The following is a 123,879-nucleotide window of genomic DNA, read 5'->3' on the forward strand; positions in this document are numbered from 1 at the left end:
ACGCATGTCATATTTTTTCGTCGTGGATGTTTAATACTTGTGACGGTTTAACGAAAATTATACTTAATTTTGAGTAAAATCCACAACGATCATTTCATTATTACGAAGGGGAGAATTCTATGGACATATTTAAATTAATATATTTTTAGACATTGAAACAAGGAAGATGATACTAATTGATTTAGTTGTTCGTCTCAGAAAATTAATTACTTTCTCTCAATTATCGGAAAAATCGTGCACAAGTTACTCGAAGAAAAGTCGCGTTATTAACTTCGAAATGAAATTTTTTAGTCGGTACCTACTGTTTCAAAAATACATTCATTATTTAAAACAAGCCTACCGAAATCAGTTTTTCGGTTGAACTCTGTGTTAAAGCTAGAAGTTCAATTCTGTTTCTTTGCGGTATCTAGCCGGTGAAAATTTGTCCAAAGTTTTGCATTTGTTAAAGCATAATTGTCAGTTGTGATGGATCTGAATTTTAACGTGTTCGACTTTTAATGAATTCGTGATGATGCGATCTTGAGCAGATCAAAACTTTGGGAAATTTTGTAATCGTCCCTTGATTCAACTACGATAACAATTTTTTGACTCGTATAAATTGTCCCGCGGTGAAATCTTTTAAATAATTTGATTCGATGAAAAAGATTTGAAAAAAAAAAATAAAAATGTGTCTACGACGTTATTCTCTTTCCTTATTTATACACTCGCGCATAATAATTCATGGGATGTTACGGTACCTCTACGTAGCTGATCGCGATCACCGTTGACAATGAGTCACGGAGGAAATAACATCTGTGCAGAGATATTGTAACAAGAATAATATATAATTGACCTGGTTTCTTATCCCGGATAAGAGAGTTCAACGGATCGGAATTTCGAGACGATTCAAGCATCCCGGTTGTACGACAATATTTACAAGCTCTCACGATTGTAAAATGCATTAAGGTATTCAGGTGCTGAAATTTAAGCGATGGACGGCTTTAAAGAAAAAAAAAAAAGAAAAAAAAACTTCATTCAAGAAAACTAATTTTTCCCTTAATAGTTACGTAGAAGAAATCGAAATTTCACATCTCGAACCCAGACTAAAAATTTGTATTAACCGGTGTTATCATAGCAGCATCGGCGAGTTGTTTCAAATGACGATAAAAAATGTTCACCTATAATCAGCGTGAGGTAATTTATCCCCGCCGATGACAGGCGGATAAGTCGAATAATCCCGCAGACCGACCTAAAAACGGTTCGGAAATCGGCACAGCTGGTTAACTGTTTTGGCACATAACCGACGCCCAACGAAGAGTGTGACATGAATATCCTTCTTGGTCCCAATTTTGTTATTAAATTTACGCGAGAGGTCGATGAGCGAAACCTGTTGAACCGCCTGCATCGCATCCTTGTCAGGAATTTGCACCGCGGGGTTTCGCCGCGTTTCATATTTTATTTATTTTATTTTTTTATTTGCACGGTATAAAAGCTGGACGACGATACATAGAAATTATGCATAAATCGAAGCGAATGTCGCCAGCTAACTTCTATTCCGTCTGTATTCATGGGAAATGAATCGAGGATTTACGATACACCGATTCTTATCTCTTCCCAGCATCTCTAGTGACGTTGTATCTACACCTTATATTATTATATACGTTCGAAACGGTACTTGGAGATAATTTCAAACGTTTCATTGCGTGTAACGCGACTTCTTCCGTTTATATTCGGCCTCCAGGAATTCCGCTACATATTTATAGAGCTGCGATATTATATCGCGATACGGAATGTGCAGCTTTTATTTGCGTACATATGTATGTTAATTCGATATTGTACTGTTTGAATTTAAATTTTTCATCCTTCTCGTAACCAATCACTTTCTATAGTCATTTGAAGCCGTTTAATCGTTGCTTTTAAAGTAATCGAATCGTTTTCTGTTTTTCGTCAGAATAATTAGGACACGCGTTGTCTGAATCGGAATTGATTTCTATTTTTTTTTTTATTCTTCTTCTCTCGTCTCAAACTTGATCGAATTTAATTTACTGCTGAAGCATCGACAGTGAAATGCAACATTATAATAATAAGAATTCACTCGAGGTGTGAAGACTGACACCTCGGTGATGCGGTAATTATATATTACAACCTTATTCGCGTAATATGAACGTGATACAACCGAACAGTGAACGAAAATAATAACGCAATAAAACGAGGTCTTTTTTTCCTTGTTCTTTTTTTTTTTTGGTTTTTTTCATCACTACCGCATATAATTAGCGAACAAAATATATCTTGACTTCGGTTTCACTTGACTCGAGTTAATCTTGAATGAATTAATCTTTGTAAATGAATGAGGCGATTATTGCACGCTCGTGAACATTCATCTCGGAGACCTTGACCCAGAGAAACGGATAAGATAATACGAAGCGATCGAAACACGTTTGCAGTGGTCGGTGAAAATGAACTTCATTACTTGATTATTCAATAAGAAAAATAAAATTATTCAATCATTCTTCTACATTCGTATTCGTATACATTAGGGTGAGTAAAAAAAACTAATCCATCTATTCTGCGGTCTTAAAAGGTTCTATTTACTCGGAAAAAAGTTCTCCCGTTTGGAAAAATTTTTAGCTCAATTTTAAAAGGTGTCGCTGGCCATTTTAAATTTTCGATTTAAATGGCACTAAAAAAAAAAAAAAAAAATAGAGAATAGATAGGTTAGTTTTTTTGGTTCACCCTGATATAAATGTATGTGGCTGTATAATGATAACGGTTCAAAGATGCTTTTTTCAATCAAGGGTTTTTAAACGTGTTCTTAAATTTTTGCAAGTATAAACAAGTTATGACAGTTGAGGAATGAAAGGAAATCGGGGAAAGAGGAAGTACAGATGAAAAAGAGGTCAAAGGTATAAGTTGAAGTTTTATCGGTCATTGTAATTAATCAAAGAATTTACAATTAGACGAACATATTGAAAAAAATTTCGACAAATCGGGAAAGATGGATTATTCGCGGTATTTCAAAGATAAAAATTCGTATAATAATTCTTAGCATTCCGACGCAAGAGTCGCTGAAGTACGTGACAGAATCCTTTCCATTCGATAAATACATTTTGAATCGTGAACGAATTCGATTATCCGATGGACAGATTGCATTCTTTCCCGTCTGACGTCAGCGCGCGAAGTGTGCCTTGAATTTTATAAACCAAGGCATTGTAATCAGGTTTGAAAGAAGCGAATAGAAAAAAAAAAAAAAAAAAAACAAATAAAAAAACGTTCATCGTTATTCGATACGCGTTGTTGCGTCGCGTACGTTGCGAGTTACAAGATACAAGGATTAGATAATATAAATCTACATCTTGTTCTGGTTTATTGGGTCACTGTTTTCATCCCATCATATGTCGTTGTACATTTGCAGTAAATTGTTGCACGCTCGGAGTAAGAGTACAAATTAATTGTACAAGGTAAAAATGAAAAAAAAATAAATAATAATTTGGTAATTTTGTTTTCTTCTACGCGCAATAGGGAATAATCTTTACCTTAACGACTTCAAACCGCACATCCTTGACAGCTATGCCGCTGTAATATGTACAGGCAAATGTACTATAATGAATAAATAACTACGCTATAGAAACTCGCGAGACTGCATCGTCAGGGTTACTTTTTACTGTAAGCACGAGTTTTGGTCCACGGTGAAATATATGTAATCAACGAACTTCGTATCTTCCTGGATGTTACCTTAATCGTTAAAAAAAAGAAAAAAAAAAAAAGGTGGGGAACAAAAAGTCACTTTGAACAAAACGTGTTGGGTTACGAATAAATATTGTTATTATTAGGTAGTAGAATTTTCCATTCATTCGATTTCAGAAAGTCAGAAAAATCAAAATATCAATCAATGATAGTGACTTGGTTTTTTTTTTTTTTTTTTATTTACAAAATTTCATGTAGAAACAAATCGAATCGAAAAAATATTTAATTTAAACGGTTGAATCAGAGGTGTATTGATACGATCGTATTTAGATTTAAAAGAACCGAACTTCTCGGTTCTCTCCTTGATTCCGAATTTTATCAAATAAATATTTTGCAAGTTATATTTACTCAAAAATCTTTATCCCATGTTACAAGAAAGCAACTTAATATTACATCCAGGTCAAATTAAACGTCGTGTGTATTCACGAATTTATCCGTGCATAATACTCAGATTAAAATCGGTCGTTACCAAACTCGTACACCTTATATTTATACAGCAGACCAATCGGTATCGGTATAATCTGTTTAGGTACGATTCTTACGTCAGGTTTGGCGATTTTAGCGGACGTCGTTTGGATATTTTATATCGTTTAAAAAACCGGTGCGTGAGACCATATTAAAATACCGCCTTCGGTGTGACCAACACGCGGATGAAACCCGACGGTTCCGTTAGGATTTATATTTATGGTCCTCCTCGTCGTCCGACCGAAGAACGTCTCATCCTTGGCTTCAGCTGGGCCACGAGGTTGCCGCCTTACTCGGATCACGTATGGCCAATTCGTAGGAACAAGAAAGAAAAAAAAACGAACCATTCAAAATGTTACGAGATACTCGACCATTCCATTGACACTTTGTTGAAGATTGCATTCTTCCCTATTTTTCCTGTATACCTGTAATATAACAACGTTACGGGTACGAAATTTTGAATTTTTTTTTTTTTTTTTTTGCAACGTTTTATATTCTTTTTACAGACTTTGAAAGAATTTGGAAATAAAGCTTGTGCGAAAACAATTGAACAGTATTTATCTCTTGAAATAAAAATACAAAACTTTCTCCAATGTCATCGGTAGAGGAGTGAAGACTCTAAGATAAGATAATAACAAGTGTAATAACGTTACAAGATTCGCCAAATTTATCGGGGAGAAGGATTCAAGAATTATTTCAGAAATTTATACGAGATGAAATCTTTGATAAGCAAAACAAAGACAAAAAAAAAGAGGAAATACGCATAGCAAGATCCTATAAATATGTGACGCATGATTGATGTACGAAACAACGAAGAATTGTTTGATATTTTTTATTCTTATATGTATATAGAATTTGATTAAACAATTTGGTAGATAAATGGTGAGTTTGAGACATCCGAAAATTTTCACTCAACTATTTGATAATATACATGTAACCGACCAATCTTTGCGAAAAATATACGATCAACGACGCTTATTTATCAATGAAATTACCGTCTAGTATTTGACAAGTGATTGCAGAATTAGCAGGCATATTTGTATGTAGTATAAATTTGTAAGAGAAGATGAATCGAGTCAGATACAATTTATGAATAATAAAATAAGTCGTAGACTTTCCCGAATTATACAATATGGGTACTAAAACGGGCTCGTAAAAATAACTCTTCATTCTCTGCAACAGCGTGTCATCACGTCGATGAAAAAAGCTTTAAATAATCATTAAACGTATATCGTTGACAAATATTATCATAATCTCACAATCAGTAGTAGAGTTCTAAATTATATCTGACAGTATTACTATCGCAGTATATTAAAGATATTTCACGATCTTCGCCGCATTAAACGTACGACTTAATTTTCGCTCTTGTAAGGCTACTCCCCGTAGATTTGAATTCGGAAACGCAATATTCGGCGGTGTTCGGAAACGGGAAATAACTGAAATCGCGTACTCGACGGTAAGTGGTAATCGTTATTATCAACAACAGGTAATAGCATTTGTAATACCGGCGAATGGTAAGACTTTCCAAGCCGACGGTGAAACTCGACTGAAGAAACAAAATGCGGAGACAAAACTTTGATGTTTCTTATTTTCAACGCTCAGTGTCGGTAAGGTAGATTGTTGTTTCGTGAAGCGATTAAAATGCGCGGGAAATACAAAAAAAAAAAAACAAAAATGCGAAAATATGGCACATATTAGGCATTCTTCACGTTATTTCGCAATTTTATTTTCGACCTTCGTACATGTCATGTGCACAGTCAAAACTTTGGAAAAGAAAAACCAGACGAGCAGCACTCGGAAAAAGAAGATTAATTGTATCGATCGGAATACAATTCGACTGGATATTTGATATCGTCCAAAAGTTTTGCAGTTTAATTTCTTTATACACTCGTACCGCGGGATAAACAAACAAATTCAATATTATTTTACGAGACGCCGCGCTGTCGTGCTGTAATATAATTGCGAGAGCTATCAGATTTCGATATTGTGATGGGTATAAGAAAAGCGAAGGGCGTTTCTATTGACATTCAGTAGTCGTAATAACGGCCGGGTTTAAATGTAGATAAGAAAAAAAAAAAAAAAAAAACACAAAAAGCTCCCAGCCTGCAGGAATTGTTTACAAAACAATCCCGACTGCAGCATCTAGGCCATGAGACGTTAATTAATTTTTCAATCAACTCGTTCATTCGTATATAAATCTACCATTCACAGCCCGCTTATTATTTCACTGTGTATAAGTCGTTGTATAAAAGAAATTATAATCAACCCCGTGAACCTAATTTATAATAAGTGCGTTCTCCATTTTCAACTCTGCAGTCTTGTTTATGCGTTATCATTGTTTCGAATTACCTCTCGTGTCAAAAAAAAAAAGCAGAAAAAAAAAACAATAGAAATGCTTCGTTCGCCTTTATCAACGACCAGACTAAATTGCCTGCAGCTAATTACAGCGACCTTAAAAAAAATTATTTTCCAATTAACGCTTCGCTGGTTATGGAATCCGTCCAAGTTCTGTAATCCAGGTTTCAAGCGACAAAAACGGTGAATATTGTTAATTCTAGACATTTCGGGTTACAGTTTTTCGACAACTTTACTCGGATAATTACGCGAAATCTTCGTATAATTTCAACGATATTCGTGGAAAATTTTACAATAATTCTAATCAAAGCATTGTCAAGCGAACTAAGAGTAGGCATAAAAGTTTGAAACCCTCAATTAGGTCCGTCATTTTCGATGAACGTATTAAACGATCGATCGGGTGAAGCGATTGAAGTAAAAGAATGAAAGGAGAAACCATCGACGGAGAATGGAAATAATTTTCCCCGAGGAGAATAAAACGGAAACAGTATAAAAATAAACTGTCTCTACAATTACTTTATTCACCTACTGTGTAACGTCAATCTGACGTATATAAATAAAGTTTTCAATACCTGAAAACTTAACGCATTAAATATTAATCTGTTTGCAAATATTCCGAGATTTTCTACATTATTGTGGAATGGGATAACAAAATCGATTGCAAACATCACGTAAAGAATTAAATTCACTGCTGATATAAAAATTGCTCAAGGTAATATTTGAAAACATTCCTCAATATTTATCGTTACACGTTAATTATACGCGCCATGGTTGGCTTGCGGGATTTTATTTGGGATTCATGAAATCGAAATGAGCCTACGCATCGCTCAATGTTCCACGAATGAGAAGAACGAGATTGATTGTTTGATGCGGTGATAAGGAGATTTTTGCTTCATTTCGTTTGCCAGTTTTTTTTTCTCTGCTGCGCTAGACGTTTGAAATCGTTTTTCCTCCATTCCTCTTCTTGTCTTTGTAACACACAAAGGCTAAGCAGCTTAAGCAAAGTATCTTATCCACGCGGAATACCATCGTCAAAACTGTAGCAGTCAAAACCGTGTCCATTTTCGTATTTAATTTACTGTTACATCGGGATATTATTACAGAAGGAAATGAAGAAAGTGAAGGAGAAGAAGGGCAGGTGTTGACGGAATATTTTAACTTGACATTTTAAACGCAAAATGGGGACAATGAATTTTAAAAAAAGGATGGCTCCTTAAATAACCGAAGCACAAAGTTCGCTTCTTTTCCTGATGGAAATTTTTCACCGAGACTTGCGTACTGGAAACAAAATGCTGCGAATTTCACTGGGAAAAATGACAAAAAAAAAACAACATCCAAGAAAATCTAACAATAAGCATAACGCTTATATTCATAGTAAATAAAATATCGGTGAGACGCGTTCAGTATTGGAAAAACAGTCGGGCGTAAAAAACAGGAAATCTTAACTTTAAAAATTGTACGAGACACCCGGGAAGTTGGACTGCTCGATGATTCGTTTCAATTTCCGCCTAAAGCAAATATAGAGACTTAAGCGTCAAATATCCGTTCGCCACATCGTGAGCTTTTTATTCGACACGAAAACCAGCTGGAAAAAAAATCACGGGTAGTCTTTTAGTTGAAAAGAAAAAATATTTTCTTTCCCCCATAAACCTTGACATGGTTTACTTTATATATACATGGACCATGAAAGACAAGAGTAAATGTTTCAAATCTTTGGATTATATATAATAAATTGTCAGCTATTTGACTGCTCGAAATGGGTTATGAGCAAAAAAAAAAAGACTTTTTTTTATTTTTCAGCATCCTAATTCGCACTATCAAATTAAGCTTTATGTTTGTAAATTATATTACTCAAGTAATAAAATGACGCTAGTATTTGGCCAACTGTAAACACAATTCGAAGTCTGGATGTTTTAAAGTTGCAGAACAGTGAATTATTTCTAGATTTTTCGTTTCTTGACATTTATAACCACTAAAGTCTGGTAAAATTTTAAACAATATTCTGTGGAGTATCTATGTGAAAATTTTCACGTTTGTTCCGGTCGTTTTTCGGTCTAAAAAACGATCGCTAAGCTCATACAGGAAGCAGAAAAAATATGAACTACGCTTCGATCAGTTATTTACTCGACAAATAGAGATTCGAAAAATAGAATTTATTCATTGTTTAATTACGAGGAAATCTTCTCAGATTTGACAAATGCTATAAATAAATCGTTACTTGAATCAACCAAGTCGTTTTATTCTCAAAAACTTTCGTTCGGTGAAATCGTTTCGCAATAAATGTTCAATCTTCCTCCAATATTGAATTGAATCTATTTCTGAAATTGTTATCAAATTTTCATTCAAAAAAAATTCATACGTCTCCCTGTATTTTTCCACAGATAATAAAATTCACAAAACTCCCATTGCTTTGCAAAATTTCAAAGTGAATTTCAGAGACGTGGGATGATATTGATTTAAAATCGCTTCGCAGTATACGATTTCAATGGCGAATCGTTAATGTTTCATTGCGCTATCAAAATACACAAGGCACAGCCGAACTGAGACTCATTTCGCAAACCATCTCATGTATTTCGCATTCCACTTTCATGTTTGCAATAACTCTTTTCACCCTCCCCCGAATTATTCATGCAAACTTCATCGTCAAACCGAGAGGTGCGATGATGAATTACTCAGCCTCTCTTAATCGTTTGACTGATAGCTACGGACGTTTTATTTCGGCAACAAAGACGACGACGGATCATATAATTTCTCACTTTTTTCCTCAGCTTAGGAACTCGGGAAAAAAGTGTTGTTACACCGTGTATCTACACACATATATCGCCTTCGAATCGCCTGTACATATCTATTATACCTGTGCATATCTGTATGCCATATATTAGGGTGATCCTTACTTGGAGGTCATTAGAAAAAAATTTGTGTAAAGTTTTAAATGTAAAATACATGCAGTTTTTATAACCAGTTATTTCTTTTTGTACGACTATGGTATAAATGAAGGGGACGATTTGAAACTTGGCCAAAGTTGTTGCTTATAACGACAGGAATAAACCTTGAAAATTTCAAAATTTTATCATAATTTTATAATGTATTTCTTTTTTTTTCATAAAGGAACAATAATTGTAAAGTTTTGAAATTTTTAGGGTTTGTTCCGATCATTATAAACAACAATTCTGCCAAGTTTCAAATTGGCCCCTTAACTTATACCACAGTCGCACAAAAAGAAATAACTGGTTAAAAAATCTACATGTATTTTACATTTAAAACTTTCGGGGTTTAGAGGCACGTTTTCCACTTGACACAGAGGCTTTAAACTTTGAGCAGATTTTTTTAACGACTTGAAACAGATCTGGGGATGTCCCAATGGAAATTTTTCCGACCCTCAAACAGGGATCACGTTACTTTATATGTGAATGATACCTACCCATATGAATATACAGCCTCAAAGAAAATATTGTTTTTCATATAGATTGGGTCAAAGTATTTTTCAATAAAAATGTAATATATATATATTTGTATATACAAATGAATTTTTTTTTATAAAAACGGAAAAAGAAAACGATAGATCGCACATATTCTATAAATTGAAGGTTCTAGTGGGTGAAAACTAAGAATAAAAAAAAAAACAAAGACAAATTGTCAATACGGCTTCGGGAGAAGAAGAAAAATTAATTTTTTGGGGTTCGTATAGTTGTGACAATTATATTAAGATTCACCATAAAATAAAACTTCCTTTCACAATTTTACACATTATTTTACATCATTATACACCCAATTTTTTATTTATCTATTCTGTCACTCAGTCGGTCCCAGTCGGTTTCGAAAGTTTTTCTGACGATATGAGAAAGTTGAGGAAAATTGGCCAGAGTTGAGAACATAAAATCCACGAGAGAGAGAGAGAGAGAGAGAGAGAGAGAGAGAGAGAGAGAGAGAGAGAGAGAGAGAGAGAGAGAGAGAGAGAGAGAGAGAGAGAGAGAGAGAGAGAGAGAGAGAGAGAGAGATATTAAGCCCAATTTCTTTGTACGTGTCGTCGATATCGTAAAACCCGGGGTGCGCCTATTTGTAAAATTGCAAAACGCCGGCTTTCCCCCATTTGTGAGGCAAAATTCCCGTTTAATACAGTCACAATTTTCACGCCTCGTGTTTACTGGTAATTCATAGTATAACAACTTGCTCCGTTGATGAAATGTCGGGGGAGCGTAAAACGTGGGTCTGGCAGCTTTAAAGGGCTACGGACGATATTGCTAATCGAGAAATTCTGACGAGCCGTTAATTCAAGCTTCTTTAACAGTCTTCCAAGTCAATCAAAAGTACTAAATTACTTGTAAGATTTTAATATCTGGCGATTTCAATTTCAACTCGTGATTTAAACTGCAAATCGCATCATTTGAGGGACGGATAATTTTCCGAGTGTCGTTTTCAGTCGTAATTCACTAAGTTATTTCGTAAAAATGCATATATTTATAATGTATATGAAACGCGCGACAAATTTCTTTATCACGGAAAATTCGCAGCAATAGGTAACTAAGAAAGAGAAAGAGAAAATAGAAAATAGAAAAACTTCGCATAAGACGACGATATAAAGTCTGTATAGTTTATCCGTTTTACGATTCATATTACAGTAGATCTACAACGATGTGCACCGCGCACGACGTACATATTATGGTTTCAAGGGTATTACAAGTGAGAAATAAAATTCTCAGATCGCAATTGAGAAGTGGAAGATAATTTTAATAAACGACGAGACGCATCGGGGGTCGCGTGATTAAATTATGCATGAATAGTCGTTCGAGGTGAGTTATACGTGTTACACGTATAATTTGTAATTCAAATTCCCTCTTTAACGCAGAAACTTGAAATACAAGTAATTAATGTAATAAAAGCTTCCCTTTTTCCTGCAAAGTTGAGGTTTATCCAAATAAGAGACGAGGGTAAGAAAAAGGATACCGCGTTACTTAGAAATTGAAATTGTAAAAATACTCAAATAACTGGACTGCGAAACGGATTGATTCGATTATTTGCAGTTTGACTGAACCGTTTCGTCGGATCGAGCAATTTTTCCATTCTATAAACTTATGTACGTAAAGGCATAGGAAAAATACGTTGTAAAGCGTGAGTGTACTTTCTGCATGAACTGACATCGCGTTTTAAAACATATTTACCGAATGACGTTTAGAGATGAAATTTACGAAAATTTACCAGTGTCTGTCCAGATTCCGATGGAAAGAAATGCGAAAAGGTCGGAAGATACAAGGATCGCGATATCGATTTTCAAAATCTATTCCATACAATTTCAATACCTATACGAAGATGGATCAAGCATATAAAGTCGAAGTATAGAATGGTCTGAATAAATTAGAATATAAACTAACTGCTGAAGACAAAATGTATAAAAATCGTCTGAATTCGAACTATTCTATATTTTAATTTTATCCATTATACCCGACTATTCCACACTTTGACTTTGTGCGTATAAAAATTGGGGACAATAGATTTTTGCGACATTGAATATTCCGCACTGCGATCCTTCCGTTTTATTTCTACATTATTATCCTTATCCGTCTTTTACTGATTCGACGCTACGAAGGTCAGGAAAGATTAACCCCCGCTGCAGGGGTTTTCTAACTTATTGTTAGTTTCAAGGCGTATCCGTCTGCGCAAAATCCATCGAAATGCTGTCTACTAGCGCGTGGTCTCGACAACGAATCCGCGAAAACAACGCCAGTCCTTCGGAGAGCCTGAAACCGAAGGGTGTTATCAGATATTCAGAGCAGCGAGTAAAATTTTTCGAAAAGAAAGAAATTTAAAAAAGTTTAACTTCGATTTTTAAACCATAACTATAAACTTTCGTCTGTAAAATTTACTTACGACGACAAAATGGAACGAATTCATTTACCGTTATAAATCGTCAACCATCCTCGTGAAATTTTGAAAAATAATCAACCGTAGATATAACTTAAGTTTCTATTTGTACCAAATCGAGGGACTGGAATTTTGTCTGGAATTGAGTAAAAATCGAGGTAAAAATGTAATCTTTTCAATACAGCGTAGCCGATAGAGGCAGAAGATACTCGCAAGAATAAAAATACGGGGGTAAAGATTTTCTACCGTTCGCTATTGAAGCTCATTTTTTGCAACCATAAAGATTTTTCTCCGACGGCTCAAGTGTCCAGATTTATACATACATTATGCATATCGCTCCAAATTTTCTCCACGATACTTGCACGGAAATAAGAAATAAGATCCTCGCACGTTTCACCGTGGTGGAAAAAAAACAACAAGACCACCACGACCATTGGAAACAATAACAAGATGTTGAAAAAACAGTGAAAAATAGCAAATTCGTTGTGACATTATATGTTTGTATACTCGAGGAATGAATATCGTGAACACAGAATTCATCGATCCGTTTGCACATTCGAAGAGAATTGCAACCGCATACTAATTAAGAATTTAAATCCTAACTAAACAAGAATCGCGGTATGGAATTAATTTCCAACAATATCGGGAGTTCTGGAAAATGAAATTACGGTGAACTGAAATTTTCGACAAAGACCGTCGACTTGCTGTTTGTTTAATTATCTAAGTGTCTGTTCACTTGTATTGATACAAGAATGATTGTCGATTCGGGCTGCGAACTCGGAAAAATTACAATGCGGAACAATTATTATTACACAAGTGTTGTAAAGTAAATATAACAGCAATATGACGTCGAATAGTTTTGTAAAAATTCTCGTTCCTGAACGTTAAAGAAATCGTAAATGAATGATTAATCGAACGCTTAATCGAATTCGAAAAATCGCGAACAGCAACAAGCGACAGTAAAAGATAAAAAAAATAAAAAAAAGAAAAAAAGAGACATGGCATCGAAAACGGAAGATGAGGACGTCGCATCGCCCTGCCGAATAAATAAATTTTACAACAAATAAAGCGATTTAATAAAGGTATTGGATTGGCAAGTTGATTCGTCATAATAATGACGGTCTACCCTTTGAGGCTCGTTTATTTATCGACGTGGATTTTCGTACCGCTGCTTGTTAAAGATATCGGTGCAAATCATACGAGAAAGTTTGAAAAATGTCCGAGGACAAGCTTTGCTTCGGGTGCTCAGGGTTACAATTTTTTGTACGATTATTTGACCGGCTCGGGGCTTCACAGTTTCAACAAAAGTTTGACTATAGGATTTTTGGGCTCATACGGAAGAAGTCAGGTAAGAAACGGTTTAACCTTTTAATTCCCGCCGGGACCCTTCCACCTTTCTTTTTCCAGCATTTTACTTGTTAAACGACTTTTTTGGTAACAACTGCCCAGTTTTTTCGTTCCACGCTGTACCTGAATTATTTTTAAGCCTGAACAAAAAAACAAAATTTATTTATTTGTTTATCGCAAAAATAGCGCGTGTAAACAAATGGTCGAAATTTCTATTTTTTCACGAAAAAAAGAATTTTCTCCCAATCTAGGGTGAGATCCAAATGACAATTTTTGTACAAACTAAGTACGCGTCAAAAAATTTTATAGATTTTTTTCGATGTTTTTATTTTTCACTAATTTTTTTGTAACTTAAAAGAGATATCTGCAGCTTTTACACGTATGCAGTAATCTGAGAAAGTTGACAAAACGTATCAATCTTTTTCCAAACCGTGATCCTTCAGGGTACGCAGTACTCCTACATTTACCGACAGAGCACACTCACCGTTTTCTCCCTATATTAAATAAACAAACGAACGATAAGGTTTCAAATTTCGACGGTGCATCGCTCTTTTTCGTAGCGAAGATCGAAGAAATTCTAGCGACCTCAATATCGCACGAAGACAATCTAACGACGATTCATTTTACTCCTCGTTCTTTCCGGAATTGCGCAAAGTATCTCAGCTATGCACTTTTTGACCCCTGAAATGCGGTAAAATGTGTAAATATTAACACGTGTCAAAAAAAAACGACACATTTTTTTAACAATTTTCGGGACATGAGTAACTTTTCTGAACTCCTGAAATTCGAACCTTTGGCCGTTCATTTGTTAATTTAATATAGGAAGAAAAATGATGAGTTTGCTCGGTCGGTAAGGGTAGTAATATTCCATACCCTTAAGCGTGGAATTACGAAGCGTTAGTCGCAGGTTGGCGATAAGGTGGCGAAACTTGTATAAAGCAAAGGCAAACACGTTATCACGCAGGAGTTGCCATATACATTGAGTATTAAGCAATGAATAATGTATAATATCGGGCAAAGAGAAACCTCGAGAATACCGTTCCTATCCAAGCATCATGCAGGAGTTATCTTCCTTGAAAATTCCGCAGCGTGTCTGTCCGACGATGACGATACATTTTATCGGTACAGCGAATCTGACTAGATGACCTGGAGAACAGTTCCGGCTTGGCTGGAGGCCAAATCTCTACCCTTTACAAGCGGTATTCATGTTTTACCGTGATTGGCTGACGGGATTAAGGAGGAGGTCAATTCGAAATCAATACTTTTTGACAATTTCACTAGTCGAATTGCTGCACATTCGTAATCTACGACGATTCGTCTAGAAATATGAGAAACAAATGAACGAAATTATACAGCATAATTTTGAAAAATTTCAATCCTTTGCCAAAACGACGAAGAAAGTGAGATAAGTCGATATCTAATCGCTTGTTTGTCATTTTTTATTATTTCATATTTCTCACGAATATGCCGATAAATCTGATGACCGCTCAATGATCAACGATAATCTGACAACAAAATCAACGACGAAGTATCGATTTTTGGCGAAAAGCTGCAGGATGATGACGGAAGGAAATTTTCATCTATCGGAGTGTCGACATTTTTTTTTCCCCCTCCTACTTCTTCCAGTTGTTATTCTTTCTGCAGACGAGACGAGAAGCTCGAGAGAATTCTCTCAATTTCCTATCGAACAGGATCACGTACGACTCGAATAAACGTTTATGTACTGCGAGCATCGAAACGGAACGATTGCATTAATGAAACTCTAAAATCGAACAGGTGGTTCTCGGAGCGTTACCCTTGGCCATAGCCACCGTCAACTCGGATCCGAATCTCTTGCCCGGAATAGAGATGAAGTTCCTCGCTGCTGACATAGGTGAATCTGAAAATAATACGAAAAAAAAAGAAACAATTTAAAAAATAATATGTTCATACACCGAGAAAAATTTCAAAAATTGTTAGTGTTGCTAGAAAACAATATAAAAGTTCAAATGTCGTTCGAATCAGCGGAAAGCGAGTTACATGTTAACACATTTAGTGTAATTTATAATTCTCGATATTATATTCTCTGATTACAACAGAATTGAAGGACTGTTTATTTATTTATAGTACCACGCTTTTCCTTTTTTCTGTTGAGTGAGAAAATTATCATGAATTCATTATTGGACCGACATTAAATTAGATATTTCAACGGTTAACAAGAAAATACAAGTCATCGAATTGATTACAAAATAGAAAAAAGGATGACGACGTTTAGTACATTTTTTGCTTACAGGCTCTACGAAATTTATTTTCAATTTTATCCGAAACTGTGTTTTTAATTTACGATGAGAAATGAATGTAGTTAGTTATTATTGAGGACGTTAAAATAAGCACCGTTTGAAATTTCTCTCGGAATGAACGTACGAAAAACAATCTATGAGGGGAATTGAAAAAGGCATGAAATTGAAATTGTGAGTGATGGATATACGAAAAATAGAGAGAGAAAAAAAATAATAATTGCCCTTGGGGCGTTTTTTGATTCTCCTTTTCAACTACACCCGAAAAACTGAATTTCAAATCTCGATTTTCGCCGTTTCCAGGAAGAAGCAACGCCGACTCGCTGGCGGCATTGGGTATAAGGATAATGACGGAAATGAGGGATTCCGGAACGGTAGCTTTCATAGGACCAGACGACTCCTGCAGATCAGAAGCGCTTGTAGCAGCGGCGTGGAACTTGCCGTTGATTTCATATGTAAGTACGAATGAATAATGTAATATCACGACGATTGCACAAGCTTGAATATCTTGAAATTAAATGAATCGTATATTAATTAATCTACGTTCGGTCTATGAATTTATGCAAATAAATTCAGACGAGGTGTGGTTGAAGTTCAGAATTTAAAAAGTTCCGAAAGCGGCGTATTTCGAATTATTTGGTGGCGAAACTTGGAAGCGAAAAAATCAAACTTTGAAGAAACAACTGAGTTTCGAATGGTTGGAAAGCCGACGGCTCAAAGTTCCGAAAAATAAAGTTTCAACGGAGTAAAATTTCAAAAATTAAAATATACTCACACAGCGTGGTTTACTCCACGAGTGGGTGTAAAAAATCAGAAAACCCGAAAATCGGAATTACCAGGATTCCGAAGGTAAAAATATCGAAAATGAAAAACAAAGAAAGATCAAAGTGGTGAAATTTCACCGAGCCAGAAATTCACATGACTGAAAATCTTCGGTCATCCGGAATTCCGATGTTTCAGATTTTGAAATTCTCTCATTTTCGCCCTTTCGGAACTTTGAGCGTCAGGTTTCGAACCACTCGAAACTCTGATACTTCGTCAAAATTTGATTTCTTGACTTTGAGTCGCGCCAGCAAAAAATTCGAAATCTGAACTCCGTCCCATTCACATTCTTCGGAAATAAAACAAACCTTAGCTTGTACAAGATTCTTCGATTGTGCGAATGCGTGTGCGCGTTTATTTTTCAACGAGGAGTAAAAGAGCGTAAACACAAACATCGATGCTTTATCAATCGCTGAAACGGACGGCGGATAATTGGGCTTTTCCTTAGTTACCGATCTTAGGTACCATTAAGACACGACATATGAACAGTGCGACGCAATTTCCACAAATAAACTTCTGCAATTAATTGGCACTGCAAAACGTTAAGAGAGCGGAAAACGAAACCCAAATACAGCGATAGCCGTGCTGAAATTTAATCATCTACATATGTTATATCAATTTCTGTAGCATGGTTTAAAACTCACTTTTAACGAGATATTTGCTTGAATAAAGATATTCGATCTTTTTTCGTTTCCGTTTTCGTCGAAATGATCAGCGAAACGTCGAAAGAAAATTAAAACGTTTCAAAACTTATTTAGATTTCAAGTTATACGAGGGTATCTTTTTCTCTAAAAGAGAAATAATCACTATATCATAACTCAAGCTTGAGAAATTTGTGTTTTCCAACAAATCGATTCGGCAATTCGATTCTGGTTAGAATAGAAAAAGAGAAATATTAAAAACAATCGCTCCTGTCTCTCATTCTGTAAAAAGTCTACCTAATCCTTTCGATATTTTCCGCATCTTTAATCTTTGCAGTAATTATGAAAAACTCATTGTGTACGTAAACGAAAGCTGTAAATTTTTCTAATAAATATAATGGTACGCTTGTAATATAATTGATCTACTTTTACCGGATAAGTCGATGCGATTAACGAAGATTGACGAATGAAAAGTTATACACGTTTATGGAATAACGTATCTGTTAGATGTAAAATACAATTTACTCAGTATCGTGTTCGACCAGGTGACGCAAAATCGTTCATTGTTTGCGGTCTTATGCAAAAAAAAAGAATGAAATGTGAAGAAAAAAAAAATTAACTGCATCCATTCTACAGAGATTACACTTTTTGTCTCGAACAAGAAAAACTTCACGACCTAAAGGTTCGCAGTTCGTTCCAAACGACTCGTTTCTCGATGAAGGAAAAAGAAAAACAAACAAGGATCAAGAAAAAGAAGGCGAAAGTGGTGGAAAAATCAGCCGATAAACTCGGTCCACCAACCGCTTGTAGGGGAAATTGCAAATTAGGATAACTTCTACTTCTTCTTTTGCTTCTTCTTTAATTAACAAAAATTCCCAGACCAATACCGTATGTACCCAAACACCTATGTACAATACTTGTATTATATTGTAAATTGTAACATGTACGAATATTAATAACTTGAGAGTTCTAACGGAGAAATGGAAAAAAAAAAAAAAAAAAAAATTTGCACAAACTTGAAAATCGGGTCACAAAATAGGTGGTGGGGGATGCGAACTTTGAAGTAGATTTAAAGTAATTTTATCCGATATCCGTAAAATTATAAAGAAGAAACAAACAAATAAATTTATAAATTACTTTACAGCTGGATAAATATTACGCTAAATTTAATTTTTTAATCCGTTGATAAAAGAACATATAATTTACGATGATGTGCGTGACTTGATAAAGAGCAAACGATTTTGCGGGGAAATAAATGTCTCTTTTGGCTTGTGCGAAACTGTCGAAACATGCGGAGGCTCATATATAGAGGAAAATGTCCGCGATTTCGGCTGATATGTGGCGGGGAATAAATCTGAACGCGCGTTTAATTAGCGTGCGGCGAAGCTCTTGGAAATGAAAATGATTTACAGTGAAATTCGAGGCAAAATGAAAAAGAAACGGAATTGACGATAAATTTTTCCAATGTAGAATTATGTCGTTGCAGGTTGTGAGAAAAAAATAAAAAAATTGTTTGGAACAAATTACGCTTTCATCACCCGACAGACTTGATATAGATCTTAAAAGCGAATAAATTCGCGAAGCTCGTGGGAATTTGCAAAATTTGGCAGTTCAGCATGGAAAAGAAATTTAGTGCGGAAAAATTCTCAGTTTGTAATCGATGGCGAGTTTTTGTTTCTACATTTTGTGGAGTGGAGTTTGGAGGGAAAATGTTCGAGGATAACGAAGATTCGACGACACGCAGTCCACGCAGAGTAAATAAATGATGTGCCTTGGATTTCTTGGATTTTCGATGAGGACGAAATCACGTGGCCAGCATTCAGCACGAAATACGCGGAGCTTGCAGCTTCCGACGCTCTTTCAAATATCCGGTTATTTCTTGACAAAATTATCTAAATGTAAATCAATAAAGCCGTGCCTCATTAGCAACAGTAATTGTCACTTCGGATCATCCTCAAGAGAGGAAATATTACGGCATAATTTATTATAATCGGTAGGATATTGAGGAAGTGTTCTTTCCTTCTTGTGAAACGAGACGAAATAACGAACGTTATCAAACATTAGCAAATCGCTTGATAATTTCATTCAAGCTTGAAAATTTTATTGAAAATCAATTAGTGATCAGGTGATCAATTTCAGATATTTTTCACTAATGAATGTCGCAAATTCACACCAACTTTCCCCGAGTGTGCGAGAGATTAAATTATAAGATACTGTGAAGTTTTCTTGTCAAATTGAAGGCAACGGCGCCGACGTGAAGTCTCGTTTTTTTTTTTTCTCTTCACGTTGTTTTTCTTCTTCTAATTTACCTCGATTTAATGGCTGGACAGTTCTCATCGGATATTCTAATTTTCCGCACCTCTTTGCCGATGGCTGAATAATTAATCAGATACCAATCAGGGATCAGTATTGGAAAATTCAGGTTCGTTTTAATCAGCTGTAATACTTTGGAGGTTAAAATCGGTGAAATTAAGGCAATGAAACATGTATGTGAGAAAATTACTATTTGCGTGTCCCGTTTTGTTACGGCTTAGTATAAACATTTAAACAATCCTAAAATTGAGAAGTGAGGATTTTTTGCAAAAACGTGAAAGGGTCGGTTCAAAATTATAACACACCGATAATTATTCGTATACGTGTAATAAAGAATATTGAATTTTCGTCCTGCTGAGTAAAGTAAACCAGACAACGTCTTGCGTTAGCTGCTAATAATATAATTCGCTCATCACGCGCAGTGTCTCCAAAAATTTCACGTCAGGCTTCTCAAGATTGATTATCACTCAATAGTGATGTTATATAAAATTACAGCGCCGCAGCTAATTGTAAAATCGAATTCAATTACAAGTTTCTTGAGTCTCTTCTTTTTTTGTTCGCAGAATATCAGCGCGTTACGTAAAAGTTTTAAATCGATCAACTTTTGAAAGTTGATACCGTTGCAGTATTTACAGACGGATTAACATTCACCCGTTTGTGTATACAATAATATTTTACAACACTTTGACACATTGTTCATAAATAAAGATGAAATAAAAGCTAATAAGCGAGGAATTTACGGGATTAAAAAGACACAGGCTCGCGTATATTGATTTTTATGAGTGAAATATAGAAGAAGAATGATAAAAGATAAAAAAACAATCCGCATCATAAATCTTCAGGGGATGAAAATTCGATTTATTACGGAACGAGCTTTTTTTTTTCTCTCCTTCAATTTTCTCCGCTTGTGGTTTAAACAATATTATAGCCTCTGGCGGATTTGTCGGCTTTTCAAAGCTCTGCAGAATCTATACTGTATAACGACGCATTTCCCGTTCCAATATCCGACTGCAGAAATGCGAGGACCCGGAAGTATCGGACAGTCGAGTGTACTACACGTTTGCCAGGACACTTCCGCCTACGAGTAAAATAAGCAAAAGTGTCGTCGCTCTCTTGAGAGCTTTTTCTTGGACGAAGATTGTCGTCGTCTGTGAAACTAGGCCAGCTTGGAGTGAGAAGCTCAAGGATTACTTGCAGGTGATAATTACGTTCTATCATTCTTTCCTCGGTCTTATAAAAAGTAAAAAACGTGTGTGTTGTTGGGTCCAAAAGCTCAAAATCAAGTTGATCGGATCGAATATTATTCAAATTCCAATGCATAAATTACACCGGTAAACGCGAATTTTGAATTTGCGTCCTAGGTGTCAAATTTTGATTTTGTCCACGTAACTGATAAAAGGAAAAATAGTATTGTTAGATAAAGTTTGCTTTTGTAAAAACCAGAACGATATTTCGAATTTTTAGAAGAATTACCTATTTTCCTTTACCTATATTATTTACCTATTATTAAAATATACAAGAACAAACTTTATGAGTAATAAAGGAAGATTTTCGTTATTATTCCGTGCACAGAATCAAAATTTATTTATTCAAATATAAACTCTTTAAAAAAATTTTTGGTTGACCTGATTTTTGTTGTACGTTTCACAGCATTAATTGAATTATTTTATTTCCCAATTTGAATAGTCAAAGTGTACCGCTTGTTTTATTTTCGATCGATTATACAGCGCTTTTTCTTTTTCGATTTTCTTTTTTTTTATTTGCATACAAATAAGTTTTCTTAAGGAAAATAGAATTTCAGCGTGACTGAATTTCTATTTACTTTATTCTGAAGAACGAAAAAACAAAGATGATTATAATAATTACGACCGTAATTTTGTGTTTCAGAATTACGGTATCACCGTGATGGACACCTTCACCGTCAACGATTACATACCGATATTTGAAAGCAAATTGGACGATATCGTGACGGCGACGTATCTGAGAACTAGAGGTGAATTTCGTTGGATATAATTTTTTGACATAACTTTTATACAACAATATGATATAATCGTGTGAAAATTATGATTTTATTTGAATTTCCAATAACCTAGTACGGTTTGAACAGCGTTTATCGCTATCATTGAATTTTGAACGTATGGTTGATGTACTCGTTGGCTGTAAAAAAAAGAATCTTCATATATTTACACCCACTTCGCTTAAATAATTTTCACCTTTTTTTTTTATGCATGTCTTTACGTCAAAAGTATTCTTTCCGTAACAAGACTTGCGTGTTTCGGTTCTTTCGAAATTTCAATGATAACCATTCGCGCAAAATTTTTCTTACGTGAAATCGCCGAACAGAAAAAAAAAAAAAACACAAAATCCATTTCCATCTGCGAACGCGTACAAAACGTGGTTGTTTCTTGTCTAAAAAGAAACCCCAAAGACATGGAGCAACAGTTTTAGGATGTGCAAATACTATTTCTCTGAAAACGCGAAAAATCAATGATAGCATCCTTTTAACACGTATTATCCCTTTTATTTGTTACAATAAAATGCATTACGGTTCAGAAAGATTATCTAAAGCGCATTACAGAGAAATTGTGATATAGAAGTATTGCAAAAAATTCCGTATTGCATTTCTTTGCAAAATATAAAAGAGATAATATAATAAAAATGAAAATATTAAACTTTTTTGCGATCCTACCATACAAGCATTTCTCTGTATTGCACTTCGGACAACTTTATTGAACCATAATTCATTTTCTTGTAAAATATAAACGAGATAATACGTGTTAAAGGGGTGATAATATTAATATTTGACATTTTTTGAAAAATTGTTTTCGGACACTCTAAAACTGATGTTACAGTGCGCTGTCTTTTTGAAGTTTTTATTCAGACCACAAGCGAGCATTTTTTTAGCATTCGCGTGTAGAAAAATCAAAATTTTTTGAATTGTTAAACACCCTGTTACACATATTTGCGTGACGTGAATCCTTACAGTCAATGTCTCAACTTCAATTAAACAAATATTCAAATCGTTGAAGATATTAGTTTAAGTCGGGAATTGGATCCTATCCATTCGTTTAGAATTTCTTCGGTACAAAAATCGAAACTGCAGCGAGATTATTGAATGGAAAAACATTTCAGGGTTATAACGCTACTGCAGCTATAACGGTAGGAGAATATACGATATCCCGATATCTGTGACATAACAAATGTTATAGGAATCCGTAGAAGGTTGCTGCTGCGTGTTCGCGGTATAATATACATATATATTTCAAATTTTTTCCGTTAATAAACCTCCTTCTATTTCATTTTATTATCGGTATTTTTCCTCCTCGAGAAAAGCGAGTAATACTTGCGACTATCGAAATAATAACCGTGAAGGAAAATCTACCGTTAACAAGAATCGTGCCAATCAGAAATGTTGTCACTTGACCTCGTTACATTTTTCCCTCTGTTACATTCAATTACAAATAAATAAGTTCATTTACAATATACAATTCTAGATATCAGTTTATTTGCCGAAAAAAAGACGGAGATTCGATATTGTAAAAACTTTACGGAACATTGTTCTTTTCAAAGTTTAATGATCTCTGCCGGGTCAGGTTTTGAAGAAAGCCAAAATTTGTTGCTGCTTAATTTTTTTTTACCGTTATCGACTCATCGTTACTATGTTGTCAGAGAAGGAAAGCGAATAAAAGAAGTTGCTGTTGAATAGTGAACATACCGGAAATGAAAAATTGACAAATTTGACATTTCATAACATTTCTATGTGCCAAGTCTAAAGAGTTAGCTCTGAACATTTTTTGAATCAAATATCTCTACGACACGATATCTACAAAATAAACGATCTAATTTCAATGATTATTTACTCTCGATCAATGAGGCTCGTTTTAGCTTGGGACTGAAAAGATTTTTGATCTGTTCACTCCCGTAGTTTTCGAGTTATTTGAATAGTAAGATTGAGAAAAAAACAAAAAAATTTCTAATTATTCAATGTATTTTGAGCTCGAAACTCATTCGAGTGCGGATAATTAGTTTACGAAACATCGATAATTTTCATTAACTTTCTTACGGGATAATCGTTATTTTATCGTATCAGTATCGTTGAATATTAAATCTTACTAATTATAAATTATCGATACATTCTGAGCTTTTGTTCATTGATATAAAATGGCGGTAAAAAATTATCGGTTTTCATGATAGTATCCAATTATATGTTTCGCCTGATTTTAACGATTCGCAGTCTACCTGTTCGTCGGAGAGCACATAGCGCTGGTGGATTTCGTCAAGTGTCTTCAGAAACGGCGGCTACTGTACACGGGGGATTACATAATCGTTTCGGTAGACGACAAGATCTACGATCCTCAAAGGAGGATAGACATAACTCAACGAAGTGAGTTTATATCACAAAGTACTGTAATTACACAGGGTTTCGATATGCTGCAGCAAATAATTTGACCCTGTAAAGTGGATCGAGGGAGGTAAAAGGGAGCAGTGTTAAATTGTTTGATGTACGTAATAGCCCAAGCTTGCGCAAAGTTTGTCTCACTGTAATGATCAGTGTCTCGGCAAATGAATATTATTTAATAATTATTTATCTCGGGGGATACTCGAAATTTTCAAAAAATTTACGTTATAGGAAGATGAGATATTGCTCCTAATCAACTGCGCAAGTATCTTTACGATGTCGTCGCTGTCCCGCAATACAAATTGTGCTTTTTTAAATTGTTTTGCACGCACAGGTTTAAAATATGACTGCAATAAGTACGTCCATCAGTTTAATTAAAAGATTTTTTTCTACATTCAACAAGTTTTAAATTCATTTTACAAAAGATGAAAAGAACAACGAGGACGATAAATAATTTGAAGCATCTTGCATTACGGCAAATTTAAAATAACACAAAGCATTTTTTTTTAATTCACATGTTTAGAATTTATAAATTACTTCAATTCATTTTCCCCTTGATTGAATAAACCTTTGTTTGTTTTTTTTTTTGTTGCTAAAGGCGATTTTGTCTGTGCATTTTTTCAGATTACATAGACCCGTATCTGCCGGACAGGAACATGTCACAGGATGTAAAGTTCGGGTTTCGATCCGTCCTGAAGCTAACCCCGACTCACATAATAAATCCAAACTTCAAGTGAGTTTCTTGCTCAATTCCTTCGATATGCTCGAAATAAATCATATTAAACACGGAGCATTTCCAACTAAACATTGCAGTATGTCGGGTTGCCTACCACCGCGGGGAAAAAATATCGGTAACACAGACCTACCGAGTTATCCGCAAGTAGCGCATTTAAATGTTCTCGCGAGTGAGCTTGAAATGCCCGTTTTATCAAGTTGTCTGAATTTGGTCGAACAATTGTTTTTTGTTTGTAACCTATGCTGAAGCGGTCAGTGATCGCGTTCCAAGATTACGTTAAAGTGACGATGTCTCGTTAAGTCTGCTTTACCGATATCTGTTCCCTTTAGTGGTAGGCAACCCAACAGACTGCGGTGTTTACTTAGAGACACTCTGTATAAGCTTGTACTAAACATCGTATAATGGCTAAATGAGAGAAAGAAAGAAAAAAAGAACGAAGAAAAAAAAAATGAATGAATGGCTAAAAGAAGTTATAAAAAAAAAAAAATATCTTTTCATAGGGAAGTCTGCGAGCGTATCAAGAACTATTCGGTGAAGCCGCCGTTTTGTGTTCCGTATCACAGTGAGATTTTCAAGACAATTGCGGTTAGTGAGAAAATTTATAACTAGTATATAAATGTCTTTTTCTCGTCTTCAATCGTATTCTCAGTTTTACTTTTTTTCTCTTTTCGCTTTTTATCCACCTTCTATTTCATCCTTCCTCTATTTTTATTATTAGAGCGAAATGAGTCGGTACACAAAAGCTGAAAGATTTTCAGAACATTCATTCAAGTGGCGCGTTTATTGAAAGGCGACGAACGATTGCAAACAATTCATTATCCGCGGTATTCGCACGTGGCTAATATACTTCGTATTTTGTAAGGAATACTGCTTATTATACCATCACTTCCATTCTCCCAATTACTTTCAATCAGAATATTATACATGACGCCAATATTATATACTACGCATTTGAATGGAAAATTTCGCAAGGATCAGCTAATTTCGTTCTTATTATTACAATTTTTTTCATTAAACCAGTTTTACTCGCTCAATTGTTCATTCGCGTTGATTCTTGCTTGTTACAATAAGCTTTTGATTATCATACCGTACGTTGTACTAATCGGCTCTGCATAAAACAAATAAAGATTATACGTATTTAAAATGCATAAATACCGTACTAATTAATTATAATAACGTCGTTATGCGATCCAAACATGAATGATTTAAAAAAATCATAGATATAATTAATCATTTTGAGAAAAGTCCTTGTTTCTTTTGCCCACTATCAGCATCGATATGATAAAACAAATGTGAAATCATTCTTTTTTTTAAATTACTTTTCAAGAGATATAATATCAGAGTATATTATACATGTCTCACAGCGTTCACGCGTGATTCGACTCGATTATCGTTTACTGCACACTTTGGTACAATCATTTATAACGCTGTATTCAAAGCCGGAGAAACAATCACATATTCGATATTTAAATCCGACTATTCAAGTCCTCTCATGATTTCTCGACCTACTAAGTTGTAAAGGCTGCGGTTTTAATTAGTACCTATAATAAGTGAGCTTTTGCTAATGGGTTTCCTACAGGATTCTAGAGCACCGCTTTGTGAATAATCCCACCTTGATATTTTAATCCACGTTATAATGCCGCACAAACCGCACGAATCCTACTAAAATTAGTTTAACTAAACGTTTCTTCACACAGATGCCTATTCAAGCAGCCTATTTATACGATGCGGTTATGATATACGCCAGGGCGGCAACCGAGCTTCTTGCCGAGGGCGAAGACCCCAGAAACGGATCGGCGATATTGAGCAAAATTCGCAACCGGAGCTACCATTCGCTTCAGGGTTACGACGTACGTGATAATGAGTTTCATAATTCGAGATTTACCCACACTGAGAAATAAAATAATTTCTTATAGTTATTAGCAATTGCTAGGATTATGGCTGACAGTATTGTTGGTATTGAAACAAAATTTGGTACAAGTGACTGTTTAGTGAAATTATAGTTGCCAATACTATTACATATTTTCTGGTAAATGCAACGATTGATATGTTTGCACAGTTCCCTACATTGATTTTTTGTTGGACAAAAAAGGCTTTAACATAAATTTATCGTTGCATCAGCATCAAATTATCACGATAGTTGCAATAAAGTATACAATAACTTCTAACCAGACTCTCTGTTGACAGAAACAAAACTTATTTTCTTTTTACATTATATGTATGGATCGAAAACTGTGTGTTTTTCAGATATGGTAATGAAAATGAAAATAACTGTTGAGGACTGTTTAATAACCAGAGTTGGGAATTTATCTCGGTGTAGTCTCGCGTTTCAGAGGGTGGCCCAATTTTTATCGAATGATAAAATACGAGAAAACCATTCAATATTGAAACAATACGGCAGTAAGTTTCAATGATAAAAGGTTCTTGTCTATATTTTTCTGTAAGCTTAGGGAAGAAACAAGGAAAAGAAATTTTCAGATACCTGAACAGTATTAACAATTTTATGGAATTGAGGAAATTTTCGAGTCCTTTTCTCATTTCGTCTATTTCATTTCTCGCCAAGAAACAAAAGTGTAGGTATTTCGGAACAGGTTTTTATAGACAAAAACGGAGATGCCGAAGGTAATTTCACGGTGGTATCGCTACTCGACGACGAGGAGACCAACGGAACGTTCAAGATTCTATCCATGCAGCCCGTCGGCTATTTCCAGTACAGTGACAACGACACCGGCGGAATACCGAGGTTCAGATACATCAACCCGAAGAGAGGTGATTACCGATTTTTGGTCCCTTAAGTCCAGTCAAAATCAGTCTGAATTAAAAATATTCTGGATGTGGCTGCGTTTTTGTGTCTAGGGATTTTTGACCCTCAGGAATTCGAATCCGAAGTCATTTTTTAGCTGCATAACCGGCGTTTCGAGAAAACAGTAAAGTTTTACGTTTCATGCGTTTTCCTTAAAAACTGCCATCGGTAGACGAAAAATGCCTCGACCATCGCGAAGAGCGGAAAATTCTACATCGAATTACGTTCTCACACGTCGAAAACGGAGTCGGATTAAAAAATCGAGACAAAAGAAATTCCACTTAACGACGACGTCTGGAGAAGTTTTGCGAAATAATTTCTTTGCTGTGCAACTCAAAAATCACTTCAGATTTGAGTTCCCGAGGGTCAAAAATCCCTGTAAACAAAAATACCACCGTGCCGAATATTTTTAATACAGACCTATTTTGACTGGACTACTTTTTGCGTCACGCAAAACGACGCCTCATTTTCAATTCCGTGCAGAAATTCAGTGGGTCGGTCCTGAGCCGCCCAGAGCCGTTCCGGAGTGCGGATTCACCGGTGAACTTTGTCGCGACGACGTCGACGAGGAACTCGACGATCCTTCGTCGAACATCAACGACTGGAGAGACTGGAGACTCCAGGTTGCCCTGCTGGCTGCGACTGCCCTCGTCGTTGTCGCTGCGGTATTTGCCTTCAAGTAGGTTCATTTTTTTGCGATCAAGGGGACGCGTTTGTGAAACTCGAAGACTTTTTCGACCTACTTAAAATTTTAACTCCCAATAAAGCTCTATGATAAAACAAGTGGTTTTCACTCGGTTCCAATTAGTTACGTTCCACATGTGACCAGTAGGGTGGTCCATGAAAAAGGTCATTTTTGAATTTTGATCGGCTCCGAATAGTTGAAAAATGATCCCCTAATTTTTTCAGATTTTTACGACGAGAATTGTTACGCATGGCGTTTTTTGAAAAATTCCACCTCTTGACGTTATTTTAAATAATATATGCAGACACATATAGAACCGAGTGAAAACCTCTTGTTTTATGGAGCTTTATTATGAGTTCGAATTTTAAACAAGTCAAAAAGTTTAATGTTTCACTGACGTGTCCCGTTAAAATTTAACCGGAATTCAGAATGTGACGGAATAGGATTAGAATGTCCTGAATTTACTAGCTGCAAGGAGAAGGCAAATAGTAAAAACCGTTCAAAAAATATATCCCAATGTTAGTTACACCGATGATGGTGAACACGAATGAAACAACATCCATATTATGCGGGACAGAAATGAATCCGAGCTAATTCGAATCACACAATTTACAGAGATATCGATGATTTGAGAAAAAGTTTTATTGCCAGGAAGTTCGAAATGATAAAACTCTGATGCTAACGATCCGGTTATAATATTTTTGGGTTGATTTTTTCACTATGCAGATCTCGGTGCAGGTCGTTTAAAAAAAATGTAGAATAAATTATCTCCGTAGTCCAAAAAAAAAAAAAAAACACAGGAATCTGTCCAGGAAGCAGAATGAAATCAGAAACATTAAAATCTAATTAAAAACAACCAAATAATCAAGTCTTTTCCTAAACTTTTGATACCTCACCTTGTGTTATTCGAATTTGCTCAGATCCATTTCCATCGCAATGTAGAAATGTTTCATCCGTGTTCACAATCACTGGCATCAACGACATTACAGGAAAGTTTGAAACGGTTTGTTCTTTTCTCCCAACTCTCGATACAGACAGTTTGATAGACTGATCTTTAATTGCTGCCCAACTTCTAAGCTCCGGTGAGTTCAGATTTGGCACAAAACAAGACAGAGTGAATCACTCGTCTCGATCAAGTGATACGAATTTTCGTCCAGAGGATAAATGTCAAGGGATTAATACTTGACAATTACTGATTATGAGCATGGCGGAAAGCGATAAAATTTATTTACGGGCCGGTCGAAAAAGCAACAAATCAGGAGAGATAAACACAACCGCGTTATTTGGTGTAATAACAATTGGGATTCAACAGTTTTCTCGCGGGTTTATCGATTCGTGCGATGTCCCATCCAAGTAAAGTTTGGTACAGCGCGATAGATTGAACCGAGGTTGTTTTTGCGGACACTCCGAGTAAAACAAGTCAAAACTTTTGAAAAACAAGTTGAATGTCTGCCCGGTATTGGGGTTCTGTCGAGAAACTCGACACACTTTTCGAACACGGAAGATCTAGATATTCATCAATAGGTGTTGGAATATATTCATTATTTCAATCCGTCAAACTAATAAAAAACATTTCTCCGTGTATTGTATTAACTCAACCCTCTATTTGTCGATTGATTAACGTGTAACGAAAACAGGAATTCTGTCGCTTTTTGAATGATATTCAACCTCAGCTTAAATTGAAAATTAAATAATGCCGTCGTGAACCTCGGAGATAAATATTACACAACTAACTTACGAATCGTGCTAATGAACCGACTGCAGGATCGTTATCATTCCTGTTCCTAAATTAACCGCATCTTTAGCAACAAATCTTTCAACGAAATATCGTAATTACGCATTGGCATTCATTAGCACCCACGCCTTTGGAATTCATTCGCGTTTCTTCGAATTGTGTTAAGGATTGGTGATAATTATCAACATTTTAAAAGACCCGAATCGTTGGCTTAGCTGCAGATTATCACCAATAGTCACGCTGTCATTATACCGCATAGAGTAGGTACTAACATCAATTGTTTAATTTGTAATAATATCTCGGCTATTTGCGTTTGCGAATTTACTGTTCAAACACAACGTCAACCAATGCGCGGCGGTTTGATGTTGGCAAATAATTGGATAGTAGTTCTATTGTTCTTGAAATGCGGTACCACATGGGATAGTCGTTTGTAGAGAGAGAACAGGTGATAATTACACGAGCGTTACCCAATACCGACATTAACACGCATGGGTTCAGCTTCTAATTTTTATAACCGGATTCAATTTCCGCAGGCATTACAGGTACGAACAAAAATTGGCCTGCATACTTTGGAAAATAGAGTTAAAGGACCTAACCATGATTCCCAGCGACGTTTCAGACTCTTGTAACGAGAAAAGCGTGGTAAGCACGACGAGATGCAAATGTTGCGTGTATTCATTGTCGTACCTACTGTTATTGGAATATACAAGGACCCCGCAAAATCCTTACGGAAATTGGCTCCGGGTATAATTGGCTGGACTTTCAGTATGTCGTAGTACATATCCTCCCGATCAAAAGTTTTCATGTCCACAAGTCCCAAAAATCACTAGTTTTCGAGGTACAGGCTTAGGAAGGAGGGAGTTCAGATTGTTTGACATATATCGATTTCATGATTTTCATGAGTTATAAAGCTTCAAAGGGACTTGAATCAAACAAATCACTCTGAAAACTGCACGGCCGATTCTCAGAGATAGGCAGGCAGCTGTGATTAGTTCCATGAATGCGTCAATTCCATTCATGAACTCGCTGGTTTACCGGAAGAAGGTGCGACGTCAGATTTCGCGTGCAGAACGAGACCCTCCGACTCTTGCAATAATCGACTTGTCCTGTTTTTCACGCGTCTGCGGAATCTCTGCGAATATGCCGTGCAGTTTTTGGGTGATAAGTTTGATTTCAAGTCCCCCTTGAAGCTTTGTAATTGCTAAAAATGGCGTAATCCATAGATATCAAAACATCCATACACCCTTTTTTCAAAGTCTATGTCTCGGAAACTACTGATTTTTGGGACTTTTGTTCGTGAGAAATTTTGATCGGGTAGATATGTACTCATAACACATCGAAAATCCAACCAATTCGATCGGGAGCCGATTTCCATAAGGATTCTGCGGAGTCCTTTCAGATAGAAATATCCACCGTAATCCCATGTCTACAAAGCTTCTCAAACATTTGACAGGTGTACCTAGGCGAGCCGGGTTGCACTCCAAAAGCGCACACGCGAGTTGCTCTCTACAGAGAAAGCATAGTGGAGGTGAAACCGATCTATAAAAAGACGGTGGACATGACAAGGACGATAAGAAAGGAGCTCAAGCAGATCAGAGAGATTAGGCATGAGAACTTGATACCGTTCATGGGGGCGGTGGTAGAGCCCGGGGCTATTTTCATCGTGACGGGCTACTGCGCTCGGGGATCGCTTCGGGATTTGTTGCAAAACGACGACCTGAGGTTGGATCCGATGTTCGCGTCGTCATTGGTCGCCGATTTGCTTCGGGTGAGTATTTTTCTCATCCGTTAAACGTGTGCATTCCGTGTCCAAGAATCTTGCAACAGAGTGCGGTGATTCCGAAATGTGTGGGAATACTCCGAACCTGTTCCACTCCAAAACTCGAGGGCAGCAGTTTAATCGGCAGAGCAACATCGCTCGAGACGGTGAAAAAAAGTAGTCAATTTCCGTCGATGAACGTGGTACATACGACGGACGAGACGTAGGTACATCATTTTTTACCGAGGCGCATAATCCTCTCCGGCAAAGTCGGGCACCTACCCTAAGGGCAAGGAATTTTTCTTCAACTCGGTTTGCTGGGGTGTAGTTTCTATGACGGGTACCGAAGGACTGTGTCAAGTCGTCAAAAAATGACGAGGTTTTGACCGTACGACGTATAATCAGCACGTGAAACGAGGGTGGCGTTCCGAAGTCAATGGAGTTGTCGGTTACTGAAGTAAGCTAAGATTAGTTGATGCGAGAACACGAGAGTAGAGTAGATATACGATACAAGTTTGACGAGTGGATTTGGGGCGGATTACTGTACGTGAGAAAGTATTTACGCAGAGCTGAAATGGAGAGCACACATATTTTTTTTTTTTTTACTTCTTTTTTTATTGAGACTTGCGCTAATCCACGCACGGTCCTTCTCCCGAAATTTCAGGGAATGATCTACCTCCACGACAGCGACATCATATCGCACGGTAATTTGCGGAGCAGTAACTGCCTGGTGGACAGTCGATGGGTGCTACAGATCTCGGACTTCGGACTCCACGAATTCAAGTCAGGCCAGGAGGAGCCTGACCACCAGAAAAAGGAACTTCGACGAATGCTCTACCGAGCCCCGGAGCTTCTTCGAAGCGCAGCACCACCGGCCAGAGGCTCGCAGAAAGGGGACGTCTACAGGTGAGATTGAAGAGACGGAAGACGCGCTAATTTACAACCCTGGTAACAATTTTTTCAGATTAATTGCCTGGCAATGATTCCTCTGTTAACAAATTTTTTCTTAGAATGACTGAAGACCCGGTGTAAATACTGTAGAATGCCCTTCTAACCGTACAACATTCTAACAGTTTGCGTTAAGGTTCTGGTCACATTTGCTATAACTTCTGTTCCCATCAATTTATTGCAGTTTTATTTCAGACTTGCTTTACATTTCACTCTTGCAACCAGATCAGCAATCATGAACCAATGACACAGTCGGTTAGTGGTAGGGTAGATATGTACTAGTTTTAGTCACCTCAGTGTCATTGGTTGGTAACTATCGTTTGATCCAGTTGTGGACTTTGTCTTGACATGTAATCAGAGTTCAGATCCGCAGAAGTGGTACAAAGATGTGCATCTTTGGTTCGAGTAAACAATTAAGAGTACCGAGTGTTAAGCAGCTTGTTCAAGCCTTGCTCAATGGCAGATTTTAATCATGAATCGAGTAATTAAAGAGAATGAAGGTTTTATTGAGAAATAAAGACTTTGGTAAAGGTGGGCACATACGGTGAGTCTACTCCGTGTAGTCAGGTTAGTTAGGATAGTCTACGAGTCTCGGATTGTTACCAGGTTGTTTTGGGATTTCCATTACTACTCTTTCGTCAGTTTTTCCCTAGTTCTTTACGAAATAATGACGCGTCGATTCCCCTGGGACGACACGCTATTGACCCACTCGGAGATCGTCGAGAACATAAAGAAAGGACGAAGGCTACGTCCGACTTTGAGCTACGTGAAGGGAGTCTCGGACTACATAATAAGGTGCATCGAGTCCTGCTGGCACGAGGAGCCCGAGGTCAGGCCGGACATGAAGCTCGTTTCCGTTGTACTAAAGCCGATGCAGGCCGGACTGTGAGTGAGCTTAATGTGTCCTAGAAGCGCGATCAACGTCTGATTGTCGTGTTTCATTTGATGTTTCGCTGCAGAAAGGCTAACATATTCGACAACATGCTCGCTATCATGGAAAAGTACGCTTGCAATCTCGAGGGGCTGATTCAACAGAGGACGAACGAATTGGTGGAAGAAAAGAAAAAAACTGACGCTCTGCTGCACCGGATGTTGCCTAAGTAATGCGTCACGAGACTTTATTTAAGATGGAATGCTACTACAGCAGCCTCGAGGTTAATCGACCGCTTGTCAATTTATATCTTTAAGTTCGCAAGTTGAAAATAAACTTTTTCTTCCATTTCGTTGCGAGACGGTCGTACGTACTAGTATTTGTCTTGTCAAAAATATATATTCGAATTATGAAAAAAAATGAGACTAAACACAAGTGGCACGTATACGCGTACGTCCCACTGCCCCTCAAAGGGTTAAACCTGCGAATGTCTCGTAATGAAATTGATAAAGTGCCAATTTTCAAGCCACCGACCATCCTAACCAGTGATACGGTTTTGGAAATTTTTCCATCAATGGTCCTTCAATGGTTCTGAAAGTTTTATCGATGGGCTGCTTTAGCGGTAAACACATTCTCGCTAGAAACGTTCAAGAAAACGTTTGATCGTTTTTTTTTTTTTGCACGCAGAACCGTCGCTGACGCTCTCAAGAGGGGAGATCCGGTAGAAGCGGAGAGCTTCGACAGCGTCACAATATACTTTAGCGATATCGTTGGTTTTACCGAATTATCAGCGGAAAGTACTCCTTTACAGGTACGTGACTTCAAATACGTAAAAACGGAGTTGATATTCGGAATCAGCAAATCAAAATCTGTATGTATCAGATACAAGCATTCAGAAAACTTTTTCACCGCAGACCTATGTAATGACTTCTAATTTACCGCGTTTTCAAATTTTACGCCCCGGTAGTTGGATTTCTCGGATGAATCGACGTCGTGCTAATCGATTTCTAATAAATATTTTACGCATCGGTATATATATACGTATATACACGCACTTCAATTTATTATTCATACACATGTAATGTGTACGCAATATCGTTATACGTAGGTACAAAGGTCAAAGTCGATTGCATCCCCCAATTGATTCTCGAGCAATGATTTAGAGCATGCCAACGGCATAATAACCGCATAACAAACAATTTGATCAATTCGTTACGCGTACGCGAAGGTTTTATTGCTAAATCGTAATGAATTATGCATGCGTACGGTTAGAATTCTTATCCGAGAAAAAAAACCGCGTTATTACCAACATTCCCATTCAACTTCCTCTATTTCGCGTATCAACAACAGATCTGAGTTATAGCAACAACGATTCCTCGATCACTGAATAACATCTACTACTTGTGCCAGTATAATTCTCTTTTTCTATCGTATCGTTCGCCTTATTGCAGGTGATTACACTTTTGAACGAGCTGTACACCTGCTGCGATTATATCATCTCGCATTACGACGTTTACAAGGTATGTTTTCCGCATACTCAAACGTACCATCATCACCATTATCATCATCATTATCACCGTCATCAGCATCGTAATCATCATCATTGCAACACCGCCAGGTACAGACCAGGGTAAAACGACTTACTCAAAAACCGGCTCGCAGGTTGAGACCATAGGGGATGCTTACATGGTCGTTTCCGGACTGCCGATCAGAAACGGGGACAAACACGCCGGGGAAATAGCTTCCATGGCGCTCCACCTCCTACGACGTATCAGCAGGTTTGAGCTGCCCCACAAGCCCGGTGAAAGTCTCAAAATCCGTATAGGAATTCACTCAGGTAAGCGAGTCCGGTGCCTTCTCGTATTTCTCGAAGCTTTCGATGCTAACCAGAGGAATCGTGGGAGAAAAATATGGTGAAGATTGTCCTCAAACATAACTTGGCCATTGATAATGACATCGTGTGGATAAAAGTAGTGAAACCTGACATGCCTTTGGGTTAGTCAAACCACGAATCAAGGTTCCGACGTTCCACTACGATACGCATGCATCGTATTTTTCTCTCGGTATACAATCTTGACCATCTTCCAATCGATCGATCTTCCTTCCAACCGTTCCAAATTCAGGTCACTGCGTGGCCGGTGTAGTCGGTCTAAAAATGCCGAGGTACTGTCTCTTCGGTGACACCGTGAACACCGCCTCAAGGATGGAATCCTCCGGATCACCGCTCAGGATTCACATGTCCGAAGACGCGTGGAAGTTACTGCAGAAACTGGGTGGTTATCAGGCCGAGGAACGAGGAATGGTAGAGATCAAGGTTGGTGCGCTTACCAGGTCTGTGCAAGCTGATCTAAACTGGGTGGCAGAGTGGTGAACCTAGTTTCGCGATTCACGGATCCTCGAACTTTTCCGAGGGTCTGTACGTCTGGACGACCTCGGAGTCTTCTTCCTCTTATTCTTCCTCGTCTTCTTGTTGCTCCCAACTTTTTGCATACGTGCAATTCTCGTCGGTTGGACAGCATCTTCGGCAGACGGTCAGTTGCGAACAGGTTCGCGGTAATAACCAATGCGGACGATGGAACTGGCGAGAGATTCGCGATGTGCAAGGACGATTCCGCATTTTCAACGGTACCGATCTCGGCACCGTGACTTTACTCGCGACGATGATGCAAGGCAATTTTGATGCTTTTTTCAATTTTACATCCACCATATCGGACCCATCATCTTGAATTTACAAATTATCAAAGTCTGACATCAGATTCGTGATCAGCGAGGCCAAAACCCCCCGAGTAATAAAATTGAGGCCAAAATATTGAGTTGAACAATGTGTGACTGAACGGCTTAAACGATAAATATTACGATTATAAGACTAAACCAGCGTTTGTCAATTTTCTAAACAGTTTCGCTTGAAACGTGACGTAGGGTATTGAAAATACAAAAGCTACGAAAATATCGTCGAAAAAATATTGCCACTTTAAAACATGTTTAAAATTCGAATGAGAGAAGAAAATTAAATCTTTTCAGGGAAAAGGGGAAATGAAAACGTACTGGTTAGTGGGAGAGGACCCGCTGTGCAGACAGAATCGTATATTCGAATCGAATTCGCACTTTCATCACTCCCACTACGGATCACTGTGTTCATTATCGTCTGATAGGCTTACCGAAACGCCGGATCTTCTGCGGAGAACAATCGGCGCCGAATTCTTGGACGTCGACACGATTAATCTCGGAGGTTTCCGGTTCACCAGGCGAGAGCTTCATTCACGCGCGCTCCGAGCCTGTTCGCATCAGAATAGTCAGGTAAGGATTTGAGTCCATCGTGAACTTCGTGCCTCGTTTACCGCTATGGTTTTTATGCAATTCATTTTCTTTCCGCGTGTTTTTTCACTTTCAGGAATTGATCTACCACGGAGCGGCCGGACGATCGCATAGATCAGCGCCTGCGATCACTCTGACGGACGTGATGACAAATTACTGACGCGCATGTCGCGGGATCCGAACAATTTTTTTTTCTCTCTCTCCCTTTATTTCATAGATATTTTATACGATTGTTTTTAAATGTGTTACGTGTATACATATACACCTATATGTAACATGATACAAGTATACATGTATACTGAATGTCGATATTTCGTACCTGTTTAATACGTAAGTCACCAAAGTATATTGATTGATATATACATATACCTGTATACATATATTATTATATACAGATTAACGTTGATCGGTTGTAATTTAATAAAAGGTATTTTTTAAACCTGCCGTATATGCACTTGTGATCGTTAATCCTTTCCATTAAAAAAAAAAAAAGAAGATATTGTTCCTTCGTTTAAAGAGTTTACAAATTCACCTGATCAAACCTAACCGCACTCACCTACAAGTTTCAGGAAAAGTATCGTTTCTCTACGGCAAGCAATATTTTCGTAGATCCTACAGGCGTTGCCTCTTCCTCGTGATTACTTTTACCATTTTCCACGGTCTCAAGCCTGCACTATAGCGAGAAGAGATCAAGCCGAATTCAACTTGATCCGGTAAATCCTAATGCCGATTAACAACCTACATCGAACAGCAGCCAGTCGTCTTTCAGGGCTCCGAATTCGCAGCAAGAAACGACGAGCATGATTACCGATTACGTTCGCTTTTTATTAGGTATTTTACGATTGAATTAAAACGACGAAATGAAGTTTTCAACGTTTAGTTCTTGCGTTTATTTCTACTTGTATGTAAGATTCGGTGGTAGGGAGAGAGAAAAAAAACAGGAAAAGAAAAAGAAAAACTTTGCCGGTAAGGTAAAAATAAATAATGTAAAGCCAGAAAGGTGTATTATACCTATACGCGGGTATAACCGTAAGTTTCCATCGAGTCTTTGTATCACCCACGGATCGTTGTGTAACAATTTTTACCGTACATATCTACGTATAAGTATAATCGTCATAACCTTCATGTGCTATGTCGTGAATACAGGCGAGGCAAAGATTTAAATAAGGTACTCTACAGTTGTTGTTATAGCTACTAGTGCCGCTGCTGCTGCTCCTGTTGCTACGAGTAATGATCCAGATTAAGGAACCAGTAGGTGTGTGTATAATATCCTCATCAATCAATTGGTTACACTCTATAATCAGTTGCTGTAAATATCTGCCCAGGGTTACTGTACAAGTACAATTCATATCCCGATTTACAGCATTTTGAATTTTCACTGATCGCAAAGGGCTTGATAATTCCAGCTAAATTCTAGTCCCACGATTAGGTATGTACCAATATCGCAGGTGTACTCAGGGTGGCCGCAAATTTTTTTCCACATGTGGCCAACCTGTGTACATGTGGTCCAATTGTATTTAGTATCTTCACTTGAAACCAGTAATAAAATTTGTAAATACCATCGGTGAGAACGAGAGATATAAGGACGACCAAACCAATGCCGAGGCAAGGAAAATGGGCTTCATTAACAAACTAAAGTATCGAATGTAATTGAATTTCACGAGCCGTTACAGCTTTCGTAACTTCATACCAGTTTTGTTTCGTTCAACATTTCCTCGGTGGATTGAACGAGTTTCGCGAGATGAGGGGGCGAGACGTCGTTGAACCACGTGTGGCGGCGACGCAATGAAGCACAGCATCCGGCTGTCAAGGAGCGACGGAGAGAAGAAGGATGCTACAGCAGCATCATGATCGCGTATGAAAAGATCAATTTGCCTTAGCAATTGCAGAGAATGGTAGAGTTCGGCTTGACAGGGATACACGTAGGTGTGCACACACACACGCAAGATGCGAAGACTCCCTTTGCGCATGCGCTCCATTTGCCGCACAAAGATTCAAGAAACGGTTCCGCAACTTTGCCGGCTACGCTATGCAGGTGAGTCCGTTCGGGAATGAACAAGTGGTTGGGTTTCATGTCGCAAAGTCGTCGTCCTTTACCACCTTGCGATAAGTTTTTGGTCAGCAGTGTTTTCCTTCGCTTCTTTTACCCGAGTGAGCCCGAATACGTTGTACAAATTTTGTTATACTCTTACAATCAAGCATACTCGCCATTTTTTATAGTGCCAATTATATCAAGCCTGGTAATTACAGTACAGTATCTGGAGTACTGATTAGCACGGTACAACGAGTATTTTCTAATCATCAAATACCGACTGTTCGTTCGTTGAGTGTAATAGAACCGAGGAAGTAATTCTGTGTACTAGTAAAGTTTTCTGTGGGTTTATGTGTGTCGGTTTTTGTCTTTATTCTAATCCGCGCGTCGCGTTGAAGTGATTTTCATATTCAAATGGTGAGTAATACTTGTTTTAACACAGAGGGTTCGTGTCACGTGTAACGTGTAACGAATAACTGATGCAAATTCTATTATCGAGGGGTACAATTATTTCTCCGCGGACGTTGCACTTTTATGACAGTGTGAAACTCTACGCGTAGAGTCAAGTGTCTGATTTGAAAACGCAATTGCACATGACGGTATTCGGTATAACGATTTTAAGCCGGAAAAACAGGCTGTGAATACGTAAGTTGATATTTTTACCGAAACCAATTAAATCAAGTTGGTTAAAAATATTTTTGTCAGGATAAATTTGTTTTGTACTATTTTTCACGGACGTTGAGTTGATCGATAAATTTATTACCACCAGCTACTGCGTTTTCGAAATGTATAGAGAAAACATTATACAGTGCAGTGAATGACGGTATTGAAATTGCATGGCTTGTAGCAATGAGAATGAAGAATCAGTGCCAATTCACACGAAAATTGCATCCGCTTTCAAATCCATTCAATGGTTCATTTCGAACGGCCAAACGGCTACAATTGGCAAAAGAGCCTACAGCGAAGTAATTATCAATCATGATATACTTTCACGCAATCATTTTTCACTACACGCGAATTGACCAATAGTTTCAAACATATCATCTCACGATGTACTATGAAATCGTACGTACCGTTTTACTTCTACCATAACTTGATTCTCTGTGAGAAATCGATTGCAATGTCGATTTTCGTCTGTTTTATTACTCGAATACAAATCAAAAGTCACTATTAGACCATCATTCGTCATCACAAGTCAGAAATCCACGAAATGTGGTATCTCTCTTCACTTTATCCTGTACAGAAGTGAAAGGCAGTCCGTAAAGAAATATGTAATGTAAATTAGCGAGTGATCATCTGTATGTACTGCAGAGACATGCGGCCGCAGTTTTTTTTTTTTGAACCTCCCAAATACGTTGAATTCTCACGTCACTATTATCGCTTACTTGCACATTGAACACGAGTGACGTAAAATTTAATGAGGTTATTTTTCTAATCGAAGAGACTATAATTGTGGTTTATTTTTAGCGTTCAAGTCTCTGACAGTTTTACGAAATAAAGACACAGAAAAAAAACTTTGGACAAAGAGCAAACTACGTAGGTATAGACCAATCAATATAGAAAATAGACACTTTCGTGGCTCCAAATCCCATCTGAAAACTAAGTGTGCCACAATATGAAGTACGGCTTATAGATTAAAACGTACGTGTTAGTAATTCTGAGTTGAGAGAAGGATTTTAATTTTTTTTTTTTATTGATCCTTAAAAGCGAAAAATCCGTTTTATTCGCAGTTTTTCCGCTTCTACGATGAAGACTAATAAAGAAATCTTTTTACTCTAATCAGAAAACTTGCAGAGAATTGTAATACCTTCCTCGTTTTAAAGTCTACGGATGACCGAATGCATCAATGTATGCGTTTTTCTTTTTTGTTCAACGTTTCCGCTTGCTAGCTCATCTTGCTTTGGACTATTAAATGATAACTGTGTCTTAATTTCTTGCATTATTCCATTCCTAATTAAGATCTTTGAATATCATCTCGTCCCCAGTCAATTGGCACAGCCATTCCCTTCCATAAGATAAACGTTACAGTATTGTTTCAGAGTTGGGACAATGGCATAAAATTTTTTAGACAAAATCAAATATAGTGAGAGTCAGATATTGGATGGCTTCGCATGGAATTTCCCACGTGTAGTATAAGTGATAAAAAAAAAAGAATGTATCAGAAAACCGCGAGCATACATCTACTTTTCATTTTTGAATAACAGAACTTGTAAAGTTCAAGGCTTCGTACACACAGTATATATACATTTATTGCTCTATGAATCGTTACGCGTACCAATTGCGGCACTCGGTACGTGTGGAAGCTGACAGCCTAGAGTAAAATCGAGGAAAGTAATACGATGGAGTTGTAGAATGTGCAGAAACAGAGAGGAAGATGGAGATAAAGAGAGAAAGTGGAGAAGAAAGCTGATAAAGCAGCTCTTTCGATTTCGGATAAAAAGAGTAATGGAAAAATGAACCGATAACGCGAAGAACACGAAATAATTACGGGCGAGACTTGCGCTGGTACGTTATATTGTTTTTTTTTTTTTTATTAATTTTCTTGGAAAACGGTAATGCTTGTACATACAATCAGGGTGTTGGACATAGATCGAGTTAAGAAAGTCCTCTCTCTGTCTCTCTCTCTCTGTCTGTTGCGTAGAGAAAGAAATACGACGTCACTCCTTTATCGAACGAAAATAACGAAGCTTGAGAAAAGCTTTGAATGATTATAAGTTGTTTTCGAAGAAATTGTTTGCGACGCGAGGTGTGAGACGTGCCATAGCGATACCATGCACGCGTAGTTGGAATGTAAATGTTATAACGCGCAACGTGTATGGCTCATCGCACGCTCATTGCCAATCGCGATGGTCGAGGTAGTACATGGGCTTTACCTCTTGTTAAAAAACGTTCGACAGAATTATTACGACGAGATCAGCGTATTACACGCACCGAACTGTGTGTTGTCTCGCTTGGTACTCAATCATTAAAGCAATGATGAAAATCGCATCAGCTTTACAAAAATAGTCAGTGAAATGAAATAGTGCGGTGTTCTCACTCGAAAGGGCAAAAATTGTAAGATCTGGGTATGTGGAACTAGCTGACAAACCAAATTTTCAATTGAAAGGAAAATGACTACGTGACTTGCTATTTTGGTGTGTTAAACTATCCACCTGATTGAGAAAAACATTCTGCTTCGTAATCACCGGACAGTGTTTTTTAAATATCTTTTTTATTGTGCAATTCACGTAGCGAATCTATCCGCGGCACAGATCTTTGATCTCCGATTAATCACCATGTTATTACGTACCGTAATACAATGGGCCTTGAAGCACTTTTTTAGCCTACAATACTAATGGCCTGGAGTCAGTGCTCCTCTCATTGGTATTTCTGCAGCATTTTAGATTAGAAAGAATTTACTATTTTACTAGTGATTATTGGAGTCGAGTCTCATCCTCAGGGGGAACAAGTCTAGTCGGTATGGATGTAAAACACACCGAACAATATTAGATGCAACGGTGAATTAGGTCAGATAATACAGTCGTCGGATTAAGGATGAAAAAATTGAGTGATTAATAATAACGTCCTGACCACAATCGTGGATTGATTGCGAGTCAGCCGGAGTAAATAATACTTCGTATGTAACGAATCTTAATGAACCTTTGAATATCGGTCAAACTTATCTGACACATGTAAAATTTAATGCAAAGTCACGGAATCACGCAATTAGTATGAAAAAAAAAGAAAAAAAAAACAAGACATACAAAAACTTCGTTACACTTTTCCTGGGTGCGATTCTATAATCAGGTTGCTTCGAGCGTGAAACGCGACTAGGAACTGGGTCTTTTGTACCCATTGATATGTCAAAAATAAAAAAAATAAAAAAAAAAAAATCAAGACACGCCAAGGTTGAAAGACTATAGAGTATGTATGTACTTACAAAATGAACTAATGATTATGAATTTTTTTTCTTTTTCTCCCCGTAACAGAAAATGGTAAAGATAAACTTTTTGGAGTTGGCAAAGCGAAGATTGCCGATAACGGTGTGGCTCCCGGTTTACACATCTGGTGATGCCCTCAGTGACCTTGTGGCCGGCATCACAGTCGGTCTCACTCTGATTCCTCAGGTGAGAAAAACCAGCGTAATTTATTGAATGAGTTGCAATAATCCTCAATTGCCGTTAAGTCAATATCGTCGGAACGTCGCGTTACGTGAAACATGTTCAACCATTCAAGTCACGTCTTTTCTCTTTCTTTTTTACCCGTCAAGTTACCAAGTTGCGCTTTTTGAGACCAAGACTAACTTAATCTACTCCTAATCTACACTAATTTTTAAGTTTATCTAATTTATTCTATAGTCTTCTTTCTACGCACTCTTTACATTGCTGCCATGGCTACTACCTATCCCACTCATGTATTGTATACGCCTCCTGCAATTCTTATGGGGTCTTCATCCCAGAGCCTAATAAACACTATCTATCTATTACACACATGCTCTGGATAAGAAAATATTTGTTGTCTGAAACAGGCAATCGCCTACGCGGCTCTGGCAGGTCTAGGACCGCAGTTTGGACTGTACAGCGCGTTTGCCGGAAGCTTGGTTTACATCGTTCTTGGTACGTGTAAAGAAGTAAACATCGGACCAACAGCTCTGATATCCTTGCTCACCTTCACATACGCAAAGTAAGCGATAAGCAAATTGATAATTTATACGTTTACCCTTCGATCCGTGCTCGCGTGACAGTAATGCCTCAGTTTCATATGTTTGTATACAAAGTTATGTGTTGAACATTGACGCATGTAAACCGACTGCTGATTACGAGCTCGTCATAACACCTACATAATATTATAAAATGAACATGACTAAACGATAAATAATTCATTTCTGGTATTCGAGTGTAAACGAGTTTCTTCTTCACAATCATACTTTGCGGCAAAATATTTTTCGGAACGATTTCCAAAAGATATAAACCAGGTTACGGTCTACCAATCGGTGAAACAATCATCATACTTACAGAATCAATTCGTGTTTTGCTAGTTACTTCTTTCGATTTACAGAGGATACCCTGAACTCGCCGTACTCCTCTGCTTTCTCTCGGGATGCGTGACCTTGCTTCTCGGCATTCTGCGGCTCGGCTTCCTGGTGGAGCTTGTCTCGGCGCCGGTAGTATCCGGTTTCACGTCGGCGGCCAGTCTGATAATCGCCTGCAGCCAGATCAAGGGTCTCCTGGGGGTGTCTGCCCACGGAGAGGGTTTTGTAGAGATTTGGAAGGGACTCTACGAGTCGATTCACACGGTGCGAATCCCCGATCTGATCCTTTCCTGCTGCTGCATCACCGTGCTGCTGGTACTCAAGGTGAGCACGCCTTGAAGTCAGTCGAACCCAAGACGCAAGAATCTGCGAACATACCTTTCAAACTTTCGTCCTGGTGAATCTATTCTAGCGAATCAAAGAATGCAAGTGTACCAATCAACACGTTACCAAGTGCCTTTGGTTCATTGGAACGGCGAGGAACGCTTTGGTTGTAGTTTCATGCGCTGTGGCTGGATACCTGTTCGAGATATACTCGGTTGTACCCTTCAAATTGACGGGCCACATACGGGCTGGTCTGCCCGCGGTTGGTCCACCACAGTTTTCCATGGTTTCCGGAAATCACACGGTCAGCTTCCTCGAGATGTGCCAAACCCTGAGGACCGGGATCATCGTAGTCCCGCTGGTGTCGGTGATCGGAAACGTGGCCATCGCTAAAGCCTTCTGTACGTTAGGTGTATTTGTGACATTACAGTGGCAAAAAATAAACCTCACTATTTTCACGGCTGATTGTAGTATCTTGATACCTCTGATCAACAGCTCATGGCAAGGTCTTGGATGCGACGCAAGAACTGTTTACTTTGGGGGTTTGCAACGTCGTCGGTTCTTTCTTCAGCTCGATACCGGTCACTGGATCCTTTTCACGAAGTGCTGTGAACAACGCTTCAGGCGTCAGGAGTCCGTTGGGTGGATTGTACTCAGGTGAGTCACGACTTCGCATTATCTTGCATCAACTTACGAACCTTATAAAAAACATTCTATATGGACCAGCTACGGCGCAATATACATTTTTAGGTACGACTTTTCGTAAATGAAATATCTTATGACTTTTTCTTTGCAAGAACATCGGATCGAGAAGGAAATTCTAAAAACATGCATTGACAACATGTTTTGTGATTTAAAACATCGATTTCAAGTTAACTTTGGACAGAACAAATGGTCACGTCATTTAGACGATGATGACTTTGTCAGACCCTTTTCACATCTGTTTACAAAAAAGCGTTGCTTTTGGTCAAATCGTTTGTTACGTAAGAGAAGGACCCTTCTAAAATTCGGTAAATAATTATCCGATCACGATTGTATCGAATTTTCAAGGGTACTCGACTCCAATGTAATGTCGTAATCAGCATCAAGGGTCACCGGTGTACCGATAGCTGATTTAATTGCTTAACATCAGAGTGGTAATTAGATTATGAGGAAGTGTATATACTATACTTTCAGTCTCTGGATTCATCTCGCGTTGGTCATAATTGTTAATTATAATTCAAAGTCGTCATTACGTTGCACGGTTACTTGAGTGTGAATTATTTCTTTGAAAAGTCACGCAAACCAAGGATTACATTCAATGACATACAACATAATAATTCCGTGTGATTTCGTACTTTCTGCTATCATATTTTTCAGGTGTTTTGGTTATTCTGGCGTTAAGTCTGCTGACACCGTACTTCTATTACATTCCGAAAGCGACGTTGAGTTCGGTGGTGATTTGCGCGGTGATATTCATGGTGGACATTAGTATAATACAACCGATCTGGAAATGCAGCAGTGAGTATGCCTACCCTCGAAAACTTTTATTTTCACAACAAACCCCGTTCTTGACGATTCTCTTTCGCCTACAACATATTAAATTAGACGTTTCGTTAATCCTATCACAGGAAAGGACTTGATCCCGGCATTGGGCACGTTTCTCGCATGCTTATTCGTTGGTGTCGAGTTAGGAATTCTCATCGGAGTTGCGATCGATGTCGTTATTCTAATTTACTTCAACGCCAGACCGCACATCACTGTGGAGCAGAAAAATGTGAGTGAACGATAAACGTAGCGATCAAGAGTCCTGATAATCAAAAATTAATAAAAATTTGACGCGTGCTTAATTGTGATCTAGCAGTCTGAGCCGGCTTATGTTACCATACAACCTAGTGGAGCTCTTTTCTTTCCGGCCATCGACCACTTGAGAGAAAAATTAACGAAGAACTTATCTCAGGATGACAATAGCATGAAACCCTCAAAACGACCTACTAACATTGTCCTAGACTGCAAACACGTAGACAGGATAGACTTCACGGCGGTTCAGGTATTCAATGATTTGTACTTCGAGAAAAATTGATCTACACTTCGGTGTAATGAGTATATGTATAATGGATGACGGATAGGCAAATATAAATTAATTTTTTTTTTTATAGGGATTAAATTCGGTCCTGTCAGACCTATCGAAACAGGGTTGTCACTTGATAATGCTGAATCCAAAACCGGAAGTTTTGGCCAGTATACAATCGATTTCAAAGAATCCGATTTTATGGGCAAATTCGGAAAGTGAGTTAATTTCGATCCTCAGGCAAGTCGAAAGCACAAATTCGCTTGGAAGTGAAACGAGATTGGAAATGAATCACATGACAAATTCAACGACAAAAGCGAGATCAACAGATATCGACACAGCTAGCACGAATTTGTGATAAGACTAGACACGAAATTTTGCGAATGAGAGAATTGCAATTCAGTTTTATGAAATACAAAAAAAAAAATAATTTCCCCTGTGAATATGTGTACAGTGGACAGCTTACGTTCGAGTAACTGTATAATGTGATTATCAATATTTGTTTACGTGCCGTTCAAATCTTCCAAAGGAAGCATTTGTGTGAAAAATGTTTATATACTATACTTAAGAAAAAAATAAAACCCAGTGTGCTGAGTACAGAGAGTAATATTTGAACACTAATTATAAGACGCGATTTGCCAAGTTCCTGATACGTGTGAAATACGTAAATAATTTTTGTTTGTGTAAAGTTCTGCAAGCGTACTAAATGGTATACATATATCAGTAGATGTTTTATTACAAAAATGAACTTTTATAATGGTTGTTTTAATCACTAGTGTTTTTTTCATACAACGTAATACTAATTTGTAAACGATAAGAATATTGGTGATAAATGTAAATAATGTAATAACAGGTGGTTAAATAAAATAAAAATAAGAGAGAAAAACAAAACATGACACTAACTGAGGTCTTTTTTTGTGAGGTACTTGCACTAACAACAAGATCAGTCAATATTTTGCCGGAAAAGGCTTGTTTTGTTAGAAATCAACGTAGTACTTTTGTGTGATACTATAAAATAGTAAATGTGTAAGACATGTTTCACAAAAACGGTCAAATAAGTATTAGGAACGATATCACTAGGTGGTTGAAAATCGGATTAGATTATTAATGTCTTGATAAAATGTTTAGAAACTACTATGAGAAAGAATTGAAATTTAGAAAGAATAGTGTGAATAGATCAATCTAACTCTAAGAATGTAATGCTATGTTGTTGCAAGAAAAAAAAAACAATTAACTGGATTTACTTTACGATTAATACAAATATATATTTTCGATATATTTTTATCACGACTTAGTCAAATACTGAACAATTATAACTTTGGCGGTAGAATCATTGGGTAGGTAACAAGAATAAACAATTAAAAACGAATGATAAAAATATTAAAAAAAAACTTTATAGTCAGCAGTCGCTTGACCTAGACAATATTTTAAGGAAACAAAAAACAATGGCAACATTGGTGTAAAACTACACTGAATAGAAATAGCTATAGGAACTTGAAAATTGACAGTTTTGTACAGATTAGAATATCTTTTTTCGTTCATGTCAGGGCTTTTTTTTTCTCAAATAAATGCAATTTTGCGAACGTAACGTAGGTGCGAAAAAAAAAAATTTGTTTCTCCTCTTAAAAAGAACGTCTGTGCTTACGCTATTTCAAGTCTACTGTGACTCTCTCTTTGTGAATCTTCCACGACCCCTGCCTATGGCGTGCACGAAATGATTTGACAATGGTCTCTGAATTTCTTGCGAGTCTTGACATTGCATCATTTCAACAGTACGATGAGCATTAGTTGGTGACGCGACATTGCTTTGCTGCAAGTTTTGTATGTTATGACATGTATTGGCGTTCATATTAGGCGGTAACATGGAAGTCAAAGGTGTTGTGTTACCCGAGTTTATCGTGTTAGATTGAAACTGAGGAAAATCAACGTCAGAAGAACCAGGACTTGCATCTTGCATTATCTGGATACTTGGGTCCAAATTTACTGGCAGGTGGTTAGGGTTCGTCATGTTAACCTTGTGGTGCCCGTTGATAACATTGTTGAAACCCGGAAGGTGGTATGATTCTGATATTGGGCTTTGTTCATCTTGGACACGATAATTATTTTTATAAATGGATGGAATCATACTTTCGATCAGATTTTGTATGCTTATCGATTCATCAGTCCAGCATGATTCTGAATATCCATTGAGTTTTAATCTTTCAAGTTCAATGTCAACGTCACTTATCTTACCCTGCGGTTCTTGACGGTGCAAAGATGCTCCTAAAATTGGATGAGGTATTGGTAGGCTTGTTGGGCGCTTTGCTGCTCCTTGATTTTGAAATCTGGTCGGCAATTTATGAGTTTGTTGCTTTGCACAGGGGCTAAAACTATGCGCTCGTGTATCATAATAATCAGGATTGTTTTGAGTATACTGACTCGGCAGATTTTCTGCACAATAATTTTCATTACGTGGTCTAATAGATTTTGGTTTTTGAACCTCTTCTCTATTATTTTCGCTCATATTTACTGCCAACGAGTTTATAATCAATTGATTGTTTTCATCATCATTTTTTCTGATAGCTCTATGCTTCGCAAAGCCTGGTGGAAGTTTGTCATTTTTAATCCAACGATGTGTACTTTTTTCAGATCGAATTTTTTCTTGGTAGATTTGTGGGTCAAAAGGCGGTAATATTTTGTTATTCATGAACAGTGACTCATTGTCAATAGGCGTACTTGAAAACACATTTTTGTCATCTTGCACGTAATCGAATGGACCATAGGGAGAGTTTATCATGGGGCAAACATTTTGGTAAGGTAAATATTGCGTACCACTTGGATTCACTGAATGAGCACAATCTCCTTGCTGGCATTGCATTTCCTTTTCCACATTTGAATGATCAGGTAAAGGGTAAGCGTTGTAATTCGTTAATTGATGTATAAGACCATTCTCATGAAGTGCAAACTGATTATACAGAGCTAACAAATCCTGGTTTTGCGTATCGTCGAAATTTATGTTCAGAGCGAGCGAGTTTTGACGGTCAAGATTACTTTCCATACCTGTTATGCATCGTGGGTGTGAATTTTGAGAAGGCACCGGACTCGGTGATTTTTGGTTTTCAATGACAAAAACTGAATCTGTGTATTGCAAACTTGTTGCAGGAATATTTGCCATGCAAGGATTTTCCCTCATCATAACCCATACCCCGTAATTAGCTTCGGAATCAGATTTATTCCCTTGAAGTGTTGACTCAGTCACATTGTCAGCTGAATAACAAATTTTGGACTCTAACTTCTGATCTTTACGTTCTTCTTGCAGATCTTGCATGTAGGTTGACTTTTTCCTTGGAACGTTTGATTCGGTTCCATTTTCCGACACTTCAGAAACACTTGTCTGAGTACTCGATGATATGAATTGAACTCGGTGAATATTTTCCGGCTCTGTGCTTTTCGATACTTTATTTATAGCGTTAAAATTTCTGTCGCAAATTTTGTCAGTACCATTTACCTCTTTTAAGCCGTATATTTTACTTTCCGTTCTCTTGGACGTTTCTGCCCCTGACTTTGGAGGGGCTGAACAGTTGTTAATGGATTCTGTGGAACTATCAATAGCACACGAACTTTGATCCGAGAGCCGGTCTGCTGATGAATTATTGCTAGCTGACTCTAGGATCGAATGATTCGATTCTTCAACAATGCTAGACTTTGTATCTTTCACGAATAATGGTTTTTTAAGTGTTTGGTCAGATGTTCCTACACTTCTCACATCAATGATATTTTCTTCACCAGATTTGGATTTTCCAACGTTGTCAGTTTGCATAACTTTTGCTGATGACGTATTATTCGGTACTGAATCTCGAGACCTTACGTTTCCCACACCTAGGCTACATGTATTTTGTATATACTGTTGTTCCTTCATTCTAGCACCTTTTCCCATAAAAAGTCGACGCTCAGAATACCTGTCAAGTCTTCCATATTTATCAATATTTGGTGGTTCACTGTCATTGATACGAAAAGTTGCGACCGATTTTTTTGGATGGTATTCAGATCTTTCACAGTCTTCGCCTGAATCGCTTGAGGCAATTTTTACATCAATCGATTCATTGAATGCAACTACTCTTGGAGATCGAATTTCTTTAATCTCCTCGTCGGGCATACTGCTTCTTTTTTTGAAACAGAAGTCCAAATTCTCTGATCTGTTGGTGCAACTGTTTACTTTGCAATTTCGCAGTATACCGGACTTTGGACAAGTATTGTTGTTCTTATTTTTGTTATTATTGTTATTAAAACTTTTTCTTTGACACGATATGTTATTTATTGCCTTTTCAATCGGGGATGGCATATTTCTTTGCACGTTGTCCCTACATTTGAAAAGAAAAAATACCTGTGTACTTAATTCATTGCCTCAGATATAAATATTGATTAGCTCTTTTATAAAACATGAGATAACATAATTGCTATTGTCGATTAATTTTTTTTTTTTTTGATAACTGAACTAAAATACATTGTTCATACCAAATGGTAACACATTTTACTAATTCAATTGTCTTTAATCTTACCAGCCGGCATCGTCGTCGTCGTGGTCTCCGTAAAGAGCGTCCCATCGATTTTCTTTTTTCGGTGACAATCTTTTAAATTGCTCTAATTGCGCAGTAGCGATACTTTCGGCCAGAGCTTGGCTCAGCATTTCTTCTTCTGTCAATGTGTCAATCCTTACAGATTGAACGTTTGCAAATAACTTGTTGGCAACATTAGTGTCTGATGACCAAACACTTTCGTCAACGAACACATCAGCAGCAGAGTTTGAAGGTATTTTTATAATCTCTGTTCGTTTCTTTTCGAGAAAATTTTGCTGAAGCTTTGATCCCTCCATCGATTGTTCTGTCTCCTCTTTCCTTTTCCTTTTTTTTTTTTCTTTTCGCGTCCCGCAAAAATAATCCTCATCTGTTTTTTTGAGAGATATTACCCTCTGGTCGTTAGCTAATCTCCGCGTATTCCTGTATGCATCACAATACTAGCAATGTATTTAGACGAAAAATGTGAAGCTCGGATAATTATTACATTAGAAAGTATAGTTAGTCAACATTTAAAAACACCGTTCAACGAACAGTTTTAATATCAAACTTCACTCAGATCATGATTGTGATAATCAGATTTTAGTTTTCTACACCCTAATACCATCATCCATTCGCATATTTCGCTTTTTAAGATCAGTTTGAATTTTTGAAGCATTTATATTCAACATTTCTATATGACGGAATTTTCATTATTCTTAATTACGAATTTTCTATTAAATAGTTTATACTAATAGTCATAAAAAAAAAGAAATTTCGAGGCCAAGTTTAATTACTCTGAAATTGAGATTGAGATTCAGAAAGAGCAACTGAATTTATATGAGTTTAATTTTATTACACTATTATTCCTTCGACAGTCAACATTTTTCAACCTACAAATTGAAAGAAAAGTCTTCCTATCAACAATGTTGAAGAGATCTCTTAGTGTCGGGATTTTATTTTTTTACCACAAGCATATCCTCAACCCTGTTAAAATACATTGAAGCATTTTGCTCATAAATTGATTCTTTCTGGATCCTCTTGTATAAATTTTTTACAATCATCAATTCTGATTTGACTTACTGATGAACGGAATGACGTATGTATGTATATTTATGAAAGAAAATTTGTTAAAGAATCCAGTTATAAATAATAAGGTATGATTTGACAGAATTGTACACATGAGGGATTTGGGGTGGTAAAAAATAGCACAAAATTATGACCCTTGTGATTTGCGTTTTGTAGTTAAAATTTGTGATATTGATGCTAGTAAAGTTCATGTAAAAAATATATGAGTAAACGATGTAGTCACTGTAGCTAAATTATGTTCAAGTAGTAATTTACTCATTTCAGGAACCATACGTAAGCCTTCAATAGTTGAAAAGAAAACTGCATCTCATGTTTATATTTAGTTGTGTTAAGGACACAAATTTCAAGCTCACTAAAATTGTAGCAGTTTGATTTTTTAACCCTTATTTTAAGCAAACTCAAAATAATTAATTTCAACTGCACCTTCTGAAATGTCATTTTGTAAAAAATTTTAGTTAGATATGTAACATGATCAGACTGCATAATTTATAAATTCTCAAATTCTGCAAACCAAGCTATAAACTCACGAGACATATTTCGTAGAGATCGGATGGATATAATAGAAACGTTCACTCAAATATCATATCATCGATCATAAAAAATTGTACCGGGTGATACGAACAAAAAAATATATGTATAAAAATAGAGCATACTGTTTCTGCATTGAAGAAGTTTGCTTTAGCCAAGTCATTTTGTGGATTCTATTGACAATATTTGCTCTCACTGCTCTTTCCCAGGATGCATCAAGATTTACTGATGACTTACCTACAAGGATAAAAAAAAAAAAAAAACACATTGTCAGGAATAAAATCAAAGACTAGAAGCCCTGCAGTCGAGCTACAAGTCACAAAAATAACCAAAAATTCTATTAACGATCTGCGAAGTAGGATCCATAAGACGTAAAAATTGTCAATTACTGAATGTAGATGAACACCGAATGCCGATTGATTACTTTTGTGATTACAGCCGGTAAATGACCTCTCACTGTTTGCTATACGTATCATATTAAGATATAAATTACAGTCCGTATAGGTTTTGCGTCGTAAGTAATCACTTTTTTTTTGCACGAATAATAAAGACTGTAAATAGACGGAGATTCAGATACCCTGTGAGGTAAACTGTCACGAGCGACGCGAAGCGTGTCTTTGTTTACTACGTAACTATGTTGCAATTCGCAATGGCACGGTTAGTTCGGTTAATTGCTTTGAAATTGTGATTACGCGTAAACAATCTGACGAATACATACCTCTTTGCATGGTAACTAAGAGTTCAATGATAAAACGTGGTGACATAAACTGCCGAATGACTTCAGCGTGGAGAAACGTCGATTAAATGTGCAGCGGGGAGAAGCGACAAGAAATTACAGAATAAAGTAACCAAACACTCAACCTCACTCCTTCAGCGTTTATGGCTTTGCACTAGAGAACGGTACATGCGACCCGGCGAATTCAAGGCACACAATCTGAGCTTCGACGAATCACAATGGCGGGTACAATTAAACATCCAATCCGCTGAACGGGATTTGAATTGTACAGTTTGATTAGTAAGTTACAAAAGTCAATTGAAACCACGCTCCGTTGGTAAAAACGTACTCCTAAGACACCGGATCACGGACTCGGGCTCTACTAGTCATTTGAGCGTGCGTCAGATGGCGTAACAAGAAAAAGTGAACGTCGATCACAGATCATATTATTGTAAGAAGCACAAAATCTAGTTTGAAACGCGACTAGAAATTAAGTATTGTTTTACGACGCTAGGGAAACTACGGATAGCATTTTTTAACCACTGTGAAACGTGTTGACGGTACTTAGGTGATATTCGAAGATCCAAGGCAATTCACTATGTATTATCAAACGTTCATTTAAACGTAAATTTGAGCCGTCAACCCTATCCCATCGTTGAGAAACATCTTAAACTATTGCAAAATCGTTTGAAGTAAATAACATTGTGATCTCTCGAATCCTACTTCAAGTTCCAAGAAGTAGGGAATTTGTTATATAAAAACGTGACTGATACCAACAACGAAATGGATTCTGCGACAGCTAATTTTCCTCCCTAGTCAGCTACGTTGGCAATAAATTACATTTGGATAATTTCAAAACTTCAAAACTTAGCTGTCGTAAAATCAATTTCTATATATGTATGTATGTATGTACGTACATGCATAACCTGTTCCGCCGCAAGTGTAAATAGAAGACAGGCCAGTGTAACTAGAATGACCGCAGTGAAAAAGCCAATTACGTCAACTTTCAATTAAATATTTTATCATACCAAATCGAATCAATTTACTAAAACTTGGAGTGACACGCGTCCAGAACTTTATTATTAATCGCATACGACTTACTCATCATCGTTACGTCGCACTCGTAGCCACATATGTAACGGGTTGAAGGTACAAATGAAGTCATCTCGATGCAGAAGTGACTTAGAAACAGCTGATACGTTTTTCACCAGTTCACTGTTTCGTAAACATCAACAGTAAGACCGATCATCGTGTACATCCGAATGTTGTTTTTAAAACTTCACTCACATGGGCTTTACACGTATAATTTAGAGTAGGCTATAAACAGATTTTGTAAAAACATACTTGCAAAAAGAGTTGTAATTTAATTTCACACGTGCATGATAATCGACACCATAAATTCCGACTCCACAATCACTTCGAATTACCGAATTCGGACTACCGCAGACTAAACCCCGCCGGAGCGCGAAAAGAACACGTCGCGAGTCGAAAGTCTTCTGTTACGAGCGCGTTCGTCGCTCGCAGAATGGCCGATGCCTCGGCTACGTCCGGAGGAGTTCGAGAATCGTCGCGCGCTCGTTTCACGCGCTTGACGCATTCGAGTTCAAACATGGTTCAATCATCCATCTTCTAACGTTCCACTGGCGCGAAAAATCGAACGGTTTTCAAACAGTGTGCAATCGCACGATACGGAGCTTCGAAATTCGGTAAAGAATACCGGCACGATATCTCTCGCTACACATCAGACGTATTTCTATTTTTCGTTTTATCCGATCAGGTACTTTGGTCTTATTTGTCCTAGTTGAATTTTGTCCGGACAATCGACCAAGCTTCGTATTATCGCCTTGCGTTAGGCAGCCCGCCGTACAGCAGCATGCTGTTCTTGCCTATGTGTAGGTGACCGAGATAGTGACGTCATAGGCGGTGGGGGTAGCGAGTCGGAAGTACAGCTAGCGTGGTTCAGCCGTGGTGGAGGCTGCCGCGGTGCTTAGTCGCTCTTCGACGGTGAAAAAAAAATGTGTGACGTTATAGTGAGAGCGAGCTAACATTAGCCGAAGACATACTAACTTAGGTAAGATTTTACGGGTGTACATAAGCGCGGAACGCGAAAGTGTGTTTCGATTATTTAAAACGCCGCATAACAATTGTAGCGAATAAGTGAAGAAATCAATATTTTATATACACGGTGTGCACATTTATTCGCGTTGTAGAACGTGAACGCATTACACACATTCATAAAGCGCTAGTGGTCAAAACTATTCGTATGTTTGTGCGATTAACGTGAGACTCACACAAGCAATTCACATAAGAATATTCAGGTTCGAAAAGAAAGCGAGAAAGGCATCGCGAGTAACGTAATAAAATTTCAAATTCGGCGTATAATGTATGTCAGTATAAGAATCTTTATTGGTACGCATATTATACGCTGATAATTAATAATTTGATAATTTAAATTTATCGTGCGGTTTCAAATTATTGCAGGAAAATTGAACAATTGTTCAACTGTTGCAGCGCAACCTCCTTAATTTTTTTTTTTTACCACAAATACGTGTTTATCTGATGTGTACGTTGAACATTTTCGGGTTCATTGATTACTCCGTGCAGTATCTATACGAAACACGCTCTGCAGAAGAAATAGACTAATTCAACCTTTACGTTCAAAACGTGCGCTACACGCAATTTCGTAATATAATATATTAAATATGTCGTTCAGATCATTCTGTGCCGCAATTTAATATCGTAAAAACAATTAAAGTCGAAGGTCGCGGTTTGACAAATGCGACTGTACGCGATTCGTTTTTATACCGAACAATTCCCTAGCGAGTTTACAATAATCTTCCTCTCGACTACACGTGTTGACAGTATGCGAAATAGCTGAACTTCCGTTTAATTCGTAGTTCAATTTCTTTCCTTGCACTTCGATCTTGATTCATCATACGAAACTGTGAAATACAACCCTAAGGACCTGTTTCGATAAGTCAATGTAATACAAGATCGTTTCAAGCTTGTTACATTCGTGCATGTCACAATCAACACAATGCACACGCACTTTTTTAAACTTCGGAATGAGCTCCCGTGTTTCAAATAATCGCAACCCAGTACGCAGCTTGATGTGTAAACAGGCTGAAATATGCGAGCTCATTGTGTTAAATATGTATTTAAATTGAGAACAAATAATATACATGTTATACAGGTATAAAATACGCGTGAATTATTATTCTCATCTGGAACAATATGAACGCACGTGCAGCTCGTTACGTCGCGTTGACCAGGCTAGTATTAATTGTTTCAATTAGACCGAGTCGATTTCACAATTCATAATTTCCAATGGACTTGGATAGATCCGCGTCCATGAATTCTTCTTGTTTTATGACGCGAAACGTATCGATTCGCGTTCTTAATTATCGCTACTTGCGAAATATGCTATTGAGGAAAAAAAATTCTTTTCACGGTCAAGTACTTATCACGTTTCATCTTTAATTATTTAATTGAAAGTTGGACGCTTTTGACGGCATATTTTTAATTTAATCGGAATTTTATCATACAGTTTTATTATTAACAATAATAAACCTCTTACATAAATCTGAAATTCCATGTTTATATTATAATGTACGTATACTCAACAGTTGATTAAGTATAACGTCTATAATTCAATTCGTAATCGTAACGAATATGATTTAAATTTCACTAACGACAACAATAATAATAATAATATGCAATGAGACTGTCACATTTAATGCGATATGTAACCTCTACAATCGTCTGCGAATAATTATGACTCTTACGATGGTTAAACTTTTTCCGCAGTTTTCTGAGAAAAAAAAAAAAAAATCGAATAACATTGTACGTTAAAAATGCAGGTGAGATAATTTCACATATCTCAATATATTTTCTTCGCAATCGTTTTTAGCGGCAAAACTTTATCCGGGATGAAGTGACACGTAAACTATACATAATACAGATAACGGCTCAGTACTTTTTACACCCTAAGTATAAATTTGGCAACATGCCTGCTACGTGCATGCATAAAATACTTCATACGTTCTAATTTCCACCTACAACTTGGCGATCGGTGATTGCCGCCCGTCGGTATAACGAGGATGCAAAAAGCACGAAGGTTGTTTTCGCGATTAAACCTCCCGGCTTCGACCAGCGCTGAGATCCGATTCGTCGGTTGATCTTACTTTCTGTCGATTACTGCACGGTCTTGAATATCGTGCAACGTGGTTACCTACGATTCCCGGTGAAGCTGCAGGTATCCAATATAAGTACCGGTGCCAAATGACACCGTGGTTCAGTGCACGGAATGGAGCGGACAACTTTACACAAGCGAAATAGATTCAAGAACTGTCAGCTTAGGTCGTAGAACAATTATTAGAGTGAGATCGCGTATCCCGCTTAAGCCAAGTGTGCATATAATATATACGTATGTATATGAATACACTTTTTCCCCTCTGCGAATTTTTAAAATTCGAATTAACATTTAAGCTAATTCTAAACTATACAACGCGTCGAGCTATATTTACACACCAACTTCTGCATACCTTTTGGGCGTTTAGTAACTCGATAGCTGACAATTTTCGTGACACATAATCATTTTACTGAGAATGAGAAGAAATTCCCTTGATCTATTATTTCTACAAATAACTACAGGCTCGTGTAGTATGAGATTTAAATGTACCATCTGCTTTGCAGCGAAATATTAGCACAGAGAAAGTAAAGATCACAGCTGAACAAAGTGTTATACGTATAGAGGAAGTAAAATTTCAAATGAGAAATTGAAATAACTATTTTCTTAGATTATTAGGGAAATTTTATAGGCTTGTACAAATATAATCGCTGCGAATTGTGCGATGCAAATTTTTTTAAACTTTACTCAATCCTTGTGGAAATTATTGGATAAAAATTTTTTTGAAAAGTATTTCACCGTGCCACCGAAAGTTTTGCTTCATTTTCCTTGTGCAACAATTGGTTAAATCGAAATACCATCTATCTAAAGGTAAATGATTGAATGGCTGCGCTATTAGCGAATTGCGGTAAAAGTAAACGTAGAATAACTGTAGTGTATAATTGGAAACCAGTTTTGACCCCTCTGTTATCCATATCTTTTCATCTCGCCAGCTGGGAAATCGTCTATTTTCTGTAATTACCGCTAACTCGTGTTTTCGCGTCTTATTAGTTTCTGCCACTACATGCTGCCGGGTCTTCATTGATTAATTGTTTAACACGTCAGTTTAAATTGGCGATAAATGATTGCGCAAAGAGTTCAACTTCGGCTTTTATTATAGACACGTAGCATTGAATTACACACACATATGTACAGGGTATTCCACGACATCTCGATCAAGACTCTACTTCGGTGTCTCATATTGCAGTGATAATTTTTTCTATGAAAGTAAATGGCGAAATACGCAATTGCAATTTTTATCAGAATTTTTGGACCCAGCTTGTCTGAATCATAATTTGAAACCTTTCAAAAATGAAACACTTTCTACAATATTGTAAAATGTAAAAAATTTTTGACACCTATAAAAAGATGGAGATTTCATAACTTGGAAATATAAATAAGAAAGATAAGCAATAAACGACAAAAAAAAAAAATAAAAAATAAAAATAGAAATGATTAATATTGGATTGAATTTTTGACGTAAGAATGAACACAAAAGCTCATTACAACATCTCTCTGAATAGACATTTTTCTGCCGATCTTATAATGAGCTTTTGTGTTCATTCGTATATAAAATATGCAATCCAATAATAATATTATTTTTCTGTTCACTTCGCTTATTTATTTTTTCAAGTTATGAAATCTTCATCTTCTGATAGGTGTCGAAAACTTTGTTATATTTTATAAGATTTTTCACAGTTTTTTCATATTTTAAAGAGTGGCGTTTTTTTTTTATTCAACTTTTTAAACATACTTCAGATACGCTGGGTCGAAAAATTCGCAAAAAAATTCTGACGGCGTTTTTTGTCATGTATTTTGAATTTTGATCGAGATGTCGTGGAATGCCCCATTTATACTCGATTCGATCGGGCAGCCTCCGGCTCTCCGCATCTGGAGATCACATCCAATACCTATAATACCTATCCAATTAATACGGTTCGGCGCATTGCAGGGCTGTTGTGCCTGCACAGCGAAGAAAGAAATGATTGTCACTTCATTATTTGATTAGGATCAATCGTAGGCAATAAATACGTGTATCTGTCTATCCGTTGATCCGCGCCGCGATGCTTACCCCTAAACTTTCTATCCTTCAATTATGACACATGATCACCGCGTTGGGGTCAACGTCTGGATAATTCATAGAATAAAAAAAAAAAAAAAAAAACCACACACAGGCCGGGTAACGTATTTAGGTATGCTGTACATAATCTTACTGACAATCGATCAGCATTCCATTCCGGAAACTTAATATCAAAGAGTTCAGTTGGTATCTTGCACAATACTAGCTGGGAACAAGCACGCAACCTATCAAATAGCAATTATTTCTGTGGCACAGTTTTTTGGAATTTATTAATGGAATGTAAATAAAGTTATAAAAATCGTCACGATAATGCGAGCGAAGTGTAGACGTTATCGGTGAAGTTATTAGCGGCAAAAAAATTCATACACTTTTATTTTTCTCTCTGACTTTATACCAACGGTATATCAACGTGACAGTCGTCGCGTAAGTTAAAAACGAAAATCGGTTAAGAATAAACTAGAGAGGAAAAAGAAAAAGAAATCGTCAAGGTTTGTATAAATTAACATTGCACCTTATCGCATGGTTTTGGTTTTTACATGCGTATATCGAGCACTTTGATAATTGGTGATGTAATAGCGACGATTCGATACGATTCAAGGGCAAAATATTTCCGGCTATTAACGAGTGATAAAATTTTGATTTTATCGACGACGAGAGCTATACGTATGACAAGGCGCGCCTGTGGTTTATTTTTATTATTTTTTTACCCGACCACAGATGAAAGTTAATTTAATACACAGATCGGTTAAACGATGTTGCTCACGGCGAATAATTATAATCGTCGTTCAACTTTGCGGTCGTTAACACACATTCGGAATTTCGCTTATTTGAATAATTTCGCGTCTTAGCGTGGGTACATAAAATTCACTCGTTAAGCACTTATCCTTCGGCAAAGACTAGAATTGTGGTGTAAAAGTTACGAGTGAATGGATCGAACTTCTACGTCACGGTGCTCGTTTTACTCCTGTTCGTTTTACGATTTCAAATTCCGATCAATAATAATTGTACAGCACTTGCGGCGTCGCGGTCGTGAACAAACGTGATGTTTACTGTTGTACTGAAAATTTTTAAACACGATCTAGGTATGTACGGAGATACGTGTATTTAACAAGTGAAGAAACGTCGACCTTGATTCACGTGCGAATATATATACAACTTGTACGTTCTACCCTGTATAAGAAAAACTTGCGCCTTTCCGCACGAAGTATTTATTATAGACTTGAACCGGGTTAACAATAGCTGCTAACTTACTGTTACATCATCGAAAACCTTGAATGTATCATGCACATCGTGTAATCAAATTCTCGATTATTACAATACAAGTTACGACTAATATTTTTACTTTTAAATTGCTTCTACCGCGGTACAAGTTTTTGTTTGTACGCCTGTTTGTCATATTTTCAGCCTAAATTGATCATTTTTAATTGCATATCCAATTAGGTATCTATAACATGATATTACCGGTTGACACGGATTTTGAGTCTGGGTCCTAGATGTCAAATTTCAATTTCTTCCACGTGATTTAATCCATGAAAATCACGAAATCCGTAGATGTCAAAAAATCTGGACACCTTTCTTCCGAAGCTGGAACCAATTTTCATAATGATTCTACCGGGTCCTTTTGGCCTGACATGATTTTCTTCAATTTATTTATCATTTTTTTAAATATCTTTCTCGCAAGCAAACCAAATTAGCATCGAATGATGTATACATATAATATATATATAAGTATTTATAATATTGATTGATAACGGTGTAGTGTATTTTCGTTTCTTTACCGATTATTTAACATTTAGAAATGATCCAATCACCACTAATTACCTTACACCTGATTGATTAGCCACAAATGCGATACACTTCCGTGTTCGAACTACAGATTAAGTGTATAGATAAATATGAGTGATAAAAATGATTCACGCTACTTGTGTATTACACGTATCCCGAGTTACGCGAGTATCGTAACCAATGCGCTTATAAATAATGATCCATAGCAATAATAGATCCAAATGAATTGATAGACGTTTAGGGGTCAACCCCTCACCGCTCCAAAAATCACCAAACAAAAAATTTCCTACAATTTGAAATAATAGTCTTAATAACTAATTGATTGACTTATTGACGCAGGTGAAAGGCAAATATTAAAAATGGCGGTAAAACAAGAGGATCGATGGCGAAATCGCAAGGGTGCGGGATGCCTGATGAAAATGGCGAAGAAGAGGGCGCCGATATTGTCATGGCTGCCGAAATACAATTCGGAAAAATTGTTAAGCGACTGCATCGCCGGTGTGACGGTGGGCCTGACGGTTATACCGCAGGGTCTGGCCTACGCCACATTGGCGGGTCTCGAGCCTCAGGTAAAACGAGATCAGTATTTACAGTGCTCGGTTTCACTTATCGCCAACTGTTATCGAGTCGCGTCGAATGCCCGGTGTATGATTGCATTAATTCGACCCGATCGAACAGTTTGATATACCGAAAACGTTGTTTTCCCGCCAATCTAGCGCACCGATGAAAATTTATTATATTGGGTGTCGTTACTTTTAAACATCTTCAATTGTTCTCAGGTTGCAAAATAGTGATTTTTAGTTTATATGTCTGATTATACGTTAACGTCACTGACTTCAGCCTCATCAAAATCTATCCACTTTCTTCAGCTGTCTCATGCTCGTACATACTCATGTAGAAGACCTCCTTAAGGAACTCCGTTCAACGGTAATCATAATTAGAAATTTTTTTTTGGAGTAGTACGGACTCTACTCCGCTTTCATAGGGGCGATGGTCTACGTCGTTTTCGGCTCCTGTAAGGACATCACCATCGGCCCGACCGCCCTGATGGCTCTCATGACAAACCAATACGTCAAAGGCAGGAGTGTCGATTTTGCGGTCCTTCTGGCCTTCCTATCCGGATGCTTGCAGCTCCTGATGGCCTGTCTGCGCCTCGGTGAGTCAGCAAACAGTCTTCGTAATTAGGACAGACGCGTTTTTTTTTTTTGGCTAGCCTGTAGTACCGTATAACGTGGCCACCGATTCATCCATTCAAAGTGAGGATGTGGACGCAAATGGTACAGAACTATTTGATCAGCTACAGCAATTGTAACACTGATTCTTGGACAGTTGAGTGTCGAACAAAAAAGTTTCGTTTGATATCATCTGTAAAGTATGTTTTTGATATTAATTCAATAATTGGTCGGTCTTATTGTTCTGGAAACGTTTACAAAACATTTTACCAGCGATGTACTCGGGCAAAGATGGTGCATTGAGCCCAACTGCACGACAGATTGGTTGACTTGTGCTTTCGACATTCTGAACAGGTGTCCTTGTCGACTTCATCTCGGTTCCGGTAACCGTGGGTTTCACTTCGGCAACATCGGTGATAATCGCAGCCTCGCAATTGCCGAGTCTCCTGGGACTGAAACTCCGTTCATCCGGATTTCTGGACACTTGTACGAAAGTCTTCTGGAACATCGGTCAGACGCGGCCCTGGGACGCCGGGATGAGTATATCCTGCATAGCGGTTCTCCTCCTCTTGAGGGTAAGACCGCGTTTCTCAATCACGTTTAGTTGAAGTTTGCGGTACTTGTTTCGTGACGTACGTACTACTTCCAGAAATTAAAAGACATAAGACTGACAAGTGGCGGCGAGAAGCCAACTAAACGGCAGGAGGTTCTCGCAAGGATAATGTGGCTCGTTTCGACGTCGCGAAACGCCATCGTGGTCATAGTGTGTTCGGTGATAGCGTACAAAATGGAAACCTCGGGTTCCGGTTCACCGTTCCGACTTACCGGTCCCGTCCGTTCCGGTCTGCCGGAATTTTCCCTGCCGCCGTTCTCGACCCAAGTTGGCAACCGGACCCTATCCTTCCTCGAAATGTGTTCGGAACTCGGTTCCGGGATCGTCCTCGTACCCATAATCGCCGTCCTTGGTAACGTTGCGATAGCCAAGGCCTTCGCAAGTGGCGACAACATCGACGCTACCCAGGAACTGTTCACCCTTGGACTCTGTAACGTCTTTGGGTCCTTCGCCAGCTCCATGCCGGTGACAGGGTCCTTCAGCAGATCAGCGGTGAATCACGCGAGCGGGGTGAAGACTCCGATGGGTGGAATTTATACCGGGGTCTTGATCCTGTCGGCGCTGAGTCTGCTCACGCCGTATTTTTACTTCATACCGAAAGGTGATTAGAGGACGAAGAATTGAAAGGTTGCAGGATTCGTTCGTTCGATGAATTGTTTCTACACCGTTATAACTTCTTTCAGCTTCTTTAGCTGCGGTTATTATTTGCGCTGTGATATTCATGATTGAGTACGAAGTTGTGAAACCGATGTGGAGGTCCAGCAAGAAGGATCTCGTACCAACGTTCGTCACTTTCTTGGTATGCCTCGTTGTCGGAGTCGAGTATGGCATTCTTGTCGGCGTTGGAATCAATCTGATGTTCCTTCTCTATCCCTCGGCTCGGCCCACCATAATCGTCGAAAAGTGTGTCGTAAGTATACCTACAAGCGATTATTCATAGAGAAGAAAGTCTTACTCATTTATATAAGACGTCGCTCGGGCGTTGGCGGTTTGTTTGATTGTTCTAGAATTTTCAAATACATCGATATTGTATATCATCAAACCGGATTCGCTTTCTTTTTCAAATCTTTTCGACATGGCTTTCTCGACGTTATGGTTTATCGATTTTTCTTCCCAACATTCTGAAAACCATAGAAAACAGTCTAGTTTTTTAAGAAAAAAAACCGCGGGCAAAACAGTCCGGCATCCTTTTTCAAGCCTTGCGATAACTTTGCGCACTTAATTTTCAGACGGATTCTGGTGCGGAATATCTTCTAGTAACACCGGGTAACAGTTTGTACTTTCCCGCGGTCGACTTTATCAGACAATCGGTTGGTCGTGCCGCAAGACGAGAAGGTTGCAGTCAGTTGCCGGTTGTCATCGACTGTCGGTTCGTCCTCGGAGCCGATTTCACCGCAGCAAAGGTATAAAAAGCCCGTTAAAAAGTGACAAAATATAGGACTTCAAATGAGAAGTAAGAATTACTTTTCAATTACGAAGTAGCTTGGATAAAATTTGAACTATAAAATTACCTTCAATCGGAGAGTAATTCTTACTTCTCATTCCTACTCCCATTTTTTTTTTTTTTTTTTTCCATTGTGTATTATTTTTTTTACCTCGCTGTGTGTGGGGTCAACAAATATGTTGTTCTCTCTAATTAATTATTGACTTTGCGATATGCAAATTACCTGCATTAGACCGTAGTGACAAAAAAACGGTAACGCAAACAGCAGACAGTATTACTAATGAAAACATGTGTCACCATCAGGGAATAGCTGCGTTGATAAATGAGCTCAACAACCGTAAACAAGGATTATATTTCTACAATCCAAGAGCTGATGTTGTTGCCGTTTTGAGAGGCGCCTGCGGCGAAGATTTTCAGCACGTTTCTACCCAGGAGGAACTTGCCTATCTCCTATACTCTAATCCAGGTAAGAAATCAGCGAGATTTTCATCTACCTCAAGATTCACAAATTGTGATTTTACTCGTGATTCAAACAACGGTTCGTCAATTGGGCTAGCAATCAAGCTTACTGATGTTCCAAAGATCGCGAAACTTAAGGTATATTATACGAATACCAAGAGACAGAAAACGCCGAGCAGGCTGTGAGACTTTCATTCGAATAGTCTAACGCGCATGCGTTAAAATTTTAGAGCAATAGCGGTCGTTTTGTCAAGATGACCAACATTTTTGAGGTTAGATACATTGCGGCGATCTGCCGTCTGAACTTATAACGGTTGGTCAACCTGACAAAACAACTGCTTTTACTCTAGAATTTTAGCGCATGCGCGTTAGACTACGCGACTGTTAGCTACTCACTTTGTATAAAGTGAAATGCCCGATAAAAACGAGTTTCACATAATATAACTAAATGCGAGTCAAATGGAATAGTGAATTTTTGTTGCCAGATGGCGTCTTCTGATACTTTGAATTTCGGTGCTTGACTCGAGACCCTACCGAGATTCCTTGACAAGCAAATTTCCGCATATAAATTTCTGGTTATTCATTATCTTGTAGACAAATCAAGACAGCTCTTGGAAGTAAAGAATGAAGAATCTCAACCACTGACAGGGCTAAATTCGGGACTTGTACGCAGGAGTCAATCGTCCCATGAACTGAACGAGGTGACAAGTACACTGCTCAACGCAAGCGTGGCTTGAGACATAACCAGAAACGGTTCTAATCCGTGTTTATTATTTGATTAAGAATGTTTGTCACTCTGGGAGAAAAAAAAAAACTTAGATGTTATGATTTCAGCGACAAATACAAAGTACAGTTTAAAACAAAACCTCGCTGTGTTTAATATCTCTTTAGTGTTTTTACCTAGTAATTTAGTAATTGTAATTGCATGGAATACATGTAAGTGATTCTGATTTGTTTGACAAAACTTTTTGCATTTTCTTTCGTACAAGATGAGAGTCAAGACTGGAATAACACAAAACACAGATGTATCGAAAGGATAATATGTACGCCTTGAAACTGTAACATTTGAAGCTGATATTATTTCATCTATATCATACAATAATATCAATTTTAATACCAGATGGCAAAATTTCCTCTCTGTGCGATATAGCGGATCGTGGATTTACTTGCGTCTTTGGCATGTAGGCATAGAAATAAAATGTGCGGGGGAAAGCGGGACAAGTTGACGATTTCACACATTCGATGGTTTTTTTTTCCCTCTTAGACCACAGCTGGGAATAGAAAAATTGAATTTCAGTAACTAAAGGATTGAGGGGTACCTAATTTCACAAATTCGCGCGATGTGCAAATTTATGCAAGATGAGAAAAAAAACGAAGAAAGAAATGGCAGATTTACCTCGTCATCTTGCCCTGCAGTTCTACTCGAGCCTAGATCTTAACGTATAAAATTGTGACAGAATTCACCGATTAATGAATTCTCGAAGTGTTTTTGATATCGCAAATTTTTAACGAGTATTTTATCTTACGCGTTGTAAAACAAGGGTATTTACTTAAATTTGACATTTACCGTAGAATCTTAAGAGAAATTTTTCTTACCTGTATAAATGATATAACTTTCGCCGTATCTTATACCTACAAGTATTTTTACACTGTAAGTAATTATAACTAATGGATAAAAGAATAGCTGATTATAATAATAATACGTTCTTTTCAAGAATTAACAAATCGGATTAAATACTTGCGTGGACTTTGTTGAAAATTTTGTAGAAAACTATATAAACAGGCATCCCCAATTTTTTTTCTCTTTCAAATCGTGTCTCCTTGGATAGCCAATCGTTATGTAAGAAAACTTCAACCACATACTTACACATGTAGGTGAAAAGAATCACCCACGATTGTTATTGTATAACGGAATGATACATACCCTACATAAAACGAATTTTCTTGTTTCTTTTTACGCACTTTTCCTCGTTCCAGCTCTCTTTAAATAGGTACATACATACATCAGCCAAAAGAAAAAAAAAGATCGTGTTTGATAGTAATAATAAAACCCTTCGGCGAGAGTCGCTGCGACATAATGTTTTATGTTGAAATTTGTTTTTTTTTTTTTTATTTATACAAACAAATATGAATATTGTGTATATAATACACGGTATACGATATTAACTAAAAAGACTGCGCAGTGATTTGAATCAGAAAAAAACACTATCGTGACACCGTTTAAACCTAGTTGTGGTATAGTTTATATTTTACTTGAATATCGTAGAAGATACATTAAATTATACTAATAAATTAGAACTTAAAAGTAGACCGGAAATTGGCGCGGAACAATCTGTTCCATGAAACCGTTATCTGCAGCTCTATCTATCTAGAGTTGCTGAAACTGATTCACCGTATTTGTGATATAAAAAAAAAGTCACGGCATTTTTTTCTTCTCTTCTTTCATCAACCCTTCGAAGCAGTCCGTTTTAATCCTACGATTGCATCGAACAGCCCAAAATCTGGACCGTAAGCAAAAAGATGTTTGATTTGTTTTCTTCTTTTTTCTTGCTTTTTTGTAATCCTGGCGCTGAGAGGTTCGATAATCGGATAGAAGTTTAACGAATTCGAAAGGTAAAAGTTCAAAAAAGAAAAAAGAGACGCAGTTTTTTCTTTTATACTTTTGAAACATTCTGGGATGTATCCGGCAATATTCTTTTGCAATCAAACAATCTCAATCAATCTCAAACATTTTTCAAAAACGAAGTAACGCTAAACTTCTGAATACTTTTCATTACCTCAAACTTGTATATTCGATGTGAGAAGTTATTTTTTTCACGCTTTGAATTGAGAAAGATCTACTAATCACGAGGAATATAAATTCGCAGAAAATAAGACAACGGTGTTAAATTTTTATCGTTGCTCCTTTTATACGTAGAATTGAAAATAATCAGTGGGAATGAGTCAGTGGGTAAACAAAGCGAGATAATCGTTATCCTCTAGCGAAGAATAAAAAGATAAAACGTAAATAAAATAGAAATAAAAGGCGAAAACAGCTCACGCACTTCTGTTTGTAACGTATTCGAAGCACGCGGAAAGGTTGACATTTTTACAAGCTGTAAAAACGTGACTCAAGTATCGCGTCGAATGCTCGTACTCGTATAAGAATAACGTTTAGTATTCGTAACATGTTTTCCTGCAGATATATACTCGTCACAGTCGTGCTGTCGCATGATATCGGTACTGAACGAAAGTAAAACACAATACATAATGCATGCATTCATCAGTCGGTTGGGTTTGCAAGACAATCATTGTGATAAACATCCGGAGATAAGGAGAGTGGAGAAATAAAGGAATTTGTTTTTTAATTCCTTCTCTCCGGATTTCCCGCTTTTCTGTTTTGCTTCCGCAATGCTTTTTCACAGATTAATGTAAATCGATGTTTTTCATTGTAACTAATCGATCGCAGCGTCTTCGTATTATTTAGTACTTCACGAATTACGAGATAAAACCGTAACGCATTTACGGTTCTATACGATCCGAGAAATATATAACGTGTAAGTTATACATCCATGTAATATTATTAAAATCAAAATATTGCACACACTTTATCGTTAGTCATAAGGTACGATTTTCTTATAGTAAATCTACAATATATTATACTATCCATACTGCGTTAATAAACTACAATTACGATCATGTTAAAATCTGGACAGGGGGAACCAAGGTAAAATTTCTAGAGGTTATTAATTTTTCTAACAAGAAAAACAAAAAAAAAAAAAAAAAACAAATTTGCAATCGGAATTAGCGGAAGTTCAGAAACATGTATGTTTTTAAAAAATCGCGGATAAAAATCGACTCCGGCGAAACTGTCCCTTTTATAAATTTAATTTCTAACCGGTTCCCCAATATATGTTACCTAAAATTAAAGCTTATCTGAAAAGAGGTCAAGACCCGGTATCAATAGAGACCGGAAATGACGTCGGTGACCTTGCCGTGTTTGTTATTACCGGCGTTCGTTTGCAGAACGATTGAATTTCTGCAGGGGTTGACACCATCCCTAGCGGGTGTCAATTTGCCCTGGTGCAGGTTGTTCCCGGAATACTTTCCGGCGTTGAACCTATTCTTGGACAGGCCAAAGGCGTCGTAGGACCTCCCGGGAAGGTAGATACCCGACTCGTTCGAGCCCTTCGAGAACTTGCTGCCGACGCTCTTATCGACGGAGAAAGAATCGGGCCGACTCGAACCGGAAACGGACAAAACGGCGCGGTTGCAGGTCTGCGATCCGGACTTTCTCGAGTTGTTGAGCTCGGTCTGATAGCTCCACTGGAGGTTGTTACCAGCGGGGGTAGATTTGTCGGTGTAAAGCTCGTCGCTGCGTAGGTGTTTGGATCCAAGCTTGCAAAAGCTCGCGTAAAACTCGTCGTTTCTTATCTGTTGTCGGTTGTCGCGAGTCGCGCTCTTGGCCCGTTTATCGGGCCTTAACCGGGCCCCGTTTTCGCCCCACTCCTTATCCTCGGTGAGAACGATATCGACCATGGAATCGAGGCCCTCGTCAATACGGTCAAGGGACTTGGTCAGCAGGCTGGAATTCTTCGGACAGGCCTGCGGTTCGCCCTTGCGCGCCATCTGCGTGACGACCGGTTCTAGATCGAAATTCGTAACGTAAAAAAGTCCCGCGTCACTTCCGCCGCGCGAGGAAGAAGCCGGGGATTCCTTGGCGCCTAGGGACACCTGATGGAATGACTCGGAGCGACGCATCCCCGTGCCGCTATCCGCGCTCAGATTATCGACCGAGTTGAGACTCTCGAACTTCCTTATCCGGCCCTCAACCCCACTCTCCGACCGCTTCACCCGCTGTCCGCGACCCCTGGCGTCAAGGCAGTCCTGACTCGATGTCCTGCGCAAGGTCTTCCTCCTTCCTTCCTGCGCGCTGCCCTGACTGTGGGCTCTATGGCTAACGAATCCGGCACGCCGCGCCATCCCTCCGTCGTAGTTGCGGATGGTCTTGTTGGACACAGTCTTGTCGGTGGGAAAAGGTGGAGCGGGCTCCTCGGCGGGATATTTAAGCCTTGAGGCACTGAGGAGCGAATCGCTGCCGTCGCCGAGGGTCTCCTCTTCGATCTCCTCACCCGGTGAAACGTAGGGCTCTTCGTTACCGGCGAAGCCGCATCCGCGTCCGGCCAATATGGCGGAGATGCAGGGGGCGCTGCGCTTCGGGGGTTGTGGGTGGATGATGGCGGGCACAATAGCCTCCTCGATGTCGGGTCCCTTAACGAGTATTTTGAGGCTCCCACCCGCGGAGGATTTGCTCACAGTCGATCGGCCCGAGCTGAGTTTCCGCGTCGCCGTGGAGCCGGAGCAGCTTAAATCCTCCGAGTCGGCGGGTCTCCGCCCCCCGAAATACGTCACCGGGTTCGGCTCGCTTCGTTGGGTCTTAGGGCCCCCCGGATTGTTCGGCCTCGAGCTCACCGAGGAGCAGGACTCTGGCGGTCGACGCTGCCCGTGCTTCACTCCTCCGGTCTTGTCCTCGTACTCCTCCTCCGCGTCCTTCACGATGATCCGAAGCTCCTCGATCACGTCGTCGATCGTCGTCTCCTGGTCGTTGTCCGGCAGCCCCGAGGCCTTAGGCCCGCCGTCGAGATCCTCCCGCTTCAGGAGCTCCTCCGGAGTGCTCGAACGCTCCGAGGAACTTATCCCCTCGTCCTCGGCGTTGAGCGAGGCGTTGTTCTCACCCGGCTTCGAGGCCAACTTCGAGGCGTTGTATCCGTTCATGTTCACCACCTGGAGAGTCTCGATCTGTCGCTGAAGCGACAGGATCTTCTTCCCCAACATCCGGCACGTTTCCTCCGCTCGCGATGCCCGCTTCTGCAAAGCCTCGACGTCCACGCAGTTCCGGGACCATCGATGCACCTCCTTACGTAACAATTCCGTCATCGACTCCTCGACGCTCGAGTCCAGATCCGTCAACCATTCTTGAAGCACCTTTGGCTCCAGACCGGCTTCGCAGGCCTCCGCCTGTATGGGTTGTCACGAATTTTATAATCAGTTTTCGTTGGGTGACTGATATCAGTCATGCTTGGATGAAAAGACTTCTACGATATTGATGGGCGCTGGTCAATGTTCCGAATGTTCAAAGTTCAGGCAGACAGCTGTTACACCGAGTAGACAAAATTCTGGATGGTTAAACACCGAATGGTCAGAATGGTCTATCTGGACTTTGACTGTTTGGAACTTTGACCCGTACTGGACATTTGTTGGGATCGTCTCGAATATTGTTAGGATTGTCGTTGAAGCATTGAAAAAATCATTCCAATGACTCCAATTGAGTGTGTTTCGGAAGGAAATCAATGAAACCATAAATAGTGCATGCTGAACGAGAATACAGCCGGGGGAGTGGGGCTATTGATTTGAAGGAGTCGTAATTTTAACAGCTGGGAATCAAATTGCAGTAACTGAACGGACCTTGTATCACCGAATTAAGTATTTGTCTAAGTAACTTGGAATCAAACCATATAATTGAAATCATTGCAAGTAATCGAAATCTTAAAAATTGTTGCAAGTTAGGCATTGTGATCGTCAAATGGTTTCAATTCATTATCATTCTGTTCATTAACATATCTCAACATTTGCTTTCACCGATGTTCTGTTTATCTAGTGATTTTTATTCATTTCCATTTATTTCCCAGGGCTCTGAATGATTCCTACTGGTTTGCATTGTTTTATTGTGATTTTCTGTTATTCTATCCGATCCGGAAATTTCTGAAAATCACCCTAAACGAATTACTGAAGCTCAGGAGTAACCTTGGAAATCAACAAAAATCATATGACAATGTAGAAATCAATATAAGTAATTATAAACCTATGTCAATGATTTGAAATCATTCATTGAATTTCACAGTAGACGGTCTCCCGATTTCAGCAAAAATATAATGTCATTTCTCGCGAAGGATTCACTTTTTCGAGATAATGTGTAGTCGGAAATGGTGTAGAAAGAAGCATACGAAATCGAAATATACCTGTAAAAAAAGCCCAGAAAAACGCACCAGCATCATAAAAATTGAGACTCTTGAAAGTGAATGATTGTAGAATTTATTCCAGTACATTTGAATGTTAGAATATTTTAAGCAGCAGGTACCAAAATTATCACACAGTATACCATAAATTCTAAATACAGTTACAAGAGGTTTCGTTTTTCGATAAAGAATAGAAAAAAAAAAGATTCAAACAAACGTTGTGAAAAAAAAAGAAAAATAAAACTAACCGAAAAAACTCGACACGCAAATGAAAACAAGATAAACTGATTCGAAAATTAACATATCGTATAATACAGACTACCGGCACAAAGCGATTAAGGTGAAGTATAAAAAAAAAAAATAAAATAAAAAAGCAAATAAATGCAAAAACGATAAATCGCTTTTTCGACCTCGCGTCGTCGCTTACCTGAATATAAAGTTTCGTTTGCGCCCGAGGAGCGGACTTGATGAAGGCGTTCAAGAAGGATATTCCGGCGACGCGAAGAACAATGGCTGCGCTAGGAGCGAGCAGAGCTCCGGCCAAAAACCTGAACCTTCCGCCTTCTCCGTACCTCAATCTCAAAGTCGAAACGGCCTCGGAGACAGCGGCATGACCGCCAGGTGCTTGACAGACTCTCGTTAGTAGCTGTAAATTTAATGAATTCGCGGCATAAATGTTACGCCGAGTACGACGTACGCGTCTACGTACACGTATGTTATATTAGTCTAGCAGAATTCACCGTACATTCACCATGAGCATCCGTCATCGTGTCGCTTGTCGAGCCACGAGTAGAAATTTATTTACACGGAATGAAAAGAAAAAAAAAAAATAGCGATAAAAAGAGTGAATAATAAAAAGAAAATGAATTAACAAACTAACGAACTTCTTCGTGCAAAGATTTAACGATTAGTATCTTACCGCAGAAGCTCGCTTATGTTTGCTCGTGCGAAATATTGTACGCAAATATCGTAGATAAAAAAGCTTGAATTTAGCAAAAGGCAAACAGAACCTGCCAGGCAATGTAAACACCGATCAAATTATACGGATTTCACGACTAATTAATTATACAGAATGTTGAGATTTATGGTTTGAATATTAAATATAAAAGTAGGGTTCTTGTTTATTGCACGGTTGGCCGGTCTGCACGGTCAAAGTTCGGGGTTTGGCGAACGCGCGAATTGTGTGAGACTGAAGTTAGTACTGATTGCGTAACGACACGTTGGAGGAAAAAAATCACTATTTTGTAATTTTGTAGTAACTTAGAAGCGGCTAAGTTTGGAAAATATTAATCACTTTTGCCCTATTATAATTTACTGTATTTCGGAGATTCCTAAAATTACTAAATAACGAGTATTCTGAAATACGAATAATTACAATAACGTTACTAACTTCAGCCTCATAAAATTGCTGCTCGTACTAAACATGGCGTTAGCCACGCCGTAACATTTACAAGTTTGAGTCGTTGTAACAAAATTGTAGTAATCATTTAATATAAATACCAAAGACTCGCATTATCTAAAACACAGAATACGTGACAAAAGTTAGATACATCAAATGATGCATATTTCATAGAAGAGCGGAAATAATTTCTATAACCGATGCACCGTGAACGCTGAAATATTTATTGTTGAATCAGAATTTCCTTCAGACCATCGAAGTAGAAGGAAATAAATAAAAAACACACTTGAAAAATGTGTTTGTTGAGGGGTAAAAAATGTCTCCTCGTCGGTGAAGAAATTAATTCAGCAATTTACCTGCAAGGCCAGAACTCTGGAACGATTTAGGCTGCTCGTGAGGCAAACGGCTAGAGCCAAAAGCCCCGGCTGAGCCTCGATAAGGAGTCTCGGAGCGTCGGCGCATCGTTCGCCACAAGCAGCGAGACACTCGACGCATCCCAATTCGTCCAGAGCTGCTCTTCGCGTACCGATTCTCGGACCAGTTTGACCGGAGGGTGGAGAATTCTGAGCGAGTTGGACACCCCTCAGGGTCTCCAGGAGCAGAGTTATCCCGTCTGCCGGTGCCGAGGCGAACTCCTGGACGAAACTGAAACGAGGAAAATCACGTTCCATTCAATTTTGAGAAATTCGAACGGTCCGGAACGGTCGCAACAGATTTCGTTACATCGATTTGTCTCTTTTCATCAAGCGTACAGACGTAAAAAAAACGTTGTCGTATTTATCAAGTGCGAAGATTAAATATGCGGGGAGGGGGATTAAAATTTGGAAGGATCAATATTTCGAATGACCGATATATTGAAAATTCAAACGTACGAAAATAAAATAACGAAAAATGAATTTCGATATATCGGTCGTTCGAAATATTGATCCTTCCAAGGTTTTTGGCCCCCACCCGGAATGTTTTGTTAATTTTGATAAATGTGAGCTCGCTTGACGACAGAAATTATTGTTCTTATACCGTTATTTTATTGAAAAATTTGACACTTCGGTAACCGGAACTAAAAATTTCTCTCAATGCGTATCTCTGCATTTTATAATTTTCTTCTTCGCACAACGACAGGGCTTCAAGATCCTAGTCGAGACGAGATTGAGGCCTGATAAGTATTGCTGAGGAATTTCTCTTCTCGAGCAAACGACGAAGCGGATGGTGATACGGTGCTTCGGAGGATGAATTAGAGTAGGTACAACGTGGACTGGATTACAGGTAGCGATAGTTACGACGACGGTCGGGTTTAAACACCGCGGCAATAAACCGAGATGCTGTGATTTTATTATCGCATATATTTTAAGCTCGCTTCAGCGCGCGGCCGAGTTAGACTCTTTGGAATCTCTCATTAGCCCTGAAAATAATTACCCGCTCTCGAGCAACGTTAATCAGAGCTATTATAGTTCCGCACACTGTCAGAAAAAAAAAGTCACCGAATCGACTAAACGAATGGTCACGGGCGGCAAAGTAAATATTTCTTTGTCTCGATTCAAGATCCGCTTGTTTTAAAAAAATATCTAGTTTTTTTATTCATTCATTTATTTTTTTTAACAAAACGTCATTTTCGTAATACATACGTGACGGGAAAAAATGAAAACCAGACACATTTCGTATCTATATAATATGTTTATTTGAAGAATAATTTCGTCGAAGACCAGTGTAATTCGATTAATTGGAAAAACGACTAAACTATTGATCGCGCAGCACCGGGTTCGTATTCGAAACTCGAGTCCAGCGTCTCTTTGGCAATGCAGCCAGGATACAAAAGTGTAACAAGTAAGCACGAATAGTCCTGGCGTGCATAAACATACACGTAACGTCGGTATGCCTGCGCTGCGCATGCGCAAGAGTTGCGGTAGGTAGGCAATATTTTATGCCGATCGTGAGTAAACGCGGAGGCTGCATAAGGCTGCATTGTTCCGTACGTACTACACGGTGTGCGGGTATTTATACGTATGTATATTGTTTGGAGAAAAATGTGTCAAGCGAATGCTGAATTAATTGGAACCCCGCAGGACAGCCTCTTGTTTCCAACTTCTTCTACCTCTCTGCACGCTCAAGTGAATGAATACAATACCTACAGATACGTATGCAATACCGAATATGTTATACATCGTGTGTACAACGTACGTAAAGGGCATTCCACTACGACTAACGGATTTTCTTCAAATATTTAAAAATGGCGGGTGGTATTTAGACTACAAAGAAAAAAAAGGGTAAACGAAAAATCAGAACTCGGAAAGTGTTTGGAAAAGAAATCTTGGGAAAAAAACATCGCGAATGTGTTTCGCGACTAGAGAAACAATTTTAAGAAATTAGAAATCAAATTGCTTATACGGTATGCACGTTGAGAATGCACGGGAATTGGTAAAACCGATCAAAGAAATATGAAAAATGATACGTAAAATATAAATAAACGTTCTTAAAACGGCAGCTTTTTTTTTTTTCATGGTCCAAAAAAAAAATCAATTCGATAATTCGTGAGATGAGTTTAAAAATTCATACAGGGTAAAGATGAGAGATTAATAGTATGCGCAAAACGTATTGGAAGATTTTCCGAGGTCGTAACGAGATAGGAAAAATCTTTGATGAAATTGAATAATGTAACGATCAACGTTTTACCGACAATGAGTTGGCGTGGAACGCCCCATATGTATACATGATGTGTATATGGATGTATATATATATATACGCACAAGGGCCGAATTATGGCCGAAAACCGAATCTCTCAGCATGTCCGCTTCTCCTGACAGCTCACCTTGATTTATAGATTCTTTTCCTGCGGCGCAGCTGCCGTGCTCGCCAAACGTTCGCAACTCTTCTTTCATCTCGCAACAAAATGTAAGTATAATTGCGCAACCTACTCCGGGATATTCGCGTCTTGCAATTCAAGTGCCTCGATCTTGGATTTCTCATCGCGAAAAGTTTGGCTTTCAAATCGAGTTGAGAGAGAATTTTTTTTTTTTTGAAATAGATAAAAATGAACAATTCTCTCATTTACGAATATTTGTAGGCGGAAAATTCATACCTTTTAGATATTCAACTATCATTTCAGTTATATTCTTAGGGTAATAAAGTTAGTAAAAGGAATATCCATTTTTGTCCAACCACGATCTTATTCTTAAACAGTTCGAAAGGGTGTCGGTGGATTTTATCACCACTCTCCAGTACTGTAATCTTCACTTGAATATAATTTTCAATATTTACAATCGTCTGTAGGATTAATTAATTTTAATTAATTAATTAATCAATTAATTTCAGAAGGCAAAGAAAGAAAAAAACAGAAATAGAAACCGCTTTACGCAGTGCGAATTCAATGATTTCCGCAGTTGTCCCGTCGTTGCCCGATTTTTGAAAAGCTGACAAATCCACGTCGAAAAATAATTTGCCAACATCGATCAAACGTGCATAGGTATTTAAATAACTGCGAGGAAATGTTCAAATTTATACCAGCTCCGATGTCGAGTGTAAATCACCACAGAGGCGTTTGTCCGTAACAGTACTTCAGCGGGCTGAGATTTCGCAACGGCACAGACAGATCATCGTGTACCGAATCCTTCCCTAGTTCGCGCGTAATCTATTTCTAAAATCTGAACTCGAGGAGACGATAATACAGGTATATAATGTTGAATTTACGCGTTTCAGCGAGTACATCTGTAGTAAAGACATGCAACGCGTGCAAACTGCAACCGGTATCCTATGCAAGGTCTTGAATTAGGTACGCGAGGTATAAGATTCCCGTATCGAAAGGCTAATGATCTTGAGATTTCTTCGATCTCGCCTCCTGCGTAGTACGTATAGCGCATTCAGCGCGTACGATGATGCAGGCAAAAGGATGTGCCGCTAGAGATTGGTCAGCTGTTGGCTCTCGATAGAACGAAGTCTGCCAAGAGCCGCAAGCTCACGTCACTCCTCAATTTCCGCATTAAAGTTGCGGAGTAAAACCGGTGTGTAAAAGGATGTAAAGAGAAGAAAAAAAAAGAAAAAAAAAAAACGTAGCTACTTTTACGTCGTCCGAAGCGGTACTTTCAAAGCTCTGTATAAAAAGCAAATATACATATGTGCATGTATGTAAAACGTATAAATAAATTTTTTTCTACCCGTACCTGTAATTCCCAATTAATCATTTCGTGCACAGAAGTTTTAATTTTGAAGTTTTGATTCAGTCGTAATTATGCAGATAATACCAGGAACCTGACGAGTTGCAAACTGCAACTTGTTGCCTGCAAGATTATCGAATCTCACATTCGGAATTATCGCGGCGGCCATTTTGCCAACGAACTGATTCAATTGCTGATACCGTTACTCGATCTTATTCCATTCGAGATTTCACCCAGGTTTGCGGATAAAAGATGAAACAACGGGTATATAAACGACGCTTTCCTGCAGTACTTACATCTGCAGGAGTTGATCAGTCTGAGCTTTGGATCAAACTTAATCGGTAAAAAATAGGGGCGCGGTTAAGCGATATGGCGGCGATAACTGGACTGTCGGAAAATTGTCATGTATTTGATCAATTACGCGAATACGAAAGTAGATAAAACTCAGTGCAAGCTGTGAAGCTTTAGTTATTTCGCAGGGAATCGATTTATCGAAAAAAATACGATAAAACAAGTCTTTTAAAATTAAATATGGCTCATTCGGAGTAACGCATTATTTTCCCACCAGATGTCACAGCGACATATTTTCGTTCCCAAAACTCGGTCCAACCTTTTATAGTAGTTGTCGCATATCTGCGGATATTACGTAAGATTGAAATGCATTAATTGTAAATTATATGTTGGAAAAAAGTGGCATATCGACCAATGAAAGAAAAAAAAAAAGTGAATTTCTACATAATTTCAACTTTAACCTTGAATAACTTTTGAAAGAGTTTGGTTGTCAAAAAATTATAAGAAACATTTTTCGTAGATCATTGAATTCCCCACGAAAATATGTGTCGGAAATTTATGTAGATTGGCTCGTTACTGATCTACAAAATTCGGAAATAACCGATATTATTTCCTCATGTTAATCGAATAGAAAATGTAAAATTGCGTTCAGGAACCACTAAATATTAATATTAAGAACCCGAATACAGGAGGCGTCTTATTTCCTCTTCCTACGACCATTGAACATGTGACATTAACCAAAAAAGGTACATTTTTTTTTCAACCAGTCCAGTCTATATGTATACACGGTATAATAAATGCCGCAGAGCTCCGTCAGGTCTGGAGGATGCAGGCTTGCGGTACTCGCAAGAAATTGGAATGCATTCTCCGACCGAGAGCCGGTATGTGCAAGAGTTGACGAAAAACGTCGGTGTCTCTGCACGAATGGATGTATAAATGAAAATTTAAAACCCCACGAGTCATACGAAGTGAAGCATTTTAGTTATGGGCTTGGGAAAAGTGAGCGTGTTATATTCCTGTTGTTATTATACTCGGCTCATACCATATTAATGACTGCATCGTATATATATATATATATATACCTATGTATTATGCAGCGGAGAGCTCTATGCACTATTCATAAATATACACGCCTGCATGAATATGAATCGCCCCCTCACGAATTATCAAACAGTTCTTCAATCGTCGGACTCACTCGCTCTCTCTCTCTCTCTTTCTCTCTCTCGTCTTTTGAGTCGAGCATTCAGAGATCGGAGATAAGAAAAAAAAGGGGGATAGAGGGACAGGGGGCGGGGAAAGGTTCGGCCTGACGAAAATGACTAGGGTCTCTGGAATGTCGAGCGATAATTCGTCCTTTGCTACGGAACACCGAATGAATGAAAGATGAAAAGTTGTCTACGTACGTAGGTACACGTATATATTTACAGTGAAAGTCTCAATTTCTAACAGACGAAGAAGATTTATAGCTTGGATAATTATTTTTCAATGAGTCGGATTTATTGATTGATGAATAAATTTTGTCACGATTTTATATTGATCATTTTCGCGTTGAGAGGATTAAAAATAACGACGAATACCTTTGAGTCAGAGAATAATATCGAAAGATATTTAACTTCTGCGATTTGCTTGAAAATCATAATTGGATATTTACCGTATATGTTCGTCGAGCAAAAATTTTTTCGCCGCTGGAATCGAGGCATCGGCATTCAAATTATTTTTTTTTTTTTTTTCATCACATCCGTATTTTTAATGCCCGCGTTTTTCACGGTATCTTTGCGAAGCTTGCGAATGTAACGACATTCAAATAAAAATACTTATAAATTGCTTGTTGGATTAAAGAGTGCCTGTAAAAATGATGGGAAAAACAAAAGCAACGAAAATATCGCAGTTTTAACGATTTAAAATGCAGCGTTACACAGCTACGTACATATTATACACTGCAAGTTCATACGTTGCAAATATTTATGCTGATTGCAAAATGTGTTTCCAGTTATACGACGTGCAATGTGATGAAATGAAGCGCGATGCTTGAGATAACGTGACACGGAATCAGGTATACATATATGCATGTGCTCTCCACCTTGGTTAATTACATGGTAACCTAATTAACCGGCGGTAATTAATAACTATATGTATACGCGATACCTGTATTAATACGTAATATAGGTATACGATCTCATGACGTACGTATAACGTCTGTTGCGTGCCTTGTGTAATAAAAAAAAAAATGTCGAACTTGAATTTTGAAAAATCGTAGAAAATTATTTGATTCAATCAAGTGGTCGTTGAAATTTATTCAAATCTCGCGGAAGGATCGCGTTTGAAAACACTTGCGAGCGAAGAAAACTTTACATAAATTCTGAAGGATGTTCGAAAACCTTTGCAAAGTAACGCGTTGAAAAAAAAAAAAATAAATAAAAATAACAAAAGATACATGTAAACATTAACGTCGACTGAAATCGTACAAAGAATTGGTATCAAGTTTCATAGATTCGTTAAAAAATGTTTAAACATTGTTTTAAAGGTGACGTGCGAAATTTTTTCACCGACATACATCAGGTAGGGGATACAATCTAAGTGTTTTGCGTATCTTTCTACAAACCTATCTATAAACTAGATAAACACGATGACCCGAATGTGAATCGATGTAAAACGACTGATCATCGATTTACGGACGAATTCTTTGGTGGCGCGATGCGCAGTTATAGATGAAATAACGTATTTCTAGTCGGTTGCATAAATTCGACGCATCATTGTCCACGATGATATTATGGTACACCTACCTATAATATTTACAACGCATACGTATGCATAACTATAGGCGAAACGTATTTGTGTACGTACGTAACGGTTGCCGAGAGTTTATAACTCGCTCGCTTGCATTGTGAGCCACGGTTCAGTTATTCGGATACACCTCTTATATTTATACGAGTATATTACAGGCATCTGGACGCGGGCATGCGTTTTACCCCTTTACCTTTATATCTACGACAAAATCTGCACAATTTCTGCTCGTTAACTGCAAACATTATATTTATAATACCTGGAATTTATACGGATCGTGATACCGCTGTATGATACCATACGTCGGCTTTATCGTGTAACGTTATATAGGATAGAAATATGTATGGGGAATTCCGTGCGAATCGGACCCTCGCCGTTCCTGATTTTGTAGATATTGAAAGTAATTTTCGAAGAGGATCTTACTTAAAATTCTCAAAAATTTCTCAGAAATAGAAGTTTTCAGAATTTTTTGGGAATTTTCAAACCGTTTAAACAATGTTTCAGTCTGTCAAAAAAACGGGCCCATCATAGGGCCCGGTCTCGAAATGATCGGAGTGGAAAATACAGTTCTTGAAAGTTTTAAAAAAGATCATTTTCAAATTCTAAAAAAAATCCGACAAAATTCAAGACACTGTTTCAAAATCGAGACGATTGCAGAACAAATGTTGAACAAAATCAAAAATGGCGAGGGTCAGACGTTGGTCGGTTCGCATGGAATTCCCCATATATACATATACATGTATGATATTCTTACGTGGTGTAAGCGATAAACGAGCGATTACAAACAACGTGCCATATGGCCTTTCGACTTATCAAAATTTCCCGTACACATTTAGCTCATTCGTCGGAAAGTTGAAGCAGGAAATGAAAAATAGGATATTTGAAAAAACTAAGAAAACGAGAAAGAAACATTAATTGATAGATCGATGGATTAAATTACGCCACGTGTGCTATGTTACAATTTATAATGCCCCCTTTGAAGAATTCGTGCAAAAATAACTGATTCGTAGCCAACGTTCGCGATAATTTAATGTTAGGATGACTGGAAAAAAAAATAAATAAATAAATAAAAGAAAGAGAACGGCAAAAAATTAATTACAGTCAAGTATGTGTCAATGCATGAATATGAATACGTAAATTTACGGATTTTACATTATATATTTATTGTTCGCGTAGCGGTGTGTCAATCATATTTACGTACACGTCTATATGTATGGATTGTATGAGGTATGCGTGTGAAAAGATGTGAATAAATTATACGTCAGCTTTTGACACTCGATCGGAATACTTTCAACGACGAGTGGCTGTTCAGAAAAATGACGTATACGAGTTTCGTTGTGATTATTAATATTATACAGTTTCTCGATCCTAGATCTTGAACAGCGCAAAATAAATAAACAAACAACTCGATGAAAATGTGCCAACCGGGTTGATTTAGGTATAATTTATAATAGCCGGTATAAACGAGCTGACAGAATAAGAATATTATACGCGGTATAGATTCGGAGAGAGAAATCGAACGAAGGTATGAAAGTATACTCGTATTAACCAGTTTTGCCTAATTGTTGAAAAAAATATATATATTTATACATGTATGCACGTTTCGGTGTTACAAAAAGAAAATAAAAAAAAAAAAAAACAATTTTTTTCTTCAAACGCGCTATAAAATTTCGCTGGAGTATCTGAAATAGAATATCACAGCCAAATATAAGGTCTTAATATCGATATTCAGAGGTGCCTATTTTATTTTTTCCATATTCTTGTAGGAAATTTTACGCTTTGTAAAAAAGTACCGAGAGATATAATTTTCCCAACTCTAACCGATCAAGAGATATTCGTGTACCGATAAACATTCGAGTCAGCTTGAATATCTCTTAATCGATTGGAGTTGGGAAAATTGGATTTTATTCACGTTTCTAGTCGGTTCAATATTTTTGGCCCACCTTGTACGTATATATATATTTATACACGCGTGTGAAACATAAAAACGAAGATGCGATGCTCCGGCGTCTAATTAGAGATGCGTTCGTTAGACAAAATATAAACGAGGTGTCGATATAACGAAATGTAGACGTGAATTGTGAGGCGAAAAGATATTAATCCCACAGCATCATTACGAATACATACATTTACACACGGAAGGACATTAAGGCATAGACATAATGGGTGAATTATGCATTCGTATAATACGCGTTATACAGTTATTTTCTACCTGTTAAATTTCACATTATTATACTTTAAATATATACGCCTGTATCACACGATAATAAAAATTCCGGTATATATACCTGTAACACACATACCTACATATGTACCGTGTTCCATACGAGAATCTTACGTGCATATAACGACGAGACCGAATCTTCAAATTTTTCCAACAACATACGTGAAATTTGAATAACTTGGAAATAAAAGTTTTTCAAACAATTATTTTCCTGTTTACAACGATGACATTTGCTTCGGTATCGCGTGAAATATCGTCACGTTCTTCGAAACACCGACAAAAATTTTTTTAAACAACTTCGTAGCGGCGACAAAAATTGTTACATTAATTTTTGAACATCGGACCACGTCACTTGTATGAGCAGTTGACAATGAACGGATAAATATGTAATTAAAAAAAGGTTTTATCTTTAAATACACTTTAATTACAGAAATAATATTGTTTAAAAAGCCAAGTACAAAATACTCGATCAGATTCTCGGTTTAAAAATTATCCGACGAACGAAGTAACGGTTGGAGAGGTAAAAAAGAAAATAAAAGAGAAAAAATATACATCTGAACAAACTGCGATCGCTTTTTAGAGCTAGTTTTAACGACGACGTGAAAATGTTGGACGTTTGTCGGTCGTACATGGAATGCCCCGTACAAACACGAAGCGTGTAAATAAAATACGTTACAAAGAAGAAAAAGAAAAAAAAAATAGACAAAAAAGAAGACCCGCAGGAGGAGGAATAGCTAAACAGCTGATCACATAAATCCCGTCCGATGGGTGCTGCCGATAATCGACGGAAGCCCATATGGACCGTCAATTTATAAGCGTAAGGTTTGAAGTGTAAGAAAAAAAAAAAAAAAAACGTAAAAGTTGGTTGGAATTTATCATCCTCTGGCTCATTAATAAAACATCTAATAATAAGCAATAAATTATTGCACGCTCTTCTGAAACGACGTAACGTTTGTACGGTATAATTAATGGGGAAAACCATGAAAAGGAAAGAAAAAAAAAAAAAAAAAAATGCCATGTCGGATGAATTAGTGACGAGAATCGCTAAGTAAGAATTTAATTACAATATCATATGTGAAATTTAATAGCCTGACATCTTAATCAGTTGAAAGTTGTGTGGAAAACTTGTAAAACTTGACGTATAATCTTGTTGCAGGAAAATTATTGTCCAATGACAAATGTGTTAATTTAAAAAGTTGATCTTTCTGTACGAATTATGAAAGCTGATACCAGTGATACAGAATTATTTGAATTTCGATAAGATTATACGATTTTGGAAAATTCTCTGCAGTTTCTAGTTGTGATTTTTGATTATGATTAATAAGGTTGTATTAAACGTGACTAAAACGTTACGAAACGAACTATCGCTAACACTAATATAGTCACAGTATCTAATTATGACAGGACAAAGGACAAAAATTTTGAAACATGCCCGATTACGTTGATTTGATTTTTTTGACAGGGAAATTTTTACGCTTCATTTGAGGGCTGAACCTCTTTTGTAAAATCGTATAATACTTGTACAAGGCATCATTCAAAATCTACCTCCTTTCACTTTGTGCGAGAAGTGATCAGACAGTTTAAAATTGCAAATACAGAGAATTAGGAAGTTTTTGAAAAATAAATATAAAATGATATCTAACCCTATATAATATTCCTCAAAGTTTATAAACATCATTTAGACATTGATCGAATGCTTAGAATATTTGTCGCGAAGACTAATAACAGCGTAGGTTAATAAAATTGGACGAATTCAAGTTTTCGAAAAAATTTCACCATTGCCATTTAATACGATGTTCTGTAAGAGATAAAACGGTCTTGAATTTGTAAAATAAAGCCCGTCGTCACGCACGTCGTTATTCTTATTCGCTTAGCCTAAGCTAGCCTTTAGTATTATACCTATTCCTATATATATATATACATTATGCATAAATAATTGTATACCGAGTACTCGGGCGGTGGAATCTCGGTGGCATAGAACACTGGAGGGTTTCTTGTGCTGGCGATCGTTAGGAAGAATTTTTTCTCACAAACCAGCAGCCGCTGAGAGGTGTGGCTGACAATGAGTCTACTGTCCGGCATTAATGTAACGGCTAGATCAGTTTTACGAGTTCAAAAAGCGCGCTCGAGACAATCGGCGGCAATCGCGTAACGCTCGATGCGTAATATATTGTATTATACAATAAAATTTTTCTGCGCGTATTACTATCGCGGTAGATCTCCTTTCCTGTCAAAAATCATCGCGGATAACTCGTCTTGTTGGATGAAATTACAGTCGAAATTGAAAATATGGCGAGAGATCCGTTCGAAAGCTGTTACCAAAATCGATCGGGCAGAATTCGATCGAAACGTCACGTCGACGTTGACGTTGAAACGAATTTTAAACTCACGAACATCGGCTGTGAATAAACGACGATTGATAATTTCAGACAAATGACGTGGCTGCGATTAACCCGAGTGTCAGACTTAGATCAATGGTTCGTCGTTGGTGTAAAAAGCGCCTGTTTAATTCACCCCGAAATCGTTTGCGGAGAGATTTATATGCCGTGCGTGTGAAATAATTACCGCGAGTATAACGAATAACAGAGCGTAAAAAAGTGTCACTGTACAATCATATCCCAGCATGTTTGCCGTTTAATTAAATCGCCGTCGCGGCACAAAAGTTGTAGCTATTTGTATATATATATACGCGAAGGTAAACGGTCTTTGTGCACGGAATCGTGCTTGCGAAGCGATAAATTCGAGTGAAAAAAGCTTCTTCTCCATTTAAACGAACATGCGTTCACGTTTCACGAACGAATGTTAGATCCTTAATTTTACGTCTTTGTAAAAATGTGTAACTCGAGTCTCAAACAATTTTTAACGATCAGCCGATGCTCGTATTCAAATGTTGTCAATTGATGATCAATCGCTCGATCCGAAACGAGCGAATCGTTCGAGAGCCTGAGATCTCATTCATATTTTCGACTCGTCACCGAGTGTCGAAAAAGTTGTAAAATTTATCGGAACAAAATAAGGAAGAACGAGTCGAGGTTGCATTTAAGTCTGTTTCATTAGTAAAAGTTCATAGTTATTTGATATTTGAATAAAATCCACCGTTAGGTACCTTTAATGTCAAAAAACATACAGGTATATATTCGAAAAGACCTTACCTCGGAAAGGCGAGCCTAAGATCAGTCCTAAGTTTGTTCAGTAGTTCGCTGACGGAAGTAAACTGGCGCAGAGTCATCTCTCCGCAACCGGAAGCGTATCCGGAACTGGAACTGGTCGTGGATGGTAAAGTTCCATTCTGAGTTTCCGGTGCGGGTGATGGAATCGGACGTCTTCCCCATCTCCGAAGGGCGACGGCGTAATCCTCGGCGTTGTAAGTCGGAGGCCTGAGGCGTTCTTGTTGCTGTGGCGAAGAAAACGAAATAAATAAATGTAAGAATGAGAAGGAAGGAAAAAATAAAAAAAAATAGAAAAAACAACGAGCGTGGATCACGTACGTATACACGTGCGTACAAATACGGGAAAAAAAATGGGAATACGAAATAAGTCGAAATTAAACTCGTAGCTGCGATAAGATCGTCGGGTTTTTATTTATTTATTTTATTTCTCTTCTCTCTCTCTTCTATCCGCAATCCGAATTCTCATTCCACAGTATCGGCACGCTATGCGTGCGGTGATCGAGTACAATGTTATAATAACATTGTTCTCGCCTCTATCGCGTCGACGGAATTAAAACTATTCCTATAACCCTTCCTTTTTTGGCTTCTCGAGACGTCGCCGTCCGAACGCGCGGCGATCCGATCGATCTATCTGTCCGTCCATCGATCGATCGATCCAAGTTTCGGAGGTTCAATGGACTGATTTTGACCGTTCGACCGCCGCTGCTGGATGTCGGAGTTGGGCAATACGGACAGCATATATCGGCTATGATTTGGAACGGGTTGAGATACGTGGCGTAATTGCCTCCTCGGGAATCTTACACGGCCACAGAGCCAGAGCTGGCAATTATAATACCATTAAAATAGCCGCGAAGATCGGCGCGCTGCGCCAATCAAGAAATCGTCTCTGGAGATGTAAGAGAAAAAAAAAAAAAAAAAATCCATCAATTTTAATCGAAATGAAAAACGGATGAAAATAGAAAGGAACAAAATATCGTCGTGCGACGAGCTCAAAAATCGATAAAGTCGAGATCGAATTCTATTGCAGACGTACAAATACGTTTGTTAATGTATAATTGTACGCTAAGACCGGACGCATCAAAATTCGTTCGCATATGTTAAACGGTTCACGGTTCTTTTTCTTTATTTCTTTTGCTTCCTATTTTCGTCAAGTTCACCCCGAAGCCGTATGCCGGGAAATTTTACTCACGCGCCGCGAAATCTATACGCCTATGTCGTTATTTATGTAAGCGCAGCCTGGATACGGACGGTAATTAGTACGTGTATTATATATACACGGTTTGAACTTCCGCCAAACGCGATATCTCACGATCGCACATTACTATGTCGGTTAAAAACATTTACGAGCGGTTCTCTGTATTGCTGTGAAAAAAATAGAGGCGAAAGGAGCGGGGTTGAAGTTACTAATTTGAGATGTTCCGAAAGCGCCCGATTCCGATTTATTTCGTGGCGAAACTTGAAGCAACGAAATCAAACTTTGAACAAGCAACAAAGTTCAAACAAAGTTCGAAAAGAAACGACAAATAGCAAGATTCCAAAAATTCAAGTTAGGATAAAGCAAAGTTTAGAAAATTAAAGTTCCGATAGAGTAAACTTCCGAAAATTAAAATACACTCGCGGAGCGTAGTTTACTCGAAGAGTGGGTGTGAAAAATCAGAAATACCGAAAATCGGAATGATCAGAATTCCGAGCGTAAAAATATCGAAAATCGAAAACAAAGAAAGATCGAATTCGTGAAATTTCAGCATGCCAGAAATTCACGGATCTGAAAATCTTCAGTCGTTCGGAATTTCGAAGGTTCCAGATTTTTTCATTTTTTCATTTTCGCACTTTCGATACTTTGAGTTGTCGGCGTTACGTTCTTTCGGAATTTTGCCTTTTCCGAACTTTGAGCATCGGGTTTTTTCGATGTCTCGTCAAAGTTTGATTTCTTTACTTCAAGTTTCGCCACCAAAAAGTTCGGAATTTGTCGCTTCCGGCAGTCTTCAAATTCGAAATTTTAACCTCGGTCAAAAAATTAGAAAAAAAAAAGAAAAACAAATACATAAACTAAATTTTGTAACGTTGCAGGATGAAAAGTGCGGAGAAGTATGTAAAGTACTGTAATCTTAGCGCAAGAGTTGCGATGCGTTAATGGTGGATGATGCAATATATCATTGCCCAAAGCTTTGCCAAGCTAATACATCCCGATTAATAGTTCAATTCCCACGCTCGATGCTTCAATTTACAAGTAGAAGATAAAAGAAAAAAAAAGAACAACACACACAATAAATAATTCAGGCTTGGCAATAAATGCAGTGCAATTAAATTAATATTTCGAGCGATTTTACTGCTGCTTTTAGTCATAGTCTGAAACTTGCCTGGCGAAAAAAAGGATGAGAGATAATTAAAAAAAAAAAAAAATCATACTCCACTGTAAATTTTTATTCATATATTAAACATAAACGTCTTTAGAAGTGATTTTATTTTGAACCTATATTTCTCTGACGATTCTTTAATACCAACTATATATACACGATCGAAATACAAGTCAGTATAATATATACGTATATTAATAATTCTGAAACAAGTTGATTGTTTCAAAAACGCGAGTTGATTTTTCAACGTCGTGTTACAATGTATGTCTATAAAGATAAAAAAAAAAAAAGAAAAAAACAAACTATTTTACGTAGAATCTCCTGTATATAAATGTACAATACGTGTACGCACAGACGTACAACGTGTCGTATATTCGAATACGAGCTCTTACGACTTACGTCGTTTAAAGTTATCGTACCGCAGGATGCCCACAATTAGCATATCTTTGTACCCACTTCGAGTCGACAATCTCAAGGATTTCAAGCGTTGCCCACCGGCGTTACAGGATATTAGCGGTATCTGTACAGGCAGAAACCCAGGATTGGTCAACGTCCGAGTCGTGAGATCGGCAACAAGGTGTTTCAAATTAAAAAAATCGTCGTGTGGGCCGAAAGCGGACGCGTTTCAAACTCTCTTTTAAATAACTATTCATAAACGCACACACGCGCTTGTAACAATATTACAACAAGTCAGTCAGTCATTGTCATGCGTTCTTTACGCGTAACTTTATACATTTATACGTTACGATTTTACACGTAAGGACCTTGTGTTTTTTTTTTGCAATTTTTTATTTTATTTTATTTTTTTTCTAACCACCATATCGCTTTTATTTTCAAACCACTCTTTATTTCTTGCAATTACTCATACGTATATCCGTCACCGCCTACATTATTGTACGCGTTCATTTATCCGCTGTACAACCCACGCATCTCGGGTTTTTTGTTCAGAGCATCAAAGACAAAGAACTTTGTTATATAATACGCCAGAGTTTGGGCTGCTTTAAATTAAGGCCGTGATTCTTTTTTCTTTTTTTTTTTACATCGGACAAGGTCTGTGCGATAATTTTTGTTTGACTAGCGCGAATCCAGGTATTGGCAAAATCGACGCGACGAACCGAAACCGATCTTGCTACACGATTATTATTATTATGGGAAATCGAATAGAAGAATAAGTATAAATTTTTTTTTTCCTCATCTGCTCATTTCTTTCTTTTACAGAATCTATGTTCATTTCAAGTTTCAATTCTATAACTTGACGTTAATAGACTCGAGACTCTACGCGATGATTTCATGGCTAATTAATACGTCGTTATTATTATTTTAGGATTTATATTTATTCCTCCTGCATACATTTACACGAGCTTTTGCACATCGCGTGCGAATACAACGATAAAGGTATGGTTTATTGTCGATTCAATTAAACAGGTGTTTAATAAAAAGATTAATTCTCGTTTTCGCTGCGATTGAAACTTTTTATCGTCGGATTGAGAAAAAAATGTTTTACAACCAGCCGTCTTTGCGTATTTCGCGATATGGATAACATTTTTATCGCGTGACAACGGTTTTAAACAACTGCCGACAATCCGTATGTTTTTGACATACGGAAAGTATAACGTACGACGATATTATCACGCAAAAACGTGCGGTTGGAGCCAATTACAAGAAAATTTTGAATCTGTGAAAACTGGTCAATATTTATACGTATACTCGCAGTGTGAGCGAATTTAATCTGCGAACTCGAGGCTTTTGCGGATGAATGAAGAAAAAAGAAGGGAGAAAAATAAATAAATAAATAAACGAATAAACGGCGCAGGGATCTAGTTTTCTAAACCGCAACTCGTCGCTGTTTTTCACGACATTATGGTAGGTATACCTGTTATTATCAGGCAGCCGTGTGCAAAATGCATGAATTACACACCTCGAATATGACCCTTCCGCGTTTCGCACCAGACGATACGCACTGTAACAGGGTACGGTTGCGATTCCGTAACCGCAAATTAGAAAATATCCTGCGCCTTGACCACTGAATATAATCAAATCCGGTTTTCACTCTTTATTTTTACAGAAAGATCGTGTAAATTACGTACAAGTACGAGGTGTGCGGAAAGTCGTGGAAAAATGACGAGATGCGTGACAAAGAAACGGTTGAATCATAGAAACCAAGAATGTGTGAAACGATAAAAGGGCGAAGTGGAAGTCGGAGTTTCTTTTTCTTCCTTCACTCTTGCCGTCATTTCTTCCAACACTCTTTGTTCTCTCTCTTCTTTTCTCGGTTTTATCTTCTGCGTAATAATATACGAACGGTTAGAAAAGACACGTCGCGCGTCCAAGTTGTAAAACGTCGTGTCTACAAGCTTCTCATTCCTAAATTTTTATTATTCATTCTTATTGTTTCCCTTCTGCTCCGTGCCATACACACCGCAGTCCTACATATTTCTTTCGAACGTCGTTAAGTTTCACACGGTGTGATTTTTCTTCTATCTTTTTCTCCCTTTGTTACACACTCGTTAAAATTTCTAGCATCCATTGTCTCGACGCTGCCTGCGGCAAGCGGTTGCTCGAAACTTCTTATTTAAGCCTAAGGGCCGGGTAAAATGCAGGTATTCTGTGTTATTTACTACGTAATGAATATGTTGTCGTTACAGGTAAAAATTTATATGCCCGAATTGAATTTTTTTTTCTTCAAACAAAATTTCGAGTTTCTGCATTCAAGGCAAAAGTTCCCGGAATACCTAAATACGATACCGTATCGAAAATGTATGTTCGAATAAATTATGGTTTCAATCTTGTCCTTTTCCACGAATCCAAAGGACATTTTTCAAACCAGATTAAAGTATAAGAGTGAGCCGTTTTTATCTTCACGCCTTTCCTTTTATGCCTTTTATCACGTCTGCAGACACGAAGAGGTATGCGTTTATCGAATTTCATCCGGGTTTTTATTAATAAATAAAAGGTCCATGTACCTTGTCGGGATGTGACGCCCATGGCTTGACGGCTAGCAGTTCCTCCTCTGCATTCGGAGCCATTTCCGACTCGCTGAAACAGGACCAAGAACAAAGAAATCAGTTTGATTCATCTGGTGTCGTTTAAAAGTATAGAATCTTACACGCGTGGTGTAGCTGCAATTCGTGAAATATATACACGCAGATGCAATAAGTGTAAACGTATTTTATTCATTTGCACGCGTGTAAAAAATCTATTGTCGAAAGAAAAAAATATACGGCCGGCTTTTAATATAAAAATTTTTCTATAACAATAGCCATGCGACACCGGCAGATAGGCAGCATTTTTCAGTATATAGGAAGCTACATTTTGTATTGCACAAATTATAAATTTGGCGTAGATTACCTATCCGTTGGGAAAAAAACTGCGTAAAAATTACAATTTTGCAGACAGCTAAACTGAAACTTCATTGTCCAAAGAAGCTACATCTTCCATTGGTACATATGAAAAAATGTACTCCCGGTTGTCTATCCGCTGGTTAAAAAACAACAAAAAAAAAAAAAAATTACAATATTCCAGAAAGCTACGCGAAAATTACATCCTCACAAAAAGCTACATCTCACACCGCTACCTATTCGAAGTTTGTCCTCAGTCGCCTATCTGCTGGCCATAAGCTAAGATTCCGCAGAAAGCTACAGAGAAACTACAATTTCTCAAAGAGCTACGCGAAAACTACATTTTCGCAAAAAGCCACATCTTGCATTTCTACGTATTCGAAGTACGGCTTCGGTTGCCCATCTCCCGGATGGCAAACTACACGGAAACTACACTCCTCCAACAATTCACACGGAAACTAATCTTCCACAGAAAGCTACATTCCGCGTTGCTGTACAGAATTTGAAACGTGTAGCTTAGGCGGCTTATCTTCAGCCGTTAAACGCCAAGTTTCACGGAATCCTCGCCGTTGTGTGTCTGAACTTTGTTCATTTCAGTGCATTTTCAGTGATGATTACGTGACATCGCCGCCCTGAATTTCAACCTTTCCTAACATCCATTTTTCTCCCCCCCCCCCAATTTTCTCGTCGTCTAATCGCCGTCGCGTACAAGGACCGCACTCGCGCAGACGTCCAGGCGTGTAACAACGCACTCGCAAGTAGCTTCGGCGCTCCGCGCACCAACCTTATAATACACGGCGCATGCACGGGCCTCGAGGACATGGAAGCCGTTGACCCGGGCGGGTATTATACGCATTCGTTCGGTCGCACGCAGGTAACACGCAGTGCAGGCATTCGAACTGACGTCGTCGTCCCTCCAGGACCGCCATTTTTCAAGACACGCTCTGCCTCTTCGGGTCTTCGAGAGGCTCGCGTGAACGCGCGATAGGTTTTCCTTCGCGTTCACCGCTTGGCTCAATTCTTTCGTCCGTGAACCTTTACGTACGTAATAAAATTTACACCTCGTGCGACGGGTGTTTGATGTTCGGTATTCTGGACCTGAACGGTCAATTTTTTCCATCAATTTAATGGCCCCGATTCTTGCGAACGGATATATTGAACGTGTCATTTTCGAATGCTTTGTTTTCGCGCGAAAGAGAGAGAAAGATATGTGCAGTTTGCGTTGTCACGAGGTCCTGTAAGAACTGGAGAAAAAACGAATGCGAATCCTCTGGTTGTTTTATAGAAATTCATCCGAACAATACGCATATTGTCAAAGCCGGTTTCTTCGAGTTTCCTATGAAACTCTAACGACTTTGTTCTAAACACTTGGCAAAATTAGCTTCGAATGATTTCAGCACGGATAATTTTTCGGAAGAATAACAAATCTACAAGTAGCGAAATAATAATTAATTTCTGTACAATATCAGATTATAAGTAACGAAGATGAATTGGCACGGATCCGTTTTAGCATTTCTTTAAAATCCCTGCGAACGTGTGTATCTAGAACCGAAAAAAAATATTCGTAAAAATTCGTCGATTAGATATTAATTATCATTCTCAATTCTTCCGAATCATAAGATTCTAAAGTACAGGTCTAAAGGTGTTCAGCATGAAACTGTTTACTCGTAAACATAGATACATAAGAAGCATACCGAAATCCCCAACAAATTTGCTATAAATTTTTATCCCCCAAGGAATTTCGGTCGGAACAAAGAGTCACCGGCAGTAACATATATTTTCTCTGAAAAGGCTGCGAGATTTTTTTTTAAATAAATATCATCAGTCAAGGATCCGACATCGTCGGTGCGTACATGCGTGTAATAAATCCCTGATTAAGGATGTCGTAAATAATTGCTCGTGAACTGTTTGGATACAGAGGCGCGTGTATACCTGTAACGTACAAACGCGTCGCGACGTTGGCGAAGCGTAGGCGCCGTGACGGCCAAGGTAAAAGAGCAGCATTGCTGCAGCGCACGTTGCTCTTACGAATCGCCCGAGGTGATCTTGCGAAAGGCACGGCACGGCGACGGCGATGCGATTGCCCCGAGTCAAACATCAAAGTCCACGTATTTCAAACGCGAAAAGGGGCTCAACAGCCTCGTTCCATGCACGGTTTTGAAGGAAAGGATTCCGAGACATTTTCATTTGATGCGGAAATAAAGAAATGACACGGATTCTACGAAATAGGAATAGTAAATTCGTAGGATACGTGCCATTTCTTTATTTCGCGTTAAATGAATTTTTTTTTCTTTTTTTTTTTCATTTTGTTTAGAATTGTGTATAGAACGAGATTGTCAACCCTTCGAGTCGCACGTTATTGTGCCGAGTCAACTTCTGTAACAAGATAAGTATTACGTGGTTTTTCGAATCATTGATTACGAATCTGATATCAAATTTAAAAAATTCAAGTCGACGGATCCAATATGGAGGGTTTATTGAGGTCGCTGATTGGATTCGCTGTACTGAATTTTCAGAATCTGGTTTCAGATTCGTAATCAGCGACCCCGAAAACCCCAGAGCAGTTTTTGTTCGCCAGATTCGATCGAATTTGAAATTTTCGTTCGCAATATTGGATCGGCCATTTTGAATTACTGATATCCAATTTCAGATTCGTAATCAGCGACTCGAAAAACTTGTAATATATGTAAAACATTTATACATGTGGAGGGGTAACTTTTTCGGAAATGAATTAATCCTTCAATTTTTACGATTTTTTTCAATCAATTTGTTTTTAACAATAGCAATTTACATCGTATCGCAATAATTACTCTCGAATATTGAAAATCTATAGGTATACTATCAGAAACGGCAAAAAAATCGCAAACAAATGTGTTGAAAAGTTCTTTAAATTACTTTCCAATTTATTAGAGAATGCACACGTTCCGAAACTCTGAATAATTGTAATGTAAAAGAAAGTGGAAGAGATCGTAAGATTTTATAGAAGTTTATTTCGAAAAATGTTTCTGGCGGAGAACATTTGATACTTGCAGAATTCGAATATTTGGAAAAGCTTGTAGATTAGTTTTGAATTTCAAAGTTCAAGAAAACTCTTTAAAAAAAAAAAAAAAACTTGTACATTTTTGAATAGGCTTAAAATTTTCAACTGATGTAAAAAGTTAATAAAGTTTAGAGATTTTGCAAAGCTTGCAAAGTATTACATGTACCGAACATCGTAAATCCGTCCCGATCGCAGATCTAACTTTGCATATATTTTAAGTCTAATACTGTGAATAACATTACAACACGTTACATACACACAGACACGTATTTGTACCGCGACGAATTAATTATTGTACGGGTAAAAAAAAAAAGAAGAAAAAAACAAGAAAATTCAAAGTACAGCAGCTCGGTTGTACGGTTAAGTATGTTATATATACCTGTGTTCCGACGCTTTTTCAATGATGATTTAACGTTTCAATTCAACTTCTTACCTTACCAAAGACCATTCAAGAGACACGCGTTGATATAACGGCATCAATAAAAACGTGACGATTTTTTTGTTCATTTTTTGCCCACCAATTTTATCGTTTATGAACTTTTCGTAGCAGTTCATATAATAATAAAATGACAATCACATTATTACTAATAATTTAGAAACAAGCCGAGTAAATTAACACGCTCGCCGAAAAAGTTGTTTCTCAGAAAATAAAACGTATTGAAGATAGAAAAGACTCTAAATTTTGGAAAATCTCACAAACATTGATATATATGGTATATTCCTTTGTACACATAATTCTTTTCGTTCGAACGTATGAGTTTTTCGATATTCGTTCGATTTCGAAGTTAATTAACGTTGAAAATATCGAAGTGGAAAAAAGTGTGTCGATCAACCGTCAACCGTGTATTTAAATGAGAAAACAATAATCAACAGATCGAAAAATCTCAGGAGATTCTTCATAAAAACTGGCACAATTTCTAGTGCCAGTATAGGATTATACGGATGAAAAATTGCTCAACGTTCTTTTCATCTGTAAAATTGTGGAAGACATACTTTAAAGAAATATTGCTGGCGACTGATCAATTAAAGAAGGAGAGTTAAAAAATTTCGGGTATGCGATTTTTTTTCAAGCAAATTTTTTTTTCAGAAACTATACATATATATATATATATATATATGTATATAAAATATATAGTTTCTAATAATAAATAATTTCTAATAAAATATACTCGTGTGGCTGGGTTAATCATTTTTAAACCGAAAAATGTGTTCGAAACAAATCACACTTACAACCTTTGCTAATTCTTCTCTTAAATTGCTGCAGAACCGTGAGACGTGACAAATTGGCAACGCTCGTGTCACGCGACTATTTCTAATTGCGCGACGGTCGAGGGTTTGAGAAAATTCCCCTATATATTTACCTCTCGGTGCATTCTAAATTGTCTCATAGCCACGTTGAATTCTGTCGAACCGTAATAATTACAACAAAGTGTTGTACCGACAACTGAAGTACAATTGGCAATGAAAAAATAAATGAAAAAAATAAAACAAATCGCGATTACACTCTTTCTCTGGAATCCGTGCGCAAACCGAGCGTGATAATTGAAATAATTGTACGTACAGACATACACAAAGACGTCCGTCTGGAAATGATTGGACGTGATTCTCTAAACTAGAAAACGTGAAAATCTAGCGAAAACGCAACTTTTCATTTCCGGAATGATTCCGATAACTTCCTTTTTTCTCTGTAAACAGAGGAACGGGAAATTAAAAAAATTTCCGCAGTTGTATACATTATTATAAATTTTTATCCTTTCCACGATTTGTATGTATAATTAACGCATACCCGCGAACGTCACACACAAGTTAGCCCAGATACGAAGGTACGAGATATCTTCAGCCGCGCGTCGTTTAATATCGCGAATAAATTACACCTTCGCCTCGATTCACCTACTTGTCGTTATTCATTTTTCAAACTAGAAACGTAGCGCTGCAAGTACCGTATGGGTGCAAGGAAGAGATAAAAAAGTAAACGGCACGGATGCACACAGACAGGTAGAATACATATACATTCGCATTCGTAAATGATGGACTGCACCGCGATTTGTTATTTAGAATATCGTTCAGCCATGCGTGCAGAATCCTGCGCGTAATGTTAGCAAAGAAAAATCCGCACACGGGCCAAGCCGGAAATTGCCTCGTCGCTCCGTAACGGCAAACATCAAGGAATTCAAATTATCTACCCTCCTCCTGACGTTGCCCCACATTTATCGGATCATCCTCGTTTTGCGAGGAAATTGTAACAAGTGGATCGACGCGTTCAAGTGAAACCAGACCGACGTTTTAAACTGTCGCACGGATCTACCGTAAGATAAATAAATAAACGATAAAAATGCACCTGCATTGAGAATGTTTATACACAAGTCATTTTCCCCCCCACTAATATTTTAAGTTTCATCAATTTTTTCTCTCTAACCTTTCTTTTTGCAAAAGTATAAAATACATAAAATAACTTCTCGTTATAGTCGTGAATTATTCTCAAATTTCGTGGCATTCCTTGACATTTAACAACTGGTACAACCATTCATAAAAAATGAATGATATATTCAAAATCTCATGTAATATGTAGTTGAAGAATTGGAACGTGGATAGTAAATTTGGCGTAGATGTTTTTAAAAATTTGCTCCGAAGACGTGACGAAAGATCGTTCTACGAGGCAAGTTCGAAAATAATTATTTTGCTCCTACAATATTAAATATTTGTCATTATTTTCGAATGATTATTTATTGCCAAACTACCATATCCGATTTCTCTAATATAACGATGATTCTTTCATTGATAACGTATTCATTCAAGTAGGATATTCGAAAAGAGAAAAGAAAGAAAAAGTACAACACAATTTACCTTGAATAGAGAAATTTCTAAAGCGCAGGTCAAGAGCCAAAAATTATGTGCAAAAACAAGAAAAGGAATTAAAAAAAAAAAGCCACAATAAATTTCGTTGTATCTACAGTTCCAGATTTTATTTACATCCTCAATTGACGTATAAAAAAATATGATCCACATTTTGCATAGGACGAAATCAAAGCGACGATCGATAAAATATTACCGCAAATTCGGCCGCTCAGTTTTCTGCCCAAAAAATTTCCTTTCGATATTTCGTAGCGCTGTTTCGTAAAAATTGCGTATTCCTCTGATATCTCGAGTGAAAGGGAGACGGAGTGTAAAAAAAAAAAAAAAAAAAAAAAATTTGTTGGCGTTACAGCGTAAAATATTTGAAACAATGAAGAATCCATGAGTGTTAAATTTGCATTTTTAATACATGCAACAGACCGAAAGAAAAATAGGGTGTGGATAATAAATCTTCCTTCATGGGCGTGGCGGTCATTTCTTCTTTTTTTTTTTTTTTTTTCTTTTCGTTGCGCAAATATTTCCGCGGTGTGAATATTCTCACATTTGCGAAACCGCGACACACACACACACACCCGTGCCTTTTCAACTACATTACACGTTGTACGAAGACAATAGCCGGTGTTGTTCTCGCTCGCCGGGTGAAATATATCGAGGCAAATGAAGCCAGAGATCGGTATAAATAATCACGAGGCGAACTGACGTTTACCGCAAGAGTAAAACCGTCGATTATCAGCTTAAACGCCTACTTTGTCGGATCCGTATTGCGGCTGGGGGTTTCACTGCAATTTCCGGGCAAATCTGCGGCAGGCTTGCCTGACTTTAATACGCGTCTGCATAGGCACTTTAAGCGCATGACCGAGCGAGCGCACGCGAGTCAGGAAACCGGTATTTAAGAAACCGGAAATTAATGTGCCGCGGTTTGACGCGCGTGTATCTCGATATACGCTCGCACTCGCGTGCACGCGTGTTCGGAGAACAACGGTAACGCAGTCACGCGTGCGATTTACAAACGCTTTGTGCGTTACGGGACAAGCTGTTGAAAATACGGATCCGCGCAATTTCAGAGCAGGCAATTCCCTTTGGTTTCATTTCGTTCCAACTGATTTTGCTTGCACGGTTTCCTCGGCTTTTATTTCGAACGGTAACGAACCCGTCGGTTTTACTCGATTTCTTCGATCTCGTTTGATTTCTTATGTTTTCACGCGGCTTCGTTAGACTCGGTTTTGAGACAAGCGCTGTGATAGTTCGACTCGAAATATTGAGTCGATTGGATTCGGCAAGGTTAGGCTACGCTTCGTTTTTTCACTTCAAATGATTTATCTCTACGCTTGATTTGGTTCGCCTCGGTTTAAGTTTGATTTCATCTGATATGACTTAATTTGATGCAACTTGATTTGACTGGATTTCGTTGCGTTCCGTTTTTTTTTTTTTTTAATTTGAAGTATGATCTCTATGCTGGATTTGGTTCGATTCGGTTTAGATTTGATTCGATTTTATGCAACTTGATTTGACTTGATTTGGTTGGGATCATTTTTTTTCAATTAAATTTCAATAGCTTGATTTGGTTCGATTCGGTTTGAGTTTAATTTTATTTGGTTCGATTCAGTTTAGGTTCGATCTGACATGATTTGACATATTTCCGTTTAATTTGGTTTGATCGCGTTTCGTTTCTTTCGTTTTATTTCGAATCTTCTGATTTTTTTCTTCGATTTGATTCGAATAAATTCAGTTTAATTTGACTTCTTCCGACTTGGATTTCTTTTGAATTCGTCCAATTTATCAATTTGTCGAATTCAGTTAGCCCCGAAAGCAAAAGCAAACGGTAAGAAAGTATAAGCTGCCTGCAGTTCAATTCCACACGTATCCTCACGTTCGATAATATAATATTGTGCAGAATTGACAGACCGAAGAATTGAAAATTCCCAGAACATCCGAAAACCGTGTGAAATTGAATTATTTCAAACTATACCAGCAAATTGCGAAGTAAGAACCTAGTGAGATAATTGTTCCAATTCACACTCCAAATTTCGGTTTCCAATCGTATTTTGCGTCCGATATTACTTTTGCTGAAAAACTTAGGACGTCGGAATCGTGGGAATAATCGTGAGTTAAAAAATCTGCAACCACAAAGTACAATGCAATCCTGAATTACCGCAGTGGCATACTCGGCGGGATGCCGACGCGTTCCCTTCTTGGCGTCGTCGTATAAAATCAAGAATTCAAGCGACGTCCAGCGTCGATCAGCGTCATTAGCATACGAAATGCGTTACATCTGTTTCCACCCACTTAAATGCAAACCCTCGTATTCGCGGTGGTCCGTGTAAATTTATCGTCCTTTAGACTTTTACTTTCATTCAAGCAGGTGGGTATATATAATTTACAACGATATATTGTGTAAGAGAATCTCGTTGCGACCCGCGACCGAGAATCGTGTAGGTTCCATTATAATAAATTATTATGTAAATGAAAAAAAAGAAAAAAAAAACAAAAAATGCACACAGATAATATGATCGATAAATATCTTACAATGTTTATCGTAAATTTCTAATGTTTCTTTCGTTTTTTTTTTATCCATCATTTGAAACGAACAGGTTTTCGCACAGATATATTTACCTGATATAATCGTTGCGATAATATTCATTGACCAGATCGATTCGATGCTTACAAGGTATAATTGCGCAATAACAATTACTTATACTCAGATTACAGTAATCCATGACTTTTATCGTAGACATCTGTTGAATCTGTTGAAAAAAAAATTTCCACACAAATGTAAAAAAATTTGACAGAAATTTTAAGCGATTATTAACAGCTGAATTCTTAAAAAAAAAAAAATAAATAAGCTCACCGTAAACGCAAAAGAAATTTACAACTTTCGCACTGTTTTCTTTACATTTATATCAATCTGTCGACGCGTTACGTGCAATAATCACCGTGGGAAAATTTTTATTTTTCTATTATATAAACTGTGTAACGATACGCAATTAGTTGATAGAAGAAAATCATGACGCAAAACGTAAGATCCGCTTCCAAACCATATATTGCGTATGTTATAATTTCAGAACAGAAGATCGGAGTAAATGAAAAATTTCAAATTCGTTCAAGTACCTATGAATAATTCCAGCGTTGATAGAAAAAGAAAAAAAAAAAAAAGAAGAAATATTCACTGATACCGCGGCTAGAACGAACATAAGAAAACCGTAACCTAAGCGTGATAATACATACATTGTACATTGTGTATGTGTGCGAGTGTGCGTATAATTAAATCGCATTATACCTGTATGTTTAGTCGATAAATCATTTCGTGTCGTAAATCGAGTGGTGTTTTTTTTTCTTTTTTTTTTTCAATCCATTTTCTTTTCTACTTCCACTCAATTTGCTACCTCGATTTTTTTTTTTCCACCGGCCGTTTATAGCCTAGCAAAACTTTCCGACTCGTTGCGGATGAACGACTCCCTCGCTTCTACGCACGCCTATAAGATACCCTGCATCGGATCTGTAGCCTCGTATGAATAAACTCGCTCTCGCAAAGAAAGAAAGAAATTTCTACACACGCGCATCTATGCCGTAGATAATCGCGAGGTATCAAATTTACACCGGCTGCAAGTTACGGCGTGCTGCTGATGCGGCTTCTTCGCGCGATGACGTATATTATTAATAACCATTCGACAATTCATATTACCTTTCAAACGTTTTCTCAGAGAGCATAATATCACGTATCTCGTTTTCCGTGCATTCGCCGCCGGCTTGTGTAAAATATATCTATTACATTATTGTTTAATTGTATAATGTTATAGGAATATGCCACTGAGAAAAATCTCATTTATTACGGTAACTAGAAAAATTCGGTGAAACAGGTATCGTTAAAAAACTGTTTGAATGTTTTTGGAATTACGAAAAACGAGGCACGCCTTACCATTTTGCACTATCGTCGATCCTCTTTTGGTTGTTGAAACGCTGAATCAGTTTATGAGGTTTACTCTACTTTTTTAGTTAAACAAGGCTTTAACGTCAATTTATTGTTGCACAATACAGCAACAGCGATCGTAATGAGAAAGAATAGTAACGGACACTAGACTTTCCGGCAACAGCTGGAAAACTAATTTTCACTTTCTACCTAGAACTATATTTTGTCGATTGTGGTAAAAAATGAAAATAGTCAAGGACCGAGCGGTAATTGGAACTAAAAATTTCTCTCGGTGCGATGTACGTAATGACGTCTCAAAAACAAGATCGAAACCGGTATATAGCATATATCCTTATAAGCACGCTGTAATTAGTCTAGTATTTTTAGTCTTTTTCTTCCACACGTTCGTTATTTCCTTCTTTTTTTTTTTTTTTCCTTCGCGGAAGAAAAATCGACTCGCATTCATTACGAGTGTAATTGCTCTGCATTTTTCGTTACGTGTAATATCATTAATATCATAGATGTATGAGATTTTTTGTTGTTGTTTATAATCCACAGCAAATAATGAATCTAGAATTGGAAAATTAGACGATATTTAAATTATTATATATAATTATGTATGATAAAAAAATGTGGTAAATGAATTTTTTTGAAACCTATAATACCGGGCGAGCTACTTTCTTCAATGAGATATGATCTATTTGACGTGTTCTCTCGTCTGCGAGAATTCTCACTTAAATTGCAGCCATTCAATAAAAATTTTCGCCATCACTGCTTTCTCGCAATTATTGTAGTAACAAGAATTTCAGTTTTTTTCAACATCTCTCGGAGAGATTCTCTAAGTCAAGTTTTAGAAAAATATTCCACAACAGTTTCGAGAAAACGTTTAGAAGTGAATGCAACATGTTGAAAATTTCCCTCGAGTATGATAAAATACTCGGTTTGTAAAATTATTGAAAATTCTACCCTCTCAGAGTTTCGATTCAAAATTGGCACAATATACAAAGATTGATGAGAAGTCTTTTTTTTTTCTCACAACCTGTCAATTTATAAACGATTCATTCGCTCGTTCATAAAATGACTTTTCCTGTCTGAAACAATTGTGAAACAATTTTTCTTTCCCATCTTGCTTTATAGCTACACATTCCTTGAATGCTGTTTTTGTATAAACTTGAATCGCTGTTCGTTGCGTGAAGACGATCGCGTGCGAGTTAAAAATTTAAATATAGATGGATTTAATAATTACACTTGGACACATGGTCATTACGTACTAGACACGCACGTTAACTGACCTAGGATTGCAATTTCGTGCAATATGCACGACGGTATAATTCAAGAGGAAGAAACGAGAGAATCTGAGGATCTCAAAAAGAGCCACTGCGTTCGATACGTGGAATGGAACGAAATGGAATGCCGCCTATCTAAGGATGCACCAGACCTACAGTCAGGTTGAAAATGAATTAAAAAAACAGAAACAATATTGACCGTATTTACCTGATAGAAAAACTCCCCCTGGAAAGTGGAAAAGAAACTTTTAAGAGACTAAATTTCGACTTGTTATTCCGTGCATTGTTTTATTGCCTCTTCACCGAAAATCGAATATACTTCGTCCGATTGCAACGAAAAATATCCTAACAATAATTTATCAATTAATATATCCTACGAATCGTCCGGAGGAAATATTTTCTTTCGTCTCATCGGTTGATGAAAAATATTCAAAATTTCGAATCGTTGAATTTTACAAACAATGAAATTGAAATGCATCATTACAATGGAAAATCTATCTCAGATGATTTTGTGATTTACGAATAATCAGAGATATTGTTCATCGAAATAGGACAAGCGATATTGATTTTTGTACGGAAAATTGCTAGAATAATGCGATTCATATGTTTACAGTTGAAATTCATGGTTTTCAAATATTTTCTCAACCACGATGACATTTTTAGATAAAAGTACCATTCTCTCGATCCCATGTCTCATAGAATTTTTAACCCGACTGTACGTCCCAAGTAGGTACAATATCCTTAACACACGAGTATATATACGGCCATCATCCGCAGCTTCGGAATGAAACGAACGAGCGCTTAGTTCATGGAAAGTGAACGTGTTCGTTTAAATGGAGAAGAAGCTTTTTTCACTCGAATTTATCGGCTCGCAAGCACGATTCCGTGCACAAAGACCGTTTACCTTCGCGTATACATATATAAAATACCTACAACTTTTGTGCCGCGACGGCGATTTTATTAAACGGCAAACATCCTGGGATATGATTGTACAGTGACACTTTTTTACGCTCCGTTATTCGTTATACTCGCGGTAATTATTTCACACGCACGGCATATAAATCTCTCCGCAAACGATTTCGGGGTGAATTAAACAGGCGCTTTTTACACCAACGACGAACCATTGATCTAAGTCCGACACTCGGGTTAATCGCAGCCACGTCATTTGTCTGAAATTATCAATCGTCGTTTATTCACAGCCGATGTTCGTGAGTTTAAAATTCGTTTCAACGTCAACGTCGACGTGACGTTTCGATCGAATTCTGCCCGATCGATTTTGGTAACAGCTTTCGAACGGATCTCTCGCCATATTTTCAATTTCGACTGTAATTTCATCCAACAAGACGAGTTATCCGCGATGATTTTTGACAGGAAGAAAAACTGGATCACGTTAAAACATTTATTTTTATTCTTTTGTAAACTCCATTTCAACAAGAATTTATATTTATTCTAAGGCTGTACCACGGGGAACAAGGGTAATAAATTTTATAAGCCTGCGGTATTCTTGAATATGAATATTTCAATCTTTCGACAAACGTAAAAATAATTTTTACAACTTTGCGGAATGTGTTAATTGATAAAACACCATTTTATTTTTCTAGAAAGCATGGAACTCGTTCCGAGTGCTTGTTCGGAGAAGTGATCAGTCGCTGTTTCGGAATATCGAACTCCTTTTCATATGCAAAACACGTCGTGCGTCGAGATGTTCCGTTTTTTCTTTCTTTTTTTTTTTTCTTCTTCTACGCTCATTTTTTCGAGAACGAGAACGGTGTGATCAAAATATCAAAGTGAAACTATAAGCTAACTCTCTGTAAATCCACGTTTCTTCTTCCACCGCGGTGGAGTAAAAATTTCTCAGTAAAACAAGTAAAAAATAAAAATAAATTAATCCAACCACAGATGATAAGTAGCTTGTAATGAATAACAAATAACCGAAAAAAGGGTGTTGATTTTCTTCGAAAAATGACCGTTCAATTATACAGTACCTGGAGTAATTTGAAATGTTTTAGGAAAATTTAGGCAACCTGTTTCAAAATAATAAAACTTCAAAATTACTCTAGCTTCAAATTCGACGGGGAAAAAAAAAGTCTTTCTCATTTGACTTAGAATCAAAACAAGCGATCAGCTTGTCCCTAATATCGGAGGAAACGAACATATTCTGCATTTCTTTTTACTTGAATATCGGCGAGAAATCTTCATGAAACGAAACGAAACGAAGTCCTTGCTTGTAAAACATCGTCATAACTCTCTTCTCGCGAAATCGGTATCAGATACGAATAATTCGTTGCAAACATTAAGTGCACGAACTTTTTGCATCGTATCGTCTTGTAGCCTGATAAATTCTTGAACCTATTGATTTTAGCCAAGTTGCCCGTAAGCTATATTTTACCTTTCTTTCCGTATTTTCTATTTTATTTGTACTCCTTCTCCTATCATTTTCTGTACACGTAAATTTATTCACTTATTAACACTGTAAACGTATTCTATTCTATTCTATTTTTCAAAACATGAACACGTGTCTCACAATTAATTTTTCTTTTCCGGTAACAGCTGTAAAACTAATTTTCATTTTCTACCTGGAACTATATTTTGTCGATTGTGGTAAAAAATGAAAATAGTCAAGGATCGAGCGGTAATTGGAACTAAAAATTTCTCTCAGTTTTCACCTCGGTATCGCAACGTTACAATATCAACTACGCATTGTGCCGATGATGAAACGGACGCCGTTACGAATCTTTGGTTACACAAAACGGGTCCTTGACGCTGGTTTACACGCACTATCGTCTCGAAAGAGGATAACTGTATATTTTTTCACGCAGGTACTACATAAATACATACATACGTACATACAAAACGGGACGTAAAAACGCTCGGCACTTACAGAAATTACATAGATATACGACACGCGCGTTTCATAGGCACAAACGCACCAGTTTAACCGCGTATATCACACATGTATATTATAATAATACGTATGTTTCGTTATATACATGGTGTTCGAAAACAAAGTGGGCAAACTGATAGAGGCGGTCGTAAGGCTGAGTAAATTGTGAGGTAAGAATAACCAAAACTAATCAATTATTTTTCATCGCAATCAGTTTTTGTTTTTCTGCTCTCATTAACGACGCAATGCAACATCAATTTATGTGTCCGACTAAAGTATAATTTATTTTCATTGTCTTACTTACCAAGCACCTATTTGATACAATCAGCGAAAGGTTAGTGAATATTTTCTCCTGATATTGAAAAATATTTTGAACGAAACTGTAAATCATCGGCAAAAATTCAACACGTCAAGAGGTAAGTATTTTCGTTTGAAATTCGTATAAATTTGAAAGCTTTATATTTCGCATCGGTAGTCGAGCACGCTTGCAAACAAGACGAATGAAATGAAATTTAAAAATTTCAACCGAAAGCATTTCCAACGTCAAATCGTATCCCAAAAACCAGTCGTTACATAACCATTATTTTTTTTTAACCACTCGTACCTCGCGAACGCGACTTTGTAGACCACATTTTCTTCGGGTTAATTTACTCAGCTCGACCCCCTCTATTACCCCTATCAGTCTGGAGTCACTTAGCTCCGGGACACCCTGTATAACACAATAATTCACTCACACTCGAGGTAGAAAAGCCGCAGACTCATTCCGCCGATGATTACAGACTTCGGTATACGTAGAAATCGTTCGTTCGTAATATAAGCCGGCTGTCGTCGCCGTTTCTTCGCACTTTTTTTCGTCGACGACTGGCCGGTGCAAAGACGATCGCAATTATATTTTTTCAATTATTTTTCTTATTCCGTTTTTCCTAACATTTATCGTTACACGTTTACACCGGTACAACATACGTTATTGTCGAATCCTTTGATTCAGGGTGCCGATTTTTTTTGCGATTTTAGAAACGATCGTAATTTTCACGATGTATTCGTGATCGATTCAGATCCTATGATGATAATGATGTAAATTATTCCGATCGATTTGTGCAAAACAAGAACATACGTATGTATGTATATTTTTGGACGATTTCACGGCGCAAACGAAACTTCTCAAGGAAAATGACAACCGTTTTTTTTTTCTTACAAAATGACGTAGAGAAATTCCTTAGCGAGGTTCCGTTTTTAACGTGAATTTATGAATAAAACTTTCTAATTTTATTCGAATTACGTTTAATTGGGATTTCAAACGCTTTCAAAGCAATTAATCAGTCTTAATTTTAAACCAGTAATGTCATTCAATCGCCTTCATGCAAATTCGAATTTTAATATCGAACGCGGCCTCTTCATCGGAACGGTTCAGTTCAAGTACCGTTAGTTTCGCACATTTTAGCAAATCGAGACACTAGATTTTCCTCAAAGTATGCAGTATATTTGTTGGTACTAAAGGATTTATTTCGGTTTTAGGAATCTTCCAAGCCTAAATTCTACGGGTTTAATTTGCCTGGTAGTATAATAATTGTGACGCACATAATATATGCTTATATATGAATGTACATAATGAGGCATTCCATCCCAATGCAACCTAAGTCTAACGCTTTGATCTTATTATTTATTTATAAGCAGAATACGTGTAGAGTGCACAAAAAAAATAAGCATTGATTTGATATTTACCGTTCCTCAAAATACAAAGTACCAATTTCCAAATAAATAACTCTAATCGAACGGTTTTCAATCATCCTCGTGAATTCTTTGTTAAAAAAAGAAAATCGTGTGACTCAGATGTGTTTAAACTTTCAAAAATATACCGTTATATTTCACATTTTTTTTTCTCTCACTCTTCGATTACTTCTTTTGCCTGTAGCTTCTAAATCGAGAGCACAAAAGCTAGAAAAACCAAATTAAATATGAATTTGTATGCTTTAAATTTATATCAAATTCGATTTTACGAACTTTTGAATTACTCGTTTCTCCTGAAGCTTCTAACCTGAGACTTGCCCTTAAGATTTTCATTTTTCAACCAATAATTCACGAGAAGAATTTACAATCAATCGATTGGGGCTATTCGTTTGAAAATTAGGTTTTCATGTTTTTGGGAGGAGTAGAAATGAAAGCCATGATCCAAAAAATCTAAAACCCGGTGAAAAATAGCCGATGATGAAGGCCACGTGTTCGTTGCTTTGGTTTGGAACGCCTCATATATACCTAACGAAATGATTCCTGTAGAAAATGAGAACTCCATAGCGATTGGTAATTCGCAGAATACGTTGTATATATATATATATATATATGTATGTATATTTGCGACAAGAAACTTGTCAACAACTTTGACGCTGGGATACGTCTTGCCGTTTGATTGGTCGATCAAACATAAATCGATTTATAGTCCCAGTATATTAAACCCGAAATGAAATTTCGACCAAACCATCATTCGAAAAGTCGATTTAAATACGTCTATCGTGGCGTGTAGGTATAATTTATACCTAGGTACCTGCTCACGCGCCTCGATATTCGTTTCGCTAATTTTATGTCTTTATTGAAGGAAAGAGAATAACAAAAAAAAAAAAATAATAAATAAATAAAAATCGAAGAAAGAGAGAGACGAGAATAACACGGTCCACGACCATACAGCTACTAGGCAAATTTGCCAAAATATTCCGTCGCGTCCCCGTTTTTTCTTTCCGCGTTTCCATACGCACGCAAAATATTATACAGATATACATATGTATACATACATAGGTGTGAAAGAAGAAAGAGAAAAAAATTCAAATAATTTAAAATGAAAAAATCTCCGGCTAATCGAAGCCAACGGTAATTTAGGTGTATCCCAAACATGCAAATTTCGAAAAGGTATCGAGCATGCCCGAACGCGGTAGATCGCGAGTGTTATTCAGACACGCCTTGAGTCGTCTCACACCTAGGTGCGAATTCAGAGAGAATTAATAAACAGTCAGCAATACCGTTCAGGTACTGTAAAACGCAGCAATGCAGGACACGGTCGTGCATACCTCGATGTAATATCGCTGCGTTATCTCCGCTTGGGAAATTACTATCATACTTAAGCGTAGCAGCTGCTCTGTACGGCAAAGCTAAACTGCGTCTAAACGGTTCTCGAGCCTGCCGCAAAAGAGATCGAACCCGCTTTAATCTTTCGCCGCTAATGTGACCGTACACCGCATGGTTCCGTGACGTATCCTTTGCGGGTATAAAATCTTTCGTATCACCCTGTATGCAACATTGTTCCAAGTTCCCACCATCGACGCGATTACACGGAGGGAAAAAATTCTTCGAGTCGAGTGACGTTTGCTCGATTCAACTAAACGCGGCCGATTACTCGTTTAATTCGACAAAATACTTTTTTCTTGATTTAATATAGAATTAAATCAAGCCTTTGAACGATCAATTTATTCCACACAACACGCCCTGAGTTTCTTGAGATAATGTGAATTTTGCGCATCAAGAAAATGTGTGATTCAAATGACAAAACAATTTCATTGAATGCACCTCGATCGTTATACATGTTATAAAAATATGAAATTCTTGTATCAAAAAATTCATGTTTCGTCGATTCAAGAGTTCAACGGTTATATTTGTTGTTACAAAAATCTTTTGCAGCGACTGAACATTAGAATGTATTCAAAGGTACAAAACGTATTCTTCGAACGATATCGTTTCACTCGGAAGCATGTAGGATTTAATCGACATTTAATTTAAATCTATTTTGTTGTTTAAAGAATTCCTTCACCACGTGTAGGTACTACCATCAACTTTTCGAAGTAACGATGTACATTCGTGAAAACTGAAAAATTGATGAGAAAATAGAGGAGTGGATTGTGTAATTATAATGATCTGATTGCGGAGCGAATTCCAATGGAAAAACATAGAATAAAAAATGCAAACAAATTGTTTATTGGCGGAGCGGTGACTCGTGAAGACGTTGAATGGACTGGTTAAAAATAAGATTTCCGAAGAAAATTAGCACGGAGAATTATTTCCCATTTGTAGAAAGTTGGGAAATTTCATCTAATTCGTGAAAGAGCGTAAATGCATAAGGCGATATGCACACGCGGTTATAACCTTGCTTTAAGGTAGCCTGCAGTTATGGGGTATGTTGTACACCTATACAAGGACTTGGCTTAAGTGCGTGGAAAAATTAAAGACACGGTTATAACAACGTCTACCACCAGCGTATAACGAGTATAAACAAATCGCGTTTCAGAAAGCGTGCAGTACCTACACAGTTAATTATCGTTATGAGAGGCCCAGCAACGACGTGTTGGTTACACAGATATTCTAATAACTGACCATGAACCAGTTCAACGACAAAACGACGCTGCTTTTACGGCTTGACGGAAAAACATCGCAATTTTAGAAGAAAGTCTCTAATGTGACCGGACAACATTGCTGGTAACATATAAATCCGTTTCCATTATCATCCGCTGCTGCTTTCTTTCAACGCATTTTCAAACCGATCCTCTGATTCAAGTATTGGCTAACGCTAAAACAGATGTAGACCATTCGGAGAAACGTTATCAAATTTTTACGAAGCGCGTGCTCAAAGGCAAAACGAGGCGTTAATAATTTATGAATAGCCAAATAATAATATCTTAGCAAATGTAATGTTTATTGCATGCATTTAAGAAGAAATACAATATATAATGTATTTGATACCTAATAAATAACGAATTCACGTTTTACACACGTTAACGTGTATTGATAATTAATATATAATAAAGTAGGAACAAATTTATCAGGATGTGGTTACAAATGGCGTTTCTGCCATTATCAGGTAACGAATCGATTCGCCGATAAACATTTGAAAAAGTGTTGGCTGACCTCAAAAAACATTAGCGTGCGAAACAAGCAAACGTTACCAATCGTTATCACCAGAGATGGGATAGAAAAATTTGCAAAAAATACGTTACAACTTTAATACTCGAATTAATTTTTGTTTCTCTTTTCGAACTCGTTTCGTCAACGGCGTTGAAGCCGAGGCTCATTGTCAGACCTTGTTCCATGAAGAAAAAGAACACATCGCTCCGATCCGTAAGAATCGAATGTGGGAAACGAAGGATCTTGATATTTATAATACCAACAGGACGTCGCAATTATCCAAGACCCGCGGCATTGTTTCGCTTGCGTAAGAATCCGACGTTTGACGAGTTGTTTTTTCGCTCACGTTACGCCATCGTAGAACGTACAAGACATTCCGGGTACCTTTGGACAGCGTTATTAATCTTGCCAAATTTTCGCCCACGCGAGTTGCATAAAATGATCGTCGAGAATTCTTTTACAATACATTTTTTACTCCGATGATGAATTATACCGCGGATTCGAACGAAGGTCTGCTGTATTCGAGCGTCCTCGATGACGATTCAACGCTCTCTCAATTCTCAGGATCGTTTTACCGGTGTGGTACGAAAAATCGGCAGGGTTGAAAATTAAAGTCCCGTCAAACTGAAGGGCTGGTTTTTTCTTACTCTGAGAAAAATTTTTAGTTCCGGTTACAGCTCAGTTCTTAACTATTTTCATTTTTTACCACAATCGACAAAATATAGTTCCAGGTAGAAAATGAAAATTACTTTTGTATCTGTTACCGGAAAGTCTAGTATCCGTGACTATTCTTTCTCATTACGATCGCTGTTGCTGTATTGTGCAACAATAAATCGACGTTAAAGCCTTGTTTGACTAAAAAAGTATAGTAAACCTCATAAACCGATTTTGCGTAGCAATAGCCAAAAAAGGATCGACGTACCTCGTTTTTCGAAATTCCAACAATATTCAAACAGTTTTTTTCAACGATACCTGTTTTACTCATTTTTTCCAGTTACTGAAAGAAACGAATTTTTTTCTCATTGTACCCTGTACTGCATTCAAACAAGAGCGATCGCCGCGTATATCGAATCGGTTACTCACCCGCGTGTAATTCGGATCCACGAAGTGTATAAGTACCGTTTTCGACGTACAAAAGCGACTCGGCTTATCTCGATCTTTTCCGATGCCGGTTGATTGTGATTGAAATAATTACACGTCCATCTAGCCTAACGGTATACCCTGCACATCCATGCGCCGCCATTTCTGATCAACAATTTCATCCCGTTCTTCCTCTACGGCAACCCGAGGGCTTCGAGCGATTATGGGACAGTCACTCCTTCCTTGTTTCAATCGTATACGTAATATACGTGTGGAATTCCATGCAGATCCGCCAATCGTATGAGCATCACGATTTCTACTTTTGTTTAAAACAATTTCCGCTATTCTCCCAGATCTGAAACAGTACCCTGAATTTTATCCGATTTTTAGCCCGGTTCTATTGCAGAGATTTTGGTGTAGTTATTTTTTTTTTTTTTTTTTTTGCACATTCCACTTTTTTTCATCAACCTCATAATGAAACTGGTCTAGAAATATTGCGACCGAAGAATACAAGTTTTGAGAATTTTTTAGGAATTTTTCAGATCATTTAAATAATAATTTAGTTGATAAAAAAATTGAAAGTGGTAAAAAACATTTTTTAAAAAATCCGTCCATCGTGGATCCGGTCTTGAAATATTTGGCAAACTACAGTTTTAGACAATAAGAATTTGAAAAAAAGGTTCAAAATCGGTCTCAGTAATAACCCAATCGAATGAAATTTTTTTGTTTTTTCTTCAAATCAGAGTACTGTTTCAGAGCTGGTAAAAAACGGGGAAAAATTTTTGAACAAAATCAAAACGCGGTGAGGATCACACGCTGGTTGGTTTCGCATGGAATCACCGATGTATAATAAAACCCGCACGCAACGAATCAATCCGGAAAAGGAATAGAATTCCGCACGATTCCATCGATCAGTGAAGAAGACCGACATTATTGTTAAGAAAATGGCTGCTTTAGACGGTTTATTGCAGTGAATTTGCTCCCGGTATTATAAATTGCCGGGTACAAAAGCACGCGGGAAAACCGGTGACTGGCATCCTCTTTTTTCTTCAGGTTATATACATTAACGCGTAAATCTTCCGAGGCCAATAATCCCGGCGGCTGGTTTATAACGCGAGCTGGTAGGTTTTACACGCATATATATATATATATATACATATATGTGTGTGTGTGTGTGTGTGTGTGTGTGTATATATATATATACATATAGAGAGAGAGAGAGAGCGAGAGGATAACCTACAGGTTTCCGACTCCTTTCCGCAGCTCATCATTCTCGGAATAGAAATATCCTTTTGAAAATATACACTCTGTACATAATTACATTGTTCATGGAAATATTTAATTACAACACAAGAAAGAGGAATTCATGAGATCAATTTAGGTGTATCAAAACTTTCGACAGGTATAATTAGATACTATTTTTTTTTTTGTTTTTTACTTGTTTTTCAATTATTGTTAAAAAACCTAAAATCAGATCGGGCAAATTTTTACACAGTTTTTCATTTTCACGAAGAACAAAGAATATTCATGAAATTTGAGCAGAGTTTAAATCGCATTCGCTCATTACATTGCAGTTGATAATTATCTTAAGCCTTAATTAAAGGCTCACGGTTTTCGGATAGTATTATACGAAGCCTAATCCGACTAGCGGATCATTAGACTTAGAAGACTTGTATTATAAAGCATAATTTATTTTACACTTGTATTTATCACGTGTAAATAAGAATTTTTTCCTCATTTTCTCACAGTCGAAAAATCCATCGTGCGGAATGTATTATAAACGATGATCGGAGCTTTTTTTTTACCTCCTTGTGGAGGATGAATTAAAAAAAAAAAAAATAACAGTGGCAGTATATAATAATATAATAATACATCCTATCTAATGTACGAAGGTTTGATGTACGCACTCAACAAGCTTATAAATATACGCATTCTCTACACACAAACGTCCGGAATGCGTCAAATCGCGTGCCGACAAACGTCGATTTTCTCACACTCCGGCTCATAACGAGGAAGACAAGTACAATATGAAAATTGGATACAATAAGAGATGTATGTTATATACCAAAGGTATTTAGCTATTTATTGTATGGTATTTTCTCAGTCTCGTTTGTCTAGCATATATTGCCAGTTGTAACCGTGTATTACAATTAGAGGGATAATTTACTTGATTGTTGCAAATTGTTAAGGCACAATTGTTATCCGATTCCCGGAATCACACGCGACTTCTCAAGGAGACGACGTTATCGTACAGGTACAATATTTCAACGATCGTTGTTGCTTTCATTGAATTTCACAAATTATCATTCAATAATATTGATAATAATTTTATGCCTCGAGATGAAGAAAAAAAGAAAGGAAAAAAATAACGTATTACCGTTACTCAACTTTCATATCGAATTAATATCACGATACGTACGACGTACAAAAATTGGACCACCGATGCACGCGATTTCGGAATTTAAAAAAAGTTTGAACGATGTTCTTTCCTTTTCTTCTTTCATCAATTTCTTGATAATTTCTTATATCTAGCATCGAATAAAGACCCGTCAAACGATATTCAAATCAATCTCAATTTTTCATGAAACGATTTTTCTTTTTTTCTTCGATACATCAGATTTTTTCCGAACTTACAGTCTGAAATTAACCCTGTATCAAGAATAAGAATATTAAAAATTTAAAACGTTGAAACGAGACGAGTCGTCGATACTCTACTTAGATCAAAGTTTTCGTCCCTGGATCCTTGTCTTAATTCAGTTGAGCGTGGATTCGATAATGTACAGAAAACAGGTAACCGTGTCGAGATGAAAAAAATTATTACCTGTTATTTTTGCTGGTCACGCCCGGCTTAAACTGGCCCATCCATGCCACAAATCACATGCACGTAAATGTGAAAAACAAAATTGCAAAAAGAAAAAAAAAAAGAAACGGTCCTCACCGCGAACGTTTATTTTCAATCCTCACGCAGGTACGTATGCAACGTACGAAGGGAAACGTTCGATGAACGGGGATGATAATTCAACGCGCAGGTATATAAAGCACAAAACGGCGCGCGAAGAAAAAAAATTAAAAAAAAATTAAAAAAAAAAAAAAATAGAGAACCACACACAAGCATCTACCGCATCTGCTTTCTTCGATCAGATGATGAGAAAAAAAAAAATAAAAATTTGCGAAAACGAACGCGAGAGCGGCGACATCGTCGTCGATCGACGCGTGACCCAAACTCCCGAATCTCGGGCTGCTATTCGCGAGCGAATCGCGCTAATCGTTGATCGAAACGGTGATTCGGCTCGTCCGAAGCCGCGGCACAAGAGACGCGCCTGTTCTCGTGACAGACGCCGTTTCACTGATAGAACGTGGGGCTTGGGCATGGGGATTGGGGCGGCACCTGCAACCGCATCGTCGTTCTATCCCCATCTCGAGTCGAATCGAGTCGAGAAGCCTGGATGGAGGAGGGGGAATGCCAGGGTTCGCCTCTATCCGTATCAGCTCGATCATCCCACGTATCAAGTTCACCTGCGAGCCTCGATCTCTTCCAATTAGGCATCTTGCGGCTCTGCGAGGTTCGGACCGGGGATTTTTTAAAGTCGACGATGAACGGGTCGTTTGAACGCCGGCTAAACCCAAAGTTTTGGCATCTCTGTTTTTTTATTTATTCATTTATTTTTTTTTTTAATTTTGGAAATCGGATAACGAGCCGTTCTAATTTGCGCGCCTAATTTGGAAAATTGAACGGTCTTTTGGAAATAAATAAAACAAAAAAAAAATTGTACTTTTGGCGGTGGCGGAGAATTAATCTACGGGGTCGTGAAAAACGTCGGAAGACTGGCATCGATCGGGCGGTAATTGAAAACCAAAAAAAAAAACTCGCCCTTTTATAAGAACCGCCTTTTCACTGTGATTCGGAAAGGGAAACGTCGTGGAATTTCGAAAAAAATTCCATAAGAAAAGGGCTGAAAAAATGTGATACTCGAGTTAATCTACTTCGTTCAAGATTGTAGAGTAAGTGAACAAAACGATAATTTTGAAATTTTTCCGCTGAGAAAACAATATTCGTTTATACGGTGCTATAATGTTTCACGCCACTAAATAATTGGAATTTGGTTTGAATTGAAAAAAAAAAACAATTTCTTTCCCGTGAGAAAGTTTGTCATTTTCAACTTCTACAAAGGTGTAAATAATTTTTGTGCAATTAGGTACCGTATCCAATCGAGTTTCGAATCTGTACATAACAACGTCATTCGTCTTAAATTCGTTAACAAGAGTTTATTTATTGTTAAAAAACGTGTATACGGATATAACGAAATAAATGTTATGTTATTATTGTGAAATTCTAGTTAAACCAAATAATGATCGATACAGAAATTTCTTAGTAGTTAAGAAATCATATCCGGTTCACCTAAAATTTCATAATAATAACAAAACATTCATTTTGCCATATCCAAATATACGTTTGTTAAAATTACAGAAAGTCTTTTCTCAGTGTTACGGTAATTTGTGTCGATAAATTTACAAACATTAGTTTCGACATCTACCAGGAATGTATTACGTACAGAAATTGAACGAGACTTTACGGAGACAATTTAATGAATCGTTGTCAGGATGAATAATTCTATCACTGACACACCGTCAAATTTTCGTCTAAACCATAGTGAAAAATCCATTATGAGGCTGAAATTGATGACACAGGGAATACAGGCAGACCGCGATGTTTCCAAACGGTAAATTATAATTTTAGCGTCGCTGCAGCCAAACTTTCGAATAACAAACGAGTCTTGTGCCGAATTGACAAATCATCATCGCGACTTGAATTCCGGGTTCGGAAGTGATTCGCGATCAAGCTGGAATAGTTTTTCAGATCTGATATAATTACGAGGTGATCTTCAAATAACTGTGATCAACTTTCTATCTCGAACCGAGAGTCGTTTGGAGATGAAAGTATAATATTATTGTATATTCGTCGTGAAAAATACAAGCTAACCATTCGAGCCTGACTAGGAATAAAAAATTCTTCAATTTGCAGGACATGTGTTATGTAATGAATGAAAATTTATTAATACAGTACCGAATACATTTGTCGTTAGAATTTTAGTTATTCAATATTTAGCTACGCTTTGATGCAGTATAGTAGAATTTTTTTTTTTTTTTTTTAATTCTCTTATCTTATCTCCCAATTTTTAATTATACCCTTCCAAATCACGCGTCATAAGTATTAAGCAAGTGGTAACGATAAATAAAAACGATATCGATATACTCAAGGCTACCTGTATATTAGCTACAGTTTACCGGATGAATATTCAAACGAACCCATCCATCTTAAGTGCTGCTATTTCAAGTGAATATTGTACAGCCAATTCATCATCGAAGATGGCATTTTTATTAAAATAAGCATCGTTGAAAAAGATGAAGCATCTCGCTATTAACAGGTGATTTTTTATCCTCGGTTGAAAAGTACCAATGGAGAAAAAGAGAGATAGAGAGAGAGAGAGAGAGAGAGAGAAAAAAAAGGGAAACAAAAATGAAGATATACTTATTGTGAGACAAGGCAGGCTGTAAAAAATTTGACAAATATTTGCCATTCGCACGCAATTTTATTCATTTACGTACAACCCGTAAAGAATTTCAATCGCGTATTTTCAAATATTCCGATTTACCGGGAGTATCGTAAACCGAAAATTGACTATAATAAATTCCTGCCGTATTTTATTTCCTTATTTTATTATCTTATAGCCGACGCAAACGCGTTTTTCATAACCCATAAGTAATACTAACGCTAGAAGCACGTAATACTTCAACAATTACACCGAACTGTAACGCGTTATAAAATTTCCGCTGTGCTTATACAATGTATTACAATGCAGCTGAAAATATTTATTACGTTAAAAAATAATCTCCGCTTGTTGATTTTTCGTGTTTTTTGTTTCTTTTTTTTCTATTAATTTATTTCCTCCTCGACGGGTAAACAATGTTATTTCTGTTTAATATTAAATTTCGAACTAATCGCAAGACTTCGTTGAGACAAGTTATAGTCGTATTTCATATTTCTGTGCAGAAGAAGAAAGAAAAAAAAAAAACCGAGTACGCATTTTACACGGCAAACAAACTGTCATGAACTGCGATGAACGATTTTGTATCCGCGTGACGAAGAAGTTTAAAACTGATTGTCTCGCGTTGCATTGCAAAAGAATGCAGCGGCGTTTTTTTATCATGACTAGTTGCACGTACGTCGGATATATGCACGTGTACTTTTTAATATATTCGGCTGATTCAAATTCATACAGCTTGCAGTAACCTGAGTCGTAACAAGCCGCAAGCCGGCAGGTGCAAGTGACTGTCTTCACATCGTGTATCTTAATTAAGGGGAGAAACATGATACAAGAATGTATTATCGATATATCTTATACAAAATAATATTATTCTAATATTAATGTACATAATATACGTATACACAAGAGACGATAGTTAAATTCGAAGTTATTTTCGATTCCCGTTCAAACATGCGGTACCGTGGAAGTTGAAACATGTAAAATGAATGTGAACGTTAATTATTTTAATACGTTTATTCAAAGCAAACAGAAGTTAATGCGTTTTCATAACGTATACGTTTTCAAACGACCGAAGCATGAAAGAAAAAAGACAATCATGTAGCTTATACAGTTAGATTCTCACTCAAGAACAAGGAATCGAGACTGGCGAACGCGTTTTCACGCGACAAATTATATCATATATATTCAATGAGAAAGTTCCGATAGAAAATTAGTCTCAGATGTGCAAAAAAAAAAACCAAAGAAAAAGAAAATAAAGATTAAGAAACGAATATGAGACCGAACGAAATACAAAATTAACAAGTTAATCTACACCGTACACGTGTAGTTTATAAATAAAAAAAAAGTAATCAAACGAAAGTGATGGTATGCAGCTATTTGCCACTGTGATTATAATTATTCTTATTTATTTTTGACTTACTTTATTTTTATCGAACGACGAATGTAATAATATTGTACCATTGTATAATGCGAATGGTAAAATCGTTGATCGCTATCTTTCTTCTTTCTTATCGAAAGAACGAACCCCGCGACGCTTAAGCGTGCGCGCGTGTGTGAAAGAAAGTAGAAAAAGAAAAACTAAAAATTCAAATAAAATTCGCCTTTGGCAAAGAATTAATTACTTCGCGCGATAAGCAAATCTTTGTTACGCTATACGCGTATGCATAACGCGACGTAAGTTGTATCGTGGCATCGTAATAACAATAAGTGGATAGCTCACGCACGAATTTCAATAGTGATTACATAATATTATTCGATAATCATTCGACCGTTCCTGATGTTTTACGTGTGACAGCTGCTGCAGGAAAAATCGTATTAGGTTACACGTTCCCTCGTCAAAAAAAAAATCCTTCAATTCGAGCATATTATTAAAGTCGAAGTATCAGAACCCCTGCAAGTGTTGCAAGATAAAAATATTGTGCATCGATAAATTTTTACTGAACGGAAACACGCGAACTGTATAAACGGTGCAAAAGAAAAATGTTCGGCATTCGTCTAAATTAAAGTTCTGCGTTATACGAATGATTACTTTTTGAAGTGAGCAAAGATTTTCTGTAGATTCTAATATTATACATTACAAGTAAGAAGATATTGAAATTTCTTCGCACGACAAACGGATAACGAGCGTAAGTGAATACGAGATGCAGAAACGGCGGAGTCGATAAAACAGAACGATTATCATTCGGGATCTATTTTACCGAACGAAGGTAACGCCCTGCTTTACCAACGCTGGATAGGGCAGATTTTTCTTAGTTACCTGTCGAACGAGAAACTGTCCTGCCGGTAACAGCAGTCGGCGCAGCCGCTGCATCTCGAATTTAAATCGGTTTCGCGATCGGTGTCTTCGTATCGTTCCTCCTTGCCGGCACTTCGGTGTTCGACGACGATGCTCCAGGTTCGATGAATCAGGTAGAACAGGTAGAGCGGCCTCCGAGGTCGAGACGGTTGCGATTTGGCATTTCCCATGATGAAAAATTGCACTCACTTGTTAATTCATTCGCACACCGTTTATCCGACGATCGGAGATTGTTAAACGAAGAATTAGAAATACTCCCGAAAAAATAGGTTTACTAATTGTTCACCGATTATCTCTCGTTATTATTGAAACTGACCTTCCTTACAACTCGGCTCGTTGCAGCGTTCCCGTTTTCTCCGATGCACAGCTTTTACAATTTGTTACATCTCATCGCGGTATGACCGACAGGTCACTCGCGACCCGCGAGTTTCTGGACCACAATTTCCGCATACTGGTAAGTCGAAGCAACGGGTATACCTGACACGGCTATGCGAACGCCGGGTCGAAGAGATTAAATAGAATTTAATAACCCGTCTATACATGCGGGTATAACTGTTAACGAACTTAATTTTTGGACCACGATTTATATCGTCGACAAGTAAATCACTTCGCGTCCACGGACCAACTACGACAGTTTTTGATCGAGAATTTGAAAAGATCAACGTTTGCGCCGCAGATTTTGCAAGTTAACGAATTGGACGAATTAATACGGTTCCATTTACCATATCGTGAGTGACTATTTATACATATGCAAATATGTGTAATTTACACGTCAATAACGATATATTTTTAGCCGCGCCATATAAACGATCCGCGAATAGAAATCGGTAAAGTTTAAACGATCACGGCACAATACGGTTTGCGCAATATCCTGACGCAACGACAAGAGTTTATAATGAGATTAAAAATCGATTCCGAACCTGCTTGCAGACGATTATTATTGGAAATCGGAAATTTGCACGTCGAGCACACGCGTCGCATTGTTCACTTGATTTTCGTTCAAATTTACCGGCTACACTTTTTTAATCCACGTAATATTTTCCAACGTTCTTATCGCAGATGCGCAGTTTTATCCATGCGATTGATAAATATTTGAACGCTGCATAATACATATATTACAACACATCGTCAACGAGTGTGAAACTCCACGATATATGCGTATCGTTTATATTACAAAGAAGAAATCTGACCGGAATACAGGCATGGTTGAAAAATTAATTACAACTACGTTATTCAACTGTAACTGTATTGGTCAATTGCAACACTTCGCACTTCGTTCGCATAAAAGTCAACGATAAAATTAAGAATACAGAATTTCCGAACGCAAACCGTTATTTATATAATCGTCCGATCGAGCGTAAACAATATATTGAAAAAACTGCACCACTAGCATTGATATTATTATTTCAACTATTATTATCGTCCATTTTATTATTCATCCGTGACGGGTCGCCCTCGTTATTAGGTGTACACTTCGTAAAAAAATTAATCCGCCAGTGCGGAAAAATTGCGCGAACAGCGATCCGTAGTATTTAAAAATTGCGGAATAGAGAGATAGACGGAAACGCGTTTAACCGGCGATCCGACTCTGCTGGATTGACTCTATTTTTACTGTTACTTTATTCGAGCGAACCTTTTAACAGGAGCTGCTGGAGGCTCTCGGAATCAGGTTTTCTGGCGTCAATTTGTTAAATTTGTCGCTCGAATGCCCGCGCGCGATTCGCTGGCCCGATTGGATCCGTGATCCATGCACGCATGGAGGCTAAAAGCAACAGCTGTGATTTCAATTCGAAATCGTTACACCGCCGCTGCTGGCCGGCTGCAGCTTAGCCGAGGATTCGAAACGAACTGCTAGTGAATGCTACCGCAGCTTTAGGAGGGTATTGGGTCTGCCTTTTCAAGTACAACTTGACGTCGGAGTTGCACCGCTCACCTGAGTAGGTACAGCGAGCACCATTATTACGGCACGCCGCTGATTCCTTCGTCCTGATCACCGGACTCTGGGTCAACTCGCGACCTGCCGCAACCCGGCCTTTTGCCTCGGAGGTCAAGCCGAAGGCGCAAATCGGCCAATTCGCCGGAGGAAGGATCCGGAGGAGCGTTGCTGGAGTATCGATCCGTCTGTTCGTCGTTTTTCCGGAAACTGGTACCAAGTGCCAAACGAGGACTTCGGAGCCGAGAGTTAACGAGGAGGGGAGGACGTACCGATCAAAAAATCCAAGGACGAATCAAACGACAGGGTTTCATCAGTTTCAACGCGTTTTCATTACAATACTTTTTTAAAAAGACCGAACGAATCTACGGTTTCGGTTTTGGTCTCGGTCAAAAATTAATTTTGTACCTACATATTACATCGCAAAGAGCGCAGCGTTATATCATGTGAAGGTAAATAAAATAACACCTCTTAAATATATGCGACGAAAATTATTTGTTGAAAATTTGAATAACACGAGTATAAATCGATACATCGTGAATTTGAGAAAAAGTTAGCGTCCGACTGAAATACGATTTTAAACCAAAACTTGCGCAGTTATAAGTTGAAATTTAATTAAATTTACATTATACCGTGAAATCTAGTGTTTCCTAGCTTTGTAACGGATTATTCGATTCGATTAAACGAAACACTTCAATTTATTAGTAAATCACTTAATTTATGGAACGCAGTGTTTCCTTCACACGTACGCGAATTTGAGCTTTGATATTTCGCAACATTTTTTTTCATTCATTCGAAATACCAGCGATTAAATAAAAACAGTCTGAATCGTACATTCGGTGTTTCGAATACGAATTTGACGTTAGCGCGCAACATTTTTTACTTCCCTGGAAAAAGCAGTTTGTCCATCCTTGAATGGCACCGCAGAGTATAAATTTTCCGCATCGTTATAACGTCGGATGCCAATGAATGGGTTGTTTGGTATATCACAAGCGTACCTAATACTCGTCAGTGGCATCTCCATAATGTGCAAGAGTTGTACGTACCTTTTGTACATATACCACTGTCGACTCGGTGACGCAATAATAGGTGCGCCAATTTTACATTATAGGTACAATGTGTGTACATTATGAACCGGTGTGTATTTTGTTGAAGATTTTATCGCAGCGCACTTCGAGATATAATCATAGAACCAATCGGGTAAAAGTTCTGTTTGATGTACAGTAATTTCTAATAATTTCATGCTTTCTACAAGGAACGAGAGAAGAAAGAAAAATTATGAAAGATATTATTTGTACATGGGAAATTCCATGCGAACCCGACCAACGTTTGATCCTCACCATTTCTGATTTTGTTTAAATTTTTTTCTGCAATTCTCCCAACTCTGCAAAGGTAACTTCAATTTTTTCATATTTTTATTCTACTGCTCAATTATTTATAAGCGTTTGAGGGTTCTTTTGAAGAAGAAGGTTTTTTAAAATCCTCAACAAATTCTTTGAAACTATATTATATATTCCAAACATTTTAAAATCGGGCTCATGTTGGGCCCATTTTTTTAGCTCTTTCATTTTCGTCGTTCGACTGAAACATTGTTTAAACGGCCTAAAAATTCCCGCAAAATTCTCAAGACTTCTGTTTTTAACTTAAAAGATTTCTAGATCGGTTTCATTATGGGGCGATAAATGTCAATTTTTTTGATACAATAAACTTTTTATCAACAATTGTAGCGCGTGCGCGTTAAATTTTAGCAGACATCGGATCGTGCGGTCGTCAGGAAATCACTCTTTATATTTGTACAGATATATTCGGCAAGGAAAGAGAGACGCGCTTCGGTTACTTTTGAATATATTGTATATAATTTTTCCCATCGAGTTCACCGATCGTGGTCAGAACTGGGATAATAAATAATACGCACGTTTATGTAAAAATATTTTTGTATTATGGTTTCACTTTCTCTCATTTATGCATTCTAAGATCCATACAACCATGAAAGCGTGTCTTATATCTTTTACAACAGTTTAGTCACCGTTTTACGGGACACTGAGAATAAGTGTCTTGATAAGATTTGCCTTGCGTAACTTACGCGCCGATTGCAACCGCGGTAACGACAAATCATGCAGTCAGAGACACGATACCGAAAATCGTTATAAACAAAAAAAAAAAAAAAATTAAAAATAATCAGTCGTATCCAAAATAATTTTTTTCGAACGAACTTGCACAAATTTCGATAAAAAATCAACACGGTGTCTATAAAAATATTAGCTTTAATTAAAACAGTCAATGTTTGTCTGAACTACTATATTGCTATTATATAAATTTCGTTAATTTGTCTGTTTTATTATCGTCAACTCCTTGCTTTCGGAAAGTGAAAAAAAGTTTAAGCAGATAAAAAGAAGAAATCTGCATATAATTTATA

At 37.6% G+C, this 123,879-nt stretch overlaps 5 protein-coding genes and 1 long non-coding RNA gene across 14 annotated transcripts; 4 read left to right on the forward strand and 2 right to left on the reverse strand.

Moving 5' to 3' along the window:
* The first annotated feature begins 12,284 nt into the window (after nt 1-12,284).
* LOC124174826 (guanylate cyclase 32E) lies at nt 12,285-37,478 on the forward strand. The gene is made up of 22 exons (XM_046554359.1): nt 12,285-13,750; nt 15,526-15,622; nt 16,329-16,480; nt 20,816-20,998; nt 21,689-21,794; nt 24,036-24,185; nt 24,825-24,933; nt 25,437-25,521; nt 26,634-26,786; nt 27,528-27,705; nt 28,223-28,418; nt 30,693-30,801; nt 31,613-31,927; nt 32,583-32,824; nt 33,509-33,751; nt 33,826-33,966; nt 34,425-34,548; nt 35,189-35,257; nt 35,400-35,574; nt 35,861-36,051; nt 36,759-37,034; nt 37,129-37,478. The coding sequence occupies exons 1-22, from the start codon at nt 13,517-13,519 to the stop codon at nt 37,210-37,212; spliced, it is 3,612 nt and encodes a 1,203-aa protein (XP_046410315.1). The 5' UTR covers nt 12,285-13,516; the 3' UTR covers nt 37,213-37,478.
* Nucleotides 37,479-39,066: 1,588 nt separating this feature from the next.
* On the forward strand, nt 39,067-47,320 carry LOC124174828 (sodium-independent sulfate anion transporter-like). 4 transcript variants are annotated; one of them, XM_046554364.1, is made up of 10 exons: nt 39,067-39,087; nt 43,053-43,190; nt 43,592-43,746; nt 44,122-44,419; nt 44,508-44,820; nt 44,915-45,076; nt 45,779-45,919; nt 46,030-46,175; nt 46,260-46,448; nt 46,558-47,320. In XM_046554364.1, the coding sequence occupies exons 1-10, from the start codon at nt 39,082-39,084 to the stop codon at nt 46,825-46,827; spliced, it is 1,818 nt and encodes a 605-aa protein (XP_046410320.1). In that variant the 5' UTR covers nt 39,067-39,081; the 3' UTR covers nt 46,828-47,320. The 4 variants fall into 4 exon arrangements, with proteins under 4 accessions (XP_046410320.1, XP_046410322.1, XP_046410323.1 ...); XM_046554366.1 differs by having other exon boundaries at nt 46,263-46,448; XM_046554367.1 differs by lacking the exon at nt 39,067-39,087 and adding an exon at nt 39,101-39,501.
* A 346-nt stretch (nt 47,321-47,666) lies between these two features.
* LOC124174827 lies at nt 47,667-53,541 on the reverse strand. Of its 4 annotated transcripts, XM_046554363.1 has the most exons (5): nt 53,337-53,541; nt 52,744-52,855; nt 51,008-51,445; nt 48,702-50,809; nt 47,667-48,554 (listed from the first exon to the last, which is right to left on the reverse strand). In XM_046554363.1, the coding sequence occupies exons 1-5, from the start codon at nt 53,380-53,382 to the stop codon at nt 48,127-48,129; spliced, it is 3,132 nt and encodes a 1,043-aa protein (XP_046410319.1). In that variant the 5' UTR covers nt 53,383-53,541; the 3' UTR covers nt 47,667-48,126. The 4 variants fall into 4 exon arrangements, with proteins under 4 accessions (XP_046410319.1, XP_046410316.1, XP_046410318.1 ...); XM_046554360.1 differs by having other exon boundaries at nt 47,667-50,809; XM_046554362.1 differs by lacking the exon at nt 53,337-53,541 and adding an exon at nt 53,112-53,179 and having other exon boundaries at nt 47,667-50,809.
* A 1,734-nt stretch (nt 53,542-55,275) lies between these two features.
* On the forward strand, nt 55,276-66,993 carry LOC124174715 (sodium-independent sulfate anion transporter-like). 2 transcript variants are annotated; one of them, XM_046554124.1, is made up of 9 exons: nt 55,276-55,404; nt 61,706-61,935; nt 62,327-62,522; nt 62,893-63,113; nt 63,188-63,752; nt 63,835-64,061; nt 64,381-64,554; nt 64,899-65,061; nt 65,649-66,993. In XM_046554124.1, exons 2-9 carry the CDS (start codon nt 61,726-61,728, stop codon nt 65,789-65,791), a joined length of 1,899 nt encoding a protein of 632 aa, XP_046410080.1. In that variant the 5' UTR covers nt 55,276-55,404; nt 61,706-61,725; the 3' UTR covers nt 65,792-66,993. The 2 variants fall into 2 exon arrangements, with proteins under 2 accessions (XP_046410080.1, XP_046410081.1); XM_046554125.1 differs by lacking the exon at nt 55,276-55,404 and adding an exon at nt 57,367-57,759.
* Nucleotides 66,994-67,213: 220 nt separating this feature from the next.
* On the reverse strand, nt 67,214-121,371 carry LOC124174714. Of its 2 annotated transcripts, none has more exons than XM_046554122.1 (6): nt 119,492-121,371; nt 91,383-91,455; nt 86,045-86,286; nt 73,805-74,093; nt 72,477-72,695; nt 67,214-71,051 (listed from the first exon to the last, which is right to left on the reverse strand). In XM_046554122.1, the coding sequence occupies exons 1-6, from the start codon at nt 119,698-119,700 to the stop codon at nt 68,994-68,996; spliced, it is 3,090 nt and encodes a 1,029-aa protein (XP_046410078.1). In that variant the 5' UTR covers nt 119,701-121,371; the 3' UTR covers nt 67,214-68,993. The 2 variants fall into 2 exon arrangements, with proteins under 2 accessions (XP_046410078.1, XP_046410079.1); XM_046554123.1 differs by lacking the exon at nt 119,492-121,371 and adding an exon at nt 114,510-114,611.
* LOC124174718 lies at nt 75,429-77,536 on the forward strand. Its single transcript, XR_006868994.1, has 3 exons — nt 75,429-75,580; nt 76,264-76,334; nt 76,947-77,536. It is a non-coding gene; the product is annotated as an uncharacterized LOC124174718 (long non-coding RNA).
* Nucleotides 121,372-123,879: the final 2,508 nt, after the last annotated feature.

The sequence above is a fragment of the Neodiprion fabricii genome, chromosome 2 (genome assembly GCF_021155785.1).
Source record: "Neodiprion fabricii isolate iyNeoFabr1 chromosome 2, iyNeoFabr1.1, whole genome shotgun sequence".
Lineage (NCBI taxonomy): Eukaryota > Metazoa > Arthropoda > Insecta > Hymenoptera > Diprionidae > Neodiprion > Neodiprion fabricii.

Bases quoted from the DNA above. Each gene is read 5' to 3' on its own strand.
- LOC124174826 (XM_046554359.1), top strand. From the start codon at position 13,517: ATGACGGTCTACCCTTTGAGGCTCGTTTATTTATCGACGTGGATTTTC. The intron at 21,795-24,035 runs GTGAATTTCGTT...AACGATTCGCAG, and splicing joins GACGTATCTGAGAACTAGAG to TCTACCTGTTCGTCGGAGAG. The intron at 28,419-30,692 runs GTAGGTTCATTT...CAATTTCCGCAG, and splicing joins GCTGCGGTATTTGCCTTCAA to GCATTACAGGTACGAACAAA.
- LOC124174828 (XM_046554364.1), top strand. The intron at 43,747-44,121 runs GTAAGCGATAAG...TTCGATTTACAG, and splicing joins CTCACCTTCACATACGCAAA to AGGATACCCTGAACTCGCCG. The intron at 44,420-44,507 runs GTGAGCACGCCT...AATCTATTCTAG, and splicing joins CCGTGCTGCTGGTACTCAAG to CGAATCAAAGAATGCAAGTG.
- LOC124174827 (XM_046554360.1), bottom strand. From the start codon at position 53,382: ATGTCACCACGTTTTATCATTGAACTCTTAGTTACCATGCAAAGAG. The intron at 52,856-53,336 runs GTATGTATTCGT...TTATCCTTGTAG, and splicing joins CTTAGTTACCATGCAAAGAG to GTAAGTCATCAGTAAATCTT. The intron at 51,446-52,743 runs GTATGCTCTATT...TGATGCATACAG, and splicing joins ACTTCTTCAATGCAGAAACA to GAATACGCGGAGATTAGCTA.
- LOC124174715 (XM_046554124.1), top strand. From the start codon at position 61,726: ATGGCGGTAAAACAAGAGGATCGATGGCGAAATCGCAAGGGTGCGGGA. The intron at 62,523-62,892 runs GTGAGTCAGCAA...CATTCTGAACAG, and splicing joins GATGGCCTGTCTGCGCCTCG to GTGTCCTTGTCGACTTCATC. The intron at 65,062-65,648 runs GTAAGAAATCAG...ATTATCTTGTAG, and splicing joins TCTCCTATACTCTAATCCAG to ACAAATCAAGACAGCTCTTG.
- LOC124174714 (XM_046554122.1), bottom strand. From the start codon at position 119,700: ATGGGAAATGCCAAATCGCAACCGTCTCGACCTCGGAGGCCGCTCTAC. The intron at 91,456-119,491 runs GTAACTAAGAAA...GTCCTGTTTCAG, and splicing joins GACAGTTTCTCGTTCGACAG to CGAGTCGGAAATGGCTCCGA. The intron at 72,696-73,804 runs GTAAATTGCTGA...TTAAATTTACAG, and splicing joins CCAGAGTTCTGGCCTTGCAG to CTACTAACGAGAGTCTGTCA.